Source organism: Watersipora subatra, chromosome 4 (assembly GCF_963576615.1).
Source record: "Watersipora subatra chromosome 4, tzWatSuba1.1, whole genome shotgun sequence".
Lineage (NCBI taxonomy): Eukaryota > Metazoa > Bryozoa > Gymnolaemata > Cheilostomatida > Watersiporidae > Watersipora > Watersipora subatra.
Window position 1 is genome coordinate 64027788 of NC_088711.1, and position 138765 is coordinate 64166552.

Below are 138765 nucleotides of genomic sequence, written 5' to 3' on the forward strand. Positions count from 1 at the left end.
ATTTCGCGAAAGTGAATTTCGCGAAAGTGAATTTCGCGAAATTACACATTATATATATTATATAGTCAACTTTCGCGAAATTGGATTTCGCGAAATTACACATTATATATATTATATAGTCAACTTTCGCGAAATTGAATTTCGCGAAAGTGAATTTCGCGAAATTGGATTTCGCGAAATTACACATTATATATATATTATATAGTCAACTTTCGCGAAATTGAATTTCGCGAAAGTGAATTTCGCGAAATTACACATTATATATATTATATAGTCAACTTTCGCGAAATTGAATTTCGCGAAAGTGAATTTCGCGAAATTGGATTTCGCGAAATTGGATTTCGCGAAATTGGATTTCGCGAAATTGGATTTCGCGAAATTACACATATATATTATATAGTCAACTTTCGCGAAATTGAATTTCGCGAAAGTGAATTTCGCGAAATTGGATTTCGCGAAATTGGATTTCGCGAAATTACACATATATATTATATAGTCAACTTTCGCGAAATTGAATTTCGCGAAAGTGAATTTCGCGAAATTGGATTTCGCGAAATTGGATTTCGCGAAATTACACATATATATTATATAGTCAACTTTCGCGAAATTGAATTTCGCGAAAGTGAATTTCGCGAAAACTGTTTAGCTGATTTTACAATTTCGTGAACATAAATTACACAAATTTAATGAACCATAACATTGCTTCTACTTACTATATAAGCAACGAGAAAGAATAAGTTTTTCATCTCATTTTATTTATAATAGTTTACAATGTGTGCTCGAGACAAAAACGTGGATAGACTCCTAACTCAGACAAATTGCATCGACACGTGTGTGGAGATATGGGGCTACTGCCCTTGGGGTAGAGAGGTAGATCCTGAAAAACAGAAGGCTTTTCGAAACAAGATTAAGCTTCAAAAGAAAGTAAGTATTACATTATAATATTTTACTAAATTATATTTTTGATTAAAGGAAACTTGAGAATATAAACTACATATTAAATATATTTCGAATTATAGGGTTTGCTTAAATGAAACAATTAAATTATACAAAGTAATTTGGAAATTATTGTAGAAATCATTGGTCATGCAGCGACAAAGAGAAGAATTATTTTGTAACTTCGATGTTACATTGACTTTAAAAGTAAGTATTACATTATATTTATTTCGTCTAATATCGTTGTATAATGATAAAACATGTAACTAAAGATCAAATACATTCAACAAAATTCACTCCAATTGGTATGTAGGAATGTTAAAATGAGTAACAGTCTGTGAAAACAGTAATTAATATTTGTATAACTTCACTTTAAAACAAAAGGTGTTGGAATTGAAATTCAAAGTAAGACCTGACTGTGTTTTAATTTGTCTGCGTATTCTACTCTGACTATAATCATTGCAATTGTAGGATCCTGGGTATCAGCGAACTAAATATAGACCTTTTCGGAGAAGGGTTTATAAATTTGAATCTTCAGTAAGTAGCACATTATATTTATTTCTTTGTTTTAACTGAATATCCTCCTCTGTCTGTGTGTCCTAGTCTGACTATGTGATGTAACATATTTGTTTTTCTTATTGTCTGTATGTCCTACTCTAGTTGATTGCATATCCTATTCTGTCTGCATTACATCTTGCATATCATTCTATGATTCGATGAGTAATGCAATTGAAATTTACAATTTAAGTTGGAGTCCATTGTGAATGTAGAGTCTACTATCTCAACAAGGTTATAGTAAACCATCCTGACTGTAATCATTGCAATTGCAGGCTCCCGTATCTCAACAGGAAGATTCCATTCAGAAAAAGGATGGATCTTCTTCTTCAGTAAGTATTACATTATATTTGTTTTTTAGTTTGAATGAATGATCTAATCTGTCTGTATGTCTTACTTTTACTATATCTCACTAAAAATAATGTATGTTTTGATTGTAGACAGTTCATTCTCTTTCGTCAATGAAAGAAGAAGAAAATTGGGGTTGAATGATATTCAATATTCAATAGTCTTTTTTTATATTATGTTTTAGCATTTTTATATACAAAACTTTTATTCAATAATATATCCATTGATAGTAAGTTTAAATTCCTATGATATATCATCAAATAAACTATATGAAATTTAATCATAATAACATTTCCTTAACTAATTACTGTCTTGATATACAGAGTTTATAATCTTTGTTTAATTTCTCTCTGAATTCCTTCAGATTGCACGCTCCGTCAATCGTGAAAAGTTTTAATCCTGATGAAGACTTAGAGTTCATGTAAATCTCACTTCGATCCAATATCATGAGAGCTGGTGTCAACCATTGAAATGATGAGGGAATGTTATACTTTTGAGGTTCGATGATCGAACATAATGCCACACGCTCTCCCTTACGTTCAACGAAGAATTGCAACGCAATCTCACAATTGTCATTTTCTTCAGACTTATTTGCTTGTATTACTTCTAACGAAGCTGGAATATCCAAAACTTTTAGATCAATCCATTTCCATGGTTCTTGCATTTCCTCGGATTTAAAAACTGTTGCAATAGGTGACGTAATTTTCTCATCTCCTTCCATATAATTTTCCTTGGATTCGAATAACCGCTTTACTACCGAACTTTGTCTTGATGATCTTCGTAATGACGTAGTTCTGTTCAATCTAGACTTGGTTGGTCTTCTACACTGTCTTTGTTTCATATTCAATTGGGGAGTTCTTTCAGAAATATTGTCGATATTCATACTATTGGAAGTTGACTCCTCAGAAGCTTCAGTAACAATCAACACTAACTAATAATACTTCATCAATTTATACATTATCTTTAAAAAAGTAGTGGATCTATAACAGTGATGGATAATTTCAGAATTTATGAAGACGATGCCTTCGAGATATGCCCTTTCGTTGAAAGAGAATTATCCAGGTATCATTATATACAAGGGGCTAGTAACATATCACAATACTCGCGAATACTACGATGTAGTATAAATATATCTTTTAAAGTGAATAATTTTGTAATAAAACTGATCTTTCATTCAACATATTAATTTCTCCAACAAATTTCAATCTTACATACAAAAAAATACAAAAAAATTCGAAAAATAAAATTCCTTAAAATTCTTAACCATTCAAGAGCTTCAACATTACAAAATCATCAAATCTTCAAAAAATAACTTTGTACATAAACACTTTCTCATATATATTCAATGTTTCAAATATATAACATTCTCCGGAAAATCAACCCCTCGGTGTCCCAGATATTAACCCCCTCACTCATCCGCTAAGTAATCTCTCGCTCTCCTCGATAATCCGCGAGATCCACTCCGGAAAACCATCCAGCCCTCGATGTCCCAGATATTCACCCCCACTATTCCACCGATAATCGGCGACGATTCGCCCGACTAATCTGCGACGATTCCCCCGACTAATCCCGTGATAATCCGCGTTCAATCGGATGACTCATCCCCCGCTAATCCGATGACTCATCCACAGATAATCCGCCGATTACGCCAGGAGCGGATCCGTAACCCCTCGAATTCAACCCCCTACTCTACACCACAATTTCCCCCCAAACCCCAACATCTCATTCAACTCCACACGATTCAATCTACACCCCTAGCCAATTTAATTCACAACCCCCTTTTTCTATCCCCCCGCTGGATCCGTCACTTTTATGTGTAGATCTGCTCTCTATATACTACTCTTATTGACTTATGTGTACTTGCATAAGTCAATAAGCAAAAAAATCTAAAGCCCAACCTCCTTTGATATTTTAGACAAAGCTTCAATTAGGGTTTCAGGGGCAGCAATTATATACTTGACAGCACTATAAGGCTTCTATACAAGAATACAAACCAATGCCAACAAATATTTAACATTTACCTCGCTCTGGACCATGCTTTGTCGCTGTGTTCGGAGCACTTTGACAGCTTGGAACATGTCTACTACGCCTCCGTATCTCATTCTCTCCAGAATAATGAATATGAAGACACCAGTCCTCCCCACTCCAGCGCTGCAACAAGTAAGGTCATTCATGTAACAAAGGTATAAAGCACCTGGTAACTTGACAACATAGATGAATGTATAATTTTGAGGGTGAAACAGTATCAGCTCAGCAAAAAAGAACCCATTTTGTGGTTTTCAAAAGGCTCAAGTACACGAATGAACAGAGAGACATGGAGAAATTACTACACAAGAGTTTCCTGAAAACACAATAAGGTCCTTACCCACAATGCACAGTTTTGGACATTCTTGTCCAAACTGCTCTCTGGTTTTGTGTACTTGTTCGATGAACTTGATGAAGCTGATTCCAGACTTGGTAACTCCCTACTCTGGGCCACTCATTAAAATGAAACAGATAGACTGTTCTAGACTGGCTATCCTGGATAACGAGAGAAGACAATTGCTGCAGCCTTTTTCATTATTGTAAATGTTAATGCTATTACATATGAATCTCGCTGAGAACCTTTCAAGACTAAAGGACTTAAGATGGCATGTATGTAGCAAGACGTTTTTGGTCCCCTGGATTATAGATTACCACTATAGATTATAAATTACCACTAAGGTAACGCATGTCTTCAGGTCTTCATATGTTCTAAACTCAAAACAATATTTCTGTTTGATACGATGGAGGAAAGAGGTAAGAATGAAACAGCAACATAAACAAACTGCTTCAAGGATTTAGCAATATGGCAGCTTCTACAACACAAGCAACATTTTGCACAAGATTTATTTTCTCGCAATTCCAATGTACTGAATTGTGCTGTCTGAAGTACGAAGAAAAGGTGAGTAGAAGGTCACACCAACTTATATTAGAAAGGAATGCGCTACGTGCTATTTTGAATTCACTCAACACACTTGTATGTAACAGGATGAGCTCAATCAATAGCTCCGTCATTTTGGTTAGGCATGTCCGTAGTCTAAGATCTTTATTTTGATCTAGTGCTCATGCTAATTAAAGACAGGAATCAGTTATTTTGACAGCAACTAAATTTAAGAAGTTCCATGACAATCTGGTAGAGCTTTAAAAAATAAACTTTATTTCTAAGAGTGCAAAGCAATGTTCACATTAATTTAACATCAATACTATGTTTCAGAGTGATGGATGGGAGGCCTGCCAACTAACATTATGTACACAGACAGTAAAAGAGGCAAGATTTGCCGCTATAGAAAAAGAGGCCCCCTCCGCGTATCCAGGGGATAGGCACATTGTACGCAGAGTCTACATCTGCAAGGACTAGCTTTTTGAAGACGTATGGAGTTGCCTGCACTTCTTTCTAATTTACATTCCAATGATGAATGGTGTACAGATTGCATTCCATGCCAAAAAATGATAAAGTTTTTATTTATCAGAGTAGAGAAAACAGAAAAAATGGCAGCAAAGCTACCCGACTGGCTGCACAACCAGCGGGTACACGCAGGCACTAAGGCCAGACAAAAGGACAAAGGCAAATATCTACTATTTGCTGATTTTTTGTTCATTTATTGCTGAAGAAGCAGAAATAGCTTGCAATGCTATGCTGGCAAAAAACCCAGCAGATAGAAAGATTACTCTTAAGACCAACACAACAAAAACTACTCTGTCAGATAACAATAAGCCTGCAGTTATAAGCGCAGTACAGCAAAAAACTTCCCTCTGTAAGTTTTGAAGTGAACAAAGACGACATCTCACCACTGAGTGTCGTGATCTAGCTAAACAGCTACACCAAAAGAAACAAGAATTTGTCGAAACAAACTCATTGCGCTTTCCATGCCTAGAAAAAAACAGCTCAACTCATAGATCAAAAAATTTGTATAAACAAAGCAGCATGCTCAAAATGTACCAAAGTACGTCCAACATCATTGCACATAGAATATCCGACTAACTATAGCCCCAACCTTTCCATTCAAAATCCAATCAGGCATTTAAAGATCAAAAGTAACATTGTTTTGCAAAATCCCAAAATAAATTTAAGTTAACTGATAAATTCCTTAATAAAAACACACAAATTATCTCTAAATCTGATTCTATTCAATTTTTAGGTATAACGTTAGATAAACATTTAAATTGGTCACACCATATTTATTCGATCTTGAAAAGATTACGCCCCATTTCAGGGTTATTGTTTAGATGTTCCCAGTGTCTTCTTGGATATATTTTACTACTGATTTACAATTATTATGTAAACTCAAAACTAACTTACTGTGTTGAAGTGTGGGGAAATGCTCCAGCTGTGTACTTTAATCATTTATTTCTTTTTCAAAAAAGGCTAGTTCATATTGATTATAAAAAATATTTCCTATATCCTACTAAAAAGCTTTTCCAAACCTTGAAACTTTTTGAAATTTTTTGGTTATATAAATATCATACTTTGCTTCATGCTTTTCTAACATTTCAAGATTATCTTCAAAACACTGTGCCTGTAAAAAATTAGGAGACAAAGTTTTATAAATTTACCCATTCCACCATCTAGCTCCGCTGTCAGTCATCGAAAAGCAACATACCAAGAATCGGTGTTATGGAACCAACTAACTATATACACGTATGTTAAAACACATAGGACCACCTCCGGATTTAAAAATAGTCTAACAATTCATCTTCTGGAGCGGGGGTGAGAGTCTATATTTTTCTGCTATCGTCTAACTGGGTCTTGCCTTGACCAGTTCGCCGTTGCATATAGACCTCATCATCACCTCCTTTGTGTTGTTATATTTATTGTTCATTATTAGAAATTAATTGCACACTCTTATGTTGACAACCGTGTGATGTGTTTATTACGTCAATTTTTTGTTCTATTTTCCTATTGATGAAATAAACAAACAAACAAACAAACAAACAAACAATGATTGGCAAGTGTCTAAGATACACCCAAAACATGAAGGAAACGAAGAGAAGCGCATGTCTCTCACAATTTAGAAACTCCATCTGCAGTCAAAGCCGCATCGATGACAAGACCTTAGTGGGTGTCGAGCGCAAATGAACAGAAATGTTGGTTTATGCCTTGCTTGATAGCCAATCTAGCTCCTCCTTGGTCACCACAAGTGTAGCCAATACAACAAGTTCATCCAAAATTGACACTGCGCTAAACTTAGCAACAATGACATCTTCAAATTCAACCATCAAGTGTCAAAATTTTACTGGACTTAAAAGTAAAGAGATCAAAACTCAAAACAAACAATCAAACTTCCTCCAGCTTATGCAAAAGACGAAATACCTGCAATTAGAGAGCATATTCCAACCAGGAAACCAGGCCACATCTGCGGCGAGTAGCAGCAGAAATGGGTTTGGATCATGATGCTAATACACCAGTTCGACTACTTATTGGTTATGATTGCCCTCTAGCATTTAAATCAAGTGAAAATGTCATAGGCAATGACACTGAACCATTTGCCATGAAAACAGAACTAGGCTGGGTAGTTATGGGAAACCTTAACTCTAGCAACCAAATGAATGACCGAAGCATATGTCATAAGGTCGTAATCAAAGGAATAACATCTCTTCACAATGAAACCAGAAACATGGTAAACTTCTTTGTGCTGAAGAAAGTTCATTTGTGCTGAACTTCAAAGTTCAGCACAAATTGCTTCTCTAGATGTAAGCAATTTGCTTCAGCAAGGACAAAAAATTAAATTGAAAAATTGTTATTTTTTTGCAATACCTATATCTAATCTAAATGTGATCTATATAGTTGTATTGTGCTAGCAAGATTTCCCATCTCTCGAGGTATTTCTCGAAGTCCTCTCCTTCTTTGAAAGGTTCGATAGTGTGTAGGTTTGGCACAATGCTTATGCTCAATGTGCTTTTTGTATTGAGCTATCTGTCTGGTATCTCGCAGATATTGTCGCTGGCTGCGGTGGTGCACTGGGTGATGTGCAAAGTGTGATTGTGCTCTTTTTGCTTGGAGGGAAGATAGGGCTACCACTGTCATATTTAGGTAAATGTTTTGTGAGAACTGTCAAAAGGTCTGGTACGACTAAGGGTATACTACTATCAGAAGTTGCTTCTCTTTCAGTGGGGCTCTGCTTTGTTGCAGTCAAGTTGGATTCGTGGGTCGACGTACCTCTTGCTGCTTGTAAGGGATATTAAAGATATTAGGTACATGTCGAGATAAAGGTACATGTCCACTGCCAAATGCATGTTTGTCCAGTTCTGTCATCTATCAGGCTACAGTTATGACCAACGAACCTAATGCTACCAAACAGACATATGTTGGCCTGACAGAGGGCTCATTCAAGAAAAGATATTACAACCATTGTAGCAGCTTCAACAATCCATCAAAACGAACTTCAACAGAACTAAGTAATTATATATGGCAGCTTAAAGATCGATTTATCCAGTACGACATCAAGTGGAGAGTATTGAAAAAAGCGAGTAGTTACAATAAAACCAGTAAACGCTGTAATTTGTGTATTTGGGAGAAATACTTCATTCTATACAAACCTGAGCTGGCCAGCTTAAACTCAAGAAACGAGCTTGTGTCAAAGCGCAGACATTCAAATAAGCAGTTAATTTGCAATGCTGTGACATGAACCAATTAAATTGTTGTATTATATGTAGCTGGCCTTTATCGTTAAGCTACTCGATGTGTTTTTGTGTACAGTCATATGAGCTTCAGTTCATTTTAATTTTACCTGATGAATGGTAACAACCATGAAACTTTAAGTAGTAAAATGTTTTAAAAGTTTTCAGTTCGTAATATATTTTATATAAATGCTCTATTTTAATATTGAGCACTCTCTTCTAGTGAACTGCAACCTTCTTCTTCATCAGTATATATATATGTATATATATATATATATATATATATATATATATAAAAGAAGTAAGAGATGACTAAAAATGAGTTTTTGTTACTAATAGTTTCATGTACAGAATACAATCATCAGACAATAACTCATACTAAAATGACTACTCTATTGCCAACGTTAGGGCTCACATTCAAAACGTGAGCCCTAACGTTGGCAATAGAGTAGTCATTTTAGTATGAGTTATTGTCTGATGATTGTATTCTGTACATGAAACTATTAGTAACAAAAACTCATTTTTAGTCATCTCTTACTTCTTTTATATTTTAGCTCTTACTTCTAGTAATAGAGCACAATGCTAAAGAAGCGTGACATTACTCTATATATATATATATATATATATATATATATATACAAGGCTTCAAGCCATTCCATCCTGGCAGCTGAGGTTACAAAATAAGATCAAAGACTTGCGCAAGAAAGTTAGTAGGCTCAGTGAGAGATCTAACCACAGTTTGGAGCATCCAAAAAGGGAAGTCACAATACAAGCTCTAGAATCTGCCAAACAGCAGCTAGTAGCACTCTCGGCACGACTGAAGCGGTACACCAAAGAGCGGGATAACAAGAGAATGAACAAACTGTTCATCACTAATCCATCTAGAGTGTATTCCCAGTTCAAAGGTGAACTGCAGAGGCCAATGTCAGAGCCTCTCCAATCTAGCACTTCAAAGTTCTGGAAGGACATCTGGGAGAAAGAGACTACTCATAACACCACTGCAAATTGGCTGAAGAGGCTTAAAGAGAACCATCAACACACTGTGGCTCAGCAAGGACTCACCATCACTGAAGTGAACATCAAGTGCAGAGTGCAGCATATGAAGAACTGGGCAGCACCTGGCCATGACATGATTCAAGCCTTCTGATTGAAGAAATTGTCATCACTTCACACTAGAATGGCTAAGCAGATGGAATGCCTAATAGAACAAGGCGACCATTCAGAATGGCTGACCAAAGGACGAACTGTACTTCTGATAAAAGATCCAAAGCAAGGGGCCAATTCCCAAAAACCATCGACCAATAGCGTGCATGCCTACCACCTGGAAACTGCTCTCAGGAATAGTTGCAGACAAACTGGAAGAGCACATGAGTCACTATATGACCAGTGCTTAGAAAGGAATTGGGCGCAACACCCGAGGAGCCAAACATCAGTTACTGGTGGTTCGGACAATCTGTCAAGACAGCAGGAGAAGGCATACTAATCTTGCCATGGCTTGGATCGACTACAGAAAGACTTATGACTCAATTCCTCATAGTTGGATACTTGAGTGCCTCAGTATGTACAATGTTTACCCTGCTCTTGTGGCATTCATCAAGATGTCAATGACCAAATGGAAGACGGAACTGGAGGCTAATGGCAAAAATCTGGCGAGTGTAAAAATTAAGCGAGGCATCTATCAAGGTGACTCCTTATCACCGCTGCTCTTCTGCATATGCCTAAAGCCTCTAAGCAATATGCTGGAGGAGACTCAATATGGATACCAGTTTAAGAGTGGCACCAAGATAAACCACTTCTTCTACATGGATGACATCAAACTGTACGCTAACAAAGAAAGGGACATTGATTCGCTCATACACCTCACTCAGGTATACAGCAAGGACATCGGAATGACCTTCGGTATTGAGAAATGTGGAAGGCTAATTCTTAAGAAAGACTATTCTATGCTCACAGATCAGATGGCCTAACAATGCCAAATGGTACCATCAAAGATATAGAAGAAGGGTACAAGTACTTGGGGATTATGCAGAGCAACATCAACCACAAAGCCGAGGTACGTCACAAAGCCATTACCAAATACAAGAAACGCCTTCGGCAGGTCCTACGGAGCCAGCTCAATGCCAAGAACCAAGTCATGGCAATAAATACCTATGCACTGCCAGTAATAAGATATCCAGCAATCATAATAAAGTGGACTGAGGAAGCCATCAAAGAAACAGATATAGCAACTCGTAAACTGCTGACCATGCATAGAGCACTCCACCCAAAATCTGATACTACTAGATTGTATCTCGATAGGAAAGATGGCGATAGAAGACTCAAAAGTGTACAGCAGACAGTGAAAGAGGAGGAGCAAAGCATCAAAGCATATGCAGCCTCCATGGCCACTTCAGATAAGTTGCTAGCTGAATTTCAATCGGCTGCTCTGACAATGGACCTACGCCCTGATGATGAGGAAATTGACTGGCACACGAAACCTCTTCATGGTGCTTACCACCGACAAGTATCTAAGGTTGGCGATCTTCACCAGACATATATGTGGCTGAACAAAGGAAATCTAACGGCCAATACAGAGTCGTTAGTCATGGCAGCCCAGGAGCAAGTGCTCCCAACAAGGCAACTCCAAACAAAAATCTATCACACTAGAGATGATCCTAGATGCAGACTGTACAAAGATGCACCTGAGACCATCCAACACATCATCAGTGGATGCAAGCAGCTAGCAAGAAACGCATACACTGAGCGGCAAAATCATGTCGCAAGTGTTGTGTATAGAAGTCTGTGTGATGAGTATGGCCTTAATAAACCACAACACTGGTGGGAAACTCCTGGTAAGGTGAATGAAAATGACCGTGCAAAGATCCTCTGGGACTTCTATATCTGGACTGACAAGCATGTCCTAGCAAACAACCAGATATAGTGGTGGTCGACAAGGAGAACAAGAGAGCTACTATAATAGATAGAGCAGTACCCAATGACTACAATATAGCCAGCAAAGAAAAAGAAAAAGTAGAGAAATATCTCCCTCTTGGAGAAGAGATTGAAAAATGCTGGGAAGTAAGAACAACTGTAATTCCAGTAGTCATTGGGGCACTGGGCGCAATAACACTGGTGCATAAAATGTGGCTTGCCCAAATACCAACAGCAATCAACTCAGGTGAGTTGCAGAAAAGTGCGCTATTGGGAACAGCTAAGATCTTGAGGCGAGTGCTCAAACTCCCAGGTCTCTGGTAGGAGACCCGAGTTAGAGCAGAAAGTACCACCCATATGGGTTAACTGGGGTAAGAAAACAGTTTATATATATATATATATATCTTGAGGCGAGTGCTCAAACTCCCAGGTCTATGGTAGGAGACCCGAGTTAGAGCAGAATTTACCACCCACACGGGTATCCGGGGTGAGGAAACAATTTTTTATATATATATATAAAAAATATATATATATATATATACGTGTATATATATATATAATATATATATATATATAAATTGGAAAGTCAAATAGTTTACTTATCTTTTAGCTACTGTCAGTTTCCTGCTGGCGCATTCTTCAGGCTGAAGCTTCAGCCTGAAGAATGCGCCAGCAGGAAACTGACAGTAGCTGAAAGATAAGTAAATTATTTGACTTTCCAATTTATATATATATATATACACGTATATATATATATATATATATTATATATATATATATATATATATACACGTATATATATATATATATATATATATATATATATATATATATATATATATATATATATATATATATATATATATATACAGTGTATATATATCAATAGGTGAATGATGTATTCTTAACATAATTTAGTACTTTTGTTGAATCTTTTTCTTTTTATACAAGTAGTAATTAGGTTAAAATAATAGGTTTTTTCTATGGAGGGGTAGACATTTGACTAACTGTCGTAAAGAATTTACCAAGTCTGCCGAAAAGGCACAAAGTCTGGTAAAAGACACAAAGATAAAAGCATTGGTGGATAGCGGATGTGTGCAATCAATTATACAACAACAGTGGGCACAGCAGTTAGGATTGCTGCAGAAAGGTCCTCAGCGACAAATAATGATGTTAAATGGACATTTCACTACATGCAAGGGGAGGCAACTCTTGACATAGAACTGGATCACTTTTGTAAAATTACAGTTCAGTGTATGATTGCTCCGAAGCTAGTAAGTGGTTGCCAGATGATATTAGGAATGGATGGCATTGCAAAGCTAGGTGGGGTATCTATCGATATAAATAGAGGTGTACTTTTTGGACCAAGACAATTAAGAACAGTTGGCGTGATGCTACGTAACAAAGCTCGTCCTGTCAGTCATAATGTGACCAGCAGCTGCCAATAGTTATAGATGATAGAGTCTTTAAAGCACAATTTGATGGTCACAAGTGGACAGTTGCTTGGAAATGGTTAAGTAAAGAGCCTACATTGACCAATACATTTGGAGAATACGCTATAAATGATACCGTCAGAGAAGAATATGAAAAACAGGTTATGCAATGGATAGACAATGGATGGCTGCAGCCACACTGAGAAGCGCTTCACGGACCTCTAACTGGCATTATTCCATTGTTGGCAGCTACACGACCTAATAAAGAGACAAAGATACGACCTGTAATGGATTATAGTAGAGAACTGAATGGGCATGTCAGCAGTCATCCTGGTTTGGACACCGCAGTATGCCAAGATAAACTCCGCAAGTGGTGTAAGTTAGGTAGTGATGCTTGCATGTTAGACTTAAAGAAAGCATATTTACAACTGCATGTTGAAGATAGTTTACAGAGATTTCAAACTGTCATGTTCAATGGAACATTGTATGCCATGACTAGACTAGGTTTCGGTCTCAATGTAGCACCTAAGATTGTGTCAAAAATATTGTCAACAGTGGTGTCACTTGATCCTAGGGTTGCTGCTGGTACTGATCATTATATTGATGTTTTGGTAAATAAGTCAGTAGTGCCGGTCGAAATTGTGCGTAGCCATTTGTTAAAGTTTGGTCTAGTCACAAAAGAGCCTGTTGGTTTATGTGAAGAGCGAGTTCTAGGGCTCCACATGACAATCAATAAAAAAGGAATGTGTACATGACAACACGACTCAGCTGTGCCAACAGTAGAAAGCATTCGTACAAAAAGAGATTTGTTTTCTGTGTGTGGTAAACTGATTGGTCACTACCCAGTAGCTGGCTGGTTACGAGTTGCATGCAGCTACATGAAGCGGTGTGCTGCTGATGGCAAGTGGGATGATGCAATAGCAAAAGAAGTGCTGCAGATGTTAGATGAAACACTAAATAGGGTAACAAGACATGACCCAGTGCAGGGCAAATGGTCTGTGAATAGAGATGAGTGTTGCAAGGTCTGGTGTGATGCGAGCTCTATAGCTATGGGTGTGTGCATAGAAATGGAAGGTAGCATTGTAGAAGATGCATCATGACTAAGGAAAATTGATGACAGTATGCATATAAATGTAGCTGAACTTGAAGCAGTACTTGATGGATTAAATCTTGCAATAAAGTGGGGAGTAAAACAAGCTATGATTGTCACAGACTCATTATCAATGTATAAGTGGGTTAATTCCATTATCACAGAAAGCCATCGCCCCAAAGTCAGTGGATTTTCAGAAATGATAGTCAAAAGGCTGCTTGGGGTTATTGCGCAATTAGTAGAAGAATATGGTATCACTCTAAAAATGTCTTTGGTCAAGTCAGCGGATAACCGTGCTGATGTTTTAACTAGGGTGAACCAAAGATGGCTGAAACCACTAGTATCATGTGTGGGTGTAGCAGCGAGAAAGTTTTAAGTATTGATAAATAAATATATAACATGCATCAAGTTCACCATTTAGCAGTTGACAAGATGAGTTACTTAGCTAATCAGAGGTTTGGTGACAGGGCCTCAAAAGATATGATTGAAAGGGTTGTGAAAGCGCGTCAAATCTGCAAACAAATTGATCCTTCACCTGTGAGTTGGGAGAGAGGAAATTTGGAAGTCGAAAGGTGTGACATAGACTTGCTGTTGACATCACACATGTGGACCGATTACCTTATTTGACCATCTTGGATTGCGGCCCTAGCAGATTTGCAATATGTTTAAAGCTGAGAGATGAGACAGCCAACTCTGTAATAGCACATTTGGTAAGCATATTTGAGGAGCGGGGTCCCCCACAAGAGTTCCTTTCTGACAATGGTCCATACTTCAAAAGCGTGCAGTTGTCTAGCATCCTAAATACATGGAACGTAAATCATTTGCTAAATTGTGCTTACAGGCCATCTGGTAATGGCATTGTCGAACGTAACCATAAGACAATTAAAAGAATGCCTGCGTGTTCAGGCAACGATGTTAGCAGAATGGTGTTTTGGTACAACAATACCCCAAACAGGCAAGGTGTTGTACCTTCGCAAATGCTATACTCCTACACAGTAAGGAATTCTTACGTTGTTGCAGAGCCACAAAAATTTTCACGTGGAGTGTTAAGAAACCCGTACAAAATTAGTGACACAATATATGTTAAGCCGTTGCATGCTAAGTGTACTACTGAATGGGAAAAACGAACAGTAACTGCGTTGGAATCTGATGTAGTCTTAGAGGTTGATGGCACAAACAGGCACATTGCAGAAATACGCTTAGCTGGTTGTAATAGCGAGGATACCGGCAGTGATAGGGTGTCAAGTGACAATGTTGTGGAAGTTGAATTTGATTTTGATAATCTCAACTTCTGTGAAAATGACAGTAGTTCTGCAGACTAAGATACTGAGAGTGACAGTGATCATGACAATGAAAACACTGCAGTGGGCAATACCGGACCAATTAGAGACAGGCGACCTTCAAAAAGATATGGAGAACTTTATGAACACTAGAGCCGCGTTTGTGTTGTGACGATTTGTATTGTCAGTTCAGATATACATGTATGTTATGCTAGTATGTAATCTATTAATATTTTCTGATTACGCTGGTTGTGATTTATAAATCAAGGGGTGATGTAGTTTGCATCGTATTATGTAATGTATTATGTAACACCCTCTTTGTCATGTAGCTAGAACTAATCCTTCAAGCCAGCATTATTGGAAATACATGCATAGTGTCAAGGTGTAAATTTGTGATTGCTCTAATAAACCACAAAGACTCAAACGTATGAATTTTTTCATCCAATCAACTCTTAGTAAGAATCTAATCTGTACTTTCCTATGCTACATGCTATAATAGGGATTGTAAGAGATTACTATTTAGGGAGCAATAAGTAATATATGTGGTGCTCAACCAATAAGTGGACAATAATTCTTTTTGTTATTTCAGAAATTGTGCACAAAAATATCTTAATTTAGGCCTAAAATAGTTAGAATATTAGTTATAGGTTTTACTGTCACTTACCTATACTAAAGCTTTTGTGGGTTTTTACCTTGTTAACCATTAGTTTCTTATTAATGCTCTCAATATTTAATCCTGTTAGAATAAAAAGTACTTATGTGCAAATAAATGGTTCTATATGAATATAGTGTCTTTAAATGTATATATGAGAGCCCAAGACAATATTTAACTCAAACGAGAAGTGATCTAATCTACCCTCATGGGCTAAATAGGGCTGGGGGAGAAGGGGGCGTTGACAGAAATAAATTTTAATAATTTTCAATCAGTTTCAGGAACATATAAATGACACATGTCCTTCCCTGTCTCCCGCCTTTATAAACAACTTTTACCACAGATGTTTTGCTAAAATAAAAATGTGTGAGATTTGTTCTCAAACCCAGCAACTGTCACCAGAAATTTTGTGTTGATTATTGATAGTATTGGATTATCCTACCAAGTAACCTTACAACTGTTAGGGAGTAAGCTCAGGTTTATTGTCGAACGAACGCAGATGCACTGCTAAATTGTTATACTAAACTTAGATAGGCCTAAACCATTTAGGACCATTTAGTAGACCATTTTGAAGACACATACATTGGGCGACAACAACGTAGAGGTCGACGTGAACCGAGATTTCCTCACACTATGTGGAGTATTTACGAAAGAGTTGCCTCGCACAATTCAATTTGCCTCGCATAAACAATAATGTTGAAGGATGGCACAGACACATGCAAGCAAACATCAGTGCCTACCATCTCAACTTCTGGCATTTCTTGATCGTACTTCGTAGAGAGCAAGCATTAAATGAAGTCGCCATCACCCGATTGATAGCTGGTGGACCAGCATCAACACAAAGGCCAAAATATCGAGCTAAACGGTATTGCAGAGACTACAGACAATAGTTGCGGACTATGATAATAGACCAATTTTTGAATTCTTACGTGGTATAGCACACAAAATTCAAATGTAACTTCATGATTGTCTAAAAATAAATGTCCACACATGTACTTGTTTTGCAAATACATGTAAGTTACTGTCTGTTTGTATTAAAATAAAATTTTGTGATTAGATTGTAAATAAATGCATTTATTGTTAAGTGCCTTTTTAATTTTTCATTATTATCTATTAATTAAACCATGACAAATTAGCAAGTGGTTCACGCGATTTAAACCAAAGATTAATTGATTTAAGTTAAACTGTATTATGTATTATGGGGGAGATACTTGACCGGGGGGTATACAGTCTAGGGGGTATGTGACCAAGGGGTAAATGATCGGGGGTGTATGGCCAGGGGGTAAGTGGCCAGGGGGTAAGTGACCTAAAATCTTGTTCATGAATATATATATTTGTAGCACTTGTTAGATTATCATTATCTAACTTATAATATTGTAAATTTACAGCCTATTATTTGATAGCATCATTGCGGTAATCTGATCATACAATCGATCAACGCTCGTAACTTCTCTTCTAATGCGAATAAAAAGCTAGTTTTGGCTGCAAACTCTAACAAGCATATAAATTAATGCCATGAGTTTTTATGCAACATTGGTAAATATAGATATCAATTAAAAATATGTTTTCCAATTTAAAATAAAATGGAAATTGAATGTGCAAACGAATTGCAAAGAAGGACACAGGCTAAAATATCAACGCAGGTCAACTGCAAGCAATAGATATCAACTGGTAGACATATTTCTCGGTTTCTCAAGGTAGATTTATTAAGAGATCTTTGACAAGTTGGAGGTAAGTTAGCTGATTTATTGCATCCAAAAAGTTTAATATTGCTCCACCGGAAAAAAGAGAAGGAAATAGGTATAGACGACATTCGCTTTTTTCGTAAGAGGGCTAAATTTATCTTCCCAAAATTTTGACCAGCCATTTGAAAAATATATCACCAGTCTCTATTTGAATGCCATCTCTAATTGATTGCCGCTATAGAAGAAGGGCTGAAAATAGAGCACCATGGCGTTCAATTGTAAGTTTTGCGGTATTTTATTAATTATACATTACTGTGTGTTCCCGCATGTAAGCTGATTCTGGAACTCAAAAAAAGTTCCCAAACTAAAGGGTCCTGCTTATACGCATGTATGTGACTATAATTACGCATGCAAACAAAATTACATTATGCTAACTCGATTTCTACAATTACAATTCAAACTTTTATTAACTCAACTTTATTGCTAAAAATTAGAACATAACAACAACAATTACCATTAACTCTTATGCTGCCAATTAAATCTTTTACAGAGACTTTTTCAAAAATTAAAAATTTTTAAATATTCATTAAAACTAAATATTTGACGTTGGTGAATCTAAGTTGTCATAAAATTTGACAAAATTAATCATCATAAAATATTACATCGTTTGAGGCCATAAAAAGGACACAAATGTGTTGCAGAATGAGTTTTGACACTTATTTGACCTTTTCATTCTATCGTTGTTGACAAGTCGAGCAAGTTGCAAGTTTGATTGGCCGTATGGTATGTTACGATTTATAAGGTCGGCTTATATGCAAATTTTTATAAATTTCCTGATTTCAAGGCTATTTTTTTAGGGCGGCTCATATGCAAAATGGCTTATCTGTAGAGGCGTACAATAGTTTGTGTTTGTTGAACTCCGTGTAGCCTTAGAAGTAAAACATATTTAAGATTGTTGACTTTCCAGTTTTCAGTTAACCAGATATTATTAAAAACTGGCATTTTAATTAGAAATTGGGAATATTTGATCCTTTGAAGTAAAAGCATTCAAAAGAATATTTTTAAAACATTGTTTCAATTTAAATTTTTTTATACTTTTCAAAATGTTTCATTGTCAGAGGTTTTGTGTAGATAAAACAAGAATTTCTCTAGTTTAAAATTAATATGTATTTCAGATACTCTTCACCGAAGTTTTGCTATTATAGATGATGGTCTCCTGTTTTATCATGGCTTACAGAAGTAATACATCATCCAGAGACACCTTTAAATCTCTCTTACTTACCGACAGATGCTAACACAGGGACCGGATCATCCAAGGTAGATGTCTAGCAGTGAACAGTGTTAAAGCCTTAGGAATATAGTCAGGTGTTGTCATGGCAACCATGGCAGAAGCCCTATCTTATCGTGAGAAGTTCCCATGATTTACGATTATTATTGGAAATATCGGAAATAAAATTGCATCAGCTTAGCGGTATTATAGGTGACCATCTTAAAGTGACTGCCTTATGTTAATCTTTTCTGAGCTGGGCGTCTGTTTATCATAAAAAGACAAGTGCCAATTGTCAAATAGCAAACTGTCAAAGCCTTGTCATGATACAGTAAGTTGACAGGTAAGGGTTATCTTCTCATGTACTTTATCATGTTGTGTAGTCTTGGCATATACAGTCCTACCTCAACATATGAGCTTAATGTATTCCAGGACTGAGTTCACGTGTCAATGTTTTCGTAACTCAATGCAATATTTCATATATAAAATAACTAAATAAAAATTAATCCCTTCTCTTACTGTGAAATAAACACTTGAAACAGGACATCACTACGATCTACTGCACATCTACTTCCATGTGCATTTACTTCCATGGCGCATCACCAGAAACTCTGCAATTCACACATACTGCGAATGCGTATTCTTCAAAACTTGAAACCTTATGTGTGTTACTTCAATTAGTATAAGGTTGATGCTGTGGTTCAACTAACACTGCTGACTTTTCAAGTGTCTTAACTGCAATTTCACTGTTGCTACACATCCCCAAGTTCTAACCACAATCGATGGTGTATGGACTCAACTGAGTAGGATTACATACACAGCTTCAGCTTTGATTTCCTCTAGTAATAACCATCGACTACCATGCTGTATCTCCATTATCATTTCAGAATAGCAAGTCAACCATTATCACCATTCCAATGAAATTATAGGGTTTTTGTATTATATTTCCATTAATATCATAATATACTGTAACAATTAGGATTCTCCTTTTAACCTTATGCTCATTATGATCAGTTTGTTTATCCATATATACTCCAGTTTAAGCAGCATTAACGTCTTGCAATTGGGTTGTGATTGTGTCAAGGTCAACTCAATGTTTGATTCTGTGATAAGTTTTTACAGTAAATGTGATGTGCCTATGTATATCGTATTCGTAATGCAAAAGTTCTTACTCACACCCCCTGCATCCACCACTGCATCCACCACTGCACCAATACTGCTTACTGCTGTACTGCATATGTACTGCGTAGTGAGTAGTTGTAAAAGTAGGCAATGACAGCCATGCGTAGCGGTTTATATACATCTAGCTGTGCAAGTGCTATAGCGTCAAGCAGCAGATTATGTATATTATACTGCATTTATACTGTCATTTATATGCATTTATACTGCATTTATACTGTCATTATACTGCATGGCTGCGACAAGCTTACTAACTGCTAATACATCTACATAGATATCCTGGCCAGAGTTTACTGCAACTGTAATGCATTTGGCATCAGTGAGTACCAAGCATTGCACAGGCGATAATTTAGTGATGGTCACAACTAGAGATGCCCCGATTCTAAATTCACCAGCCGATTCAGATACCGATCCGATATACCGATCCTAATTGAAAAATAATCCGATTCAGATACCGATTCAGATCTTTTGTGTTGCATAGATAGTAGCTCATTTTATTATGCAAATACAAACATAATGCAAAGAAAACATGAATATTATTGTATTTATTTGTTTGCATTTATGGAAAAAATATATACATATTCACATACTGACATACCGTGCATGTAGTAACAAAACAGTCCATGTTTCTTGTAATTTGTAAATAAAGGTAATTACTGTTAGTGGTACAATTCTATCTGTGATAACGAAGTCCCTCTTCTATTGTTGAATGAACTGCTGTGTCTGTACAAGTTTAGAGCAAATCAATGTTTCTTTTAAAAACCATTAGTGATTCAATTATCTCAGTAAGGCGTCTCTCTTCTTCCATCATTATCAATGTAGCCGAGCTTACTGAAGGGGGATTCCCTTGCAACAGATGTTGGAGGACAGGCTACTTACCGATACGCCACTGGGGTTACCGTTTTTTGTACAATACAAACGATCCATTGTATCGTCAGGATCAAGAGAGTGATGGATAACTTTATGCGTCGACTGTTTAAATTACTTTCGTAATGCTAGTAAATAGAAATATTACACTGCGTTCTTGTTTTCCACTTTTGTTATCTTGTTCGTGATTGCTTGCAATAAAACCTATCGCTGTAATTGGGAAATACCACACTTTTTGTTTACGTTCTGGCTAAAAAGTTTCCTTCGCTGTGTTGATCAGACTATAGACATGAAATAAATTGTGTGGCAGGCCTGAAATTCATTAAGTAAAAGTAAGAAGCTTACAGCTGATGATTTTTTATTAGTATAGCAGGCTAAAATACAGTTTTCTGCTAAATGGTTGATCTGTAAAAAGTATCGGAAGGTTCAGATTTTTTAAGAAAAGATCAGCCGATACCGATTCAGATACTTGACACTCATATCGGCACCGATACCGATTCCGATACCAAAATCGGGGCAACTCTAGTCACAACCCTGCCATCTACTTATCACCTAGTTGCTGCAGTACCAACTCACAACTTGTCATGCTTAAACCTATCCTGATTAATTGTTTTTTTAATGAATGTAATTATCATATGGGTTATAAGAATGCATAAGACTTGATTACTAAACCACAGTGTATAGCCATATGCTGAAGGGTTAAGTGTTACCATCTGGTACATATATTCAAGCCTTCACTGCGGGTCATTCATTTCACACAACGTAGTCACATACGCAGTGCTTCAGGTGCATTACCACTTAGATATACCCACTTGCTCTCACATACAGCCCCCTCACACTCTTAAACGTAAAGAGTGTGAGGGGGGGGGGCAGCTATTCCCTCACTACTAGCCAAGCCTCTCGCCAAGCTACTTTCAGGGGCAGCTTCTTTATCTCCTCTGTGCAGATGGCTAGAAACAAGCAATTGATATTTTGAACTTTGGCATTATTTTTAAATGGTATAGGACCTTCATTACTATGTGTTACTTCTGAGAAGTAACACGGAGAGGTAACCTTCATGGAGAGGTAACCTCTCCATGGACTAATACAGTCACAGTGTTATCAGACCTACATGATGGGTCTCAAAGCTTTTTGAAACAGCATACCATAAAAACTCTAATTGAACGCCATGGCGCTTTATTTTTCAACCCTCCCTCTATAGTGGTGGTCAATTGAAGATGGTGATCAAATAGAGGCTGGTGGTGTATTTGTCAAATGGTTTGCCAAGATTTTCAAACAATCTGTTTAGCCCTATTATGGGCGAAGCGAATGTTGCCTACATTTTGCTCTCTTTTTTCGGTGGAGCGATATTAAACCTTTTGGATGCAATAAATGTGATAACTTACCTCCAACTTGTCAAAGATCTCTAATTAAATGCGCATCAAGAAACATAATATAATCGAGAAATATCTCTACTAGTTGATATCTATTGCTTGCAATTGACCTGCGATGATATTATAGCCTGGGACCTTCTTTTCAATTTGTTGGCGTTTTTAATTTTTCTTCGAAGACATACTTTTATTTTATATCTATATTTAACACTGTTGCGTAAAAGCTCATTGCACCCATTGATATGATTGCTACAGCCTGCAGCCAAAACTAGCTTTTTATGTGCAATAAAAGAGGAGTTATGAGCATCGGTCCGTCGTAAGATCAGATTACTGCAATGATGCTATCAAACAAAATGCTATAAATCTGCATATTTATAAATTACATAATGATAATCTATCAAATACTACAAATATATATTCATGAACAAGTGACATAAACAAACCATACTTATGTTACATGCAGAAACAAAAATTAACTTTTTTAAAACAAAGATATTGCTGCAATAGGGTAGCTGCGTTCTGATTGCTTGATTTCGAAGGGGCGAACATTTTCTAGTTGTACAATGCCTTCCACAATATCTTCTGGCCTCAACTCTTTTTTTGCGCTGCTGAACTAGTCGATACTAGTGTCAAAACAATTTTTTGGCAGAGCGAAACTTACGCGTTGCATTCAGCACAAATGCAACGCATAAAAGTTTGCTTGCTAAACGTAACCTTTGGCCCAAAGCTTGTAAACTGTTCTTTATATGCATGTTCTTCAAAGTATTAGGACCGCATTAAGCAAGGAACTACTATTAGCCTGAGACAGTACTTATTTCTATGGCGTTGCTATGAAAGTTCATCTACTATCGTAAAGTTAAACCGGTTTTTTATATATGCAGGCTACTTCAAAGTAAAAAAACCGTGTTAAACAAAGAACTGCTATGAGCCTGATATTAATTATTTCTATGGTGTTGCTTTCAAATTTCATCTACCACCATAAATTTAAACCGTTTTTTATTTAGGTACATGCACTTAGAAGTATTAAGACGGCATTTTAAGAGCTTGTAATCACATTTCCACACATTTGGCACCTACAACACAGCAGTGTAAGACATGGTGAATCCCTTGATACCAAATAATGGTAATGTGAATTTTGTTGCAAGTCAACCTTAAGCTCCAGGCTGGCCCCTCAAGTTGTTCATGAATGTTAAGTTCTGTTCTTGGAATTTCTCGATGCAATGTTCTTCATGAAGCATGCATGGTTGTCATTGTCAGCAACTGTGTTTACTTTCACTTTAACATTGAAAACCACCTCTGTGTCATGTCCTCGGATTCGCCTATGAGTAGGCTCTATGTGGGCGTTTCTTATCGCGGTGTCTCAATCCTTATTCGTGGTTAGTTTTACTGAGCGCCAGTTATTGGATGGCTTGCCGTCGTTTGGCCAATTTGTCTCAGTTTAAAGAATGCCAGTTATCCCTCTATCAGTTGTGGTCTAGTCATCCCGGGCTTCCTATCGTACGCGTTGCTTTTTGTAATTATATACCCGTTCAAGGCTTACCGAACCGCTAACATCGAGTCGTTTCATCTTGGCAGTAGCTGGCTTTATTGGAAATGGGCTGGCGTGTGCTCTCACGTAAGTTGCCGTTATATTGCGCAAGGAAGCAATCTCTCACTCACCGTGAACCCAAGATCACACGAGACTGTCAGCTTCGTCTCCAGTCATACCTGCCAACTCTCACGCATTGGGCGAATTGTGTGTCTCACGCATTGGGCGTGAGACTCACACAATCACCCCAAAGAAAAAATGAAGATGCGTGAGAAATGCGTGAGATTTTTGCCCCAATTTCCACAATTTCATATATACTATCATTGATACATCAATTGTTCCAAAACCAAATCTCATGCATTGCCCCACTCTTGGGTTGGCAGGTCTGTCTCCAGTCCATATATATTCAAGGGGGTCTATATTCATGTGTCTCCTCGTCGTCTAGGTCGTATTCATTTAGCCTGTGGTTCTTTTTTTCTAAACGTGTTACATTATGAATATATAACAGTTGCCTATAATTATTGTTAGCAGTCTATATATATCTAGCTGTGCAAGCGCTATAGCGTCAAGCAGTAGATTATGTATATTCCTTTTTTGTAACTTTCTGTTATTTAGTTTTTTCATGTGTGAAGCTGGTCGTTTATAAGTTATTTCCATTCATACTGTCCATCTTCATAAATAGAATCTGTCATTCCCTTATTTGCAATGTCTCGTAGATCATGCATTCTACCTGTTCTTGTCATATTTCCTAGCCAGTTTTCTTTTCCATAATTTCTGCTTCCTGATTGCATTTTGTTCAACATTTCAGACATTTCACAATGCAGGTGTCTCTGACGCTTCGCTGTTCAATGCATATTGTTGCTTTTGGCTCGTCTGTGAAAAAAAGGGTGCATTAAATTCAGGTATTTGGTTGAGAATGCTTGGCAGCTATATTTCCTGTTCATCTTTGGTAGCGATAGATAGCATCTACTTCTTTGCTTGAAAGGCATATTCATTGCTCGCCAGTCGTAATACTTCTTGTATATTTGTAGATTCAGCAATGTTAAGCCCCCCCACCCCGGGGAAGAGTCTTTAGATTTGGAGCATAGTATTTCTTCGGGTAAGTATTAAATGTAAGTGTGATCTGGTGTGATCTGCTGTGTGGTATAGCATGGAGTGATCTGTATACGCTTTTGTTCTTTCAATTAGGTTGCCAATCAGAATTATTAGGTATGGCTGCTAGAACAATCAGTGTTACTGCCTCTTCCATAGCGGTTGTCAGTCTTTCTGTCTTTTGGCCTGTGGTAACTACTGAAACTTATAATAACTGTCTTTAGCGCTTGCTGGCACTTCCCATGCATGTTTTTCTGTTTGGCTTGTTTCTTGCTGTACTGCTTTCTTTCCTGTTGTGGCAATTGTTTCAATGTGTGGCTGCTTTACTTGTGGCTGAGGATTTGTCTGCTCTTCTTTGGCTGCTGCATATCTGTATTTTTCTTCTGTATGAGCTGTTGGTGTAGGTAGGTCTTGAATTAAGGCGTTCACCATTCCTATTCTATTAATGTCTTGAGCTCTATGGCTACTCGCATTGACAGCCCTAAACTGGTTTCCGGTTTCTTCAAAGCCTACCATGTGATTTTGTTGCGTCGGGCACCCTTCTTGCGCGGAGTTAGCTGTTCTTCTACAGAAGTAGTGCTGGTGGCCAATGTCATTGTAATTTCGGCATAATGGTCGGCCATCCATCATAAACTTCTGTCCCTCATGCTGGTCGTGATTTTCTTGGGTTGTTAGTGTTCGATTCTGTCTCCATGTTTGCCACTGAGACGCTCTTGAAAAGCTGGTATTTTTATAGTTTCTCCAATTATTATTAAACTTCGACCTGAGAAATATCGTGCTTTGTTGTTTCTATAGATGCCATGGAATTGTCTACCCATTGGCCTGTTCCATTTTTTGTCTCCAGTTTGGGTTGGTTGCTGCATTGCTACCATAATATCTATCTAGTTGAAACCAGCTGTTATTATTATTACACCCACGTCTACTCTCAGCTACTCTTAGCTCCAGGTTTTCAGGCTTTGCTTCATTGCTTCCAGTTGCTCTTCCTGTCTTATGTCACGACTTACTGCGCTAATAATTGCATGTGCTGACTCATTAAGTAGAATAACATTTGTTTTTTTTTCATGCTCTGCGATGCCTTGAAGGCGCCATCTGCTGTGCCGATGCTACTATTGTTTAGCGAGCCTCTCTTAAAAGTCACTGGCAGGCCTCTTACAAATGATACTATTATCTGGTCTATTGCATCAGCATTCATTGTGGGAAGGAGTCTTTTAGCCATAGTGGTGATGCTGGCGTAATACTTGCCAAATATGTAGGATTTGTCTCCTCTCTTGATCTGATGCTCTGGCATATTCATTGTTTTCTTCTCCTATGTGATACTGCTTTGGTTTGAGTATGCTTTTTCTTGGTGTTACATTGCATTGATAATCATAACACATTGCTTGTCGAGGCTGGTAGCATTCTTCATCAAACTTTTCGTGTTTTCGGTGTCCTGGTCCTAGCCAATCTTTCGGAAGTTGTCTCCTTTCCTTGTATGTTGGCTGTTTTCTGCACAATCTGTAAGGCCGTGTTGGTTTTGAGTTGTTTTTCTTGTAATAATTCTCACTATGTTGGTCAAAATTGCTCATCTCTGACCTTTTGCCATACACTTCTTCCTACATGAGTTCTTGTGTCCTTTGCCATTCTCGTTGCTCATTCAGTCTCTTCTCGTGATGTGCTTTTTTCACATTTTGTTGAATCTGTCCTTTCTTATGGTAGGCCAGCTGTTCTTCTTCATAGTTATTCGCTCTCTCTTTTCTATAATTTTGTATTGGTTGCTGGGTGTCAGCTGCTTGCTGTGTGAAGTCATGCTTATGATTACTTGCTCTGCTACTCTCTATTTCAAACTGGCTCTGTTTGGTATTGTGCTTTCATTTACTGGGCTCTATGCTTCTGCATATGCAGCTCTCCTCGTCCGAGTTCTCTTCACTAACTATGATTGCATCCTCGCTAAATGGCATGCGAGTTGCTGGTGAGCTAAAATTCATTACTGATTTTGGAATCTCATGACGACAAGCGGAAATTATTCCAAGTCCAGTAACAAATTGTACAAAACTGGCCATAACTCAAAAACTAATAGTGGTAGCATTGTAAAATTAATTTTGCAGTAATCCTCATTCTAAGACGCTACTAGCTAGCTAACTTATATGGAGAAAAAAAATTATCATTTTATGCCATTCTTTTCACAGCCATTTCATCAATATTTTCGCATAAAATACAATATCTGAGTTCATAAATAATTATGCCATAATTTTCTACTGCTAGACAGTACAACATTGTCTAGACTAAAATGATGTTATAAGCTATATTTAGATATACTAAAGAAAATGTTGCAAATAATGATCTTGCTGATGACTGCTTGCTGATCTGATGCATGCTGACTGCTACTTCGTTTCAACAAGTCGTAATTCTGGCTGGCACCTTTAATATTGGTGATATACCTCTGCTTGTGCCTGACACTCTGTAGAGTTGTTTGCTTTGCTGAATATCCATTAGTAATTGTTGTAGCCAGTTAGTCTCTTTCATATTAAGTGGTGTTGATCAATAGTAATCATGATTTAGTAGTAATTTAACTAATTTTATGCTGTTTTTCATTCATAAGCTGTTCATTATAATGATCAGACAACTCCCAATCCAACTCATGTCCCATATATTCACATCGATTCAGCAGTGATAGTTGGAGAACGTCCATGCTTGATATTTCTAGCGGCATAGCAATTGCCTTAGATTTTCATGTTTGCTTGTTGATGTATCACAGTGCTTGCTGCAATGTTTTGCAGCAAGCACTGTAATCCCACAATTTATTATTTCTTTTCACTTATTGTTCATCTATCCTTGACAAACCCTGATAATACTCACCTTCACTGCTACTGTTGCCCAATAGATAATCAACAGGATTCTATTGATCTACAGTTTTTTAAACCTACATATCTGTCATACGCCTGATCATCACGAAGAAAAATGATCTGTAAATGTGTTTTTGCAAAGCGAAACTAAGGTCAGCTTGAGATGCAACCATTTTTTCCATTGGCTCAACGCAAATATGATTGCTTTCTTTTGAAAAAGCTAAGACACGATAGGCTAATTATACAACTACTCTACAAACCGAAACACTTTGTGATAAGCGTACAAAAGTTCCTCCATTTCTGCAACCTTTTGTTTTGATAGGCCGTATGATGTTGCGATTTATAAGGTCGGCTTGTATGCGAATTTTTATAAATTTCCTGATTTCAAGGCTATTTTTTTAGGGCGGCTCATATGCAAGATGGCTTATCTGTAGAGGCGTACAGTAGTTTGTGTTTGTTGAACTCCGTGTAGCCTTAGAAGTAAAACATATTTAAGATTGTTGACTTTCCAGTTTTGAGTTAACCAGATATTATTGAAAACTGGCATTTTAATTAGAAATTGGGAATATTTGATCCTTTGAAGTAAAAGCATTCAAAAGAATATTTTTAAAACATTGTTTCAATTTAAATTTTTTTATACTTTTCAAAATGTTTCATTGTCAGAAGTTTTGTGTAGATAAAACAAGAATTTCTCTAGTTTAAAATTAATATGTATTTCAAATACTCTTCACCGAAGTTTTGCTATTATAGATGATGGTCTCCTGTTCTATCATGGCTTACAGAAGTAATACATCATCCAGAGACACCTTTAAAGCTTTCTTACTTCTAGACAGATGCTCACACAGTAACTGGATCTTGCAAGGTAGATGTCACACATTAAACAGTGTTAAAGCCTTGAGAATATAACCAGGTGTTGTCATGGCAACCATGGCAGAAACCTTGTCAAAGTGCAGCCAAGCAATAATCATGATTTACAGTTATTAAGCACTAAAGGAAATAACACTCTAATTGCATCAGCTTAGCATTATTATTAGGTGACCATCTTAAAATGACTGCTTTATGTTAATATTTTCTGAGCTCTGCCAGTTTATCATTAAAAGACAAGTAAAAATTGTCAAATAGCAAACTGTCAAAGTCTTGTCATAATACAGTAAGTTGATAGGTAAGGGTTATCTTTCCCTGTACTTTATCACGTTGTGTAGTCTTGGCAGATACAGTCATACCTCGACATATTAGTTTAATGTATTCCAGAACTGAGCTCATATGTCCATGTTCTTGTATCTCAATGCAATATATTCTATATAAAATAGTTAAACGCAAATTAATCCGTTCTTAAACTGCAAAAATAAACAGTTGAAACAGGATATTACTACGATCTACTGCACATCTACTTCCACAAGCATTTACTTCCATGGCGCATCACCAGAAACTCGGCGAATCATACATACTACAAATGCGTGTTCTTCAAAACCTGAAATTTATCTTCCAAATCATTTCGGATTAGCAATTCACCCATTATTACCATTTTGATGAAATTAGAATCTTTGTATAATATTTCCATTGATATTATATATTAAAATAATTATGATTTTTATTTTAACCATATACAACATGCTCATTGTGATCAATTTTTTCAAATTGGGCTTCGTGTATACTGCAGAGTGCATAGTTGTAAAAGTAGACAATCAAAAATTAGGCAAAAAGTCACAACCCTGCCAACTACCCATAATTATCACCTAGTTGCTGCAGTACCAACTCACAACTTGTCATGCTTAAACCTATCCTGATTGTTTTTTAATGAATGTAATTATCATATGGGTTATAAGAATGCATAAGACTTGATTACTAAACCACAGTGTATAGCCCTAAGCTGAGGAGGTAAGTGTTACCATCTGGTACATATATTCAAGCCTTCACTGTGCGTCATTCATTTCACACAACGTAGTCAGATACGCAGTGCTTCAGGTGCATTACCACTTAGATATACCCACTTGCTTTCAAATACAGCCTCCTCACACTCTTAAACATGAAGGTAATTGCTCTACCATCATTCTGTTCACTGCTAATTATTACTCACTGTATTTGTATGCTTTGTTTATCAGTTGAAGGTGTTTACTTTGTCATTCAAATTATTGTTTTGATTTTAGATAACTCTCCAGAACTCGAATGAGGCATTTAAATATTTTGTTAACTTATAAAAGTGATTAGCAGTGCAATGATCTATGGCTAGGTTTAGACTGTATATGGTACTAGTGGTTTTTATTGCGTTTTGTTAATTTTTGATATGCAGTGTTTATAAAGTTGTGTAGAAATGTACACATTTTTTGTTTCACAATAAGTGTTATACCATAATGTTAAAATGATGAATACTTATTTATTAATACTTTGATGGATAATTAGAAGGTTATAGATACATAGAGGTAAATACACATGTATATAAGAATAAGATGTTGATATTATAGATACATAGAGGTAAATACACATGTATATAAGAATAAGATGTTGATATTATAGATACATAGAGGTAAATACACATGTATATAAGAATAAGATGTTGATATTATAGATACATAGAGGTAAATACACATGTATATAAAAATAAGATGTTGATATTATAGATACATAGAGGTAAATACACATGTATATAAGAATAAGATGTTGATATTATAGATACATAGAGGTAAATACACATGTATATAAGAATAAGATGTTGATATTATAGATACATAGAGGTAAATACACATGTATATAAGAATAAGATGTTGATATTATCTTTAAATGAATTTTAAATGTCTCTCTTATAAACATATCTATGCTTTAGATATGCTGATTGTAGAGATGGGTACGTCAAGTGTTTTAATGTAAATATGAAATAACTAGCAAGTAATAGGTAAATGGAGTCTGTTTTCCTACAATTACAATAAAAATGATTTGGTAATGATACAATTAATACGAACTAAGAAGACAAATAAAAAGCCCTGAATATGTTGAAATAAATATTTGTAGTGAATATGAAATACATATGTTTTGTATGAGAATTAGATGTTAATATTATCTTAAATAAATTTGTAACTGTCACTTTTAAACATATTTATGTTTCAGATATGCTGACTGCAGAAATCTTGGTACATCATGAGAACCAACTTTTATATTGCTAATCATGAGAATCATTATATTGCGGAAAGGTAATTATTTTTACATCCGATTCAATTTATTTGTAGTTGCTTTTATTAAAATAGTAACTCTTTATTTTTCTTCAGCTAACAGTGACCAATTATAAATAACTGTCCAAAAGTAAGAGTAAGTACATATTATTGTTTCACAGTAGATAAATAAATGAGTATAAGTTATATTATTACTAGGTGAAGGCCCTGCAATGCGCGGATTATAAAAAATGTTTTGCACAGAAATTTTACTTTTAATCGTATGCAACATATACTGTTCTAACTTTTAAATGAAGATGTTTGTTTGTTTTTGTCTACTGTGTTTATTTTGGTCTACTGTGTTTATTTTTGTGTCTCAGTGTTTGTACAGAGAAACACAGATTTATATATATAGACTAGCTGAATGTCTGGCAATTCCCGAGTAATAAAAGTTTTTTTCATGAAAAGAACCTATTTTTGAACTAATAAAGAGGAAAAGTAAACGAGTGCATGAACTTGTGTGTATAAAAAAGTTTGGCATTGGAGCAGAAGCTGTATTCAAAGTTTTGATGAATGATACTGGTACCTCTCGAGACTGGTGAAAACGGCTGGTTGTACAATACAAATACTGGTGGTACAACCGCAAAACTGAGGGCTGTTTGTGGACTGTGGTGTCAATGAATGAATCTATCACCATACAATGTCAATACTTTCAGTTGATGGCAGTCGATTAGCTTCCCATCACGTCAATGTAATGCAACCCCAGTGTGACTATCTATCTTATCTATGAGTAACTGATTGCTTACTTGACACTATCTATTCAGTGCCATTGCAAGTCAAGTAGGTATGGAATTGCTTTAAATAATAAGCATATATTAGAGTAATAAACTATAATCATCATTTCTTTAATATAAGCATTAATTACTATCTTAACTGTGGAAATTCATGATCCTTGTTTAACTATTCTCACGGCTGATGTTATTGATCTAGTCAATCACTACGATTGACTAGCACAAAAAAGCTGAGTGGCCTAAACGCTTCTTGTTGGCACCGGAAATGCTCGTGTTGTTATAACTCTAGGGGAAGATAACTCTATGGTCTGACCAAACAGGGAGAATGTAGAAGCAATTCCTACTCCAGATAATACAACAGTTCACATGAAAAGTATTTAGCTTTAATAGATTTATCAAAACTGAAAGTCTGCGTGTAAAGGCACATTTCAAATTGAAATGGAACATTTGAAAATTATAAATTAAGAATAAAGAATAGGTAATGATGAAAAAAATAAGCTTTTAAAAAACCTTTCTAGAAAATAACAATAATAAGAAGTAATAAGAATTAATAGTAATAAGTGCATATTTAGCATGTGCAATTGTGATAGGGATATACCTATATGTAGGAGCACTAGTAATGATAAGAAGGCTAGTGGTTAGACGTGATTGTTTGTAGGAGCACTAGTAATTGTGATAAGGATATACCTATATGTAGGAGCACTAGTAATGATAAGAAGGCTAGTGGTTAGACGTGATTGTTTGTAGGAGCACTAGTATTGATAAGAAGGCTAGTGGTTAGACGTGATTGTTTGTAGGAGCACTAGTAATTGTGATAAGGATATACCTATATGTAGGAGCACTAGTAATGATAAGAAGGCTAGTGGTTAGACGTGATTGTTTGTAGGAGCACTAGTAATTGTGATAAGGATATACCTATATGTAGGAGCACTAGTATTGATAAGAAGGCTAGTGGTTAGACGTGATTGTTTGTAGGAGCACTAGTAATTGTGATAAGGATATACCTATATGTAGGAGCACTAGTAATGATAAGAAGGCTAGTGGTTAGACGTGATTGTATGTAGGAGCACTAGTATTGATAAGAAGGCTAGTGGTTAGACGTGATTGTTTGTAGGAGCACTAGTAATTGTGATAAGGATATACCTATATGTAGGAGCACTAGTAATGATAAGAAGGCTAGTGGTTAGACGTGATTGTATGTAGGAGTACTAGTAATGATAAGAAGGCTAGTGGTTAGACGTGATTGTTTGTAGGAGCACTAGTAATTGTGATAAGGATATACCTATATGTAGGAGCACTAGTAATTGATAAGAAGGCTAGTGGTTAGACGTGCTTGTTTGCAGACTTGTGATTTAAAAGTCGTGAGTGAAAATCTTCTGCGAAGCCGATTTTTATTTCTTAGATTTTAATTGCTATAACTGGACACAGGGATGAAAACAAAACGAGCAAAAAAAGACCAAGAAACACTGACATCTATATATAGACTAGCTGTGCTACCCGGCGTTGCCTGGGTAATAAAAAGGTCTTTGGTCATAAAATTGATTTAATATATTGTATTTAACATATAACAACATTTGCCATTCTTTCAAACTACATACATATCATGAGAAAAGTGTTTTGTTTAATTGAAACAAATTATGAAAGAAAATAAAAATAACTTGTAAAAGTTTTCAAACTTTGTCAAACATCTTTTAAACTTCATATCATGAGGAAAATGTTTTGTGCAGGTCAAATAAATTGAAAAATGTAAAATGACTATAAAAAGGTTTATTTGTAAATGTGAAATAATTAGCAAGTAATAGATAAATTAAGTCAGTTTTGATACAATTACAATAAAAGATGATTGGGTAATGATACACTTAATAGAAATTGAGAAAACAAAATAAAAATCATGAATATGTTTAATTAATAATAACAATGATTACATAGAAGTGTGTGTATAAAAAAGGTTACTGTTCCAGCAGAAGCTAAACATCAAAACTTTGAATACGTCGATACTGGTACCTTTCAACATTGGTACAAATGTAAAAATGAGATAATGGACTGTCTTTGTGTGATTAAATGGTGAGAGAATGTAGAGGCTCTTTCCACGGAAACGATACAATTGTCTGCGTGAGGAAAATTGGCCTTGACCCCAAATACAGTAATCAAACCATACGAAAAATATTTTTTCACAGTTGCATCATAACGCTGGGCCGCATCGGTAAAATAATTAGCGTGCGCTATAGCTATAACCGGAATGACAGATCCACGGAAACACATACTTTGAGAAATATATATATAGATATTAAAATTGTATAACTTTGAATATGTATTTAATATATTATATTAGAAACACAAGAATTATAGATTTAGATTATAAATATTTTAGATTGTAAATAATTATCATATTTATTTTTTATTTAGATAATCTGGCTCCAAAAATGGATACATGACAAAAACTTATGATAATGGTAAAATGTAAGTATTTTTATTTCTGATTTGATTTTTTTTAAATAGTTTTTATTAAATAGTGACTCTTTATCTCTCTTCAGCTAATGTGTACCTACTATAAATAACTGTACAAAAGTAAAAATACCATGTACATATTCAATTGCATAGTAGGTTCATATGTTCGTATGCAAGTAAGTGTTGTTTTTACCTGCAGTTTGCTTTTAATATGTTTGGCTCAGCAGTATTTAATTTAATTATTACGATTTTTAAATGAAATTTGCAATGTAAGATGCATTTAAAATTATGGAGTCTCCAGTTTCGAGTTAACCAGATGTTATTGAAAATTGATGTAGTAGTTTGAAGTTGGGAATATTTGATCCTGTGAGGTAAATAGTTTTAAATAAATGTTTGTTAAAACAGTATTGTTTAAATTTAAATGTTTATACCTTTCCAAATGTTTCATTTTCAGAGGTTTTGCGTACATAAGACAAGAGTTTTTAAGTTTAAAAGTGATATGTATAGCCATGTGCAAGTGTTTGCAAAATATGTATGTGTATTTCAGATACTCCTCACCGAAGTTTTGCTATTATAGATGGTGGCCTCCTGTTTTATCATGGCTTACAGAAGTAATACATCATCCAGAGGCACCTTTAAAGCTTGTTTACTTCCAGACAGATGCTCACACAGTAACCGGATCATGCAAGGTAGATGTCACACATTAAACAGTGTTAAAGCCTTAAGAATATAGCCAGTGTTGTCATGGCAACCATGGAAGAAGCCATAAAGGGGCGTCAGAAGCCATCATGATTTACGATTATTATGTGCTTAAGGGAATAAAATTGCATCAGCTTAGCGGTATTATAGGTGACTGTTCTGGATACCGGAGATTATTAAAAGAAATAAATTTGCATAACCATTAGTAACCATTGGCTAAACGAATGCAGCCATGTAAGGTGCTTAATATTCATAGAAGCCAAGTTGCTGATAGAATTGTATGGAGACACTCTCAGCGAGGTGTCAGTCGATCTTAAAAATGACTGCCTTATGTTAGTCTTTTCTGAGCTCTATGCCAGTTTATCATGAGAAGACAAGTGCCAATTGTCAAATAGTACATGGTGCCTTGTCATTATACAGTAAGTTGATAGGTAAGGGTTATCTTTCCCTGTACTTTATCATGTTGTGTAGTCTTAGCAGATACAGTCATACCTCGACATACGTGCAGTATTACAGAACTGAGCTCATGTGTCAATGTTCTCACACCTCAATCCAATATTTCATATATAAAATAGCTAAATGCAAATTAACCCGTTCTCCTAACTGCGAAAAAACAGTTGAAACAGGATATCACTACGATCTACTGCACATCTACTTCCATGTGCATTTACTTCCATGGTGCATCATTCAGCAATTCACACATACTGCGAATGCACCTTCTTCAAAACTTAAAACTACATGTGTGTTACTTCAATATTAGTATGAGGTTGATGCTGTGGATCAACTGACACTGCTGACTTTTCAAGTGTCTTAACTGCAATTTCACTGTTGCTACACATTCCCCAAGTTCTTACCACAATCGATTGTGTGTGAACTCAACTGAGTAGGATTACATACACAGCTTCAGCTTTGATTTCCTCTAGTAATAACCATCGACTAATCGACTAATGTGCTTCATCTCCTAAATCATTTCAGATTAGTAAGTCAACTATTATCACCATTTCGATGAACCACAAGTCTTGTATTATATTTTCAACGATATTGTTTATTAAAACAATTAGGACTCTTATTTTAACCATATACAACATGCTCATTGTGATCAATTTGTTTAAGTTGTTCCGCATGTATACTGCATGGTGAGCAGTTGTAAAAGTAGGCAACGAAATTATACTGCATGTCTGTGACATCCTTACTACTGCTAATACATCTACATAGATATCCAGGCAAAATTTTACTGCAACTGTAATGCATTTGGCATCAGTGAGTACCAAGCATTGCACAGACGATAATTTAGTGATGGTCACAACCTTGCCATCTACTTATCACCTAGTTGCTGCAGTAAGAACTCACAACCCTGCCAACTACCCATAATTATCACCTAGTTGCTGCAGTAGGAACTCACAACTTGTCATGCTTAAGCCTATCCTGATTAATTGTTTTTTTAATGAATGTAATTATCATATGGGTTATAAGAATGCATAAGACTTGATTACTAAACCACAGTGTATAGTCTTATGCTGAGGAGGTAAGTGTTACCATCTGGTACATATATTCAAGCCTTCACTGTGCGTCATTCATTTCACACAACGTAGTCAGATACGCAGTTCTTCAGGTGCATTACCACTTAGATATATTCACTTGCTCTCACATACAGCCCCCTCACACTCTTAAACATAAAGGTAATTGCTGTACCATGTGTTCACTGCTAGTTATTACTCATTGTATTTGTATGCTTTGTTTATCAGTTGAAGTTGTTTACTTTGTCATAGAAATTATTGTTTTGATTCTATATAACTCTCCAGAACTCAAATGAGGCATTTAAATATTTTGTTAACTTACCATAGTGATTAGCAGTGCAATCGTATATGGCTAAGTTTAGACTATATCTGGTACTGGTGATTTTTATTGTGTTCTATTAATTCTTGATACGCCAAGTTTATACGTATACTGTTCAATATATGTAGCTCTATAGATTCTAAATTTCACGAGAAGTGTTTTACAGTAATGTAGAAATTATGAAAACATGTTTATAAATATTTCGATAAATAATTAGAAGGTTTTAGATACATTTACAGTTAAATATATATATAATTCTATATATTTTGCATTTCACAGTGTTATAAAAAAAAGTTAAATTCGTGAATACTTGTGCATGAATACTTTGATATATTATTAGAAGGTTATAGATACATATAAGTGACACATGTACTGTACATGAGAATAAGGTGATAAGTAATACTGTACATGAGAATAAGGTGATAAGTAATACCGTACATGAGAATAAGGTGATAAGTAATACCGTACATGAGAATAAGGTGATAAGTAATACTGTACATGAGAATAAGGTGATAAGTAATACTGTACATGAGAATAAGGTGATAAGTAATACTGTACATGAGAATAAGGTGATAAGTATTACCGTACATGAGAATAAGGTGATAAGTATTACTGTATATGAGAATAAGGTGATAAGTATTACCGTACATGAGAATAAGGTGATAAGTAGTACTGTACATGAGAATAAGGTGATAAGTAATACCATACATGAGAATAAGGTGATAAGTAGTACTGTACATGAGAATAAGGTGATAAGTAATACCGTACATGAGAATAAGGTGATAAGTAATACTGTACATGAGAATAAGGTGATAAGTAATACCGTACATGAGAATAAGGTGATAAGTAATACTGTACATGAGAATAAGGTGATAAGTAATACTGTACATGAGAATAAGGTGATAAGTAATACTGTACATGAGAATAAGGTGATAAGTATTAGTGTACATGAGAATAAGGTGTTGATTTACTGTAATATATACAACATTTACCATTCTAACTTTTACACTCGTGTCATGAGAAAAGTGTCTTTGAAGAGAAAAAGTAAACGAGTACATGAACTTGTTTGTATAAAAAAGTTTGGCATTGAAATAGAAGCTGGTTGTATTCAAAGTTCTGATGAATGATACTGTACCTATCGATACTGGTGAAAACAGCCGGTTGTACAATACAAATACTGGTGGTACAACCGCAAAACTGAGGGCTGTTTGTGGACTGTGGTGTCAATGAATCACTCTATCACCATACAATGTCAATACTTTCAGTTGATGGCAGTCGATTAGCTTCCCATCACATCAATGTAATGCAACCACAGTATGACTATCTATCTTATCTATGAGTAACTGATTGCATTAACTCACTTACTTAACACTATCTATTCATTGCCATTGCAAGTCATGTAAGTATGGAATTGCTAGAAATAATAAGCATATATTAGAGTAATAAACTATAATCATCATTTCTTTAATATGAGCATTAATTACTATCTTAACTGTGGAAATTCATGATCCTTGTTTAACCATTCTTATTAATCTTGTCAATCACTACGATTGACTAGCACAAAAAAGGGGCGTGGCCTAAACGCTTCTTGTTGGCACCGGAAACGCTCGTGTTGTTATCACTCTAGGGGAAGATAACTCTATGGTCTGACCAAACACGGAGAATGTAGAGGCAATTCCTACTCCAGATAATACAATTGTTGACATGAAAAGTATTTAGCTTTAATAGATTTATCAAAACTGAAAGTTTGAGTGTAAAGACATATTTTAAATTGAAATAGTACATTTGAAAATTATAAATTAAAAATAAAGAATATGTAATGATGAAAAAAATAAGCTTTTAAAAGACTTTCTAGAGAATAGCAATAATAAGAAGTAATACCAATTAGTAATAAAAAGTACATATTTAGCTTGTACAATTGTGATAAGGAGATATCTATATGTAGTAGTGTTAGTAATGATTAGAACGGTTTAGTCTAGTGGTTAGGGACACTGGTTTGTTGACTTGTGATTTAAATGTCACAAATTAAATTTCCCTGCTAAGCAGATTTTAATTGCCAGATTTTAATTGCTATAACTGGACACAGGGATGAAAACAAAAAAACCAACAAAAAGAAAAAAAACACTGACATTTACGTATATATTAAATTTGTATAACTTCGAACATGTACCTAATATATTATATTAGAAACACAGGAACTATAGATTTAGACTACATGTATAAATATTTTAAATTGTAAATAAATATTATATTTATCATTTATTTAATCACTTATCATAAAAAGTCATTTTTAAAACAATATTGTTTTAATTTACAATTTTTTATACTTTTCCAAATGTTTCATTGTCGAAGATTTTGTGTAGATGAGACAAAAATTTCTCTAGTTTAGGATATGTGTTTTAGATATTCTTCACCGAAGTTTTGCCACGGATGGTGGCCTCTTTTTTATCATGGCTGACAAGAGTAATACATCATCCAGAGACACCTTTAAATCTCTCTTACTTACAGGCAGATGCTCACACGGTAACCAGATCATCCAAGGTAGATGTCTAGCAGTAAACAGTGTTAAAGCATTATGAATATAGTCAAGTGTTGTCATGGCAACCATGGCAGAAGCCTTATCCTATCGTGAGAAGTTCTCATGATTTACGATTATTATGTGCTTTAGGAAATAGAATTGCACCAGCTTAGCGGTATTATAGGTGACCGTTCAGTGTACCGGAGACTATTAAAAGTGAAGGCAAAGCAACAACTGTCTCTGGTAGACTTAAAGAAATAGATGATTAAATGTGATGCATATGTTATGTTTGCAGCCATAGAATATCACAAATTACATAAAGCTGGCTTACAATCTTTTGAGATGTTATTCTTTTTCACCATGTTTTCACAGTCTCACAAAGCCTTAGTAACTAAGGTAGTTGTGTCTCACAAAGCCTTAGTAACTAAGGTAGTTGTGTCTCACAAAGCCTTAGTAACTAAGGTAGTTGTGTCTCACAAAGCCTTAGTAACTAAGGTAGTTGTGTCTCACAAAGCCTTAGTAACTAAGGTAGTTGTGTCTCACAAAGCCTTAGTAACTAAGGTAGTTGTGTCTCACAAAGCCTTAGTAACTAAGGTAGTTGTGTCTCACAAAGCCTTAGTAACTAAGGTAGTTGTGTCTCACAAAGCCTTAGTAACTAAGGTAGTCGTGTCTCACAAAGCCTTAGTAACTAAGGTAGTCGTGTCTCACAAAGCCTTAGTAACTAAGGTAGTCGTGTCTCACAAAGCCTTAGTAACTAAGGTTGTCGTGTCTCACAAAGCCTTAGTAACTAAGGCAGTTGTGTCTCACAAAACCTTAGTAACTAAGGTAGTTGTGTCTCACAAAGCCTTAGTAACTAAGGTAGTTGTGTCTCACAAAGCCTTAGTAACTAAGGCAGTTGTGTCTCACAAAACCTTAGTAACTAAGGTAGTTGTGTCTCACAAAGCCTTAGTAACTAAGGTAGTTGTGTCTCACAAAGCCTTAGTAACTAAGGTAGTTGTGTCTCACAAAGCCTTAGTAACTAAGGTAGTTGTGTCTCACAAAGCCTTAGTAACTAAGGTAGTTGTGTCTCACAAAGCCTTAGTAACTAAGGTAGTTGTGTCTCACAAAGCCTTAGTAACTAAGGTAGTTGTGTCTCACAAAGCCTTAGTAACTAAGGTAGTCGTGTCTCACAAAGCCTTAGTAACTAAGGTAGTCGTGTCTCACAAAGCCTTAGTAACTAAGGTAGTTGTGTCTCACAAAGCCTTAGTAACTAAGGTAGTTGTGTCTCACAAAGCCTTAGTAACTAAGGTAGTTGTGTCTCACAAAGCCTTAGTAACTAAGGTAGTTGTGTGCAAACGTGTTTTCAAAAAAAGAAGGGAGTTAAAGATTTATTAATTTGGTACTTTTTTGCCAAACTTCTTAAATTGTAGTCTTGGAAGTAAAATATATTCAAGGTTGTTGAGTCTCCAGTTTAGAGTTATCCAGATAATATTGAAAATTGACATAGTAATTAGAAATAGGGAGTCTTTGATGGCATGTTCTAAAACATGTCAGCATGTTTTAGAACTGACACATGTTAAGTGACATGTGCCACGAACCGAACCAGCCTCCGAACCGATCCTACGTCAGTTTGGTGCTCGTGTGACCATGCCTTTAGACCGTTTAGCAATTTACTTTTCTGAAAAACAAAAAGAGCTTGCCCACTGGTCACATAGATACAATATCTATGTGTCTAAATAGCATGAATATCATTTTTCATACTGTTTAGTAAGTGCATATCTATGTCATATCTATGTGCATATCATTGTCAGTTAACCTAACAATGATGATTATATATATTGATAGATATCTATGTCTCTATGAGCTACATTGTTTGTAGACTACTGTCAGTATGCCTAACAGTGACCCACAGACCCATAGAGCTTATATCTATGTCAAAAGCATGTTAAAAGAAACATTTTTTAAAACAAACTTTGAAATTGAAATACTTTTATATTTTTTTAAAGATTTCATTGTCAGGAAAAGGTTTTGTATGGATGAGGCAACAAATTCTAGTTTAAAATTAATATATATTTTAGACATTCTCTACCGGAGCTTTGTCAAGGATGATGGTCTCATGTTTTATTATGGCTGGCGAGAGTAATACATCATCCAGAGGCACTTCTAAAGCTTTCTTACTTCTAGACAGATGCTCACACAGTAACCGGATCATGCAAGGTAGATGTCTAGCATTAAACAGTGTTAAAGCTTTATGGATATAGCCAAGTGTTGTCATGGCAACCCTATCAGAAAATTGTTTAAATTATGTAAATTATTTATTTAGTAGTAGTACAGCTAGTCTATACATATATTAAAATTATATAGCTTCGAATATGTAATTTATATATTATATTACATATATATAAGTAAACTACATATGTACATAAGAATAAGATACTAGTAGCATCATAAAATAAAGTTGTAAGTTTCACTCTTTTTAACATATTTATTTTTCATTTAGATATTCTGGCTGGAGAAATGGCCATCCTGGCTCCATCACAAGAACTTATTATATTGGAGAAAGGTAAGTGCTTTTGTTTCTGATTAAACTTTTTAAAAGTTTTTATTAAAATAGTAACTTTTGATTTCTCAACAGCTAATGTGTACCTTCTATAAATAACCGTACAAATATAAGAATACCGTGTACATAATCTCGTTCATGCAGTGAATGAATAACTGAGTACAAGCTAAGAGTTAGCCCTAGGCTGACTTACTTTTTATGGTAACTGATTTTACATGTTGTTATGATGCCCTTATGACCTTATATGTTTAGGTTACTGTAAAACATCTATTTGGACAATAGAGTGCCATGGCATTCGAGTAGAGGTTTTATGGTAGGTCTTAGTAGATTGAGCTGAATATATATTTGATATCAGCAATCAGAATTTTAAATCTTGCCAAGACTTGGTTTATTATTTTAGCGATTATAAAATTCTCAATTATCAGCCAATATACTGCAACTGGTGCCTGATCTTGTAAGGATTAAGCGTTATTTGATGACTGGGTATATCAACGAGTATGAATAGTCATAAGACTACAGTAGTATATGATACCGTACTTTATGTTAAGTGACACCCTCTTATTCAAAAGACTTGACTAGTAGCGCTTAAACTATGGCTGGCTTGGGTGACTCTTCGACCAAAATATATTAAAAGCTTTTTTTAAAATGTATTCTTTTTAAAGTTTTTTGCTATTGAAAAGGTGTTTGTATGGGTGAGGCAACAAATTCTAGTTTAAAGTTAATATATATTTTAGACATTCTCTACCGGAGCTTTGTCAAGGGTGATGGCCTCATGTTTTATTATGGCTGATGAGCGTAATACATCATCCAGATGCACCTTTTAAGCTTTCTTACTTACAGACAGATGCTCACACAGTGACCGGATCATGCAAGGTAGATGTCTACTAGTAAACAGTGTTAAAACCTTGAGAATTTAGCCAGGTGTTGTCATGGCAACCATGGACAGGTGTTGTCATGGCAACCATGGAAGAATCCTTAACGTGGCTTTAGAAGTCATCATGATTTACAACTATTATTTGCTCAAAAAATTTAGCTCGGTTGGAATAGAAAACAAAGCAAGTAGGAGTTGTTTATCCTTGTTGCTTGTTTTTAACATGATTGACTCGGTAGAAACTAATCTAATTATGAAATTATTCTTAAAATAAAATGTGTGGTAAGAGAGTCTATTAAATGGGCAGTTGGCAACAGAGCAACAATTCAAATTTAAAGTCATAATTTTTAAGCAAGACAGTTCTTCACTTTCTTCACATTCTTCACTTTCTTTGCTTTACTCTTTGGGTGGGTTAAAGCCCCGCAAAACACCCGAAAGTTGTGTAATTTATTTTTGACATTTCAATAAAATCGGTATTTTATGAACATGCATATCTCAAGCTTAAATTTATTTCCATGAACAGAATCTTTTGTACATAAACATTCATTTACATATTTACTACTGCAATACAACCATGTACAATTGTCCCTGTATGACATGCTTGGAAGCATTTCTTTCGGTAGAGTCTGACACTATAACATAACTGTGAGAGCTACCATAACGATCATTTTTCTCTGTATATTCCAAATATATTAAAAATCAAAAAAGTTTACATCACTTCTATCAACTGAATTATTTTTATTCTGATCAGACAAAAACTCACTAACGATTGCAAAATCAAATAATCTTTTATTTTACTGTTTTGAAAGTCGAGTCGATGTTGACTGGTTTTTCCAACTTTTATTCTTTAGCGAGGAGGCGCGACTTCTTTAGCTTTTAGCACAAAGTATCCAACGCCTCTCAAATAATCGTTTCATATTGTAATTCATCGACTAATATCTTGTTGATGATATTTAAAACTTACTAGTGTTCATATCCTTTGTTTAACATTACTAGACGACAGTTTTATAAACGTCTACCAAAAGTGACATAAATGTCGTTTTCCCTCGCTACCGATAAACGAAATTTTGGTCGTTTCTCCAGCCAAAGGGTTGAATCCAATTTGTTGAAAGTTTACTGAAAAGAATAACAAAAAAATGCAAATGCATGTATCTGAATATTAAGGTTTATACGCAAAGCATGAAGTGCAATGAAATTATTAATGAGTAGAATAAAATACATACAGACAAGTCATGAATATAGCACTATGTAGGCCAATTAGTGCTGCACGATAAAGCGATATAATTCGATGTGACGATATATTTCAGTGGACGATTTTATATTGGGTCAGTTTTCAAATCGATATGAATGTCGAAGCCGATATTTTATCGAAATATCGTCTGTTTATTTTGCAAAACTGGAGTTGTCCATTCGCTTTATTGTAAAGAGGGGACAACTCCTGTTTTTAATCGATATTAACAACATCCTCATATCGTTCATGTTAGAGTCTAAAGGTCCGGCCACACGTAACGAATTATTCGTTCAATCTGACCGAATCCACGAATTTCACAGAATTCACAGATCTATTCTGCCGAATATCATAGATTCGTCTGAGCTGTGCATGCACACCGAATTCGTTACCGAAACGCGTTTAATTGGCTAATCAATTTTTTTTAGCGAGCACGATTCTATTAGCTTTGACAAGTGATATAGTCCAAGACACGTACGACGACACACAATAAAAGTATCACCGCGATATGACTTGATACATACGATGCAACTGCCTATATGCGCTAGAGATAACGACTGTTTTTGCGACGGAGCTTTTGCTGCATAAAAAGAAATTATTATTATTGAAAAAGAAATAATTCATAACTTCTAAAATATCTAAAAAAAAATTTTGGATACACGATGAGAAGTTCCTGTCATGGTGAACCAACGAGAGAGAACCAACAATAGCGCATATAGGCAGTTGCATCGTATGTATCAAGTCATATCGCGGTGAAACTTTTATTGTGGGTCGTCGTACGTGTCTTGGACTATATCACTTGTCAAAGCTAATAGAATCGTGCTCGCTAAAAAAATTGGTTAGCCAATTAAACGCGTTTCGGTAACGAATTCGGTGTGCATGCACAGCTCAGACGAATCTATGATATTCGGCAGAATAGATCTGTGAATTCTGTGAAATTCGTGGATTCGGTCAGATTGAACGAATAATTCGTTACGTGTGGCCGGACCTTAATGCTATATATCGAAAGGAGACAACTCCAATGTTCGATATTTTCCGATATTCGATATATTTAGAGACCAAATTATCAAATGTACGTGCAAAGCAATCGTACACCCAATTGGAAGTGGTATTTTTATTGCTGGATGAACAGCAGCTATAGATTTTTGTTGAGGTGGTTGCAATTGATACTCCTGTTTATCAACTCCTTTCATTTGTGATGAGTAATTTGTGGTCATGATAAGCAATATGGTTCATACGAAGAATGATTGCTCTTATTTGTATATACCATGTATACCAGAAGTTTTAGATTGACCAAATAATTCCTTCAAGGTCTCGTAACTAAAATGATAGAATAATATTAGTGCACCGATTAGGTAAATCAAACTTGAAGACGTAGTAAATGAGTAAGGATTTAATGAGAGGTTGATGGTATTAGGCGCACCATTTGATGCTATAGTCTAGGGAAGAAAACATGCAGACAACTTGTAATCAACTCTAATTTGAATTGCTTGCACCAAAAATGAATGGAATACAAACACCTTGGTAATCCTCCTGAGAACCAACTGCTTTGAAATTAAGATTAGAAATGCTTACCGGTGTTTACAATAAATAGCGCTAAGCATCCTAGACAGCATATCGAAATTTGGCTTACAATACTTTAAAGGTCTCCTGTAAAGATTAGAAGTAAACCTGCCATTGCTGTTTATATTTTATTTTTCCTATGATTTTTGATGTAACTGATCTGTTGCATTTTTCGCCGTTTCATTATCAATTTCTGCAATTTTTAGTATTGTATGTTAACCTCTAACATTTTTGATGGTTTAAAAGCAAAACATACGAAATGTTTACTTTTGTTTTCGTTTTCCATCATCATAAATATAAAACATTTTATTAAAATTAAACAAGCTCTATATCTACCCGTTTCCATTTATAGTATGCAGTATACAGTGCAGTTTATGGTGTGAAATGTTGAAAAACTACCAAAGTCACCGAATTGGTTTTCTCGCCTTGAAACGGATTACATAATTAACGTAGTTTTATTTTAATGGGAAAAATTGTTTCGGATTTCGAACAACTCGTGTTGTGAACAACCTTTTTACATGTCGCTGAAAGTTATGAAATTTTATATTTACAGTTGCTTTATTTATTTTTAATTTAGTTAATCAGTCTGCAATCATTTGCATGAGTCTGAGATGATTTTCTTTGTAGGGTCAACATCTCCTAGTCGCCTGGCTGCCATTACTTCTTCTCCAAAGTCTATGAAACATTTCTTAGGTGTGTATTGCACTACTTGATAAATGGATGCAAATTTTAATCCATGATTCAGGTACCATTTAAGCAGAGGGGTAGCGAAGAGCATCCCTTTACTGTAGTAACTGTCAAGTAATGTTTTGCTGGGAGATTTTAGTAATCCATTTTTGACTGCGAATTTTTTTATGTGGTCACTCAAATCATTTCCCGACGTTTTAGCGTGTTTGCATACTGGTTGATATTCAGAGAAAATTGTTTTCAGGTGGTCTGGTGTACTGATATCGCATTCAACCATTTTAAATAGTTTTCCACTTTTCATTTCTTCGATTATATGTTTTGCTGTAAGCTTTGGGCTGTTATCGACCATACAATCTAGATTCTCGCAAAACTTTTTCAACTCTTCATCGTTCTTTTTCATTTCTAGAAACTCGCATTCCCATATATGATGTACGGCGTATCCAAGTGACTTCAAGTAATTCAAGTTTGTGGTAAGTCTGCAACTGATTTTCTGTCTTTCATTTTTCTCCGTGTTTGCCTTTAGGGGTGTATTTACACAAATGCTAGTGAAAGTAACAGCCTAATAGTTGCATGTGTTCTTCTTCACCTCTCTTGGCATATCCATCAACTGGTAGCTGCCTACCGCCACACCTTTTCTCTCATCCATTGAGCATGTGCTGACAGTCTACTTTTAATATTCTTTCCATATGCGTTATCCATTCTGTAGCTAGTGGACCATGCTTGCTTTTCTTCTCAATTCTAAAATCATTACACTTCCTTCTTCGAACATAAGCACCGGTTGGCATGTCTCGCATCAAGTTCATAAGCACTGGTTGGCATGTCTTGCATCAGGTTCATAAGCACCTGTTGGCATGTCTCGCATCAAGTTCATAAGCACCGGTTGGCATGTCTCGCATCAAGTTCATAAGCACTGGTTGGCATGTCTCGCATCAGGTTCATAAGCACCTGTTGGCATGTCTCGCATCAAGTTCATAAGCACCGGTTGGCATGTCTCGCATCAAGTTCATAAGCACTGGTTGGCATGTCTCGCATCAAGTTCATAAGCACCGGTTGGCATGTCTCGCATCAAGTTCATAAGCACTGGTTGGCATGTCTCGCATCAAGTTCGTAAGCACTGGTTGGCATGTCTTGCATCAGGTTCATAAGTACCGGTTGGCATGTCTCGCATCAGGTTCATAAGCACCTGTTGGCATGTCTCGCATCAGGTTCATAAGCACCTGTTGGCATGTCTCGCATCAGGCTGCTCAAATACATACCACTTATATCAAGTCCTAGACATACATTTGTACATTCTTTTGTACATTCTGCTGCAGCACCACAGTACTCGGGTTTGATTGTCGTTAAATTTTTTTCCTGATATCTGTTGAACATCATAGATAAACCTCTTCTGATATTGTTTCTAACTAAGTGATATAAATCTTTGTCTCTTTGACCATATAAGAAAAGTGCTGCATCGGAATTTTTAAGTTGTAGCAATCTTCGTATAGCAAGCCCTGGCATAGAAATAGCTATTTTAAAGTCTAGGTTTTTGCTATGGAAGAATTCAGTTTCTGGAAAAAAGCCTCGGCAGTCTTCATTGTTGTAATATACTAAGAGATCTTTAAATATTTCCATGTTATGCTTATGCCAGATGTCTCTGCAGTACTGATAGTCTTCTTCGTTAATTCCCTCCTGTTTTAATTGACCGTTAAAATCTTCCCTCTTTGGAAATGTAGTTTGCTTCAGAACATCTAAAGACGTAAACTTTTTGTAATTCCAGAAAAACTTCTTAGCTTCAACACCCATAGCTTTCAAACAAGCTGAATAGCTAAATCCTGGTGCTAGGTAATTAGTAACGTCTAAGAAGCGAAGCTGATCCGTTTTTAAGCACATATATGCATTCCCTTTCTTCACCGTGAATGAAATTTCCCTATCGTGTTTGACTAGGTACTGGACAAGCTCTTGTTTGATTGGAGGTATGTCATAGGCGCCTGGGTAGAGTCCAAATACCAGAAGTTCGGCTAGATATTTGTCTAAATCCTCTTCTAGTTTATGAAATTTTAATAACAGTGTGTCTACACCATTATTTTCTTGCCAGTCTACACCATTATGGTCTAGTGTGGCTTTTTCCTTCTCTATAATTTCTGTTCGTTTTTTTTCAATTGCTTCAAAAATATCCTCGTACTGACATTTCAGTTTTGCATAGCACAATTCTGACAAGTTTTCGAGATATTTCATCATCCTAGACACAACATCATAAGCAATTCCATTTTCATTCACAAAACAAACGGGTTCCGTAAAGCCTGGAATATTGCTAGCTATGCTGACTGATGCTAGTTTGTGTTCAGCTTCCCATGTCATAGTTTTTGTATCCTTAGGCAAGCTAGACTTATCGAAATAAGCCTCTGCGTCAAACACAGCATAGAAAGGGTAATAACGCTTATTGTGTTTTACTGCGATGCCATATTCGTCTAATTGCTGAAAAATAGTCTTTGGCGATGAGCAGGTACCATTCGGGTAAATGAATTTTGTAGCATTAGCACAACTAGCCGTATGCCTATTGAGTAAAGTAGCTGAGCGTAAAAGTTTGGAGCAAAACAAACACTTGTAAGATCCAGTGTATAAACGTAAGTTCTTGATCCAGCAAAAATGTGTTTTCTCTAAATGTAAATTTAATTTCTCCTTATGACTGAAGGCAGACTTTCTCACTAGATGAGCGATTGATTCATTAGCTGATTTTTCCAAACCATTCACAATGATAGATATGTTAAAAATTGTCTCAACATTTGGTAGGTCTTCGATAGATATTCCAGTAAACTCACTTCTATTTAGTTTTGTCGACTCGATGTAAGCATCGAAGTACTTGTTAGCTAGTTTCTCAGATTTCTTGCCTTTCGCTTTCATGATAGCCAACACTCTAAAGAAACAAAAATTGTCAGTATAGAGATGTCCGTTGCTATCCTTGTCCAGTGATATTAAGGTACGGTTGTTTCGAATATGTTCAGGTAAACCTATGCCACAACCAATTGGGTGCGATGGAATGGGATACAGGTAAAAAGAAATGTTGGTTAATGTGTGCAGTGACCACGATGTATCAGGTCTTTGTCTGGTAACACGTTCGATGAAATCCTGTAATCTTTCATTTTCTGAAAGAAATTGTTAAGATCATCAATATTTTCTATCAACAAGGGTTTATCAAACGGTCTATCTTCATTCGGTAATGCGTGTAAGTGTCGACTCGTAGCTTCAGTATTGTTCATTAAAATACATCCAACTGCTGCATTTATCTTGGACTTGTGTTCTTGATCTTTATATATTGCCTGTACTGCTGAACTTTCTATTGCGCTTATCATATCGTTATCCTTTATCAACACGTGGTATATTTTGGTATGCTTTTGAATTAAAGAATAAGTTTTCATCGCTTTCCAATTTTTGTGTATCAGCTCACCAGTTTCTGGACTATTAAGCATATCGATGTAGGGTGTGCGGCTGTGATCATTAGGATATGTAGTGACTTTTGATGTTGATGGAATCGGACTCTGATCATTCTAAAACATTAAAATTGGCCTCTATTATCATCATTGGTGATAATAGAGGAGTAATAGCATGTCTTAAAAAATATTTTGGTTTCATATCTTTTCAAAAAACAAACCTGTTAGCATTTGTGTTTGGAAAGGAGTATGGTGAGAATAATCTACAAGCATTTCTTACATTTGACTGTGTGTTTGATCATTCTATGTCTTGACAATGATTGTTTGTGCGCATGATTTGACACATTCTGGACATGTATACCCATCTACAATTTAATTTAAGATCCATTAACGCTTGATTGAGTATTTGCATAATGCAAGTTTCAATTGTTCAACTGTACATGCTTACTAAATTGTTTGCTTGGTTTATACCATCATTCAATACGTGTATTTTCACATGTGAACGGATCTATATCCAGCTAGGTATGCTTGATAACAAGTCATACTAGCTGTGGGTAAAAAAGACACCTTTATTGTGGTATACTGGAACATTTAATATCAAACATAACAATCAGATATTACACATCAAATTTTTTAATGAAGATATGTATATATAAACATTTATGCATGCGGATATGTTATGGATACGGTTTTTTCGAAGTTATAATTTCAATCCAAATTGTGTAAAGATTTGCCCAAAAATAGAGGCAATCTTTGTTGTTAATTTGACCTGGTTTTTGGTAGTTGTCTTCTTTTAATTTGTGTGGGAATTAGCTAGCAAGGAAGTAAATAAGCAAATTATTTTACAAACACAAATCTATAGTAATTTATTTAATTCCAAAATTAAACACTCACAAGCTTAAAAGCTATTAAAAGTTACACAATGGCGGATACCAAAATAAAACTAAAATACAGTATGAGAACACCTGGCACATATGATCTGACACATTGAGAGAGAGAGAGAGTTGTGGAGACGTATAAGAACAATTCAAAGACTCCCTGATAAAGTGAAGGAGCCGTATATATATAAGAATGTGAAGCCACAACTAATTAAGATTAAATGCTTAGGAAAGGAGTTATACTAAAAATATACTAAAGTTCGGAAGTGTGAAATAGTTTTACGGTCAAGTTAGACCAATAACTCGGAAACGGATAGCCAAGATGGGTAGAGTTAATTTACTTTGGTTAGATAATTTTGACACAGTCATGCAACCCTAAATGGAATATGTATATGTTCATAAGGATTGTTAATGAAGTCTTTTCAATGTCATTCTGTTGATGGAGGGTGATCATTGGGTGTATTCTTGTTTAATAAAGCTATATAAATGTTCGGATGACTGTCATGTCTTTAATTGAAATGCACTTGGTTTGTTCCGATTGTGGAAACTCCGATCATCGTGTGAGCTTCGATCTGTGGGAACCTTACAATTGTACTTTTGGTTGTCCCGATTGACCTGAATAGTGTTGTTCCACATAATCATGTTGGCAAGGTTTAATGATCAACTCTGACACACTCAAACTCCATACATAGTCAGTGTACATGGTAGATTTTCGAATAGCCCTGCTTCTCAAGATTGCCTCGAAATCACAGTTTCTATTTTCGAGTTTATTGACAGGTATCAATTTTACTTCGCCTTTGTCAATGGCACTGGTACATTTTTCTCTTTTGTTATTCATCACTGTATCAAGAAAAGGGGATACAAACTCGTTTTCAGGTTTGGAGTAGAAACCAATTTCAGCATTTAATTTTTGGCTCAAACCATCTTTCAATCTTAGCAAGACTTCACTTTTTTACCAGTATGTTTGGTGAACCTGATGCCATTTTACTATATCGTATTTGTATAGGGCCATTGGTAGGCGCACTCTTTACATAAATTCGTTTATCACTGTTGTACACAGCGTATCGTTTTTCATTGTTGTCAATAATGACTGAAAGCAGATCAACATCAAAATGATATAGTTCTGTCAGACAAGGACCATCAGGTTGGTTGCCAATACCGAAATGAGCTATCTTTTGTGGTGACAGAAGATTTCTCACCAGCTTTTTTACTTGACATGGGTTCTCGGTTAGACATGGCACTACAAATAAATAGCTGGTCGTGTCATATCAAATCATTTGTCAGATTAATCGTAATGCACGTTTTTAAAATGATGGCTATTGAATAAAGTAGCTACCTTATGGTAGGTTGATGAGAAACCTTTTTGCTCTTTTCCGCAGGAATGTTTTGGCCCATGTCTGCGTCACTGTCACAATAATAATTTTGACCTATTGAACTAGAATATATATATATATTGAACCAAAGAACAATAAACTTTTGCTCTGCACCAAAATTACTAGCTAAACATTAAAAGGTTTATGAAGAATGACTATAGGCAATATCTCATCACTCGTCTATAGATGAAGGAATGCATGTTGAACATATACCTACCTCAAGTCTACAAGATGCTTTTCCTATCAAGTTCTTTGTTTCTAGAGATTCAAATTATTATATCGATTTGTCTTCTAGTTATTTATACCTAGAAATAAACATAACAAACGCTGATGGAACTGATTTACCAGAAGATGCAAACGTAGGTCCTGTCGATTTGATAGGACAGACAGTCTTCCGACAAATTGATCTGATGATAAATGATGTTTCGATATCAGATTCTTCAAACCTCTATTATTACCGATCTATGATTGAAACCTTACTCTCTCACAGTGATGAGTCAAAGATGTCACAACTTACAATGTCAATGTTTGTGAAGGATACAGCAGGGCAAATGGACTCTCTTAATGGAGATAATTTAAGTCTGGAAAAAAGAAAAGTATTAACAGCAAAAAGTAAAGTAGTTCAGATTATTGGTAAAATTCACTCTGACATATTTTTTCAAAATAGACATTTGCTGAATAGAGTAGACTTGAAAATTACACTGTTAAAAACCCCAAATAATCTAATTCTTATGGCTGTGAAAGAAATACTTCTGCCGTGTTTGATTAAATATTGGAGTAGTTCTTCCTTGATTAGAGGTATGTCATAAGCATCAGAATTGAATCCAAACACAAGAAGTTCTGCTAGATATTTATCCAGACCCTCTTCTAGTTTTTGAAACTTGAACTCTAATGATTGTACATCATCATCTTCTGTTACATTTTTTTCCGTTTCTATCACTTTGGTTCTTTTTTTATCGATTTCATCGAATATATCTTTGTACTGAAGTCTTAGGGTAGCTTAGCACAGTTCTGACAATTGTTCGAGATATTTCATCATCCTAGAGACAACATCGTAAGCATTTCCATTCTCATTCCCAAAGCAGAGAGGTTCTGTGAAGACTGGAACATTATACTTGCTATGCTGACAGATGCTAGTTTATGTTCAGCTTCCCATGTAATGTACCAATTGGATAAATGAATCGTGTGACATCAGTGCAAGTAGCTGCGTGCCTATTGAGTATTGTAGCTGTGCGAAAAAGCTTGGAACAAAATGAACACTTGTATGACTTGGTGTATAAGCGTAATTTCTTGATGAAGCAAAAATGTCTATCTTCCAGATGTAGAAAATGTTTCTCATTATACTTCGCAGCAGATTTTCTCACCAAGTGAGCTATTGTTTCATCATTTGATTTTTCTAGGCGGTATACAATGATAGATATTTTGAAGATTGTCTTAAACTTTAGAAGGTCTTCAATAAATACTCCCGTAAACTTACTTCTATCTAAGTTTGTTGATTCGATGTAGGTATTGAAACATTCTTTAGCGCATCTCTCCATTGTCATTCTTTTTGCTTTCACCATAGCTAATGCTCTAAAGAAACAGAGATTGTCGTTATATGGTTGTCTACTGTTATCCTTTTTAAGAGATACTAATGCTTTATTGTTTTGTATATAGTCAGATAAAACTATGCAACATCCGATTGGGTGTGATGGAATTGGATAAATGCAGAAAGAAATATTCATTAAAGAATGCATTGACCAAGATGCATCAGGTCTTTGTCGAGTGACAGCTTCAATCATGTCGTGATCTTTCATCTTCTCAAGGAAGTTGTTAAAATCATCAATAGTTTCTATCAATACAAGTTTATTAAATAGTCTGTCTTCATTAGGTGATGCATGGAAGTAATGAATCTATCCTCAACGTTATTCATTAAAATGCACCCAACTGCAGCATTGATTTTGAATTTGTAGTGTTGATCTTGATAGATGGATTGTACCGCTGAAGATTCCAATGCACTGATCATATTATTATCCTTGATCATAATATTGTAAATTCTAGTATGCTTGCGAATAAGTGAATAGGTCTTTATAGCCTGCCAATTTTTATGCATCAGTTCTCCGATTTCTGGACTATTAATCATGTCTGAGCTGGGTTTGTTGTTTGTGTCAGTTGGAAATGAGGCTGGTCTTATTGGTGTTAAAGGTTCACTTGGTTATCTTAAAAGAAATATATCATGTTCAGTGGAATAAGAATATATCTCATATAACAGTTATTCATGAAACTTTCAAGGAATCATTCGTACCTGTTGACAATTGTGTTTGCTATGGATTGATGTTGGGATTACTTGCAGACATTTTTCGCATTTTTTGGTGTGTTTAATAGCCTTATGTCTTGATAGCGATTATCTATGGGCGTATGACTTTGAGCAGTCTTGGCATGTAAATCGATCTACAATAATTTATTTTTCCGTTGTAACCAACAAATGTGAAGAATGCAATAAATTTCCGGTAAAGTAATTCGCTCTAATGAGTTTATGCTTAATAATACGTTAGCTATGCATACTGGATTAGGTATTTGTGCGTTGATGGATTGTCTTGTTGACATGGTTAAATAAACAAGCTTTATCGTAGTATACATACATATGTGATGGTAAGCGTAAAATATCAGTGTGAAATATATAAATGCTTAAACACGTGCAATGTATATAAAAGTTTTCAGTTTTGTCAATTATAGAATGAGTATAGGTATATCAAACGATTAAAAAGTGTTATACATAAAGGATTGAGGTGTAAGTAGTCAATATTTTCCCCTTCAGGCTTACAAGTTTTGACCAAATTGAATTCTCGGTTGCCCTGAGTGCATCATACAATCTTCATCAGGAGTATAATCTTTTGGACAAGGCTTGATTATGAGTTCGCTTACACTTAAACCCCAAGCGAAATCATGGTATCTTGAAGGACTTTTTATTGATCGGCTTCTGATAATTGCTTCCATCATGCAATTCCTGTTTTCAAGTTCAGCAATCGGTAATAACTTTTCTTCTCCATTATCAATTGCGTTTACACACTTTTTTTCTTTAATGTTCAGAACAGTATCGACAAACAGTTCAAAGATAAAGTTATACATACCTGTTAAGGTTTCTATGTATGTTGAGATAGTTATCATAGAGTGTATGATCAGGAAATATGATTCCGTTCTCTGGTACCCGGCTAAAAAAGACAATGCTTGCTTATAACTTAATGATAAGTAATCCATATAGGCATATACAAAAGCCAAAAATTGACAAGAAAGAATAACGAATATACTCACTATCTACGCCTGATAGACTGTTCACCTCTTCCTGCAGGTCCTATAGGAGGTTTTAGTTTAATGCTTAGTTTGACTGTAGCAACAGGCTTGTTTACTACATTGGCAGGATAGAATTCCTCTTCACGAGGCTTCTGTACCCCCTTCATCTCAAAGGTTTTCTCCGATTTTTCATCGTTAGAATAAGGTGAGTTAGAAGCCATCTTGAAGGACAGAATGATGACAAGTATGAATTCTCAAATGTTTAAATCTGGTTCGTTTTCACATTTGCATAACCACAAGTCTACAGGCATAGTCTGATAGTTATCTGAGGTTAGAGTAGTTAATAATGTAAACGAGTTCTTTAGCGAATTAAATGGAAAACATGACAAATGAGTGCCTTGGAGGTTGTGTATAGGTGATAATTGAACGCAGTGGATGTTGGGGGTTAGGCTGACATTATTACCTATTAAACAGATTTAAAAAGACTATATAGTTGCATTGTAATGAGGCTAGCTTAAAGGCGTTTAAACCGACAATAAAAACCGAGTAAAATATGTACGATAACTATGCGTTAACAGTGGCGGGTATGCGCTTAAGCTGCGCGCCTGAAAATAATGTAAGCAGATCGAAAAAGACTATATAGTTGCATTGTAAGCATATTCAAAAGCGTTATATAAATTTAATTGTAAGCTGGTCGTGAACTACCTTCCTATACTACTCACGGGTATTCTTTGTTGGCATTTGATTTGACCCCTAGCCTTGGTGATGATGGTTGCTTCCACGTATTAAAGAAAGGAAACATTCGATTCGAAGCAAAGTTTGACAAAGGATTACGTTCCAGTCAATGTAATCGTATATGCGGAGTTTGATGCAACTATAAAGATCGATAAAAACAGAACAGTGTTACCAAACTTCTACAACTAAGGATTATGGATAGCAAACAACTCTACGCAATACTTAATTCAGACGATCTCGTAAAAGACATAAACTTTGTGGGAGTATTCCCTATTGATATGATAGCTATATCAGCCTTGAAGTTTCCTTGCGCAATGGTAATAAACACTAAGCCTCATTATCATAAAGGAGAACACTGGGTAGCTGTGGTGAAAACTGAAGAAAGAAAGGGATTTTACTTCGATAGCTTTGGTTATCCACCGTATATTATGCCTGAAACTGGAGACGTATTGGAGAACTGTACAGAATGGCAATTTAATGAAGTCAAATTACAATCACCTATCAGTACAGTCTGGGGAGAACATGTAACATTTTTTGGTACGCATAAAAATATAATGATTTCTTTTTTGTGTTGTCACAAATAAGTTCAGTTTTGCAGTGAATACTGTATTTTGTATAAACAGTCATCTCTATATTTAACTTATTCATTTTTATTTTATATTTTATTTAATCTTTTTTATCATATGAAATATATGTAACATACCTGTAACCTTTGGTCTTCTGACAGATAGTAGTATAATGGATGATCCGTAGTTATCAATCGATCCTCAGGGATATTTCTATAGAACGAATAGTTCGATATACGAAGCGTTATCTCATGAGATAAATTGAGAATGAATAGAATAAAAAACTTACATATCAGGTCTTATTGGTCTATCTCCGCCAGGATGTATACCAGGTCTTCTCATATCACGACGAGGAACCCTATAGAACAAGAATTATAAATATCTGAACAAATAGTTCGATATACAAAAATATATCTCATGTGATTAATTATTAAGGATTAGAATAAAAACACTTACATGACTGCTCTGCCTCTGCCTAAGCCTCCTTGGTCCAAGCATTAGGGTTACCTCTACTGTAGAACAAAAATTTATGCTTTGATATGTATCTGAACAAATAGTTTTATATACAATGCGTTATCTCATGAATAAAACACTTACATCATTCTGGGAATGAGTCGCATTCCTCGTCCTCCAACAATACTAGTACGGATAAGCGGAGGATTTCTATAGAACAAGAATTTACGAGCTGAAATGTATCTGTGATTCTATATAGATAACAATATTTCAAGTAGTTAATCAATAATGATTAGAATAAACCACTTACGCTGGTGGTAGAAAGAAAACGAGTCCTTCACCTGTGCCTATAGCAACTGGATGGTTTGATCTGAATGATGGAGTCACTATCGCTACATGTTTAGGGTTTGTTGGCTCATTACGACTGGGTAGTCTTATGTTAGACGCCATCGTAAGCATTATAATTGAAATGAATATGACTGTTCATATTTATATTTATTTGGTAAACCATAAAAAAGCATCAGTGTATCGAATAGGTATGACAACCGTGAGAACTTCTTATTAAAAGATGATAAAAAGTGTCAATACGAAATGCGTTTAGCCTAGTAACCATTGTTATTACATCTACCTGACACATCTTATTAGTATGCAATTTATTGATATAGATTGAAATATAAAAATTGTTCACCGATTAACCTCGGTTTACGTCTAAACTTAAAAAGGATTCCTGTACAAATACCATGCATACTTATCGAAAATGCCTGTACAACATCCTGGTAAACTTATCAAAAATGTCTGTACATATTCCCTAGTAAACTTATCAAAAAGTGGCTTACTATACTACTCATGTAGGTATATGGAAAGGTAATAAGTATAGATATATGGATTCAGTCAAGATTTAGCGTAAGTAATGATTATTGTTCCGTAAAAATATCGTTGAGTTTAGATATACAGGCCAAACTGAATCCTTGGCTGTTTAACTGTGTGTTGTGTAGGCTTATAATCTTTAGGGCATGGCTTAATAATAAGCTCAGTCACACTCAACCCTCAGGCAAAATCATACATGATAGATTTCTTTATGGCACGGCTTCTGAGGATAACCTCAAAAACACAATTTCGGTTTTCCAATTCGGTTAAAGGTAGGTTCACCTCACCATTGTCCAAAGTGTTGACACATTTTTTTCTCTTGTTATTGAATACAGTATCAATAAATGGCGGCCCAAACCCGCTGTCAGGTTTAACGTCAAAGCCAACCTCAGCATGTAATTTTTTTCATAGCTTGTAGCATTTTCACCAGTAGGCTACAGCACTTTTTTCACCAAAATATTCGGTAATCCCGAAGGAGATTTGCTGTAAAATATCTTAATTAGACCATTAGTGGTAGCACTTTTAATAAATATTCTTTTGTCACGGTTATAGATGGCATAACGTCTTTGAACTGAGCAACCCGGTTCTGCTGTGTGAACTTATAAACTTCCACAATGGCTTTGTATGACTCTTCTGACTGTTCTGATTAGACACAAGTTGGCTCCAAAATTGGATTTACGCGGCCAATTTAATCAGCTCCGACCCGCAAAACTTTTGAGGAATTCCCTTTTCGGTGGTTTCTAAATTGGTTTAGGCGATAATTTGTTCTTGCTAAGACTGTTTAGCAATCTACTTTTCTGACCACAAGAAGAGATTGCCCACTGGTCACATATATACAATATCTATGTGTCTAAATAGCATGAATATCATTTTTTATACTGTTTAGTGAGGTGCATATCCATATTGTAAAAAGTTATGTGTATGTGTCTCATGCATTGTCAGTTAACCTAACAATAATGATTATATATATTGATATATATCTATGAGCTATGTAGACTACTGTCAGTATGCCTAACAGTGACCCACAGAACTTATATCTTCCTTATTTTTAAAGCATCGTGCTCGATGCTTCAAATAACAGATGGCAGATTGACAGGTGTAGATATATACATGAAGCAGCGTGACATAAAGCAGAGAAGAATAATTTATTCCTATATAATGTCCATACTCATGCTGTATGTATTGAAATTAATAATTTCATTTCAGCAACATCAATATAATATTTATAATTTTTTTCTCAAGCGGACAGGATGTCTGCTAACAGTCTATCCAGAAGGGCGGTCATGTGGGCTTATCTATCTCTTGCTGATTGTACTGCCGCTTTTCTGTTTTTTAATTTCTTTTGAAGTCTTGTGAGCTTTGCTGCCGCCGCACAGCATTCCTTGCTTTGTTTCTTTATCTTACTTTTCCCTTGCTCTTCAGTTTCGTGTTTTCTTCCTTTTTTTCTTCTGTCCTCCACCTTGTCCTCTGGTTGGACCTCCTTCCCAACCTCCATCACTTCAATTTATACCCATAGAGCTTATATCTTCCTTACTTTTGAAGCATCGTGGCCGATGTGTAAGTTAGATGGCAGAATGACAGGTGTATATACATGCATATATATATATATATATATATATATATATATATATATATATATATATATATATATATATATATATATATATAGATATATATATAAGTGGCACGGTGTGCAGTTAGTCAATTACGTCCATTTGTAACCTAGCTCAACGGTATATATATATATATATAAATAAAATTGTTTCCTCACCCCGGATACCCCGTATGGGTGGTAAATTCTGCTCTAACTCGGGTCTCCTACCAGAGACCTGGGAGTTTGAGCACTCGCCTCAAGATCTTAGCTGTATATATATATATATATATATATATATATATATATATATATATATATAAACATGAAGCAGTGTGAAATACAGCAGAGAAAATAAATTTACTCCCATATATAATATTCATGTTGTTTGTATTAAAATTAATAATTTCTCTCCAAAGACGTCTGTTTAATGTTCATAATTTTTACGCGGACAGTATGTCTGCTAGCAGCCTATCTAGGAGGGCGGTCATGTGCGCTGACCTGTCCCTTGCTGACTGTATGGCCACCCTTTTATTCTTTAGCTTCTTCTGTAGTTTGGGGGGTTTTGCTGCCACCACCAGCACTCATTGCTTTGTTTTTTGACTTTATTTTTCACTTTGTTCTTCTGTTTCGTTTTTTCTTTCTTCCGCCTTTTCCTCTGGTTGGACTTCATTTTCGGCATTCATTATTTCAATTTTAATTGGAGTTTCTTTTGTGTATGCCATCTAAAGCAATAAAGACATCCACAAATGTAATCAATCCAACCGCACTTGTGCAGTTAGTCAATTACGTCCATTTGTAACCTAGCTCAACGGTACATATAATACACACAGGGTTTGCACTATTGCTCTGCACTTTGCAAGACACCCAGTGAACTAAAATTTCAGCATGTATCTATTGCAACATGGCTCCACATTACATACCACCTTATTGATGTATGAGTATACTTATATATATATATTGAAGTTTATCCTACTTAGAACTAAAATCAGAGTGCTCAACATCAGATGGAGCCGTATAAATTGAAAAATTAAATAGTTCACTTATCTTTTTCGCTACTGACAGTTTCCTGCTGTTGCATTCTTCAGGCTGTAAACTTCAACTGGAACAAGATGGTGACTTTTCAAACATCCCACGCTTTCACGTGACTAGTGGATTTTGTCGTGCTCTGATTAACTTGTTACTAAAATTGCAGAGAAGATAACTCTTAGAATGAAGACAAGATGAGGCAATTTCTGTTCTTTTATTAAGGGTTGACATGTCAGGTTTTTTTAATAATGTAATATTTTTCAGAAATACATAAATTGCGCGTTTTTCTTAAGTTACTGTAGGATTTAGCGTGTTTTAGTATAGTCCAGTCAAGTTTGAAGTTGATGTCTCGGTCTTTTAGTGCCCATATGTATTTGCTCAGTTCTGCAGCATTTATTTTTGAGCTATTTTTTATACTGCTTTTATGGTTACGGTATCTAGTTTTAAAGTCGGTTTCACAAAGTCCTACGTAGGTCTCAGCAGTGTTGCTGTCTAGTCTTGTCACTTGTGCTTGGCACACTATGCTCTTCTCAAGGCAGTTTTGGTTAAGCGGACAGTCTGATTTTGTTCTGCAGTTGCATTTTTTGGTTTCGGTAGTTGGAGGATTTGAGAGTAGCTTTTTGTTATGGTATTCTATTTTGATTTTGATGTTAGGCATAGTAGAGTAGCTCAATTTTAGGGTATTTTTGTTAAATATTTTGTGTAGAGGATAGGTCTTAGGCTTAGGGCCATGTCATAGGCCTATGTCTTTCGGAAGCACTTGTTAATCAAAGTCAGGAATCTTTTTCCTATGTTAGTTTTTACACTTGAGTTAAATGGTGGGTTAGACCAAGTTATGGTTCGTTGTCTAGTTTGTCTTTTTCTTTTGTTAGTTGAAGTTCTATTTTCAAAAGTAAGTATACGGTTGCATCCACTGTTTGTCAGAGCTGTCTGGTATGGTTGTATCGCCTTGTTAAAAATCTGTTTGCTAGAAGTCTGTTCAGTCTTTTATTAATGTAAAGGGGAAAGTTTTTAATTATGCAAGGAGGGTGGTTGCTCAGTCTATGAACATATAAAATAGTGTTGTTAGGTTTGGTGTATGGGCCGTATGAGCCTTTGGCTAAGTCAAGAGTCATGTCTAAAAAGTTGAAAATTTTCATGTTAGCTTTGATTGTTATTTTCAAATTGATTGCTTTAAATATTTTGCAAACTGTCTTTTTCATGTTTTCAACATGTTTAGGCGTGTCGTTGCATATTGCCAGTCCGTCATCACAGTAGAGTCCAGTATTACTTTTTAGTTTATCTGGTAGTAGAAATAAGATGTAAGTTTCCACGAGTTCACAAGTCTCGGCCCGTCAAAACTACCCATCGTCACGTCAAACATGTTGGCAGAGTCCTTTTTAATCCAGGTGGCATTGTTATGCCCGAGATAATAATTTTTTGTGTGCATTATTATATGTCATTCATCATTGCTGACTTTGGCGTATTTTGAGACAAAATTTAGTGCTCTTTGTAAGAGTTCTGGTGTTATAGATGGGTAGAAGTCACAAACGTCGAATGTAATGAAGGAGTGTTTGTGTTTATTTTTAATTTCTTTAAACCAGCTGGTAACTTCCGTAGTGTTTCGCCATAAGGTTGCTTTTGTTTTAGATCGCACTGAAAGGGTTATATTAGCTAGTATTTGTTTACTTATTTTCCCAATTTTGTTCTTTGTTGGGTTTATAAGTCTGTAAGTGGGGTTGTTGGGAATGTTGGGTTTATGGTCTTTCACTGTTATGAATGCCTCTTTTGTCGCAGTCTGTTCAATTCTGTCATCAAGGTGTAGTTTGCATGCAATTTGTTGGTCATTCAATCCTATTGATTCAATTTTGTCAGTTGTAGGTTTTTTGTAATTTTTGGTATTGTTGTCTAGTACAGTTTTTTTTGTAAAAGCCAGGTGTTAGTTTGTAGTAATTAGTGGTTTTGTCAGCTTTGACAAGTATGTTGTTATCTATTTTTATTGCTTTTAAATCATTCTTCAGTTTCTCCTGAAAATGGTTCGTAGTGCTTTGAAATTCTATTTTTTGAATAACTTTAATAAGTTCTAATTCAAACTGTGTCATTCTTTTCACGGTTGGTGGCGTCTTGCGTAATTTAAATCCAAAAATTAGAAAATGTATTTGGTTCTTTTTACCAGTTACTCAAGTTTTTTTTCAAAAGTGATCGTGGATAGATGATAGAATTGAGACGCAGAGATCGTTTCGTGCATTGTGCACACTTCTTTGATCATCATTTCAGGATTTTGTGAGACTGTTTGAACTAGAGATTTAACAGATCCAATATTCATGTCTTCTTGTGTATATTCACTGTTTTTTTGAGAAACTGTTTGGAGTAGCGTTTTAACAAATCTAATACTCTCGTCATTTTGTATATTTACTTTTGTTAAGGTGGAGGATATGAGTGAGGGTTGCATTCAGCTGATTCCCCTGATAATATTGTTGTTTTTGTCTGGCTGAGTTAGTTTGAGGATATTAGTTTTAGTATAAGCAAGTCAAGCGTGAACTTGCAAACCTCCTCGTTATAGGAGAAGCTTTTCACCATTTTCAACAGCATCTACACATTTTGCTTTTTTGTGATTTTAAGGTTTGTCAATAAATGGAAAAAATAAATTCGTCATCAGGATTGGTGAAAACCATACTTCAGCATTTAGTTTTTCAGAGATTCCATCTTTGATGTTTATCAATACATCACTTTTTTTAACGCAACTGTGAGGGTATCCTGTTGCTACTTTGTTGAAATAGATCTGCATGGGACCATTCTTAGATCCACTTTTAACATAGATTCTCTTACCAATATATATATAGCATATTTTTTGTCACTACGTTCGATTATAACCGAAAGTTTTCTGGAATTGAAATAGTGTTCTTCTGTCAGACCTGGCCAGTTGTTTTGTTACTTATGCTGAAAGATTAGCCAACATGTTCTGAGTCTCTACGTTTGCCCTAGTAGCTGTTGAATGAGTTTTTGCTGGGAGATTTGAATAATCCATTTTTGACTGCAAATGTTTTCATGTGATTACTCAAGTCATTTCTTGACATGTTAGCGTGTTTGCATACCAGTTGGTATTCAGAGAAAAAAGTTTCCAGATGTTCGGGTATGCTGACATCGCATTTGACCATTTTAATTAGTTCCCACTTTTCATTTCTTTGATTTGTTTTTCTGTAAGCTTTGGTCTGTTATCGACATTAAATGCAGGATTCTCGCAAAACTCTCTCAAATCCGCATAATTTTTTCATTTGTAGAAACTCGCATTCCCATATATGATGCTATGGTGTATGCTAGTGTTTTCAAGTAATCCAAGTTCTGATGTCTCTGATTTTTTCTTTTATTCTATCTTTGTGTTTTCCAAATGATGAATATTTGCACATGTCTGAGTGAAAGTAACAGCCTGATAGTTGCATAACGTTCTCTCCCTTTCCTAACTTGGCGTACTCATCGATAGGTAAATGCCCACACCTCTTTTCCAAGCCGTTGAACATATGCTGACACTTTACCTTTGATGTTCTTTTCATATGCGTTATCAATTCGGTACCGAGCTACCTGTGTTTGATTTTCTCTTCAGTTTTAAAATCGTTGCATTTTCTTCTAACATAAGCACCAGTTGGCATCTCTCGCATCAGATTTTTCAGATAGATACCACTTATACCAAACCGTAGGCAGACTTGTGTTGTTTCTGCTGCATTGCTATGGTATTAAATCTTTCTCCTGGTGTCTGTTAAATTCCATAGACAGTCCTTCTATAATACTATTTCGGACTTGGTGATACAAGTCTTTGTCTATTTTGCTGTTGAAAAAAGTGTGTCTTCTGGATCTTTCAGTTGAAGCAGTTTTTGTATTGCATTTTTTTAAAGCTTTTACTTACAATTATGAAGGAAATGATGAAATTCCGTTTAATATTGAAAATGAATATATTAGGAACAACTTTATGACAATGGATAGAGAAAGTCATGTATACATATACTTATTCCAACAAGAACGTGCTCCTTTTTTTCTTCACATGGTCTAAAAGAGTCTGTATGAGGTTTCGGAGAAATATGTTTTCTGTTGTCGAGTCGGCTGCTGCCATGTTTCTTTAGTTTATCCCACAAAGTCTTCCCTTTTTGGAAATGTCTGCTTCAGTACATCTAGTAACGTCAACTTTTCGTAAATCCAGAAAAATTTTTGGCTTTGACATCCATTGCTTTCACGTAAGCTGAATAGCTAAAAACAGCTAAAACTTGCTTTTTATTATATTCGAAAGACTACTAGAAAATCTTTTAACATACCTACAGAATCTTTGTCATGTAACAAAGAGAGCTTTTTCAATAATATTTTACCTAAGAGAATAGCCACAGGATTTGTAGATACTAAAAGTTTTAAGTGAGCTTATAAATACAAGATACAAGAGTTCTTATCAGAAACTACTTAACGTCAACTAAAGTTTTTCATAATCATGTGAAGAATTCTACAAATCAAGAACAGCACATAATCCGACAGCTAATAATAGGATCCAAAAGTACATGACGAGTAGAATGAAAGAAATTAGAAAACAAATATAAAGACCAACTATAGGACTATAGCCCTCAACGAAGCAGTGGTAAATGATGGCGATAGAACAACGTGGAAGAACGCCACGTCAAACCCGAGTGACACGAGTTTTCATTGGACGATTATTTGCTAATTTAAAAATTGGATTTAATTATATTTTGGAATTTGTGGAGAGAAGGTGCATGCCTAGTGACGGCCCCCCACATTCACATATTAACTGCGAAAGTGTTAATCGATCACAGTGGCTACAGATGTGTGCCCCATGAGGACAACATCCTATCTCCAGAGCCTCTCTCTGGCACTCCTCGTCGCATTCCTCCTCATCATCCTCCTCATAATCTCCATGTTCCTTTATTTGTTCTCTCTCCTCTTCACCCTCTACTTCCTCAGAGCTTTCACTGAAAACATAAACATATAATTATTTCACCTTATTTTCTCATTCACCTTATTTTCATTTATATCTACAGGCATAATGTAAAAAAATTTCAACTCATACATCTATCTCACTGATTCAACCTCATAATGATTACAAAATTACATAAAGAATAAAGATGGTATTTTAAAAGACTTTTTGTTGATCGGCTTCTGATAATTGCTTCCATTATGTAATTCCTGTTTTCAAGTTCAGCAATCGGTAATAACTTTTCTTCTTCATCATCAATCGCGTTTACACACTTTTCTTCTATAATGTTCAGAACAGTATCACCAAACGGTTCAACGATAAAGTTATACATACCTGTTAAGGTTTCTATGTATTTTAAGATAGTTATCATAGAGTGTATGATCAGGAAATATGATTCCGTTTTCTGGTACTCGGCTAAAAAAGACAATGCTTGCTTATAACTTAATGATAAGTAATCCATATAGGCATATACAAAAGCCAAAAATTGACAAGAAAGAATAACGAATATACTCGCTATCTACGCCTGATAGATCGTTCACCTCTTCCTGCAGGTCCTATAGGAGGTTTGAGTTTAATGCTTGGTTTTACTGTAGCAACAGGCTTGTTTACTACATTGGTAGGATAGAATTCCTCTTCACGAGGCTTCTGTACCCCCTTCATCTCAAAGGTTTTCTCCGATTTTTCATTGTTAGAATTAGATGAGTTAGAAGCCATCGTGAAGGACAAAATGATGGCAAGTATGAATTCTCAAAATGTTTAAATCTGGTTCGGTTTCACATTTGCATAACCAGTCTGATAGTGATCTGAAGTTAGCGTAATTAATAGTGTAAACGAGTTCTTTAGCTAATTAAAGGGAAAACATGACAAATGAGTGCCTTGGAAGTTGTCTATCGGTGATAATTGAACGCACTGGATGATGGGGTTAGGTTGACATTATTACCTATAGTACTTGAAGAGAAACTGTTTAAAGTTATGGCTTAAGGCTGCGCGTTTGATGTAAACAGGTTTAAAAAGACTATATAATTGCATTGTAATAAGGCTAGCTTAAAGGCGACAATAAAAACCGAGTAAAATATGTACGATAATTATGCGTTAACAGTGGCGGGTATGCACTTAAGCTGCACGCCTGAAGTTAATGTAAGCAAATCGAAAAAGACTATATAGTTGCATTGTAAGTATATTCAAAAGCGTTATATAAATTTAATTGTAAGCTGGTCATGAAATGCCTTCCTGTACTACTCATGGGTATTCTTTGTTGGCATTTGATTTGACCCCTAGCCTCGGTGATGATGGTTGCTTCCACGTATTAAAGAAAGGAAACATTCGATTCGAAGCAAAGTTTGACAAAGGATTGAACGTTCCAGTCAACGTAATCGTATATGCGGAGTTTGATGCAACTATAAATATTGATAAAAACAACAGTGTTACTAAATTTCTACAGCTAAGGAATATGGATAGCAAACAACTCTACACCCAAACAAGCTAACAAGCTTAAGCAACAAGATGAACAAGAGAGGAGTAATAGGTATGAACTCCGGAGAAAACCGAAGTCCAAACAAAAAGAGGATTTCCAATATTACGGATAATTCTCCTTATCCCACCCACCTAAGTTTTAAGAACGATGACTACACATTCAAATGAACACCGGACTGAACTAACACTATAAAAGACGTAGTTTAAATCAACAAAACAACGTTTATTTCTTACAACAACAACACTACAACAAAATAAAAGCCACAACAACAACCAGCGTCAACACAACGCCGAGTACCTCGCCCAAGCGATCAGGCCCTGAAATACCAAAGGAGCATATAACACAACATCATAAAAACGCATACCGATGGAGCTAACAAGACTGAAGAAATTGGGAAATACCACTAACTAATAACGGTAGGCAAATCTGACGTAGTCTCAAAAGTGACTCGATTGTCTGCTGTTCTTCCTGCACCAACTACAGGATCAACGGTCCTAAGTATCACCGGAAGAGGAATACACTGTACAACTTATCTTACACAGGTACATCTGTCCACATCACAGGGCTGTAGATAAAATGTTTTTTTGTCAGGAACTACTCAACAGCGACTAGAATTTTTCATAATTACGTGAATATTTCTACTTACCACTTTGGTCAGAGGAACGGCACAAGCTCCAACGATCAATAAAAGGTAAAAGTGCATGACGAACAGAGAAATCAGAAAACTAATATAAAACGGATCAAATTGAGACTTTAACACTCAACGGATCAGTGATGAATGATAGCAATAGGACAACGTGGAAGAATGACACACTAAACCCAAGAGACACGAGTTTTCATCGGACTATTATTTGCTAATTTAAAAATTGGCTCGACTAACTCGCCACTGACATTTACCGTTTCAAAGGAAAACCGGATATTATAATACCCAGGACCCTCAGGAAACGAAGATCACTTACGCACTTGCCAGAACACAATGATTTATCGACTGATATTAACGCTACTATGACAACCGTCAAGAAAGGCAATATATCATCCATATAACTTGGTGAGCCAACCATTTATTACAAACTAGCAAGAATCTTGGATTTTACTTTGGATCTGTACTTGCAATCCGATATGTGATCTCTTTATTGACATTTATGATACTAACATGCTATCCCTTGCGATTAGCGTATTCGTATGCTAAACGATAAAGACCAGCTAAGACATGATTGGCAGATATATATATTTTTTTATAATTTATGGAGGGAGGGCGCATGCCTAGTGGCGCCCCCCCCATTCGCATATCAATTGAGTAAGTGTAAGGTGGCCACAGTGTCTACAGATGTGTGCCCCATGGGGGCAACACCCTATTTCCAGAGCTTCCCTCTGGCACTCCTCATCGCACTCTTGTTCCTCCTCCGACTGCTGCTGTGGTTATGGCATCAAGAAAGAGGATAGTCGTGAAGAAGTTACAAGCAAAAGTCCACAACTCGTACACGGAAGCGACATGTCCTCTGAACAGGAAAGAGAAGAATGATTCGCCAAACAACTTTTCTCTGCTTTCTATGGTGTTGTATTTTAATGTATTGTGGCGACTTGTGACCATGCCCATAGAGTCTAGAACCTTTTTTTGTCTGTATAGTGTAGACAGTAATTGATTTAGATAATTGTACTGATCAGGGTCTGACCATCGTAATAAATGCAGACTAAGAATAATAAGAGTATAAAAGTGTCTGAGGCTTAGAATATATTCACCCCCTTGTTCTGCGAAGGTTGACTCTTTTCACTTGTTCCGCTGACACGTCTGTCTGCTATGAATAAGCTGTATTGAAGAGAGTGAAGTATGAATGTGAATCTAAGTCCTTATATATCGTTTAGGAGTTAGCCTGGGTGTCCAAGAGTAAGCTATATCTTCAGATCTCCAATTTTGGGTATTGTAGTTTTTGGGGTTCCTGGCTACGTCCTGTTGTATTTACGTCAGCAGGGATTCATAATATTTAATATTCTAGTTTTAATCCCTATCTAGTGTAGATTGGTACCAGATGCGGATCTTCGTACCGCATGACAGAAGTTGTTATCGTCTGGGTGTTGTCGTTGACTGGGGGTGTGATGCCGCTTTTAAGATTTTAATCTGGGTTTCAATTACAGGCTTTGTTTCCATAATCTTGAATCTTCCAATGTAACGTTCTCAATGTTCAGACAGTGGAATGGGTGGGTTGTCATGTGATGTCACTAATCCCAAAGATGAGATTTGTTGATGTCGTAACTCTGGGAGCTTGTCAAGTGAGCCATATGATGATATAACTTGTTATTTTCTTTACGTCTATCTGTACACGGCTGATATCAGATATAACAGCTGTTGGATAAGGTTTTGCTGGGAGATTTGAATAATCCATTTTTGACTGCAAATGTTTTTATGTGATTACTCAAGTCATTTCTTGACATGTTAGCGTGTTCGCATACCAGTTGGTATTCAGAGAAAACAGTTTCCAGATGTTCGGGTATGTTGACATCGCATTTGACCACTTTAAATAGTTGTCCACTTTTCATTTCTTTGATTTGTTTTTTCTGAAAGCTTTGGTCTGTTATCGACAATGAATACAGGATTCTCGCAAAACTCTCTCAAATCCGCATCATTTTTTCATTTGTAGAAACTCGCATTCGCATATATGATGTTATGGTGTATACTAGTGTTTTCAAGTAATCCAAGTTCTTACGTCTCCAACTGATTTTTTTCTTTTATTCTATTTTTGTGTTTGCCAAATGGTGAATATTTGCACATATCTGAGTGAAAGTAACAGCCTGATAGTTGCATAACGTCCTCTCCCTTTCCTAACTTGGCGTACTCATCAATAGGTAAACGCCCACACCTTTTTTCCAAGCCGTTGAACATATCCTGACACTTTACCTTTAATGTTCTTTCCATATGCGTTATCAATTCGGTACCGAGCTACCTGTGTTTGATTTTCTTTTCAATTTTAAAATCGTTGCATTTTCTTCTAACATAAGCACCAGTTGGCATCTCTCGCATCAGTTTTTTCAGATAGATATCACTTATATCAAACCGTAGGCAGACTTGTGTTGTTTCTGCTGCATTGCTATAGTATTAAATCTTTCTCCTAGTGTCTGTTAATTTCCATAGACAGTCCTTCTATAATACTATCTCGGACTTGGTGATACAAGTCTCTGTCTTTTCTGCTGTTCAAAAAAGTGTGTCTTCTGGATCTTTCAGTTGAAGCAGTTTTTGTATTGCAAGCCCTGGCATAGATAAAGCCATTATAAAATCTAGATTTTTGCTTTGGAAGAATTGATTCTGTTTGTCTAGAGCATCGATAAAACTCTTACAATCATCGTTGTTGTACTAATCTATTTTTGAGACTTCTCATGTTATGCCTATGCTGGGTATCTTTGCAGTACTGGTCATCTTCTTGACTCAGGCCTCTCTGTTTTAAATGGTTGTAAAAGTTTTCTTTTTTGGAAATGTTCTCTGCTTCAACACATCTAATGACGTGAACTTTTTGTAATTCCAGAAACAATTCCTGGCTTTGACATCTTTTGCTTTTAAGTGAGCTGAATAGGTACATCCTGGTGCTAGGTAGCTTGTAACGTCTAAGAAGCGAAGGCCATCCATTTTCAAGTATGCAAAGATATGATCATTTTAAGATTCCTATGATAATTTTAGATTTTCTCTTTGAAAGATTTTAGATTTTCTCTTTTAGTCTTCACCTTAAATGATGTTATAATCACAGATTCCTCAAACCTCTACCACTACAGAGCCATTATTGAAACATTACTTTCTTATAGTGATGAATCAAAGCAATCACAACTTACCATGTCAATGTTTGCAAAAGATACGGCTAATGCAATGGAGGCTTGTGATGATAGTAATAAAGGATTCGTTGAGAGAAAAAGGTTGACAGAGAAAAGAAAAACAGTTCAGTTGATTGGAAAAATTCACTCAGACATATTTTTTCAGAATAGATATTTGTTAAACGGAGTAGATCTGAAACTTACTTTAATCAAAAACTCAGATAAACTAATCCTTATGTCAGGCGGTGCTTCAGGCTTCAAACTCAAAATAATTAATGCATCATTTTTCGAAAGAAAAGTTAAAATAAATGACGGCATACAGATGAAACATATCAAAATGTTAGAGAAAAAGCTGAAGCCAGCTTTGTATCCTATTCGAAGAGTTACCATGAAGTCGTTCAACATACCATCAGGCTCTCTGTCATGTAATGAAGCGAATCTGTTTAATGGTATCTTGCCAAAGAGAATAGTCATAGGTATGGTGGATGCACGCAGTTTTGAAGGATACTTTGAATACAACCCTTTCAATTTTAAACATAAGAATTTAAAACACTGCAGTTTGCTAGTCGATGGAAAAATGGTACATCAAAAGCCATTCTTTACCGACTTTTCAAACGATCAGTTTCTTAGAAGTTACTTCTCGTTAATAGAGGGTACAGGAAAAGCTTTCAAAGATGTAGGTATTGGAATTGATAGAACAGAATACGCGCATGGTTATTCGCTACTAGCCTTTGATCTTACACCTTCATTGGATGACGATGGTTCTTTCAATGTATTAAAGAAAGGTAACATAAGATTTGAAGCCAAATTCAACAGTGGCTTAGACGTACCAGTAAACGTGATCGTATACGCAGAGTTTGATGCAATTATAAAAATTGACAAGAACAGAGCAGTGCTACCAAATTTCTTCAGTTAAACATCATGGATAGCAAACAATTATACGCAATACTTAGATCTGACCCTTACGTGAACGAAATGAACTTTCTGGGAGTGTTTCCGTTAGATCTGATACCGATGTCAGCTCTAAAGTTTCCATGCTCATTGGTGATCAATACCAAGCCTCATAATCATAGAGGTGAACATTGGGTGTGTGTCGTAAAGACCAAAGACGGTAGAGGAATTTATTTTGACAGTTTTGGAAGGACGCCCGCCAGTTTACCCGAAATAGGAGATGTCTTGGATAACTGTATCGATTTCCATCATAACAACATACAATTACAATCTCCAATGAGTACTGTGTGCGGAGAATACGGGATATTTTTTCTGACACATATAGCCAGAGGTTATACACTAGACCATATTGTGCATATGCTAAATAACGAAAATGACTTATTTGAAAACGATGCTGTAATATTCAATTATATCAAGAATAAATATCGAGATATACCCAGTGGTGATGTGAATTCCTTAAAGATTATCGATTTTCCATTTGTGTTATCACAGATAAGTTCAGTTTTATCATGATCTGTTTTATTTTTAGTTATCAATTTTATTCATGTTCTTTTATTTTATTACGTTTAAATAAACAAATTTAATCATGAAAAGATAAAGTTATACATACCTGTAAAGGTTTCTATGTTTGTTGACATAATGATCATAAAGCGAATGATCCGAATATATGATACCGTTTTCTGGTACATCGCTAAAAAGGATAATGTTTGCTTATAGCCTAATGATAAGTAATCCATATAGGAATATACAAAAATCCAAAAATTGACAAGAAATAAAAACGAATATACTCACTGTGTACGCCTGAGAAATCGTTCACCTCTTCCTAAAGGTCCTAAAGGAGGTAGCAGTTTAAGGCTGGGTCTTACCATAGCAACGGGTTTCTTTGGTACATTGAGAGGATAAAATGGTTCTGCACGAAGCGTCTGTACCCCCTTCATCTTAAATGTTTTCTCCGATTTATCGTTAGATTTAGGTGAGAAAGACTCCGATTTATCGTTTGATTTAGGTGAGAAAGACTCCGATCTATCGTTTGAATTAGGTGAGTTAGACTCCGAATTTTGATCGTTTGAACTAGGTGAGTTAGAAGCCATCGTGACGGGCAGAATGACGACAAGTATGAATTCTCAAATGTTTAAATCTGGTTCGGATTCACATTTGCAAAACCACAAGTCTACATGCAAAGTCTGATAGTTATTTGAGGTCAGTCTAATTAAACGTAAAACTTGACAAATGAGTATGGTAATAATGCAAACCAGAAGTGTAGTCTGATAGTTATCTGAGGTCAGGCTAACTAAACGGAAAACTTGACAAATGAGTGCGATGGAAATTGTGTATCGGCAATAGTTGAACGTTAGAAAGATGAAGGGGATTAGTCTGACATTATTACCTATGGTAATAACGTGAACCGGTTTAAAGTCATGGCTTAAGGCTGCGCGTTTGATGTACCAGATTAGCAGGTACCAGGTAAGCAGATTTAAAAAGACTGTTCGCATTGTAAATTAGCATAAGTGCATAAAATATGCACGATAATTACGCGTTAACAGTGGCTGGTGCGCGGATGAGCTGCGCGCCTGAAATTAATGTAAGCAGTGCGAAAACAACTATATAATTACATTGTAAGCATATTCAAAAGCGTTATAAACAGAGGCGGGTACGCGCTTGAGCTGCGCGCCTGAAATTATTGTAAGCAGATCGAAAACAACTATATAATTACATTGTAAGCATATTCAAAAGCGTTATATAAATTTAATTGTAAGCAGGTCGAAAAATGCCTTCCTATACTACTCATGTTTACCACAGATTTAATCAATCTTCGGATTAACCAAATAATTCTTTAGACCAAGGTAGGTCAACCTGTTGGTAGGTGAGGACTTAACGAGGAATTAATAATAATAGGTATGTCTAATGACCTTATTATTTAGGTGAGATATATACCTGTAAGAGATTATAACTTCAAGATTGGGACTTTAAATGGAAGCGTTTACCCACCACAAGACAAAAAGCCTTCTAATAAACTTATCAAAAAATTTTCTCCTTTACAATTACGATTCTTTACAATTTCTTCTGTACAAATTGCTTGTAAGCATAACAAATAGCAGCTTACTATACTACTCGCTCCCCTCCCCCAGGCAAAATCATTATACATGATAGATTTCTTTATGGCACGGCTTCGGAAGAACGGCCCTTGACAACGATGAGGTAAAACTTTTACCTATAACTGAACTAGAAAACAGAAATTGTGTTTTTGAGGCTAAGTTTTATCTCATCGTTGTCAAGGGCCGTTGTCAAGCGCCGTTGTCAAGCATCAATGTCAAAGGCGTTTACACATATTTTTTTCATGATTGAGAACAGTATCAATAAATGGTGATACAAGTTTGCTGTGAGGTTTGGCGTAAAAGCCAACCTCTGCATTTAACCTTTTAGTCATGCCTTCTTGAATTTTTACCAAACCAGCACTTTTTTCCACCAAAATATTCGGTGGTCATTGTTTTCAATGACAACGGAAAGCTTGTCAGGATTGAAATGGTCCACTTCAGTAAGACAGGGTTCACTAGCCTGGTTACCTTTGCCGAAGGATTTGTCTTTGGCAGTTTTTCTCGATCAGACTCTTTCTTGCTGATAACGGATACTTGGTCACAGTTGTCAAGTACTTTCTCTTTGATGCTGCTGTAAGGAAACATTGGTATATGTCTGTAATAAGTTTTCAATTCAGATTTGTCCTCACCGCACCAATAGAAATGTTTTGCTCCATTGTCGGGTGCCCAATTTGTTAAGTTTTGAACATGTTGTGCTGAAGAGCAAATCTGGGTTCTAGGTGTAATGTCTAGACTTAAAACTCCAGCAAACTGAGTTCAAGTCATGCAGGGTAGTTTGTGAGGCAACGCTGAGCTCTGTGATATTTTTCATATAGAACTAGTCCATCATTTTAGCTAAGCAGGCTAAGCGAGGATTTTTAACCGTTCACTATGCCAAATAACAAAACTAGAGGAGGTCGGTGGCATGTGCCCATCTATCAAATTTTATCTATTTAAACAGAGAACAAGATGTACAAGATATACTAAAATTGTTGCAAAGGCATAGCATAGAAAAAATGTAATACAATATTCCCACCACTCTAGAAAAACAACTCTGCCTCTAGGCTGTGTCACACAAAGAGTCACTTGCCTGAACAGTGAATAGCTCTGGTAGAGAGTCTGAGAGTGCACAAGTGTAAATATAGATATGAGTGTGCCAACGATTGTACTTCCAAAGTTACTGGATACTGGTTCTCAATAGTAAAATAATAAACTTCTCGCTTTTATAATAATGGTGAATATTCTGTATATATAGCTGGTTAAAAATATCTTGTAATTCTATTGGCTAGCATCAGACTGACGCAAAAGGGTTTTAAAATAAGAATATGGAAATGGGGTTGCAAAATCTGTTCGTCATCTATTTGTCACGTTTGTCGGGAACCCAAAAGCGGAGATGAACCATGAGAGCATATAAATGTGGTTTCTGCTATGCGAGTTCAGCAGAGGTCTTTAGTTCGCCTTAGTACTAGGTCCTGATGTTGGTTTGGGTTTCAGTATAAGGTAATGTCTGTGAAGATTTTATCACGTGTAGGCTTGGGCAATGTCCATTTAAACAACTTTGTTGACCTTCTACTACCATCTGGTGTAAGTCTGATTGATGACAGATTGATTGGGTTTATTGCGGGTATCTCCGGAGATTGATGCGCTCTCTTTCTCAAGAGCTGTCTGCAACAACATTAAATGATTTTTAATGCCAACTTCATCTGCCATACTGATTCAAGTATATGGTAAACATATCTCTATAAGAAAAAACAGCATTACAACATGTGTTTAAGTGAGGTTGCTTATACCTTCCCTTTTTCAGAAGGTGTCGTCCCCGACATTCGGGGGGAGGCGTAATTTCTGGCCAAAGTCTGGATTGTGACTGGTGTGGGTAGCGCTAGAGGGGTTAAACACACATCCTGCTCACTGCCTGGAATGCATGGATATCATACCTTAGCGTCAAAGTTCCTCTCCAGTGAAGGAAATCCAAAAGTCATATCTTTCACCAAATGGAGTGAGGCGACCGGACGCTTACAGATTGGAGGTTTGGCTTTAATATTCTTCAAGTATTCTTCAACACGACGAGGGAGTCATGTTGAATGCGGACCTGTCTCACAAAGTTATGCGTACGGACTGTGTCTTAGATACCATGTATTCCTTCTACAACTATGGACGAAACGCAAACTTTCATGCCATTTGCGCAAAAGCGTTAGCTGGTCAAGCTTTTCTTCAGTAACTGGCACAGTCTGTTGACAGATGAGTGGGTAGATTGGAACTCTCAGGCGTCGTATCAATGCTTCAGAAATGATCAAGATTGCTGATCCAGAATCAAACAGGAATCTTCCGATTTGGCCGTTGACAGCAGCCAAGATCACTAGGAATGGATCTTTTTGCCTTCCGTTGCGTAGTTGTCGAATCGGGGTTGCGTGCAGGATTTGTCTGGCTACTTCCCCAGTTGACTCTGTGTCACTGGTCTCTTGATTGGTTAGAGAGTCTCTCTCAGCAGCGGTACACTCTATTTCATTTCATTGCATCTCTACACTCCTTTACAGCCACCCACATTTTTTCGGTAGAGGTCTCTTTGAGGTGTTCATCATCAAAGAAGTATGTCAGCAACTGGACAGTCTGCTTGATGCCTCTGCAGTGCCATCCGTATACATCATATTGGAGAACATTATGACAGTACAAGCTGAAGATGGCAGGTCGGGGCTGCAAGTCGTGATCTGCAGCTGGTAATTGGCAATTGATTGGAGCAGGAAGGCTGAAAAGTTGCCCAAGAGATGTTGTGGGACATACCATTGGCTGTAGTTCAGCATTGACCCAGACTTGCTCCATTGTGCTGAGGATAGAGAAAGTAGCCAGCACAAAAAATTTGAAGAGTGGGCTTGCAGTGGTTGGGGTGAGGCAGCAGGCTATAGTCATCATGGTGAGATACAAGTACGCATTCGTTGGGGAAGGCGATCGTCCTTTGCCTCCTCTTTCTATGCGTTTGGCTTCAGCAGTTTCTACTTGTCGCACATTGGTTTGGTGTTGTTGGTGGCGTGGGTGGGGATTGGGTTGGTACCGCTTGCGAAATGGAGGTGAGCACTGTTGTTGTTGGCTGCAAGTACTAGCCATGTGGCTATATGCTTTGCAGTTGAAGCAAAGTGGGTCTCCATTTTGATTATATGCTGGTAGTCTGCCATTCTTCCAATTTAGGTTTGGTCTGGGACTTCTATCTTTCTATTTTTGCGGCTGCTGATTTCTCGGGCAGGCTGCCGCAGAGGATCTTGGCTGGCGGTATTCTGGTAGGTGGTACTGTGAGTTTGGCCAGTTCTGCTGTCCTTGGAAATCAGGAGCTTTCGGTTGGAGATAAACTCTCTCCATCTGCAAGTTATTCACCTGCACAGTGAGCTCCTCCTTCTTCCCCAACAGTGCCTCCTGCTGTGAGCTGGTGGCTACAGCATGTACATGAGCTGTTCTTTCTCTTTGCAAAAACACCCTCTAAGCTTGTGCTTGCACTGCCAACTATAATGCTTCTTTTGAATTTTTTTGATCTTTAGGAATTATCGTCTCCTGGAGGTATCTGGGTAAGCCTCCTATAAACTTCATCATTAACTGGTCATCTGCCATCGGTCACTGCTCATCAGGACAGATTTCTCCTGCGAGACGTTGCAAGTCATCAAAGTAGTGCACTACACTTTCGTCTGGCACTAGGGTGCGTAGGTTGAACGCGCCAGTGCCATACTTCTTCCCATCGGTGAGGCGTTGAAAGTAGTCGTTTAAGGCTGTAGTGAGGTCATTGTAGTTCTCTTTCAGATCAGCATTCTCTCTCACTTTCTTTCTGTAGATTTTAAGCGCGTGCTCCTTTAAACTATTGGTCAACCACAGCGCTGCTTTGGCGTCATTGAAGCCAAAACAGTCACAGACCATCTTGTAGTCACTGAGGAAACTTCGGAAGCTGCCATTCGTAGCTGGGTCTCCGTAACACTTTGGAAAGTTTTCATCCAGATGTGCTGCAAGATCGGCCATCTGTCTTCTTTGCTGATCATGAAGTTCTTGTTGCAGGGCAAACACTTCCTCTGCTAGTCGACAACAATCTCTTTTTTCAGCTCGTGCTGCTCGATTGGATTGAACTTCTTCCAGAATGCTCATACAATGGAAATGTGTTAGATTTGGTAGAACTGCCCTGATCGCGACTCACACAAACTGCTTTTTCACAGTTTAATGGAAATAGGTAAAAGTGTTACATGGTATTTTTCTCTTTGCTAGCCAGTTAAATTGAAGGTCTAATTGTTGTAGCTCTTTTTAGCTTTTTTTCAAGCTTTGAGACTGTTGAGAGGTTCTCACACAAATCCTTGATATAGAGGTTCTAGCTCTTTTCAAACTCAGTACTAAACATGACAAAAGGTGTAGGTGTATTGACACGTACACTACTATCTCATAGCCAGTAATAATTTTTTTCTCCTCCCGACTCACTGAGGCTCGCTCAACTGCACAGCCCAAGCAAAACTCGTACTAACACAGCCCTAAACTGGTGGTGTAAATAGCAAGCAGATTTTCATTCACTGTAGTAAAAATGTTCTCCGGTTCTATACAATAGAATTTTTTTCTTTCATTAGCTGAAGTTATTCTCTCTCTAACAGTGTAAGTTGCACAAGTGTTGTAAATAAAAGTCTCTGGTTTTCTCTCATTAGCTAAAGTTATTGTCTCTAACAGTGTAAGTTGCACAACTGTTGTAGATAAAAATCTCTGGTTTTCTCTCATTAGCTAAAGTTATTCTCTCTCTCTAACAGTGTAAGTCGCACAACTGTTGTAAATAAAAATCTCTGGTCTTCCTCTCACGTATGCATACATAATTTCTCATAAGCCTATAATCTCAAATCTCAAAATTTTTTCAGTAAAATCTCTTTTTCAGCTCTGTATCACTTGAATACTCCTCAGCTTGCTTCTACAACCACGCTTGAGTTGATGATGTGCAGAATTACTTTCTCACAATAATGCACACCATGCCTGCCACAGCTCTACTTCAAGCTTGGCATGCAATTTTTCTAAAGTGTTGGGATTTTCCCCTCAAAAAAGTGTAAACAAACATTCTATTCACGCTCTAGCAACTCTTTAGGAAATTAGAACAATTAATAACTCATCAATCATTCTAGTCGGCGCTCCCCTTGCTAGATTAATTAATGGCTTACGCCCATAAGCTATGCCTACGCTAACAGTTTACTTTACAAGGCAAAAACTTCAACGCTGCCAAACAAGCATATTTGCATGCCTCGGTCATTGACCACCAAATCTGTAATAAGTTTTCGCTTCAGATTTGTCTCCACCACACCAAAAGCATTGTTTTGCTCAATTGTAAGGCACCCAACTTGTTAGGTTTTGAACCATGGTGTGCTGAAAAGCAAATCTGGGTTCTAGGTGTAATGTCTAGACTTAAAATGCCAGCAAACTGAGTTCAAGTCATGCAGGGTAGTTTGTGAGGCAACGCTGAACCCTGTGATATGTTTCATATAGAACTAGTCCACCATTTTAGCTAAGCAGGCTAAGCGAAGATTTTTAATCGTTCACTTTGCCAAATAACAAAACCAGAGGAGGTCGGTGGCATGTGCCCATCTATCAAATTTTATCTATTAAACAGAGAACAAAATGTACAAGATTTACTAAAATTGTTGCAAAGGCATAGCATAGAAAAAAATGTAAAAGAATATTCCCACCACTCTAGAAAAACAACTCTGCCTCTAGGCTGTGTCACACAAATAGTCACTTGCCTGAACAGTGAATAGCTCTGGTAGAGAGTCTGAGAGTGCACAAGTGTATATATAGATATGAGTGTGCCAACGATTGTACTTCCAAAGTTACTGGATACTGGATCTCAATAGTAAAATAATAAACTTCTCGCTTTTATAATAATGGTAAATATTCTGTATATATAGCTGGTTATAAATATCTTGTAATTCTATTGGCTAGCATCAGACTGACGCAAAAGGGTTTTAAAACAAGAATTTTTAAATGTGGTTACAGACTCTGTTCGTCATCTGTTTGTCACGTTTGTCGTGAGCCCAAAAGCGGAGATAGACCGTGAGAGCCTAGAAGTGCGGTTTCTGCTATGCGAGTTCAGCAGAGGTCTTTAGTTCGCCTTAGTCCTGGTGTAAGTCTGATTGATGACAGATTGATTGGCATTTGTTGCGGGTATCTGCGAGATTGACGTGCTCTCTTTCTCAAGAGCTGTCTGCAACAACATTAAATGATTTTTAATGTCATCTTCATCTGCCATACTGATTCAAGTATATGGTAAACATATCTCTATCAAAGTCAAACAGCATTACAACAACATGTGTTTAAGTGAGGTTGCTTATATGTCAAATCAAATCCTCATCTGTCATTTTGATCGTTTTACAAATAAAAAAAACATTGATTGCGGAGAACATGTAGGTTATTTACCTTGTGGTAGGTTAATAGTCAGTGGTGATTTTTCTTGTTTTTCTTTGGCTTTGACCTCTTTATACTCTGAGTCACTGTAAATCAAAAAGCGATTTGAAGAGAGGGGAAAAAGTATACACTGAATATAATTATATTTGGGAAATGAAAGTTGAATCGATATTCAAAGCGGTTTAACCAAAATGTAAGAAACATTTGCTCTGCACCAAACTGACAGTGATACAGTGTTCCGTTTATAAAGCATAGCTATCAGCAGAATCTGATCATTCGTAAAAATGTTTAGATTGCTTCCTTGGTAAATAAAAATTAAACCTCTGCCTTCACTACCAAGAATAGAAGAGGAATCAACGCACATACATACGTACGAACCAATCAGCTATGAACCACAATTACTGTACCAAAAACATAAATTAATGGTGAGCATCCTTAATGGCGAGCATCTTTAATGGTAAGCACCCTAGTAAGCATATCAAAAACACCCTGTACAAAATTCTTAGTAAGCGGATCAACAAGTAACTTACTATACAACTATGGTAGTTTTCTTTTTAGCTCGATTTCCCAAGATAGCTTCGAAAGCGCAGTTTATGTTTTCAAGCTCGATGATGGGAGTAAGTTTATTTTCACCATTTGCAACAGGACTTACACATTGCGCTTTTTTGTGATTTAAAGCTTGCTCAATGAATGGAGAAACAAATTCGTCATCAGATTGGCGAAAATTTGTACATCAGCAATTAGTTGGTAAGATATTGCTTCACTGATGCTTATCAATACATCAATTTTTTTTACCCAAACCATCAGGAGATTCTGTTGCTACTTTGCTGTGTACCACTCTAGTCACAGGGACGGCACAGACTCCAGCAGCTAATGAGATGATACAAATGTACATATTGATTGAACTATAAATGATGATGAACTGTAGCCTCAACGAAGCAGTGATAAATGATTGCGATCGATCAACGTGGAAAAACATCGCGGGAATCCTAGTGACACAGATTCTCATTCGATGATTATTTGCTAATTCAAAAATTGATTCCACCAACTCATCACTAATAATGTCATGTTTAAAAAAAAATTGGATATTATAATACCCAGGATTCATAGGAAACAAAGGCGGCATTTGCACTCAATTGGGATAATGTCAATTGGCCGCAGTGGCCGTATGACTTGGTAAGCCAACCAGTTATTACAAGCAAGCAACGAATCTTGGATTTCACGTAGGATTTCCGATATCCGATATACAACCTCTTTATTATAGTAACCAATATAATAATGTGCTATCTCTTTTGATTAGAGCTCTTAAATGCTAAACGATAAAGACCAGATAAGACATAGTTTGGATGCGTGTATCTATATTTTTTGAATTTTTAAAAAGAGGACACGCCTAGTGGTGGCCCCACATTCGCAAATCACTTGTGAGAATGCCAGGTGGCTGCAATGGTCACAAACATGGGCTCTATGGGGGCAATACCCTTGTGCCTGAGCTTCACTATAGCATTCAATGCCAGGATTCTTCTCCCTCCTCTTTTCCTCATTCCAGTAATCCCAGTATTTTTCAGAACTGTCGCTAAAACGTAAACGTGTGATAATTCCATATCATTTATCTTGTTTCCATTCACACCTACACACAGAATTCAGATTCATTTCAATCCACATATCAACGCTAGTAACTCAACCGCGGAAGGTGTACAACTAAAACTAAATCCGATTTCGATTATCCGCTATATCAAAGATGGGAAAGTATTATACACACCTTTCTTCTACCACTCCTTCACTGCCTGCCTTCTCCTATTCTTTTTTTAAAGCTTTTATTCTACAATTATGAAGGAAATGATGAAATTCCGTTTAATATTGAATATAAATATATTAGGAACAACCTTGTGACAATGGATAGATGTAGTCATGTATACATATACTTATTCCAACAAGAGCGTGCTCCTTTTTTTCCTCTAATGGTCCAAAAGAGCCTGTATAAAGTTTCGGAGAAATATGTCTTCCGTTGTCGATTCGGCTGCTGCCATGTTTCTTTAGTTTATCCCGCAAAGTCTTCCCTTTTTGGAAATATCTGCTTCAGTACATCTAGTAACGTCAACTTTTCGTAAATCCAGAAAACTTTTTGGCTTTGACATCCATTGCTTTTAAGTAAGCTGAATAACTAAAACAGCTAAAACCTGCTTTTTATTCTATTCGAAAGACTACTAGAAAATCGTTTAACATACCTACAGGATCTCTGTCATATAACAAATAGAGCTTTTTCAATAATATTTTACCTAAGAGAATAGTTACAGGATTTGTAGATGCTAAAAGTTTTGAGTGAGCGTATAAATACAAGATACAAGATTTCTTATCAAAAACTACTTAACGTCAACTAAAGTTTTTCATAATCAAGTGAAGAATTCTATGTATCAAGAACAGCACATACTCCGACAGCTAATAATAGGATCAAAAAGTACATGACGAATAGAATGAAAGAAATTAGAAAACAAATATTAAGATCAACTATAGGACTATAGCCCTCAATGAAGCAGTGGTAAATGATGGCGATAGAACAACGTGGAAGAACGCCACGTCAAACCCGAGTGACACGCGTTTTCATTGGACAATTATTTGCTAATTTAAAAATTGGATTTAATTATATTTTGGAATTTGTGGAGGGAGGGTGCATGCCTAGTGACGGCCCCCACATTCGCATATTAACTGCGAAAGTGTTAGGCGATCACAGTGGCCACAGATATGTGTCCCATGAGGGCAACATCCTATCTCCAGAGCCTCTCTCTGGCACTCCTCGTCACATTCTTCCTCATTCTCTTCGTAATCTCCATGTTCCTTTATTTGTTCTCTCTCCTCTTCACCCTCTACTTCCTCAGAGCTTTTACTGAAAACATAAACATATGATAATTTCATCTCATTCACCTTATTTCCATTTATATCTACACGCATAATTTAAAAAACTCAACTCATACATCTATCTCACTGACTCAACTTCATAATGGTTATAAATTACAAATTTAAAAAAAAGTATTTTGAAGAACTTTTTGGTGATCGGCTTCTGATAATTGCTTCCATTATGCAATTCCTGTTTTCAAGTTCAGCAATCGGTAATAACATTTCTTTTCCATTATCAATTGCGTTTACACACTTTCCTTCTTTAATGTTCAGAACAGTATCAACAAACAGTTTAACGATACAGTTATACATACCTGTTAAGGTTTCTATGTATGTTAAGATAGTTATCATAGAGTGTATGGTCCGGAAATATGATTCCGTTCTCTGGTACCCGGCTAAAAAGGACAATGCTTGCTTATAACCTAATGATAGGTAATTCATATAGGCATATACAAAAGCCAAAAATTGACAAGAAAGAATAACGAATATACTCACTATCTACGCCTGATAGACCATTCACCTCTTCCTGCAGGTCCTATAGGAAGTTTGAGTTTAATGCTTGGTTTTACTGTAGCAACGGGCTTGTTTACTACATTGGCAGGATAGAATTCCTCTTCACGAGGCTTCTGTACCCCCTTCATCTCAAAGGTTTTCTCCGATTTTTCATCGTTAGAATTAGGTGAGTTAGAAGCCATCGTGAAAGACAGAATGATGACAAGTATGAATTCTCAAAATGTTTAAATCTGGTTCGGTTTCACATTTGCATAACCACAGTCTGATAGTGATCTGAAGTTAGCGTAATTCATAGTGTAAACGAGTTCTTTAGCTAATTAAAGGGAAAACATGACAAATGAGTGCCTTGGAAGTTGTCTATCGGTGATAATTGAACGCACTGGATGATGGGGGTTAGGTTGACATTATTACCTATAGTACTTAATGAGAAACTGTTTAAAGTCATGGCTTAAGGCTGCGCGTTTGATGTAAACAGATTTAAAAAGACTATATAATTACATTGTAATAAGGCTAGCTTAAAGGCGACAATAAAAATCGAGTAAAATATGTACGATAATTATGCGTTAACAGTGGCGGGTATGCACTTAAGCTGCGCGCCTAAAATTAGTGTAAGCAAATCGAAAAAGACTATATAGTTGCATTGTAAGTATATTCAAAAGCGTTATATAAATTTAATTGTAAGCTGGTCGTGAACTACCTTCCTATTCTACTCACGGGTATTCTTTGTTGGCATTTGATTTGACCCTTAGCCTCGGTGATGATGGTTGCTTCCACGTATTAAAGAAAGGAAACATTCGATTCGAAGCAAAGTTTGACAAAGGATTGAACGTTCCAGTCAACGTAATCGTATATGCGGAGTTTGATGCAACTATAAATATTGATAAAAACAACAGTGTTACCAAATTTCTACAGCTAAGGAATATGGATAGCAAACAACTCTACACCCAAACAAGCTACCAAGCTTAAGCAACAAAATGAACAAGAGAGGAGTAATAGGTATGAACTCCGGAGAAAACCGAAGTCCAAACAAAAAGAGGATTTCCAATATTACGGATAATTCTCCTTATCCCACTCACCTAAGTTTAAAGAACGACGACTACACATTCAAATGAACACCGGACTGGACTAACACAATAAAAGACCTAGTTTAAATCAACAAAACAACGTTTATTTCTTACAACAACAACACTACAATAAAATAAAAGCCACAACAACAACAACCAGCGTCAACACAACGCCGAGTACCTCGCCCAAGCGATCAGGCCCTGAAATACCAAAGGAGCATATAACACAACATCATAAAAACGCATACCGATGGAGCTAACAAGACTGAAGAAGTTGGGAAATACCACTAACTAATAACGGTAGGCAAATCTGACGTAGGCTCAAAAGTGACTCGATTGTCTGCTGTTCTTCCTGCACCAACTACAGAATCAACGGTCCTAAGTATCACCGGAAGAGGAATACACTGTACAACGTATCCTACACAGGTACATCTGTCCACATCACAGGGCTGTAGATAAAATGTTTTGTTGTCAGGAACTACTCAACAGCGATTAGAGTTTTTCATAATTACGTGAATATTTCTACTTACCACTTTGGTCAGAGGAACGGCACAAGCTCCAACGATCAATAAAAGGTAAAAGTGCATGACGAACAGAGAAATCAGAAAACTAATATAAAACGGATCAAATTGAGACTTTAACACTCAACGGATCAGTGATGAATGATAGCAATAGGACAATGTGGAAGAATGACACGCTAAACCCAAGAGACACGAGTTTTCATCGGACTATTATTTGCTAATTTAAAAATTGGCTCGACTAACTCGCCACTGACATTTACCGTTTCAAAGGAAAATCGAATATTATAATACCCAGGACCCTCAGGAAACGAAGATCACTTACGCACTTGCCAGAACACAATGATTTATCGACTGATATTAACGCTACTATGACAACCGTCAAGAAAGGCAATATATCATCCATATAGCTTGGTGAGCCAACCATTTCATACAAACTAGCAAGAATCTTGGATTTTACTTTGGATCTGTACTTGCAATCCGATATGTGATCTCTTTATTGACATTTATGATACTAACATGCTATCCCTTGCGATTAGCGTATTCGTATGCTAAACGATAAAGACCAGCTAAGACATGATTGGCAGATATATATATTTTTTTATAATTTATGGAGGGAGGGCGCATGCCTAGTGGCGCCCCCCCCACCCATTCGCATATCAATTGAGTAAGTGTAAGGTGGCCACAGTGTCCACAGATGTGTGCCCCATGGGGGCAACACCCTATTTCCAGAGCTTCCCTCTGGCACTCCTCATCGCACTCTTGTTCCTCCTCCGACTGCTGCTGTGGTTATGGCATCAAGAAAGAGGATAGTCGTGAAGAAGTTACAAGCAAAAGTCCACAACTCGTACACGGAAGCGACATGTCCTCTGAACAGGAAAGAGAAGAATGATTCGCCAAACAACTTTTCTCTGCTTTCTATGGTGTTGTATTTTAATGTATTGTGGCGACTTGTGACCATGCCCATAGAGTTTAGAACCTTCTTTTGTCTGTATAGTGTAGACAGTAATTGATTTAGATAATTGTACTGATCAGGGTCTGACCATCCTAATAAATGCAGACTAAGAATAATAAGAGTATAAAAGTGTCTGAGGCTTAGAATATATTCACCCCCTTGTTCTGCGAAGGTTGACTCTTTTCACTTGTTCCGCTGACACGTCTGTCTGCTATGAAGAAGCTGTATTGAAGAGAGTGAAATATGAAGGTGAATATACGTCCTTATATATCGTTTAGGAGTTAGCCTGGGTGTCCAAGAGTAAGCTATATCTTTCAGATCTCCAATTTTGGGTATTGTAGTTTTTGGGGTTCCTGGCTACGTCCTGTTGTATTTACGTCAGCAGGGATTCATAATATTTAATATTCTAGTTTTAATCCCTATCTAGTGTAGATTGGTACCAGATGCAGATCTTCGTACCGCATGACAGAAGTTGTTATCGTCTGGGTGTTGTCGTTGACTGGGGGTGTGATGCCGCTTTTAGGATTTTAATCTGGGTTTCAATTACTGGCTTTGTTTCAATAATCTTTAATCTTCCAATGTAACGTTCTCAATGTTCAGACAGTGGATTGGGTGGGTTGTCATGTGATGTCACTAATCCCAAAGATGAGATTTGTTGATGTCATAACTCTGAGAGTTTGTCAAGTGAGCCATATGATGATATAACTTGTTATTTTCTTTACGTCTATCTGTACATGGCTGATATCAGATATAACAGCTGTTGGATAAGGTTTTGCTGGGAGATTTGAATAATCCATTTTTGACTGCAAATGTTTTTATGTGATTATTCAAGTCATTTCTTGACATGTTAGCGTGTTCGCATACCAGTTGGTATTCAGAGAAAACAGTTTCCAGATGTTCGGGTATGTTGACATCGCATTTGACCATTTTAAATAGTTGTCCACTTTTCATTTCTTTGATTTGTTTTTTCTGAAAGCTTTGGTCTGTTATCGACAATGAATACAGGATTCTCGCAAAACTCTCTCAAATCCGCATCATTTTTTCATTTGTAGAAACTCGCATTCCCATATATGATGTTATGGTGTATACTATTGTTTTCAAGTAATCCAAGTTCTTACGTCTCCAACTGATTTTTTTCTTTTATTCTATTTTTGTGTTTGCCAAATGGTGAATATTTGCACATATCTGAGTGAAAGTAACAGCCTGATAGTTGCATAACGTCCTCTCCCTTTCCTAACTTGGCGTACTCATCAATAGGTAAACGCCCACACCTTTTTTCCAAGCCGTTGAACATATCCTGACACTTTACCTTTAATGTTCTTTCCATATGCGTTATCAATTCGGTACCGAGCTACCTGTGTTTGATTTTCTTTTCAATTTTAAAATCGTTGCATTTTCTTCTAACATAAGCACCAGTTGGCATCTCTCGCATCAGTTTTTTCAGATAGATATCACTTATATCAAACCGTAGGCAGACTTGTGTTGTTTCTGCTGCATTGCTATAGTATTAAATCTTTCTCCTAGTGTCTGTTAATTTCCATAGACAGTCCTTCTATAATACTATCTCGGACTTGGTGATACAAGTCTCTGTCTTTTTTGCTGTTCAAAAAAGTGTGTCTTCTGGATCTTTCAGTTGAAGCAGTTTTTGTATTGCAAGCCCTGGCATAGATAAAGCCATTATAAAATTTAGATTTTTGCTCTGGAAGAATTGATTCTGTTTGTCTAGAGCGTCGATAAAACTCTTACAATCATCGTTGTTGTACTAATATATTTTGGAGACTTCTCATGTTATGCCTATGCTGGGTATCTTTGCAGTACTGGTCATCTTCTTGACTCAGGCCTCTCTGTTGCAAATGGTTGTAAAAGTCTTCCTTTTTGGAAATGTTATCTGCTTCAACACATCTAATGACGTGAACTTTTTGTAACTCCAGAAACAATTCCTGGCTTTGACATATTTTGCTTTTAAGTGAGCTGAATAGGTACATCCTGGTGCTAGGTAGCTTGTAACGTCTAAGAAGCGAAGGCCATCCATTTTCAAGTATGCATAGATATGATCATTTTAAGATTCCTATGATCATTTTAGATTTTCTCTTTGAAAGATTTTAGATTTTCTCTTTTAGTCTTCAGCTTAAATGATGTTATAATCACAGATTCCTCAAACCTCTACCACTACAGAGCCATGATTGAAACATTACTTTCTTATAGTGATGAATCAAAGCAATCACAACTTACCATGTCAATGTTTGCAAAAGATACGGCTAATGCAATGGAGGCTTGTGATGATAGTAATAAAGGATTCGTTGAGAGAAAAAGGTTAACAGAGAAAAGTAAAACAATTCAGTTGATTGGAAAAATTCACTCAGACATATTTTTTCAGAATAGATATTTGTTAAACGGAGTAGATCTGAAGCTTACTTTAATCGAAAACTCAGATAAACTAATCCTTATGTCAGGCGGTGCTTCAGGCTTCAAACTCAAAATAATTAATGCATCATTTTTCGAAAGAAAAGTTAAAATAAATGATGGCATACAGATGAAACATATCAAAATGTTAGAGAAAAAGCTGAAGCCAGCTTTGTATCCTATTCGAAGAGTTACCATGAAGTCGTTCAACATACCATCAGGCTCTCTGTCATGTAATGAAGCGAATCTGTTTAATGGTATCTTGCCAAAGAGAATAGTCATAGGTATGGTGGATGCACGCAGTTTTGAAGGAAACTTTGAATACAACCCTTTCAATTTTAAACATAAGAATTTAAAATACTGCAGTTTGCTAGTCGATGGAAAAATGGTACATCAAAAGCCATTCTTTACCGACTTTTCAAACGATCAGTTTCTTTGAAGTTACTTCTCGTTAATAGAGGGTACAGGAAAAGCTTTCAAAGACGTAGGTATTGGAATTGATAGAACAGAATACGCGCATGGTTATTCGCTACTAGCCTTTGATCTTACACCTTCATTGGATGACGATGGTTCTTTCAATGTATTAAAGTAAGGTAACATAAGATTTGAAGCCAAATTCAACAGTGGCTTAGACGTACCAGTAAACGTGATCGTATACGCAGAGTTTGATGCAACTATAAAAATTGACAAGAACAGAGCAGTGCTACCAAATTTCTTCAGTTAAACATCATGGATAACAAACAATTATACGCAATACTTAGATCTGACCCTTACGTGAACAAAATGAACTTTCTGGGAGTGTTTCCGTTAGATCTGATACCGATGTCAGCTCTAAAGTTTCCTTGCTCATTGGTGATCAATACCAAGCCTCATAATCATAGAGGTGAACATTGGGTGTGTGTCGTAAAGACCAAAGACGGTAGAGGATTTTATTTTGACAGTTTTGGAAGGACGCCCGCCAGTTTACCCGAAATAGGAGATGTCTTGGATAACTGTATTGATTTCCATCATAACAACATACAATTACAATCTCCAATGAGTACTGTGTGCGGAGAATACGGGATATTTTTTCTGACACATATAGCCAGAGGTTATACACTAGACCATATTGTGCATGTGCTAAATAACGAAAATGACTTATTTGAAAACGATGCTGTAATATTCAATTATATCAAGAATAAATATCGAGATATACCCAGTGGTGATGTGAATTCCTTAAAGATTATCGATTTTCCATTTGTGTTATCACAGATAAGTTCAGTTTTATCATGATCTGTTTTATTTTTAGTTATCAATTTTATTCATGTTCTTTTATTTTATTACGTTTAAATAAACAAATTTAATCATGAAAAGATAAAGTTATACATACCTGTAAAGGTTTCTATGTTTGTTGACATAATGATCATAAAGCGAATGATCCGAATATATGATACCGTTTTCTGGTACATCGCTAAAAAGGATAATGTTTGCTTATAGCCTAATGATAAGTAATCCATATAGGAATATACAAAAATCCAAAAATTGACAAGAAATAAAAACGAATATACTCACTGTGTACGCCTGAGAAATCGTTCACCTCTTCCTAAAGGTCCTAAAGGAGGTAGCAGTTTAAGGCTGGGTCTTACCATAGCAACGGGTTTCTTTGGTACATTGAGAGGATAAAATGGTTCTGCACGAAGCGTCTGTACCCCCTTCATCTTAAATGTTTTCTCCGATTTATCGTTAGATTTAGGTGAGAAAGACTCCGATTTATCGTTTGATTTAGGTGAGAAAGACTCCGATCTATCGTTTGAATTAGGTGAGTTAGACTCCGAATTTTGATCGTTTGAACTAGGTGAGTTAGAAGCCATCGTGACGGGCAGAATGACGACAAGTATGAATTCTCAAATGTTTAAATCTGGTTCGGATTCACATTTGCAAAACCACAAGTCTACATGCAAAGTCTGATAGTTATTTGAGGTCAGTCTAATTAAACGGAAAACTTGACAAATGAGTGTGGTAATAATGTGAACCAGAAGTGTAGTCTGATAGTTATCTGAGGTCAGTCTAATTAAACGGAAAACTTGACAAATGAGTGTGGTAATAATGTGAACCAGAAGTGTAGTCTGATAGTTATTTGAGGTCAGTCTAATTAAACGGAAAACTTGACAAATGAGTGTGGTAATAATGTGAACCAGAAGTGTAGTCTGATAGTTATTTGAGGTCAGGCTAGTTAAACGGAAAACTTGACAAATGAGTGTGGTAATAATGCGAACCAGAAGTGTAGTCTGATAGTTATTTGAGGTCAGTCTAATTAAACGGAAAACTTGACAAATGAGTGTGGTAATAATGTGAACCAGAAGTGTAGTCTGATAGTTATTTGAGGTCAGGCTAATTAAACGGAAAACTTGACAAATGAGTGTGGTAATAATGCGAACCAGAAGTGTAGTCTGATAGTTATTTGAGGTCAGTCTAATTAAACAGAAAACTTGACAAATGAGTATGGTAATAATGCGAACCAGAAGTGTAGTCTGATAGTTATTTGAGGTCAGGCTAATTAAACGGAAAACTTGACAAATGAGTGTGGTAATAATGCGAACCAGAAGTGTAGTCTGATAGTTATTTGAGGTCAGTCTAATTAAACGGAAAACTTGACAAATGAGTGTGGTAATAATGTGAACCAGAAGTGTAGTCTGATAGTTATTTGAGGTCAGGCTAATTAAACGGAAAACTTGACAAATGAGTATGGTAATAATGCGAACCAGAAGTGTAGTCTGATAGTTATCTGAGGTCAGGCTAATTAAACGGAAAACTTGACAAATGAGTATGGTAATAATGTGAACCAGAAGTGTAGTCTGATAGTTATTTGAGGTCAGTCTAATTAAACGGAAAACTTGACAAATGAGTATGGTAATAATGTGAACCAGAAGTGTAGTCTGATAGTTATTTGAGGTCAGTCTAATTAAACGGAAAACTTGACAAATGAGTATGGTAATAATGTGAACCAGAAGTGTAGTCTGATAGTTATTTGAGGTCAGGCTAATTAAACGAAAAACTTGACAAATGAGTATGGTAATAATGCAAGCCAGAAGTGTAGTCTGATAGTTATCTGAGGTCAGGCTAATTAAACGGAAAACTTGACAAATGAGTATGGTAATAATGTGAACCAGAAGTGTAGTCTGATAGTTATCTGAGGTCAGGCTAATTAAACGGAAAACTTGACAAATGAGTGCGATGGAAATTGTGTATCAGCAATAGTTGAACGTTAGAAAGATGAAGGGGATTAGTCTGACATTATTACCTATGGTAATAATGTGAACCGGTTTAAAGTCATGGCTTAAGGCTGCGCGTTTGATGTACCAGATTAGCAGGTACCAGGTAAGCAGATTTAAAAAGACTGTTCGCATTGTAAATTAGCATAAGTACGTAAAATATGCACGATAATTACGCGTTAACAGTGGCTGGTGCGCGGATGAGCTGCGCGCCTGAAATTAATGTAAGCAGTGCGAAAACAACTATATAATTACATTGTAAGCATATTCAAAAGCGTTATTAACAGAGGCGGGTACGCGCTTGAGCTGCGCGCCTGAAATTATTGTAAGCAGATCGAAAACAACTATATAATTACATTGTAAGCATATTCAAAAGCGTTATATAAATTTAATTGTAAGCAGGTCGAAAAATGCCTTCCTATACTACTCATGTTTACCACAGATTTAATCAATCTTCGGATTAACCAAATAATTCTTTAGACCAAGGTAGGTCAACCTGTTGGTAGGTGAGGACTTAACGAGGAATTAATAATAATAGGTATGTCTAATGACCTTATTATTTAGGTGAGATATATACCTGTAAGAGATTATAACTTCAAGATTGGGACTTTAAATGGAAGCGTTTACCCACCACAAGACAAAAAGCCTTCTAATAAACTTATCAACAAATTTTCTCCTTTACAATTACGATTCTTTACAATTTCTTCTGTACAAATTGCTTGTAAGCATAACAAATAGCAGCTTACTATACTACTCGCTCCCCTCCCCCAGGCAAAATCATTATACATGATAGATTTCTTTATGGCACGGCTTCGGAAGAACGGCCCTTGACAACGATGAGGTAAAACTTTTACCTATAACTGAACTAGAAAACAGAAATTGTGTTTTTGAGGCTAAGTTTTATCTCATCGTTGTCAAGGGCCGTTGTCAAGCGCCGTTGTCAAGCATCAATGTCAAAGGCGTTTACACATATTTTTTCATGATTGAGAACAGTATCAATAAATGGTGATACAAGTTTGCTGTGAGGTTTGGCGTAAAAGCCAACCTCTGCATTTAACCTTTTAGTCATGCCTTCTTGAATTTTTACCAAACCAGCACTTTTTTCCACCAAAATATTCGGTGGTCATTGTTTTCAATGACAACGGAAAGCTTGTCAGGATTGAAATGGTCCACTTCAGTAAGACAGGGTTCACTAGCCTGGTTACCTTTGCCGAAGGATTTGTCTTTGGCAGTTTTTCTCGATCAGACTCTTTCTTGCTGATAATGGATACTTGGTCACAGTTGTCAAGTACTTTCTCTTTGATGCTGCTGTAAGGAAACATTGGTATATGTCTGTAATAAGTTTTCACTTCAGATTTGTCCTCACCGCACCAATAGAAATGTTTTGCTCCATTGTCGGGTGCCCAATTTGTTAAGTTTTGAACATGTTGTGCTGAAGAGCAAATCTGGGTTCTAGGTGTAATGTCTAGACTTAAAACTCCAGCAAACTGAGTTCAAGTCATGCAGGGTAGTTTGTGAGGCAAAGCTGAGCTCTGTGATATTTTTCATATAGAACTAGTCCATCATTTTAGCTAAGCAGGCTAAGCGAGGATTTTTAACCGTTCACTATGCCAAATAACAAAACTAGAGGAGGTCGGTGGCATGTGCCCATCTATCAAATTTTATCTATTTAAACAGAGAACAAAATGTGCAAGATATACTAAAATTGTTGCAAAGGCATAGCATAGAAAAAATGTAATACAATATTCCCACCACTCTAGAAAAACAACTCTGTCTCTCGGCTGTGTCACACAAAGAGTCACTTGCCTGAACAGTGAATAGCACTGGTAGAGAGTCTGAGAGTGCACAAGTGTATATATAGATATGAGTGTGCCAACGATTGTACTTCCAAAGTTACTGGATACTGGATCTCAATAGTAAAATAATAAACTTCTCGCTTTTATAATAATGGTAAATATTCTGTATATATAGCTGGTTATAAATATCTTGTAATTGTATTGGCTAGCATCAGACTGACGCAAAAGGGTTTTAAAATAAGAATATGGAATTGTGGTTGCAAAATCTGTTCGTCATTTGTTTGCCACGTTTGCCGGAAACCCAAAAGCGGAGATGAACCACGAGAGCATATAAATGTGGTTTCTGCTATGCGAGTTCAGCAGAGGTCTTTAGTTCGCCTGAGTCCAGGGTCCTGATGTGGGTTTGGGTTTCAGTATAAGGTAATGTCTGTGAAGATTTTATCACGTGTAGGCTTGGGCAATGTCCATTTAACCATCTTTGTTGACCTTCTACTACCATCTGGTGTAAGTCTGATTGATGACAGATTGATTGGCGTTTATTGCGGGTATCTCCAGAGATTGATGCGCTCTCTTTCTCAAGAGCTGTCTGCAACAACATTAAATGATTTTTAATGCCAACTTCATCTGCCATGCTGATTCAAGTATATGGTAAACATATCTCTATAAAAGTAAAACAGCATTACAACATGTGTTTAAGTGAGGTTGCTTATACCTTCCCTTTTTCAGAAGGTGTCGTGCCCGACATTCGGGGGAGGCGTAATTTCTGGCCGAAGTCTGGATTGTGACTGATGTGGGTAGCGCTAAAGGGGTGGAACACACATCCTGCTCACTGCCTTGAATGCATGGATATCATACCTTAGCATCAAAGTTCTTCTCCAGTGAAAGAAATCCAAAAGTCATATCTTTCACCAAATGGAGCGAGGCGACCGGATGCTTACAGATTGGAGGTTTGGTTTGGCTTTAATATTCTTCAAGTATTCTACAACACGACGAAGGAGTCATGTTGAATGTGGACCTTTCTCACAAAGTTATGCGTACGGACTCTGTCTTAGATACCATGTATTCCCTCTACAACTCTGGACGAAACGCAAACTTTCATGCCATTTGCGCAAAAGCGTTAGCTGGTCAAGCTTTTCTTCAGTAACTGGCACAGTCTGTTGACAGCTGAGTGGGTAGATTGAAACTCTCAGGCGTCGTATCAAGGCTTCAGAAATGATCAAGATTGCTGATCCAGAATCAAACAGGAATCTTCCGATTTGGCCGTTGACAGCAGCCAAGATCACTAGGAATGGATCTTTTTGCCTTCCGTTGCGTAGTTGTCGAATCGGGGTTGCGTGCAGGATTTGTCTGGCTACTTCCCCAGTTGACTCTGTGTCACTGGTCTCTTGATTGGTTAGGGAGTCTCTCTCAGCAGCGGTACACTCTATTTCATTTCATTGCATCTCTACACTCCTTTACAGCCACCCACATTTTTTCGGTAGAGGTCTCTTTGAGGTGTTCATCATCAAAGAAGTATGTCAGCAACTGGACAGTCTGCTTGATGCCTCTGCAGTGCCATCCGTATACATCATATTGGAGAACATTATGACAGTACAAGCTGAAGATGGCAGGTCGGGGCTGCAAGTCGTGATCTGCAGCTGGTAATTGGCAATTGATTGGAGCAGGAAGGCTGAAAAGTTGCCCAAGAGATGTTGTGGGACATACCATTGGCTGTAGTTCAGCATTGACCCAGACTTGCTCCATTGTGCTGAGGATAGAGAAAGTAGCCAGCACAAAAAATTTGAAGAGTGGGCTTGCAGTGGTTGGGGTGAGGCAGCAGGCTATAGTCATCATGGTGAGATACAAGTACGCATTCGTTGGGGAAGGCGATCGTCCTTTGCCTCCTCTTTCTATGCGTTTGGCTTCAGCAGTTTCTACTTGTCGCACATTGGTTTGGTGTTGTTGGTGGCGTGGGTGGGGATTGGGTTGGTACCGCTTGCGAAATGGAGGTGAGCACTGTTGTTGTTGGCTGCAAGTACTAGCCATGTGGCCATATGCTTTGCAGTTGAAGCAAAGTGGGTCTCCATTTTGATTATATGCTGGTCGTCTGCCATTCCTCCAATTTAGGTTTGGTCTGGGACTTCTATCTTTCTATTTTTGCGGCTGCTGATTTCTCGGGCAGGCTGCCGCAGAGGATCTTGGCTGGCGGTATTCTGGTAGGTGGTACTGTGAGTTTGGCCAGTTCTGCTGTCCTTGGAAATCAGGAGCTTTCGGTTGGAGATAAACTCTCTCCATCTGCAAGTTATTCACCTGCACAGTGAGCTCCTCCTTCTTCCCCAACAGTGCCTCCTGCTGTGAGCTGGTGGCTACAGCATGTACATGAGCTGTTCTTTCTCTTTGCAAAAACACCCTCTAAGCTTGTGCTTGCACTGCCAACTATAATGCTTCTTTTGAATTTTCTTGGTCTTTAGAAATTATCGTCTCCTGGAGGTATCTGGGTAAGCCTCCTATAAACTTCATCATTAACTGGTCATCTGCCATCGGTCACTGCTCATCAGGACAGATTTCTCCTGCGAGACGTTGCAAGTCATCAAAGTAGTGCACTACACTTTCGTCTGGCACTAGGGTGCATAGGTTGAACGCACCAGTGCCATACTTCTTCCCATGGGTGAGGCGTTGAAAGTAGTCGTTTAAGGCTGTAGTGAAGTCATTGTAGTTCTCTTTCAGATCAGCATTCTCTCTCACTTTCTTTCTGTAGATTTTAAGCGCATGCTCCTTTAAACTATTGGTCAACCACAGCGCTGCTTTGGCGTCATTGAAGCCAAAACAGTCACAGACCATCTTGTAGTCACTGAGGAAACTTCGGAAGCTGCCATTCGTAGCTGGGTCTCCGTAACACTTTGGAAAGTTTTCATCCAGATGTGCTGCAAGATCGGCCATCTGTCTTCTTTGCTGATCATGAAGTTCTTGTTGCAGGGCAAACACTTCCTCTGCTAGTCGACAACAATCTCTTTTTTCAGCTCGTGCTGCTCGATTGGATTGAACTTCTTCCAGAATGCTCATACAATGGAAATGTGTTAGATTTGGTAGAACTGCCCTAATCACGACTCACACAAACTGCTTTTTCACAGTTTAATGGAAATAGGTAAAAGTGTTACATGGTATTTTTCTCTTTGCTAGCCAGTTAAATTGAAGGTCTAATTGTTGTAGCTCTTTTTAGCTCTTTTTCAAGCTTTGAGACTGTTGAGAGGTTCTCACACAAATCCTTTATATAGAGGTTCTAGCTCTTTTCAAGCTCAGTACTAAACATGACAAAAGGTGTAGGTGTATTGACACGTACACTACTATCTCATAGCCAGTAATAAATTTTTTCTCCTCCCGACTCACTGAGGCTCGCTCAACTGCACAGCCCAAGCAAAACTCGTACTAACACAGCCCTAAACTGGTGGTGTAAATAGCAAGCAGATTTTCATTCACTGTAGTAAAAATGTTCTCCGGTTCTATACAATAGAATTTTTTTCTTTCATTAGCTGAAGTTATTCTCTCTCTAACAGTGTAAGTTGCGCAAGTGTTGTAAATAAAAATCTCTGGTTTTCTCTCATTAGCTAAAGTTATTGTCTCTAACAGTGTAAGTTGCACAACTGTTGTAGATAAAAATCTCTGGTTTTCTCTCATTAGCTAAAGTTATTCTCTCTCTCTAACAGTGTAAGTCGCACAACTGTTGTAAATAAAAATCTCTGGTCTTCCTCTCACGTATGCATACATAATTTCTCATAAGCCTATAATCTCAAATCTCAAAATTTTTTCAGTAAATCTCTTTTTCAGCTCTGCATTACTTGAATACTCCTCAGCTTGCTTCTACAACCACGCTTGAGTTGATGATGTGCAGAATTACTTTCTCACAATAATGCACACCATGTCTGCCACAGCTCTACTTCAAGCTTGGCATGCAATTTTTCTAAAGTGTTGGGGTTTTCCCCTCAAAAAAGTGTAAACAAACATTCTATTCACGCTCTAGCAACTCTTTAGGAAATTAGAACAATTAATAACTCATCAATCATTCTAGTCGGCGCTCCCCTTGCTAGATTAATTAATGGCTTACGCCCATAAGCTATGCCTACGCTAACAGTTTACTTTACAAGGCAAAAACTTCAACGCTGCCAAACAAGCATATTTGCATGCCTCGGTCATTGACCACCAAATCTGTAATAAGTTTTCGCTTCAGATTTGTCTCCACCACACCAAAAGCATTGTTTTGCTCAATTGTAAGGCACCCAACTTGTTAGGTTTTGAACCATGTTGTGCTGAAGAGCAAATCTGGGTTCTAGGTGTAATGTCTAGACTTAAAATGCCAGCAAACTGAGTTCAAGTCATGCAGGGTAGTTTGTGAGGCAACGCTGAACCCTGTGATATTTTTCATATAGAACTAGTCCATCATTTTAGCTAAGCAGGCTAAGCGAAGATTTTTAATCGTTCACTTTGCCAAATAACAAAACCAGAGGAGGTTGGTGGCATGTGCCTATCTATCAAATTTTATCTATTAAACAGAGAACAAAATGTACAAGATTTACTAAAATTGTTGCAAAGGCATAGCATAGAAAAAATGTAAAAGAATATTCCCACCACTCTAGAAAAACAACTCTGCCTCTAGGCTGTGTCACACAAAGAGTCACTTGCCTGAACAGTGAATAGCTCTGGTAGAGAGTCTGAGAGTGCACAAGTGTATATATAGATATGAGTGTGCCAACAATTGTACTTCCAAAGTTACTGGATACTGGATCTCAATAGTAAAATAATAAACTTCTCGCTTTTATAATAATGGTAAATATTCTGTATATATAGCTGGTTATAAATATCTTGTAATTCTATTGGCTAGCATCAGACTGACGCAAAAGGGTTTTAAAACAAGAATTTTTAAATGTGGTTGCAGACTCTGTTCGTCATCTGTTTGTCACGTTTGTCGTGAGCCCAAAAGCGGAGATAGACCGTGAGAGCCTAGAAGTGCGGTTTCTGCTATACGAGTTCAGCAGAGGTCTTTAGTTCGCCTTAGTCCTGGGTCCTGATGTGGGTTTGGGTTTCCATATTAGGAAATGTCTGTGAAGATTATATCACATGTTGGCTTGGGCAAATTCCATTTAAACATCTTTGTTGACCTTCTACTACCATCTGGTGTAAGTCTGATTGATGACAGATTGATTGGCATTTGTTGCGGGTATCTGCGAGATTGACGCGCTCTCTTTCTCAAGAGCTGTCTGCAACAACATTAAATGATTTTTAATGTCATCTTCATCTGCCATACTGATTCAAGTATATGGTAAACATATCTCTATCAAAGTCAAACAGCATTACAACAACATGTGTTTAAGTGAGGTTGCTTATATGTCAAATCAAATCCTCATCTGTCATTTTGATCGTTTTACAAATAAAAAAAAACATTGATTGCGGAGAACATGTAGGTTATTTACCTTGTGGTAGGTTAATAGTCAGTGGTGATTTTTCTTGTTTTTTCTGTGGTTTTGACCTCTTTATACTCTGAGTCACTGTAAATCAAAAAGCGATTTGAAGAGAGGGGAAAAAGTATACACTGAATATAATTATATTTGGGAAATGAAAGTTGAATCGATATTCAAAGCGGTTTAACCAAAATGTAAGAAACATTTGCTCTGCACCAAACTGACAGCGATACAGTGTTCCGTTTATAAAGCATAGCTATCAGCAGAATCTTATCATTCGTAAAAATGTTTAGATTGCTTCCTTGGAAAATAAAAATTAAGCCTCTGCCTTCACTACCAAGAATAGAAGAGGAATCAACGTACATACATACATACGAACCAATCAGCTATGAACCACAATTACTGTACCAAAAACATAAATTAATGGTGAGCATCCTTAATGGCGAGCATCTTTAATGGTAAGCACCCTAGTAAGCATATCAAAAACACCCTGTACAAAATTCTTAGTAGGCGGATCAACAAGTAACTTACTATACAACTATGGTAGTTTTCTTTTTAGCTCGATTTCCCAAGATAGCTTCGAAAGCGCAGTTTATGTTTTCAAGCTCGATGATGGGAGTAAGTTTATTTTCACCATTTGCAACAGGACTTACACATTGCGCTTTTTTGTGATTTAAAGTTTGCTCAATGAATGGAGAAACAAATTCGTCATCAGATTGGCGAAAATTTGTACATCAGCAATTAGTTTGTAAGATATTGCTTCACTGATGCTTATCAATACATCAATTTTTTTACCCAAACCATTAGGAGATTCTGTTGCTACTTTGCTGTGTACCACTCTAGTCACAGGGACGGCACAGACTCCAGCAGCTAATGAGATGATACAAATGTACATATTGATTGAACTATAAATGATGATGAACTGTAGCCTCAACGAAGCAGTGATAAATGATAGCGATCGATCAACGTAGAAAAACATCGCGGGAATCCTAGTGACACAGATTCTCATTCGACGATTATTTGCTAATTCAAAAATTGATTCCACCAACCCATCACTAATAATGTCATGTTTAAAAAAAAAATTGGATATTATAATACCCAGGATTCATAAGAAACAAAGGCGGCATTTGCACTCAATTGGGATAATGTCAATTGGCCGCAGTGGCCGTATGACTTGGTAAGCCAACCAGTTATTACAAGCAAGCAACGAATCTTGGATTTCACGTAGGATTTCCGATATCCGATATACAACCTCTTTATTATAGTAACCAATATAATATTGTGCTATCTCTTTTGATTAGAGCTCTTAAATGCTAAACGATAAAGACCAGATAAGACATAGCTTGGATGCGTGTATCTATATTTTTTGAATTTTTAAAAAGAGGACACGCCTAGTGGTGGCCCCACATTTGCAAATCACTTGTGAGAATGCCAGGTGGCTGCAATGGTCACAAACATGGGCTCTATGGGGGCAATACCCTTGTGCCTGAGCTTCACTATAGCATTCAATGTCAGGATTCTTCTCCCTCCTCTTTTCCTCATCCCAGTAATCCCAGTATTTTTCAGAACTGTCGCTAAAACGTACACGTGTGATAATTCCATATCATTTATCTTGTTTCCATTCACACCTACACACAGAATTCAGATTCATTTCAATCCACATATCAACGCTAGTAACTCAACCGCGTAAGGTGTACAACTAAAACTAAATCCGATTTCGATTATCCGCTATATCAAAGATGGGAAAGTATTATACACACCTTTCTTCTACCACTCCCTCACTGCCTGCCTTCTCCTATTCTTTTTTTAAAGCTTTTATTCTACAATTATGAAGGAAATGATGAAATTCCGTTTAATATTGAATATAAAAATATTGGGAACAACCTTGTGACAATGGATAGATGTAGTCATGTATACATATACTTATTCCAACAAGAGCGTGCTCCTTTTTTTCCTCTAATGGCTCAAAAGAGCCTGTATGAAGTTTCGGAGAAATATGTCTTCCGTTGTCGATTCGGCTGCTGCCATGTTTCTTTAGTTTATCCCGCAAAGTCTTCCCTTTTTGGAAATATCTGCTTCAGTACATCTAGTAACGTCAACTTTTCGTAAATCCAGAAAACTTTTTGGCTTTGACATCCATTGCTTTTAAGTAAGCTGAATAACTAAAACAGCTAAAACCTGCTTTTTATTCTATTCGAAAGACTACTAGAAAATCGTTTAACATACCTACAGGATCTCTGTCATATAACAAATAGAGCTTTTTCAATAATATTTTACCTAAGAGAATAGTTACAGGATTTGTAGATGCTAAAAGTTTTGAGTGAGCGTATAAATACAAGATACAAGATTTCTCATCAAAAACTACTTAACGTCAACTAAAATTTTTCATAATCAAGTGAAGAATTCTATGTATCAAGAACAGCACATACTCCGACAGCTAATAATAGGATCAAAAAGTACATGACGAATAGAATGAAAGAAATTAGAAAACAAATATTAAGATCAACTATAGGACTATAGCCCTCAATGAAGCAGTGGTAAATGATGGCGATAGAACAACGTGGAAGAACGCCATGTCAAACCCGAGTGACACGCGTTTTCATTGGACAATTATTTGCTAATTTAAAAATTGGATTTAATTATATTTTGGAATTTGTGGAGGGAGGGTGCATGCCTAGTGACGGCCCCCACATTCGCATATTAACTGCGAAAGTGTTAGGCGATCACAGTGGCCACAGATATGTGTCCCATGAGGGCAACATCCTATCTCCAGAGCCTCTCTCTGGCACTCCTCGTCACATTCTTCCTCATTCTCTTCGTAATCTCCATGTTCCTTTATTTGTTCTCTCTCCTCTTCACCCTCTACTTCCTCAGAGCTTTTACTGAAAACATAAACATATGATAATTTCATCTCATTCACCTTATTTCCATTTATATCTACACGCATAATTTAAAAAACTCAACTCATACATCTATCTCACCGACTCAACTTCATAATGGTTACAAATTACAAAATAGAAAAAAAGTATTTTGAAGAACTTTTTGGTGATCGGCTTCTGATAATTGCTTTCATTATGCAATTCCTGTTTTCAAGTTCAGCAATCGGTAATAACTTTTCTTCTCCATTATCAATTGCGTTTACACACTTTCCTTCTTTAATGTTCAGAACAGTATCAACAAACAGTTCAACGATACAGTTATTCATACCTGTTAAGGTTTCTATGTATGTTAAGATAGTTATCATAGAGTGTATGGTCCGGAAATATGATTCCGTTCTCTGGTACCCGGCTAAAAAGGACAATGCTTGCTTATAACCTAATGATAGGTAATTCATATAGGCATATACAAAAGCCAAAAATTGACAAGAAAGAATAACGAATATACTCACTATCTACACCTGATAGACCATTCACCTCTTCCTGCAGGTCCTATAGGAAGTTTGAGTTTAATGCTTGGTTTTACTGTAGCAACGGGCTTGTTTACTACATTGGCAGGATAGAATTCCTCTTCACGAGGCTTCTGTACCCCCTTCATCTCAAAGGTTTTCTCCGATTTTTCATCATTAGAATTAGATGAGTTAGAAGCCATCGTGAAAGACAGAATGATGACAAGTATGAATTCTCAAAATGTTTAAATCTGGTTCGGTTTCACATTTGCATAACCACAGTCTGATAGTGATCTGAAGTTAGCGTAATTCATAGTGTAAACGAGTTCTTTAGCTAATTAAAGGGAAAACATGACAAATGAGTGCCTTGGAAGTTGTCTATCGGTGATAATTGAACGCACTGGATGATGGGGGTTAGGTTGACATTATTACCTATAGTACTTAATGAGAAACTGTTTAAAGTCATGGCTTAAGGCTGCGCATTTGATGTAAACAGATTTAAAAAGACTATATAATTGCATTGTAATAAGGCTAGCTTAAAGGCGACAATAAAAACCGAGTAAAATATGTACGATAATTATGCGTTAACAGTGGCGGGTATGCACTTAAGCTGCGCGCCTAAAATTAATGTAAGCAAATCGAAAAAGACTATATAGTTGCATTGTAAGTATATTCAAAAGCGTTATATAAATTTAATTGTAAGCTGGTCGTGAACTACCTTCCTATTCTACTCACGGGTATTCTTTGTTGGCATTTGATTTGACCCTTAGCCTCGGTGATGATGGTTGCTTCCACGTATTAAAGAAAGGAAACATTCGATTCGAAGCAAAGTTTGACAAAGGATTGAACGTTCCAGTCAACGTAATCGTATATGCGGAGTTTGATGCAACTATAAATATTGATAAAAACAACAGTGTTACCAAATTTCTACAGCTAAGGAATATGGATAGCAAACAACTCTACACCCAAACAAGCTACCAAGCTTAAGCAACAAGATGAACAAGAGAGGAGTAATAGGTATGAACTCCGGAGAAAACCGAAGTCCAAACAAAAATAGGATTTCCAATATTACGGATAATTCTCCTTATCCCACTCACCTAAGTTTAAAGAACGACGACTACACATTCAAATGAACACCGGACTGGACTAACACAATAAAAGACCTAGTTTAAATCAACAAAACAACGTTTATTTCTTACAACAACAACACTACAACAAAATAAAAGCCACAACAACAACAACCAGCGTCAACACAACGCCGAGTACCTCGCCCAAGCGATCAGGCCCTGAAATACCAAAGGAGCATATAACACAACATCATAAAAACGCATACCGATGGAGCTAACAAGACTGAAGAAGTTGGGAAATACCAATAAATAATAACGGTAGGCAAATCTGACGTAGGCTCAAAAGTGACTCGATTGTCTGCTGTTCTTCCTGCACCAACTACAGAATCAACGGTCCTAAGTATCACCGGAAGAGGAATACACTGTACAACGTATCCTACACAGGTACATCTGTCCACATCACAGGGCTGTAGATAAAATGTTTTGTTGTCAGGAACTACTCAACAGCGATTAGAGTTTTTCATAATTACGTGAATATTTCTACTTACCACTTTGGTCAGAGGAACGGCACAAGCTCCAACGATCAATAAAAGGTAAAAGTGCATGACGAACAGAGAAATCAGAAAACTAATATAAAACGGATCAAATTGAGACTTTAACACTCAACGGATCAGTGATGAATGATAGCAATAGGACAATGTGGAAGAATGACACGCTAAACCCAAGAGACACGAGTTTTCATTGGACTATTATTGGCTAATTTAAAAATTGGCTTGACTAACTCGCCACTGACATTTACCGTTTCAAAGGAAAACCGGATATTATAATACCCAGGACCCTCAGGAAACGAAGATCACTTACGCACTTGCCAGAACACAATGATTTATCGACTGATATTAACGCTACTATGACAACCGTCAAGAAAGGCAATATATCATCCATATAGCTTGGTGAGCCAACCATTTCATACAAACTAGCAAGAATCTTGGATTTTACTTTGGATCTGTACTTGCAATCCGATATGTGATCTCTTTATTGACATTTATGATACTAACATGCTATCCCTTGCGATTAGCGTATTCGTATGCTAAACGATAAAGACCAGCTAAGACATGATTGGCAGATATATATATTTTTTTATAATTTATGGAGGGAGGGTGCATGCCTAGTGGCGCCCCCCCACCCATTCGCATATCAATTGAGTAAGTGTAAGGTGGCCACAGTGTCCACAGATGTGTGCCCCATGGGGGCAACACCCTATTTCCAGAGCTTCCCTCTGGCACTCCTCATCGCACTCTTGTTCCTCCTCCGACTGCTGCTGTGGTTATGGCATCAAGAAAGAGGATAGTCGTGAAGAAGTTACAAGCAAAAGTCCACAACTCGTACACGGAAGCGACATGTTTTCTGAACAGGAAAGAGAAGAATGATTCGCCAAACAACTTTTCTCTGCTTTCTATGGTGTTGTATTTTAATGTATTGTGGCGACTTGTGACCATGCCCATAGAGTCTAGAACCTTCTTTTGTCTGTATAGTGTAGACAGTAATTGATTTAGATAATTGTACTGATCAGGGTCTGACCACCCTAATAAATGCAGACTAAGAATAATAAGAGTATAAAAGTGTCTGAGGCTTAGAATATATTCACCCCCTTGTTCTGCGAAGGTTGACTCTTTTCACTTGTTCCGCTGACACGTCTGTCTGCTATGAATAAGCTGTATTGAAGAGAGTGAAATATGAAGGTGAATATACGTCCATATATATCGTTTAGGAGTTAGCCTGGGTGTCCAAGAGTAAGCTATATCTTTCAGATCTCCAATTTTTGGTATTACAGCTTTTGGGGTTCCTGGCTACGTCCTGTTGTATTTACGTCAGCAGGGATTCATAATATTTAATATTCTAGTTTTAATCCCTATCTAGTGTAGATTGGTACCAGATGCGGATCTTCGTACCGCATGACAGAAGTTGTTATCGTCTGGGTGTTGTCGTTGACTGGGGGTGTGATGCCGCTTTTAGGATTTTAATCTGGGTTTCAATTACTGGCTTTGTTTCAATAATCTTGAATCTTCCAATGTAACGTTCTCAATGTTCAGACAGTGGAATGGGTGGGTTGTCATGTGATGTCACTAATCCCAAAGATGAGATTTGTTGATGTCGTAACTCTGGGAGCTTGTCAAGTGAGCCATATGATGATATAATTTGTTATTTTCTTTACGTCTATCTGTACACGGCTGATATCAGATATAACAGCTGTTGGATAAGGTTTTGCTGGGAGATTTGAATAATCCAATTTTGACTGCAAATGTTTTTATGTGATTATTCAAGTCATTTCTTGACATGTTAGCGTGTTCGCATACCAGTTGGTATTCAGAGAAAACAGTTTCCAGATGTTCGGGTATGTTGACATCGCATTTGACCATTTTAAATAGTTGTCCACTTTTCATTTCTTTGATTTGTTTTTGCTGAAAGCTTTGGTCTGTTATCGACAATGAATACAGGATTCTCGCAAAACTCTCTCAAATCCGCATAATTTTTTCATTTGTAGAAACTCGCATTCCCATATATGATGTTATGGTGTATACTAGTGTTTTCAAGTAATCCAAGTTCTTACGTCTCCAACTGATTTTTTTTATATTCTATTTTTGTGTTTGTCAAATGGTGAATATTTGCACATATCTGAGTGAAAGTAACAGCCTGATAGTTGCATAACGTCCTCTCCCTTTCCTAACTTGGCGTACTCATCAATAGGTAAACGCCCACACCTCTTTTCCAAGCCGTTGAACATATCCTGACACTTTACCTTTAATGTTCTTTCCATATGCGTTATCAATTTGGTACCGAGCTACCTGTGTTTGCTTTTCTTTTCAATTTTAAAATCGTTGCATTTTCTTCTAACATAAGCACCAGTTGGCATCTCTTGCATCAGATTTTTCAGATAGATATCACTTATATCAAACCGTAGGCAGACTTGTGTTGTTTCTGCTGCATTGCTATAGTATTAAATCTTTCTCCTGGTGTATGTTAAATTCCATAGACAGTCCTTCTATAATACTATTTCGGACTTGGTGATACAAGTCTCTGTCTTTTTTGCTGTTCAAAAAAGTGTGTCTTCTGGATCTTTCAGTTGAAGCAGTTTTTGTATTGCTAGCCCTGGCATAGATAAAGCCATTATAAAATCTAGATTTTCGCTTTGGAAGAATTGATTCTGTTTGTCTAGAGCATCGATAAAACTCTTACAATCATCGTTGTTGTACTAATATATTTTGGAGACTTCTCATGTTATGCCTATGCTGGGTATCTTTGCCGTACTGGTCATCTGCTTGACTCAGGCCTCTCTGTTTTAAATGGTTGTAAAAGTCTTCCTTTTTGGAAATGTTCTCTGCTTCAACACATCTAATGACGTGAACTTTTCGTAACTCCAGAAACAATTCCTGGCTTTGACATCTTTTGCTTTTAAGTGAGCTGAATAGGTACATCCTGGTGCTAGGTAGCTTGTAACGTCTAAGAAGCGAAGGCCATCCATTTTCAAGTATGCAAAGATATGATCATTTTAAGATTCCTATGATCATTTTAGATTTTCTCTTTGAAAGAATTGATTCTGTTAGTCTAGAGCTAAAATAAAACCTCTACAATCCTTATTGTTGCACTAATAACATCAACTTTTCGTAAATCCAGAAAGTTCTTTGGCTTTGACATCCATTGCTTTCACGTAAGCTGAATAGCTAAAAACAGCTAAAACCTGCTTTTTATTATATTCGAAAGACTACTAGAAAATCTTTTAACATACCTACAGGATCTCTGTCATGTAACGAAGAGAGCTTTTTCAATAATATTTTATTTAAGTGAATAGCCACAGGATTTGTAGATACTAAAAGTTTTGAGTGAGCTTATAAATACAAGATACAAGATTTCTTATCAGAGACTACTTAACGTCAACTAAAGTTTTTCATTCGATTCGAAGCAAGATTTGACAGAGAATTGGACGTACCAGTCAATGTTATCGCATACGCAGAGTTTGATGCAACTATAAAGATTGAAAAAAAACAGAGCAGTGCTTCCAAACTTCTACAGCTAAGCATTATGGATAGAACTGTATCGACTGGGAATACAATGAAGTCGGTTTACAATCGCCTATCTGTACAGTATGCGGTGAATACGTAATATGTTTTATCACTCATGGCATGAGGTTTCACATTTCAACACATAACGTTCATGTTAAACATCATTGATGACTTGTATGCAAATGATGCTATTGCTTTCAATTATATCAAAAACAAATATCGAGATATAGCAAATGCTAATACAGAAACCTTAAAGATTATTTATTTTTCTTTTATCTTAACGCATATAAGTTCAGTTTTGACTTAATTTTTTCATTTTAATTGATGTTAAGATTTTTTTTTCGAGTATATTCAATGATACGCGAATGTATGGTTTTGTTAATGAATGTTAAATATATCACTTACCTAATTGATTCAAGAATATGAAGTTCATCCTTATAGTGTCCGTATTTCGGATGATCGAGATATATAATCCCGTTTTGTGGAAGTTGACTGAAAGACATAACAACAAAAGTTCATCTGAATGATAAGTTCTGCACACAAACGATGAAACATGATGAAATTATCAATGAGTAGAATAGAATACTTTCTGTTTTTTTCATCAACAAACTTCTTCCTCACCCCAATGACATTCTTATCTTAATTGATGGGTAGACCATAGCTATTGATTTACCCTCAACATCATTAACCCCCTTCATTTGATGTGCATCATTGCTGGTCATGATGAGCATTATGTGGCATGAGATTTGTGATTGCTCATATTTGTTTGCACCATGTTTAACACAGCTTTAATCAATCTTCGGATTAACCAAATAATTATTCATACCTGATTAACCAAATAATTCTTCATACCAAAGTAGGTCAACCTGTAGGTAGGTGAAGACTTAACGAGGAATTAATAATAATAGGTATGTCTAATGACCTTATAATTTAGGTGAGATATATACCTGTAGGAGATAATAACTTCAAGATTGAGACTTTAAATGGAAGCGTTTACCAACCACAAGACAAAAAGCCTCCTAATAAACTTATCAAAAAATTCCCATCTAAATTCATAGTGAACCTGTTGAAAACTCCTGTACAAATTGCTAGTAAACATAACGAAAAGCGACTTACTATACTACTCGCACACCCCCCAGGCAAAATCATTGTACATGATAGATATCTTTATGGCATGGCTTCGGAGGATAGCCTCAAAGCACAATTTCTGTTTTCTAGTTCAGTTGTAGGTATAAGTTTTACGTCATCGTTGTCAAGCGCTGTTGTCAAGCATCGTTGTCAAGGGTGTTTACACATTGATAACAATACTGATTCAAGTATATGGTAAACATATCTCTATTAAAGTCCAACAGCATTACAACAACATGTGTTTAAGTGAGGTTGCTTATACCTTCCCTTTTTCAGAAGATGTCGTCCTCGACATTCGAGAGACATGTAATTTCCAGCCGAAGCCTGGATTGTGCCTGGTGGGGGTAGCGTTAAAGGGGTGGACCGCATGTCTGGTTCACTGCCTGGAAGGTATGGATATCATACCCAAAGTAATCTCCGATCTTTAGGTCCAGGTAGCCCATGAGCTGTTCCCAGAGCCTCTTTGGGTGTGGGTGGTCTGGTTGCCGAGGCTGGTAGTGAGGAAGCCTTGGGTTATGTCTCTCAACCTGCTTCTTGAGCACCTGTTGCCACATCAACATCATCTCTCGATTCATCACTGCCTGGTCAGCGAGAGAGGATTTAGCTGGCTGGTGAAGGTGTGCTGTTGCAGTCGGATCTTTTGCAATCTGTAAGCGTGGCGCTTTTGTCTCGGCCTCCTTCTCCGCAAGGGCTGCCTGGAGTCGTTGCACCACCTCCTCTTGCTCCGCTAGTTGGCCCCTCAAGTATTTCACTTCATCCTTCATTGCATCATAACGTACTTTCCTCTCCACTCTTCTCTGTTTCCTTTTTACAGCCCGCTCCGGATGTGCTTCCCACTCCTGGCTTCGTTTTCTCAGCCGCTCGAAGATGTTTGGTGCCTATGCCATCCTTAAACATAAATAGACATGCATTGCACAAGACCAGATGGCTTTTTCACCATCTACAGAAGATGCTTCCAAACATTGTAATTAATCACGACTCAACATATTTTAATTTTTTTTTAGAAGCGAAGTCAGATATATTGCATTTCCTCATATGGGTTCTTGCTTAATGGTCCACCGTGCATCTGTTGTGACTCCGAAGATTGTATCGGGGCGGCTCTTCGGGCTCAGGCTCTGCTCTTGGATCAAGGTCGAAACTCACACCGAGTTCAGGATTGGCTTTTTGCTGCGGCAACAAGGTAACATCCATCTCCGGGCTTGACTCGGCAGCAATTGGCTCCCAGCAGTGCTCTGGCATCTGTCTAGGCACCATTCGTCGTAGATGATTTGGGTGCACCCACATCGTCTTTCCAGGATTTTGAGGCACCGGCCCAATCAGTCCACTGGCTCCAAAAACAATGTTCAGCTAGTAGGGTCCCTTGTACTTTAGCTGCAGTTTTGGGGAAAGGCAAACTTTTTGACCTCAACATGTACACTTTTTCTCCAACTTCTAGCTTGGTTGGGTTTGATGGGAATATTGCTTCTTGTCATCACCACAAAACAGCTCGAGGGGGATTACCACTTTCTCTGTTGCTAAAACACGCAGTGGCGGGGTCTTTGAGTGTTTTAGGGGTATGAGCTGACCTCTAATCTCGAGTTTTCGTGCAGCAGTATCCAATAGGATTGGTCCCCACTTTTGGATGCTGTCCCACCCTAGAATGCCATCCTGGCAGCAGCCTAGAAAGACGTGGAAGAGTTGTTGGACTTCCAAGTCTCCAATATTCAGCGCCAGCTCTGCTTCACCAATCAGGTTAAGCCTTTTTCCAGTGACTGACACAGCCTGTTGACAGGTGAGTAGGTAGATTGGAACTCTCAGGCATCGTATCAACGCTTCGGAAATGATTGAGATTGCCGATCCAGAATCAAACAGGAATTTTCAAACTTAGCTGTTGACAGCAGCCAAGATCACTAGGCATGGATCGTTCTGCCTACCGTTGTGTAGTTGTCGAATTGGGGTTGCGTGCAGGGTTTGTCTGGCTACCTCACCAGTTGACTCTGTGTCATTGGTCTCTTGATTGGTTAGGGAGTCTCTCTCAGCGGCGGTACACTCTATTTCATTGGAGGGTTGTCTCCTTTTGGCTCTCCAGTGGTTTCTTACTGTGGATCCAAATCTTTCAAATTGTTTGTGGCTCAGTCTAAATACTCCATAAAGGGTGATTGCTGAGCCAACTACGAATACCCACACGTGGAAAGAATTCTTGAGAAAGTCGATGAAGGAGGTCATTCCTCTGGACACTATTCCAGCAGCTAGTTTATCAGCGGTAAACTCCAAATCTTTGAAGTCCCCTGCACTCGGTGAGGCTCCCAGGAAAGCTAAAACTTCAGCACGGGCTGCCGCAGTATGCAAGAAAGCATTTAACTGCTCAGTCGGCTGAAGTTCCCGCCAGGTGTACATCATAATTGGTTTGAAGATTATAGGCTTCATCAGGTCAGCGTCATCAGCGATTCAAGGGTAGTTGAAGGCATGAAGTATGGGAACTTCCACCGTCTTGGTCAGCTAACCGGTCGGTCTGTTGTAAATGTACACTTCCTTGGAGACGCTGACGGGGATGGACGATGTCAATGAGCAGTCGGCTGGTGTGCCATGATGTGAGATGATTAGAGTTGAGGGGTTTAAGTATTCATGGGACGACTGGTTGTTGTATTCAAATTTAATGGGTATTTCTTCCGTGCAGTCTTTTGGCTGAGCAAGAACGTGGTAGTTGCCTGTAGGTATGGGCACACAATTCCAAACTTGCAGCAACTTGTCTCCAGCGCGGCTGTACAACAAGGACTGGTTCAGCAAGGCTCGAATGGTCTCAGTAGGTTTGGTGAGGACAAGGGTTCTCATCACTGTTGTTGCGGACTGCATACTTTCAAAGGTCAACTTCAGAACATGCTGATAGGCAAACCGCTGTTCTTCTCTTACTCTAAAGTACAAGGCTTAAAGTTCAGCAGCGAGCTCATCTGAGGTGACAACTCTGACATCTGTGGCTTCTCGTTTTTCTCTGGTGATGTCGCCTCGGACAGGAGAGCTCTCTAGGATTTCCATGGTGAAGGGGATAGATTGGTCAGATACTTGAACGGTCTTGCCACAATCCATCTTTGTGACATTGCTTAGGAATGTCAGCGCCAACTGACCGTCATTTGAAATCCAGCTTTTGTGAAGATATTGACCACTCATCTTCTTATAGAAAAGGTACTTGCATTTGGCCTCCATGTTGGCCTCCCAAATTAATGTGCTGGTTTCCAATTGGCATCCGTTTGCAAAGTAACTAGGGCAGCTAGTCACATCTGCGTCGGTGCATTAGAATCTTGCCGAGTTGTCTCTTGTAGACTTGGACAAGGGTGGCAAAATAGTTAGTGGCGATATACTCGTGCCAGCAGCAGCATTGTGGAACGCCTCCTTTTGGTGTGCTGTATATGAGTTGGCTGCTGGTAGTGAGGGCTCCCTTTGGTTGCAGTTCCAAATCACCCACACTGGTTTTTCAGGTCTGCACCATATCTTCACACTCCTTTACAGTCACCCTCATCTCTTCAGTAGAGGTCTCTTTGCGTTGTTCGTCGCCAAAGAAGTATGTCAGCAACCGGACAGTCTGCTTGATGCCTCTGCAGTGCCATCCGGATACATCATATTGGAGAACATTATAACAGTAAAAGCTGAAAATGGCAGGTCGGGGCTGCGAGTCATGATCCGCAGCTGGTAATATGCAATTGATTGGAGTGGGAAGGATGAAAAATTGCCCAAGAGATGCTGTAGGACATACCATTGGCTGTAGTTCAGCATTGACACAAACTTGCTCCATTGGGCTGAGGATAGAGAAAGTAGCCAGAGCAGAAAATTTGAAGAGAAGGCCTGCAGAGGTTGGGGTGAGGCAGCAGGCTATACTCATCATGGTGAGATACAAGTACGCATTTGTTGGTGAAGGCGATCGTCCTCCGCCTCCTCTTTCTGTGCGTTTGGCTTCAGCAGTTTCCACTTGGTGCTGTCGTCGTTGGTTGCAAGTACTAGCCATGTGGCCATATGTTTTGCAGTTGAAGCAAAGTGGGTCTCCATCTTGATTGTATGCTGGTCGTCTGCCATTCTTCTAATTTTGGTGTGGTCTGGAACCTCTATCTTTCCATCTTTGCGGCTGCTGATATCTCGAGCGGGCTGCCGCTAAGGATCACGGCTGGTGGTATTCTGGTAGGTGGTGCTGAGGGTTTGGCCAGTTCTGCTGTTCTTGGAAATCAGGAGCCTTCGGTTGGGGATAAACTCTCTCCATCTGCAAGTCTGCAACTCTCTCCATCTCCTCTCCATCTCCCAATAGGCATCCAAATTGAAGGAGCTATGACTCCTACAGGAATGCCCCGCCTGTTCACGAGTTGTGTTGGCATTGTTGATGGGCGTTGAATGCCTCTCATGCTGGAAGTCGTAGCTCCTGATTCCAATCCTACATGCACCCTTCGCCTGTTTACGAGTCGTGTTGGCATTGTTGATGGGCATTGAACGCCTCTCATGTTGGAAGTCGTAGCTCCTGATTCGGATCCTACACGCACCCCTCGCCTGTGTACGAGTCGTGTTGGCATAGTTAAAGAGTGTTGAACGCCTCTCATGTTGGAGATCGTAGCTCTTGATGAGGATTGAGCATTTGAGACGGTTATAGTGGCAGACATAGACTGAACACTTGATTCCAATGTAGTAGTTGTTGTTCCTGGTTGTCCGTATGAAGCCATTGTAATTATTATGATTCAAATAATGTGTAAGCATTGCTTTTATATGTAACATGTAAACCTTACAAACCATCAAAGCCTTCGTAGTGGTAAGCATTCTGGTAAGCATATTGAAAACTACCAGTACAAAATTCCTAGTGAGCGTCCTTGGTGGTAAGCAAACATAATGATAGGCGTTCTTTAAAACTTATTGAAAAATACCTGTACAAAATTCCTAGTAAGTTGTTAAGCGTTTTTATGGTAAACATCCTAGTGAGCTTATCGAAAACTCCCTGTACAAATTTTCTAGTAAACTTGTTGAAATGTGGCTTACTATACTACTTGTACTTAGGTGTGTTGATATCGCATTCGACCATCTCAAATAGTTGCCCACTTTTCATTTCTTTGATTTGTTTTTCGGTAAGCTTTACTGTGTTATCGACATTGAATACAGGATTCTCGCAGAATTCTTTCAAATCCGCATCATCTTTTTTAAATGTAGAGACTCACATTTTCATATATGATGTTATGGTTTATGCTAGTGTTTTCAAGTAATCCAAGTTCTGATGTCTCCAACTGGTTTTTCTTTTTTATTCTATCTCAGTGTTTGCCGAATGGTAAATATTTGCACATATATGAGTGAAAGTAACAGCCTGATAGTTGCTTAACATTCTCTCCCTTTCCTAACTTGGTATATCCATCGACCAGTAAATGCCCACACCTTCTTTCCGAGCCATGGAAAATATGCTGCCACTTTACTTTTAATGTTCTTTCCATGTGCGCTATCCATTCGGTAGCAAGCTACTCGTGTTTGCTGTTTTTTTCAATTTTAAAGTCTGTGCATTTTCTTGTTCTAACATAAGCACCAGTTGGCATCTCTCAGATTTTTCAGTTACATATCTCTCATATCAACCTCTTAGCAGCTTTTTGCTGCTTCCGCTGCATTGCCGTAGTATTCTGATTTGATTGTCGCAAAATCTTTTTCCTAGTGTCTGATAATTAACATAAACAGTCCTCCTTTAATATTATTTTGGACTTGGTGATACAAGTCTGTTTTTTGCCGTACAAAAACTGTGTTTTTTGGTCTTTCAGTTGAAGCAGTTTTTGTATTGCAAGCCCTGGCATATGATCCAAGATTTGAATACATGGGTAGAAGTCTATAACTCCCAGATTTTAGGACTCAGAAACTGCATTACATTATATTGTAAAATATCTCAACCTGCCTTGCTCTGTGTAGATCCAGTGACTGAACGCTGAACTTCGAAAAATGCTGTGATATTTATTCTGTCTTTACTAATTACAGAAGGTAAACATAAGTCAGGACATCATTGGCTAAAAGAATTGTGGCGTGCGAAAAATTACATCATGTTGTGAAAAATCCTGCGCAAAAACTATGAATATTAAAATTGCAAAAATAGTTATTTTTGCGGTTGTGTCTGGTATCAAATTGTCATTTCTGGCTTGCCATTTTTCGCTTTGGTCTGGTCTTGGTTCAGACGCTTAGTAGAGGTAGTCCCTGGGCACGGTCTCAGGTGTGTATTTTGCTAGCTATCCTTTATTTACTAGATTTCGTCTCTCCTTACCCTTGGTCTGGTAGCTCAAGTGTTTAGAGGGACGGGTCTTGTAACTGCATATGAGATAGTGGAATTGCAGGTCATGGTAGTGTTGGCTCTCACGAAATTGCAGCATGTATAATTTCCTAGCCATGAGAATGATCCTTTAGGTTTTTATAAGTCGAGGCTTTTCTGGATGTAATTAATTGCAGCTTCTTGTTTCAGAGGTGTACTGCTTTCTTTTTCAAAAGCTTATGTTCAAACGTCAGCGTACCTCAAAGCTGACGAGATTGGCAGTAAATGCTCTCTTTTCCAAGAGCATGCTTATAATATGATTTCGATGTCAGGGCTAAAGTTTCCTCACCGCTACGGTGATAAACACTAAGCCTCATTATCACATTAGAAAACACTGGGTAGCTGTAGGAAGACTGAAAAAAAAGGTTAGTACTTTGATAGTTTTGGTTATCCACCATAAACCTACCCAAAATAGGAGATGTTTTGGAGAACTGTATCTACTGTAAATACTATGAAGTCAATTTACAATCGCCTCTCAGTACAGTACGCGATGAATAGGTAATATTTTTTATCACACATATGGCAAGAGGATTTACATTACAACCTATAGCTCATATTTTAAATAACAAAAACAAGTTGTATGGGAATGATGCTATAATATTCAACTATATCAGAAACAAATTTTGAGATTTAGCGAATGCTAATACCAAATTTTTAAAGATTATCGACTTCCTTTTTTGTGTTATCACAAATAAGTTCAGTTCGACGTGATCTGTTTCTTTTTGAATAACTAATACTCCTAGCATTTTTTATTTAATATTTTTATTTTGCTATAAATATGTTTTACTATGTATAAATATAGGGAGTTAATCATCGACGTCATTCTGTAAAGTTCTTCCCAAAAATATGGGAGACCTTTATGTGTGTTTGGTTTGACCTGGTTTTAGGAATTGCCTGCTCTGATCACTTGTGATATTTAATTAAAAGAGGTAATTAAGAAGGCTATTTTACATGCACTAATCAGAGTTATTTATTTAATCCAAATGTTAATAATCACATGGTTAATACCACTAAAAATTAACAATAGCTGACACAAAATAAAACAAAAGTACAGTAAAAGGATACCTGAACTTAGGTGAGGTAGTCGTATGTAAGAGTAAAATAGCAAAGAAGAAATATAGAGTAGATACTGCTCCGGAGCTCCATAAACTAATGACACGAAAGAACAACAGACTGCAGAGGGTAGAAGCTATAAAATGTAAAACCAAAACCAATTAAGCTTTAATATCTATGAAATAACTTTATGGTCAAGTCAGACCAATAACTCGGAAAACGGATAGAAAAAATGGGTAGAGTTAATTTACTTTGGTTAAATAATTTTGACATAGTCATGCAACCCTAGGTAGAATATGTAAATGTTCGTGAGAATTCTTGATGTCCAGGTGTGTCTTCTTATTAAATGTCTTTCTGTTGGTAGAGGGTGTGTCATTGTGTGTGTTCTTCTTTAATATATGTGGGTAAATGTTATGATGGATGTCATGATGGAATGAAATGGAATTAGTTTTGACCGTGAGAACCTCAGACCGTGAGAACCTCACATCTCCCCCCATCCGCCAGTCGAACGGCACGGGAGATGACTTCTTAAAAGTTCAGTTCATTTTATCTTGGATATATATACATATATACATACATGTAGATGTGGTGAGCCGACGATTGTGTGTGATATAATGTCTCTCGCGTTTTTCTCAGGGGTGGTAACAAGGGCTGGATTGTTAATCGTTGAAGACTCGGTTGTATGACTCCCAATTCGCTCGCAATCACCAACTCCACCCGGGCCTGTTATCCCTCCTCTAGAGGAAAGTATATGGCTGAAACAGCAAGAACACAAACTACAGAAACAAAAAATTATCAATCGAGAATTAGACGTGAAAGCTATATGTAAAAAAAAAGAAAGAGTAAAAAAAATAAAAAGTAAAAAGCAAAAGAAAAGTTATAAAACCAAATAGAGATAAATGGAATTCCTTCTAACTCAAAGTCTAACCACAAATATTACCCATGACATCCGCAAAGGTCCACAGTCCGGCTGATAGTGGACTTATTTCAAATAAAAGGGGTTATTAGCAAAAGTCAGTCAAAATGTGGCTGTGTTTCTCCAACGATTATGGTATAGTACACTCACCTTGAAAAAGAAATTTGTCATTCTACAGTCTTTGTTAATCCTCCTGTTCTCCTCAATGTGCTGCATGGCTGTCTGTCTAAACGCTATGGTTGTCGTGGGTCGTTGTCGCCAGTTGGCGTTGGCTATGGTCATCGCAGGTAGTCGGTAGCTTCTTAGTCTTCTCTGCCTATCAGCAACAAAAATAAACTGCAGCAGCACCACGTTTCTCAGGGCAACGGGGTCTACGCCAAAAGCATCCAAAGCATCTCTGCTTTTGTATTGGGCATGGTGGTTGATCTGGTTGCTATTGCTAACATTTTACTGGCATGGGACATTTTCTACTCACTCATTTGGAGGAAGGCGGGTCAGAGACAGTTGTTCTCATGACCCAGAGGCCTTCCTTGGTGGTAGATCAGGTCTTTTAAGGGCATTGTATGGAAGATGTAGTGTTGGAAAAAGGCCATCTCTGCTTTCGTGCCTGGACACTTCTCCTCTGGTCAGCTGGGGGGGGGGTAGAACCTGTAACCTAAATTATGATTATTTAATTCACATGGCCCAAGCCTGGCCTCTTCTTCCGAAAGGAGCTCATGTGTAAATATATGTACAAGTGTACTTAGCAAAGGGCCACGGGAGGGTTGTGCTTCCAGAAGTAACAAAACAGTAACAAACAAAACGAGTTCAGTTTTGACTTGATCTGTTCCTTTTTGAATAACTGTTCAGCATTTTTTTATTTAATATTTGTGCTTTAAATGTGTTTTACTAAACATAAATATAGGGAGTTAATCATCAACGTCATTCAAACAAAATGAGTTCAGTTTTGACTTGATCTGGTTCTTTTTGAATAACTCCTCAGCATTTTATTATTTAATATTTTTGCTTTAAATGTGTTTTACTAGCATAAATATATGGATTTAATCATCAATATCATTCAAACATCTCATTTATAGTATAGAAAAGTATATAAGGCTTACCTGATGAAAGTAAGCCCTGATGCTTATCAATATATCACTTTTTACCCAAGATATTAGGAGATCCTGTTGCTACTTTTGCATTTTGCCATTTGCAGATTACACAATTGTCATGTACACCTGAGCTGCGATATTTGCTAGTGAATCTAGGTAGGTTTACACAATCATCAGGTATGTCTGAGCTGCATTATTTGCTGGTTAATCTTGGTAGGTTTACACAATTGTCAGGTATGCCTGAGCTGCGATATTAGCTAGTGAACCTTGCTAGGTTCACACAATCGTCAGGTATGCCTGAGCTACGATATTAGCTAGTGAACCTTGGTAGGTTACCAAGGTTCACTAGCTAATATCGTTGTGTGAACCTTGGTAGGTTCACACAACTGTCAGGTATGTCTGACCCGCAATATTTGCTGGTAAATCTAGGTAAGTTTAGCAACTACAAAACTGCAAAACTACACAAGAGAATGACAGGACCTTAGGAACTGGCCGATGTTTTTCAAATGTGTCTTGTGGTGCTTCTCTGAGTCCTCTCATTTTCTGAAGAATTCAGTTTTATTGATGGGTCAAAGTAGTCTTCCCTGACTAGTGGTCCAACATGCTTTTTCAGCGTGTTGAGGTTCACTCTCATGGGTTTGTTGTCAGGCTCATTAAAGAGTTGAATTTTTGCTGTAGTCTCATTGCAATTTTTGAGTATGTAGGCGTTTTTTCACCTTTTGGTCATCTTGGAAGACTGGTTGCCGTATCCTCCCTTGTCAAGGTAGATTATGTAGTCACCTACTTGTAGTGTGTTGGCTGTATGTAGCCTTTTCGTCATAGCAATTTTTCTAAGTCACATGACAAAAGTATTACTACAGACTCACCTGATGATAATGAAGCTGACAAGACGAGGGAAGAAGACTGTAAAACTTCAGTCACCCCAAATCATAGGAACGTAAGATCCAGGGAGCCACTTCTGAAAAAGAAAGTGAATCCCACATACAATCTGATAATGAAACTGACAATTCACAGACACAAATAAAATTCCTGAGGATGACAACTCTACACTCGAACAAGTTGAAAAGCCTAATCAACAAGGCGAACGAGAGAGAAATGGTAGCTTCGAATTTCGGAGAAAACCGAAGCCCAAGCAGAAAAAATATTTCAATACTACGGATAGTTCTTTTTTCACTCACCCAATTTAAAGGATGACGACCACACACCCACCAAAACACTGAACTACACGAACACAGGAAGAAGACGTAAGTTAAAATGAAAAAACTCAACATTCATTTTTTACAATAACAGTATAACTAAATCAAAATAACGATAACTGCAACAAACGCCAACAAACGCCAACAAACTCTTGAGGATCTTACCTAAGTGATCAGACCCTAGAACACCAAATAAGCATACACCAGTAAGCCTATGTTATGAAATCACATACCGATGGAACTACCAAAACTAAAGAAAAATTGAGAAACGCCCATTAACCGATAACGGTAGGCAAGTGGGACGTTGTCTCAAAAGTGTCGCGAAAGTATGTTTCCAGCTCCGAGAGATGATAATAAACTCGGATAAAGAAGATCAACATGACACGCCTGAAGTTTTCATTTTTGTTACGACTTTCTATTTTTCAGGAAAAGGCAGGCTATCAATAAAACAGACGTTTTAGAATTTTCTTTTTGTAGGTAGCCTTTAAAAATGTCTCTTTTAATTCCGAGCCGATCATACTCTAACATGTTTTTCTGTAATTTTAGATTTCCCAGAGGCACGCCACATTTAATTGCAATGTTATATGAAGTTTCTATTTCAAGATTTTAATCCACCTACAAACATCAACACTACCAATCACAGCTTACCACCACCTACCCGTACAACCGATCACCCATACGCACCGACAAATGGTAGGACCCATTCACTTTACCAAGGGAGGCGCAATACAAATCGTATGACATTAACACACCACCTCTAAACTGACAGCAGACAATTGCCTAAACTGCATGGCTAACTAGCCACCATGTCCTTACACTGCATTTCATCAATGTCTCATTGTTGCTGTTTAAAACTCACCAAATTTTTTTTATTATAGTGTTCGACTTGTTTTACAAAATATTGTAATTTTAAATTTAAACCTTTGCTAAAGTTCTATGCTATTTTATTCCCTTTACACTCTTACACTAGCCCAGCCTTACCGTACACCATCGACACCGATATAAGGACATATCGTTCTTAAACAGCGGAGGAAAATGTTGTATGGAAAAACAAGCGAATCCAGATGCCAACAGGATACACCCCTTACATAACCAGAGATGTACGCAATATTCGTCTAACAGAACGATTGGTACCATAAGGAAAAGATAGTTATATACATATCTACCATCAGATTAGAACCTCTGTATGGAAGTAATTGACATGCCAAAATTAGCCAGGGGCCACTGAAGACACTTACACGTATTGGATACTGCCCCTACATGATGACAGTAACAAGAACTTATAATCCCCCTCCCTAATCCGTTGTTTTTCTTTTGGCGCACACAAGCACCAGCCTTCCTTGCAGAAAGCAAAACATCCCATCACGGCATCACCTTCTATTCGACCCGCATCTAACAGATGACATCCCAGAGACAGTGTCCACTCACATACTAAACCGCCACCTACATCTAGATATCAGCTTAAATACCCAGACATGTGCTCACAGGCCATGAGAGACACATATAAAAGAGGACAGTTACAATTGTTCAACCTTTTTTGCATTAGCCTTATCATAGACATAGAGGCAGACATCATAGAATATCAACATATCATAGACAATCATAGACATCATAGAGGCAGCTGTTTAGTGTAAGGGTATACTTATTACTTGAGTTTGTACTATTGTTATTATTCTATTCATTCCAAAATTGTGTTAATTGTGTAATTAATGTGTTGGTTTTAAGAATAAAATACGTCTTTGATACCAAACACTATCTTGGGATTGGTGTAGCTAAGGTTGCATTAAGATCTATACTGAACCTCACAGACTAAGCCTGTAACACTTAACCGTCTCAGTAAGATTAATATACCACAGAAATAATTAATCATTCATTCATAACATAGTCAGGTGTGCAGGAATAATCAATCATTGGCGTTTTATAGTTGTCAGCGTGTAAGAGATTTCATTGAATTAACCACACAACAGCTGGAAAAAGACATGTACACTATCTAATCCTTCACTCAACATAATGTAGAATAGAGCAGTATAAATTAGTCTGACTTCAGCTTTAGGTATGTAAATTTCAATATCTATATATATGCAAATTTATGTTTGCATATATATGTATATATGCATATATATTATATGTATATATGCATATATATTATATATATATATATGCAAATCTAGATATATGCAAATATACATATATAATGAATTCGCTGATGGGGGCAACCCTACACATGAACAAGTTAACAAGCTTAAGCAATAAGTTGAACAAGGGAGAAATATTAGGTTCGAACTTTGGAGAACTTTGGAAGTTTAAACAGAAAGAAGATTTTCAATACTATGGATACTTTTCCATTTTCACTCACCTAAATTCAAAGGATGATGACCACACACAATAGAACACTAGACTAGACTAACACAGGAAAAATACCTAATTTATAATGGAAAACTTGTTTGTGGCCATCTGACCATGTCTCAAATAACTTGTTAATGTGGGGGCTGTCATTAAGGCGGGCCCTTCCTTGTAAGAAATTCTTCCAAATATATGTTTATATATATATACATATATAGATATATATATATAGATTTATAATAGATATATAAATATATATAAATACAGTGAGCTTGTGAAACTAAAATCAGAGTGCTCAATGCATAAAGCAGAGCTGAAACTAAAATATTACAGGAAAAACATGTGTCTGAGTTCAAATCAATTTATTACTAAATAGTTTCATGCCTCTGCGAGGCAACTATCAGATAAAATGACTTTGCTCAATAAAAGCTGTAAATATACACAGGGTGTGGTCACAAGCATACAGATTAAAACTAAAGCTGAATCAGGCAGATAAGTTGGTAAGAGCTAAGCGTGTATTTGACCGCGTGTCTACATGTAGAGACAAGTTCTTTTCGCTTATTTAGAGACGACATGTCAGGCTTGCAGAATATGAAAAACTTCTCCCATATACATACAGTCATGTGCAGAAGTTTGGAGCCATCCCTAAAATATTTACATCTGTTTACATTTACATCTTCCTACGGTAGATGGTTGCCCTTTAATATTGCTTGTGTCCTGCCAGTCTCTGATCGGTCCATTGCTAGACTTTTTGCAGTCTATCAAGGAAATAAGCACTGGAGTTCTGTCTTCTCCACAAGCCTTCTTTTTGGGTGATCAGAGAGTGGTTTTTCTTCAGTACTATCAGTCTCGTAGAATCTTTGAATGACACCAGACACTTTTTTTAACAACCAACTCTTTTGGCAATTTCTCGCATAGAAACTCCATGTTTATGAAGGCAAATAATGGTTGCTCGCTGTTCTGCGGTAGTTTTTATAGTGAGGATGGTACTAATTAAAATATTGTACAACGAATGCACAGAACAGTAAAAATTCTTACTTTAATATCCTTAGGTACACAAAATATGCAAAAGTTCCAAGATTTTGAAACAATGGCTTCAAGAAATTGAATTATGATAATTACTTTTACTCGCTTCCTATTATTATTAAATACTAAACTTATTTGAGTGAGAGTGTCATGTCCTTTAGGAAATTACACAAGTGAAGTAAATTGTCTAATTATGTTTTAACCATCATGTAGAGGAGACTGTGAGGATTAAAATTATACTTTGTTTTGTTTAGTTCAGTTCTCAGCTTTCTCGCCTCGTTTCGAAAGGATGCAGTATGATTGTTGTATCGGGTCTTAAACTGACCTTCTGTTAGTCCTACATAAGTTTTATCAGTATTTACTGCTGTTACTGTGGCTTGATATATGCAAGATGATGTTAGGCATTTCTCATTGAGTGGGCAGTTAGCTTTGACTCTGCAGTTGCACTGTCTGATGTGATGGTCGTTGTTGTTAATTGACAATAGTCGGGAGTTGTGTGCATTTATAATAGAATTCATTTATGTGTGCACACATAATTGAAGAACAATACGATCCTACACAATTTTTAGTACGTGAGCGTTATAAATTCTGGAGTAGGCCTACTAAGGAAAAGAGAACCTAGAAAAACTATTCATGAATTAGCGAATATAAATAGACAGAAAGCGATTACTTGTGACTTTCCTAATATTAATGATCCATTAGATGAAGCTATGAGAACAGGGTTTGCCTGCTCAGTAAATAATGAAGCAGTTCTCAAAGCACTGTTCAAAGTAAAAAAAACAGCTATCTTTTAAAAGAGCTTTTGAAATTGCAACAGAAACAGAAGATGCAGCCAAGAGAACTAAAGACACTGTATATGGAGAACAACAGGGAATCAACAAGGTACAACCAGATCATAGTACTAAGACACCAACAGGAACTTCAAACTACAAAGAAACAAGACAGGCAACTTTCAGTTGCTACAGATGCAATAAACTACCCATACTGCTAAGGAATGTCCTTAAAGATCTGCGACATGTAACTTTTGCCAGAAATTAGGACTTCTAGAAGTTGCCTGCCAAAAAAAGCAACTACTAATAAAAAGCCTATAGCACAAAAATCTACACCAAAACAACAGCTTAAGACTGTCCGAAGAATACTTACGGAAAGCTTCAAAAGAATATTGAAATAGAAGAACAGATCATAGAGATGGAGTTAGATATAGGAGATTTATTACTGAGGAAGTCTGATGTAAATTTAAAAAACCTGTACTCTCTACAACTAAAAACTACGAATCTGCTTCAAAACATCCGATTAAAGTAATTGGACAGTGTCAGCTGAATACTAAAACCGTAAAGGGAAATCATATTGCTTTGAACTTTGTAGTTAGCTGGGTTCCAAATCTCAATCTTATAGGAAGAGGAGCAATCAAACTATTAGGAATATCAATAGAAAATCTGCTCATCCAACAAACTACTACGAATTGTAAAGTATTAGACCAGGAAACAGCTGACAAAAGACTATAGCAATCTTGCAAGCAACTCTGCAATGAGTCTCCTGATCTATTTAACAACGGTTTAGACTGTCTAAAAGATTACGAGCTAGAAATAAAATTTAAAACAGATGCAAAACCAGTGTTTCACAAACTCCGGCCTGTTCCATTTGCTATTCAAGATTAATTAAATCTAGACTACAAAACTGGAATTCAAAAAGGAATTTGGAAGCCAGTACAGTTTAATCAATATGGTACGCCTGTAGTTCCGGTCGAGAAAGCACATTTTTCTAACAGTCATCAAAGATCAATCAGAGTATGTGGAGACTACTCACAAACAGTCAATCCACAATTAGAGACTCACTGACAGCCTACACCTTTATCCGAAGATCTGATGAACAAGTTAGGAAGAAGGCACGGATACACTAAAATTGATCTAGCTGATGCACACAACCAAATCCCACCATGACCAAACAGTCAGAAAAAGCTTGCTCTTACCAATCAAAAAGGAGTACTACTACTGTAACAGAGGAGACTTCTGTCTGGAAACTGTTCAACACCTGGATATTTCCAGGAAATAATGGAACAAATGACAGCTGATCTACTAGACATAGCCGTATATTTAGATGATATACTGGTTAGTGGTACTGATGCTACAAGTCATTTACATAATTTGCGACAATTACTTACAAGACTGAATGAGAAAGGTTTACGATGTCATAAAGTGATTATTATTGTTACAGTGATTATGGACCAGATAGTCTACTCAGATCATCCAGAAGGAGACAGCGCACACAATTCTATTTGTAATGTTTCATCTGTTCATTTTTACCTCCAGACTAGTGAGGAGGTGATAAATTGCTATGATAGAAAAACTTAGGTCAAGCTAACTTCGCACTAGATATCTCATAAAACTTATGCTTTGTTTAGCTATATTTATTAAACGGCCATAGCTAGTGGTTATATAAACTAGGTTTTGAAGGCAACAGTTCATTACATACTATGGGAGTGAATAAACCACATTTGTTATAGCTTGGGTTATTATTCATACAGGTAACTATTATTACTGTTATACTTTAATTGTTGTATCTACATGTTAATTCATTACATACTATGAAACTGAACAAACCACATTTGTTATAGCATGTGTTATTATTTATAGAAAAAATAACAGTGTGCTTATTACATACGTCAAAATACTCAAGACACCAAAATGCTAATCGGCAAAAATATTTTCACAATGCCTAAAAGAGCCTTGATGACCGATTTCTCTCAGTTCAGCAGTGTGTAAAACGGTAAAAATTTTCCTTTAAAGTTAGCAGCAAAATTGGAGTTCTAATCACTTCACACAGAAGGTCAGACATCTTCCCTAAACTATGAAGCTATATGATCTTACTTGATTATCCATAAGCCAGTTGCTCCTCTTCCGTGAGCCGTGCCCAGAATAATCCCGCTCTTGTCGTAGCCTCCGGTCCTTCCTTTTCTCCAGTCGATCTTCTACCAGAAACCTCCCCGTCTTTCTTTTGTCCTTGATCTCCGCCCGTGATGTCGTGAATACAGATTGTAATTCCTGTTCAGTATTCCCTTACACCTTCCCCTCAAGATTTATGCAAATCTTTAAAGACTTCGCCACATCATGGAGAAAAACAAAACTCGAAATTAGTAGAATAACAATGTTAACCCCATAAAAGTCAGTGAGCATTGAGACAGACTATATTTACAAAACAAAGAATACCCCATTACAGGTTGAGTTTATCTGGAGGTTTTACAACTCTCCCGGCCCCTGTCTGATGGGTCTGTACACTCTGACGATGAGTATTAGAGGAGACGAGTGCTGGCTAAGAGTGAAGGCTGAGACCGGTTGATCCCTTACCCTCTTTGCACTTTTTAGTGGGAGCCGCAGTCGATGCCTGCAGAGAACAACCGCTTTTCAAGGGAGGTGACCACTTAACGGTCCTATTCACTAAAGGAGTCTGAAACTGCAGAGGTGCGGAAGCAGGTACATCCGGCACAGGCAACTGCCGAGGTCCGGTCTATGTCGAGCTCTCTCTCCTAGGTAACATGGTTACCTGACTGGTGCTCGCTTCAGTTCTAGTGTTCCATGTAGGATGAAAGCTGTCTTCTCTTGATATACATCTCACATCAGATGGGAACGACTCAATGGGTTTATCGACCTGCACTAGTTTTCGGTTCCTGCGCAGCATGGCTCCATTTTCAGCCTTCAACGCAGCTTCTCTGTCAAAGGACGCCATCACAACAGCTCTCAACAGTTTGGCTGAGGGGTCGTTGAGACCCACCCGAGTTCCGACAGGCACATGGTCTTGTTCAACCACCCTGTGCCGTTGATTGAAGGTATGAGCCTGCCTACCTCTGTAGTCAGCTTCATAAAGGCGAAACTTCTTTACATCTACTGGACTGTTGATGAAATAGCCCATTGAATTCAACCCTCTTCCCATGAGCAGCTGGGCAGGGGTATAGCCATTCTGCAAAGGACTGTCATTATAGCACGTAATAGCAGATTCAATCTCAACATTTTTTACCACAAGCTTCTTGAATGTTTGCACTACTCTTTCTGCATGACCATTTTCTTGGGGGTTTCTTGGGGAACTGGTTCGACAAATAGTGTTCCATTTCTTCATTAGTTGAGCGAACTTTTCAGAAATGAATTGTAGACCGTTGTCTGTTACAATGATGTGAGGTACCCCTAATGTACATATGACCTTGTTGACAACTCCACACATCTCTGCAGCAGTGGCTCGGGGAAACTTTTCAGCGATCATGAACCGGCTATAATATTCACTAATAACCAAATACTCATCGTCTCTCTCATCAACGGTGCAGAACTCCATTGCAAGCTGCCACCAGGGTCTCTCTAGGAGAGGAGTAGGGATCAATGGCTCAGTGGGTACTTTCCTAAAGCGAATGCATGTGTTGCAGCACTTAACTATTTCTCTGATGTCCTGAGACATCCCTGGCCCCCAAATCACACTTTGGGCTCTTCTGAGGCAGTGGCTCTCACCCAGATGCCCACTATGAATGTCCTGCAGAACCCTTTCTCGTTCACTCAAGGGAATATACAATCTGTTGTAATAAAACAGCAATCCTCCCACAACAGTCACTTCCTCTTTGAACGGATTGTACTTTTTCAGACATTGAGGCAGATCACGGTAGTTTGGCCAACCCTCTTGAATATACCTCATTAATTGATTAGCTGTGGGGTCTGTTGAAAGGGAAATTTTGAGTAGCTCTCATTTGGCTCGAGATATCGGGAGCTCTTCCATCATTTTCTGAATGAGTAAAGGCTCCAGTTCTGACACTTTTTCTGTTCCTGCTTGGGCTCTGCTCAAAGCATCGGCAACTATCAACTTCTCTCCAGGGATGTATGTGACATCATACGAAAACCGCATCATGCGCAAGCGATATCTCTGAACACGAATGGGGAGTTTAAACAGTTTTTTCTCCGCCATAATCGATACCAGAGGTTTGTAGTCAGTTTCAATTTTGAAGTCGCGGCCAGCTAAATAGTAGTAGAACTTTTCTGCTGCCCAACACATGGCCAGAGCCTTCTTTTCTATTTGAGCATACTGATTTTCTGTGTCCGTAAGGGCCCGCGACGCCAATGTTATAGGCTTAAAGCCATCAGCAGTTTTTTTGGAAAATTGCTGCTCCTAAACTATAGGAGGAAGCATCGGTGGAAAGCCACATCTCGGCTTCCATATCAAATGGGACTAGCACCGAAAAAGAAGAGATCTTTTGCTTCAGCACCTCGAACTCTTTGGTCATTTCAGCTGTCCAATACCAATCGTTATCTTTCAGCTTGAGGAGAGATCTCATCTTGATGGTGTCATCTGCTAGGGTAGACATAAACTTACCAAGATAATTGACCATCCCAAGGAATCTCTTTAAGCCTTTTCTGTTTTTTGGATCGGGAAATCTTGTATGGCTGATACTTTTTCTGGATCTGCGTGTATCCCTGATTTGTCTATTACATGACCCAAAAAGGCGACACAAGTCCGAGAGAACTCACACTGTTCTTCATTTAGAGTAATGCCTGCAGACACCAGACGTGATAAGACTTCTTTCACTTTACTGATGTGTTCATCTTCAGTCTCTGTATAGATTAAGATGTCATCCATTTGACACAACACACCTTCAATGCCCTCCAGAGCCTTCTGCATCTCCCTTTGAAATATTTTGGGAGCCGATGAAATGTCAAATGGTAAACGCTTGCAGAAAAACCTACCAAACGGTGTGGTAAAAGTAGTCAGTTTTTGCGAACTTTCATCCAACCAAAGCTGCCAGTACCCGCTGTTTGCATTTAATTTTGAGAATACTTGTGACTTACCCAGACTGGCTATTGTCTCATCAGTAGATAGAAGTGGGTGGTAAGCCCTTTTTACTGCTTTATTTAGGCGGGTAAAATCTATGCATACTCTGATCTTCCCATCTTTCTTGGGCACCATTATACAAGGAGCGCACCAGTCTGTGGGCTCCTCTATCCTCTGGATAACTTCAATCTTCTCAATCCGGTGAAGCGCTTCCTGTAAAGGCCGACGCCGAGCTGCAGCTATTCATCTGGGAGTAGATTGAGCAAAAGGAGTTCTTTCATCTTTCAGCTGAATATGAGCTCTAGATCTCATGGTACCCAAGCCTGAGAACAATGACGGAAACATCTCTCTCCAACTTGTTGAAGAGCCTTCTGCGATTTCAGACACTTTGAGAATGCTCAGCTGTTTGATGGCTGGCTTGCCTTACAGGGGACTAGCAAGCCCTTCAACAACGTAAACCCTTTCTTTGTGGCGTGTTCCTTCATGAGATAGTTCTATGATAGCCACTCCAGGTACTGTAAGCTTAGTGTTTCTAGCGCCGAACAATTCTCGAGTAGTAGGTGCCCATTTCAAACCAAGAGCATCGCAGACACTAATTGGTATAGCAGAAACTGCAGCACCCGAGTCTACTTTAAATCTCACATTTCTTGAGTTCACCTGTAACTCTATGTACCAGGCATTTTCTGTTTCTGAGATGGTGTCAATGGTGTCAATGTGGTTTATGCGTCTTAGTCAATGGTAACTTTCTAGAAACAAACTATCTACTCCATCGTCATTCTACTCCAGTGCAGATACTTGCTGGGCTCCTTTGCACATTTTTGCCCAGAGACTTTTTCTCTTACATTTGTAGCAGCTTGACCTTTCTGCCGGGCAAAGACCACCAAAATGCTTCCACTTTCCACATTTTGAGCATGGCTTGTCCTTTGCGTTACTGCTCTTATTTTCCTCAGTGTCAGTCATTTTTTTAGACGATTTGGGTTTATATTGCTGTACCGAGTCTACATTCCCAGCATACTCATCTTTAACAAGTCCCAGAGCACCAGATGTAGACGCCATTGCATCTACATGATTCTGATTTGATACATATTGCTTTGCCTTTTGAATGAATAACCTGAGTGTGAGATCAGGCACGTCAATCAGGTACTTGCGAAGCTTGATGTCACACACTCCCACCACTATTCTATCCCTTACCAAGTCATCTCGCATATCACCGTAGTCGCAATTTTCACTCTGTGCTTGGAGTTTAACTATAAACTGGTGCAGAGATTGGCCAGGTTGCTGATTCATCTTATTAAACACTGAGCGCTCAAAAATCACATTTTTAACAAGCTCAAAATACGCATCAAAAACTTGATACAGTTGGCCAGGGTTTTCTTTTTGTTGTCGTCAGATGGCATGAAGGTGAACTGGCTGTATACTGATACCGAGTCACTACCCATGGCCATAAGCATGTGACCGATCTGTTCGTCTACAGTGAGATCTCTTAGTTTCTTCACAATCACATACATGTATATATTAAACTGCTCTTTATAAACTTTCCCAGCGGTAGCCAGGTTGTCCGAGAAAAAATCCAAGTGCTTTACGAACTTTTCAGGCTTGGTTTACCACTAGCAGACATATTCTATACTGTTTTACTGGCAGCACACCACAATCAAAAAGATACGATGGATCTTGATTAACAGGGAAAAAATTAGGTAACACCAAAATATATGAAAGTGACAGTATAATTTACTATATTGTCTTTAAGAGTCAGGGTAGCAAAATCTGGGAAATTTTGCTCCACACAAAGTACGCCTACTCCTGCAATATCTCAGCAAATATCCGATCATTATGCCTCAACGCAACAGCTTCCAGAGAATCTGTGCCTTGTCACGAGCTCGCCGTTGTAAAATACCGTTACACAAAAAGCAACGTTTTACACGATTACGCCTTTAGGTCCGATATATTCTGACACCATATGCAGCTATATGATCTTACTTGATTATCCGTACGTCAGTTGCTTCTCCTCCATGAGCCTCGCCCAGAATAATCCCGCTCTCGATATGGCCTCCGGTCTTCCCTTTTCTCCAGCCGATCTCCTTCCACAGGAAATCTCCCTTTCCTTCTTTTCTCCTTGATCTCCTTCGCCCGTGATGTCATAAATACAGATCGTAATTCTTGTTCAGTATTATCTTACATAAACCAGTTAACAAAACACCACTTCATTACAAAATCAGCATCGTTTGAACATCCTTGCTAAATTAGGTTAAAAAATGTTTTAAACAGCTTGGCTAAAAGTTATAGTGAATGCGAAGACCGAAACTAATAAGCAGGCTCGTATTCCCTGGGGCGGCTGGCCAGCTGAGCCGCTCCAGGGAACTCAGAGGAACTTTTTAGGAACTTTCCGCGGCTAAGTACAGCCAAATTCGGATAACTCGCCCTCGGATAAAATGTAACATGTCATCCCAAACACAAGGTTAACTCGAACGGATTTGTTTGGTCCGTTCTCACGCAATGATAAATTGCTTCAGATAACTCGACCTCAACATCATTTATTCGAAAAGTTATTTGTCCGACGGTTATGGAGATGGTTTTTATCGCTGTAGAATATCATTTTATTCCAAGCCATAGAGACAAACATCAACTTTTAATAGTTCTTAGGCATCATTATTATCATCATCATTCTTGTTAACGACTTTTATAAAGGCTTGCAAAATATCAAGTTTTACCAAACATTCGCTTGGCCATGCCCCATCGAAAGCGTGGAAACTTCCGTATGAACTGAAAATAAATCGGCAAAATTGATCTTTGTTAAAATGCTCAAAAGAAAAAGAAGTCTTTTTCTGAGTGTTTTAACTGCGGTCAAGTTTTGCCTATTTTAATTTAAAAACGTCTCGCCAGTCACATCACCTAAAACAAAACAAATCTCAAAAAATAAAACATTGTTGATACGCTCCAGTTAAACTTTTTAAAACTTCACACGAGAGGCCCGGCTGAGGCCCTACATAAGAGAAATCTGTTGGGAGCTTACACCGACCCCTCCACACCCCCAGGTGTTCATACTAGCCGCCTAACATTAGCCGCCCCAACTTGCAACCAGTGAATAGAGAGAGGCCTGCTGATAAGTGATAAAGTTTTAGTGGTCAAATGTGTGTGTGTGCGCGTGCGTGCTTGTGTGTGGTGTGTATGTGAGATTTGTGTGTGTTTGGTTTGTGTGTAGGTGTGTGGTGTGTGTGTGTGGTGGGTGTGTGTGTGTGGTGTGTTTGTGTGGTGCGTGTGTGTGGTGGCAGTGTTTGAAGTGTAAGGGTTGTTATGGGGGTATTCTATGGTGACAAGTAGGCGAGACGACTCTCGGGCCAGCGGCCCGCCCAAGCCGCGTAGCAGCACGAGGAGAGTCCGAGAGGGGCGCCGGTGCGTCCTCTCGGTAGAGGGAAATGCGGGGAACTCCCTGCGAAAAATGTTTTTAAGATAGTCTGTCTTATACCTAATTTCTACAGCTTTTCAGTGAGAGAACTAATATTTTGCAATAGTATAATTTGTATTATTTTATTACACAGTAAATTCATCTTGAGTGCTTAACTTTACAGATATATTCATTAAAATGAAAATGAAATGAGTTTGGAAGAAACAATCAGTGCAACAAAAAATAATAAGGGAACTTTCAAGTTTTCCCAAGAAAATCAACTACTAAGGAAAAATGAGAATGGTTTAATTTTTAAGCAAGCACATACAGCCTCATCTTTTAACATAGACACAAAAGGGAACCTAGCAAACCGAGATCACCTTAAATCGCAATAATATCACCCATGAAAGGTGTGCCCCAAATAGCTATGAAACCCCTTATATAGGTCTAAAATTTAAATTTAATGGTCTCAGACTTTCATCATTCCTAATCAACTAAGATAAAGCTTAGGCTTGATGTAGTATTAGCATAGTTTAGGTAATGAGTCGGTCAGTTATACATAATACATAAATTTACAAGCATTGCTTTGCATGATATTAAATATTTGGAACTGTGTGATACACATACACTCCTCATCAGAAGTTCTGGAAAAAGCTTTGTGATTACCCAATTGAGGTTTTATAATAGCCTGTGCACCTGATGTGAAAATGCTACCCCTTCCAATTGAAAACTATTTGGGGTACACCTTTAAATAAATTGAGAGATTTAAGTTGGCATCACGATGAAGGTAAATGATCCTATCATTTCTTTGCTATAATTCCATCATTTCTAGTGTCAGGGCTGTAATTAGCTATCAATTCTAATTCAGGTCATGATAAGTAAGAGATTTATAAGTTTCTAGTGCAAAAGGTATGATCCAATCATTTCTAATGTTGGTAAGGTGAATAAATCATCGCATACTCTCACTCACCTTTAAAGTACCTATCAATTGGTCCATGAAGTTTCATTATTAATCAAATAAAAATAATAATGCAGAATAAATTTGCTTTAGAACTTAAACTACCCAAGGACACTTATATTTTGCTAGTATTTAGTTTCGTGAGTAGCACACAGAGTAAAATTTCACTGCAACTTAATTTTGCAGCTCTGATGAGTGCGAAAATATAGTGATGTGAAAATAAATGCAGTGGAACAAACATAATTAGATTCCTCAGGCTCAGTTCGCCGCAGGCCTGTATTTACTGGTTGCAAGTTGGGGAGGCTAATGTTAGGCGACTAGTTATGAACACCTGGGGGTGTTGAGGGGGTGGTGTAAGACCCCAACAGGTTTTTCTTATGTAGGGCCTCAGCGGGGCCTCTCGTGTGAAGTTTTAAAAAGTTTTATCGGAAAGTATCAACATTTTTCTATTTTTTGAGATTTGTTTTGTTTTAGGTGATGTGACTGACGAGACGTTTTTAAATTAAAATAGGCAAAACTTGACTGCAGTTAAAACGCTCAGAAAAAAGACCTCTTATTCTTTTGAGCGTTTTAACAAAGATCCATTTTGCCGATTTTATTTTAAGTTCATACGGAAGTTTCTACGCTTTCGATGGGACATGGCCAAGCGGATATTTGGTAAAACTTGATATTTTGCAAATCTTTATAAAAGTCATTAACAAGAATATTTTGCCACTGATGATGATAATAATGACGCCTAAGAACTACTAAAAGTTGATGTTTGTCTCTATGGCTTTGAATAAAGTGATATTCTACAGCGATAAAACCGTCTCCATAGCCGTTGGGCAAATAACCTTTCGAATAAATGATGTTGAGGTCGAGTTATCTGAAGCAATTTATCATGGGAATGGGCCAAACAAATCCGTTTGAGTTAACCTTTTGTTTGAGATGAAATGTTACATTTTATCTGAGGGCGAGTTATCCGAGTTTGACTGTACTTAGCCGCGGAAAGTTGCTAAAAAGTAGGGACGGCTCAGCCGGCCAGCTGCCCCAGGGAATACGGGCCTAGTTCACCGATAAGAAAAAAATTTCAATTTGGGACTAGTTTGTAATTGTGAACCGCAGGTATAATGGTGTGGGCGAGGTCGATAATGCAATTTGATCGTTTGCTGCCATTGATTTCTTGGACTATCAATGAACAAAGCTATTTAATTTCGCATTTTCGCTCGTTCGTTATGATAGTTTAGTTTCGCATATGAAATTTTCGTGAGAGGATGACTCCCCAAAAATGCGAAAGGTAGATGAGGCGAATACATAAGTGTCCTATGGTAGAAAAGTTTTCTGAGACAGTTTACTTTGATTAGCAAAAGACCAAAAAAATGCACATGGAATAATCTTAAGCTATTTGGTAGTGCCTTTGGACAGGTCACAAGGACGCCCGTTGATTGTGTTGCTTGAAGAAAAGTTGAAGGAATTCATGCTTTTCACAAAGTAGCATAGTTGATCCGTTGACGCGAAGAACTTGCTCAATGATTAGTAGCGCGGACATAGTGTCACCCCTTCCGATAGTGCTTACTGTTTTCAGTTTAAGAGACACTCGAATTAACAGATTGAGAAAAAAGTTATGTGAATATTTGTTGACTTAGTAGCGATTTTATCGCATTTTAATAGTATATGATCAACTAATGTTAGGGAACGCTTTCCAGAGAGTATCCCCATAATTTCTTCTTAGGGATACGCCGTATCCCTGCGTATCCCCCTATTTTGAACACTGTGTGGTGAGTGTGGTGGGTGTGGTGGGTGTGGTGGGTGTGGTGGGTGTGGTGGGTGTGGTGGTTGTGGTGGGTGTGGTGGGTGTGGTGGTTGTGGTGGGTGTGGTGGGTGTGGTGGGTGTGGTGGGTGTGGTGGGTGTGGTGGGTGTGGTGGGTGTGGTGGGTGTGGTGCGTGTGGTGGGTGTGGTGGGTGTGATGCGTGTGGTGGGTGTGGTGGGTGTGGTGGTTGTGGTGGGTGTGGTGAGTGTGTGTTTTATTTTATCAATTAGTAGAAATATAACAAACAGTTAAACAAAATAGAATTAAAAAAATAAATGAAAGCCTTAGTTCCTACTAGTTAAGGCATGATGAGGCCCACAGACCCGAGTACTGCAGCTAGTCGAGGAGCTGCAGCATTATTTTGATAGCCTCAGTGCAGTAATATGGACGTGATTACAATTGATCGACGCTCGTAACTCCTCTTCTATTGCACATAAAAAGCTAGTTTTGGCTGCAAACTGTAGCAAACATATTAATGATGCAAATGAGCTTTTATGCAACATTGGAAAATATTGACATAAAATAAAAATATATGTCTTCAGATTTAGAATGAATGAAAAATTGAAATATCTAACAAATTGCAAAGCACAGGCTATAATGTCATTGCAGGTCAATTGCAAGCAATAGATATCAACTGGTAAATATATTTCTCGGCTTTTTGATGCGTATTTACTAAGAGATATTTGAAAAGTTGGAGGTAAGTTAGTAGATTTATTGCATACAAAAGGTTTAATATCGCTCCATCGGAAAAAAGAGAGCAAATGTAGGCAACATTCGCTTCACTCGTGATAGGGCTAAATATATTGTTCGCAAATTTTGACAAGCCATTTGAAAAATACACCACCAGCCTCTATTTGAACGCTGCTTCCATTAGACCACCACTATAGAGAAAGGGCTGAAAAGTAGAGCGCCATTGTGTTCAATTATTAATGGTTTTACAATAATTATGATAATTTAGATAGATTTTAGTTTTCTACAGGCGCTTGACATGGCAAAATTGATGTGAAAAATAACAGAAAGTTAGTCATTGAAGGTTTTTATTTGATTAACTTGTTAATTTTGATTAGGCCCACATATGCCTACCAATAATCAGCACGCATACAGTCATCAGTACAATGCTTCCAGCGCCTTTGTTGTTGTGGTAGCAACTTCCAGCATGCCATGGCGTGTTCATCACAATGCTTTTGCTTATCATCAGGCGCTTCAAGAGCATTAGGGAAGTTCTATTTGTGAACAATTTTATCACAGAATGCTTTCCATTTTTTCTCAATTGCAAGAGTCATGAGATACTCATCTTTCAAAGCATAGTGAATCACTTCGCCATCTCAGGAATGTGGTCAATTAACTGGGAAACTGATATTCTAAAATGTAATACAACTCTGCGTAACTACAAGCTGCGTCAGATATCAAAGAGTCACTGCTAGTCATTGCCGCAGGTAGATTCCTGTATCACATTGGATAGTCAGAAGAGTAACCTTATAAAGTAAACTTCAAAACATCAAACTAATGTTCACTCATCCTAAAGTAGTTTGCAAAGGTTCTTCTCGTTCTGACACTAGAATTGATGGAAATTGTGAATTAGGAACAATGCTATTCCGATCTCCGCAATCTTAAACACTTCAGGCACTTTAGGCTGATTCCTTCTTTTGATTACTAATGGCATCCTTGCTATAATAATTGAAGCAGATGCTGTTAGCAAAAGATCATCGTCCCTATAGTTATCCATTAATAGTGATGAGCTGGGCAGTGCAAAATAGTTAGTAAACTTGTTACGATGTCCACAAGAAGTTTCATAGAAAACGGTCAACAACATGCGAAGCATGACTCACTAACAATTTATTACTACATATATGACTAAATATATATCTTATATCTAAAACTATAAGCTATTTGACCCTACAAATAAAGCATAGCAAAATCACCTATTCTCAGTGTGAACGGAAAAATCAGGCCGATAGCTTTTATAAAGTTGTTCAGAAATCAGCCACACAAAAAATCGGTTTGCCAATTAGCTGGTGTGAACACAGCTTAAGGTTTGCTCTAATTGTGGCAGCTAACGGTTTGTGAGTAATTGGAAAAGTGAATCGAGACTTGATGAAGAATGCTGATTTGACATGGATAATTATGTTGATTGAAGCATTGAGGGCTCGTGAGATAGCAAACAATTCAGACTGGTTTTTGAGGACAGAGAGTAGTGGAGATGACGTGAGAAGTGAGATCAAGAAGAAGATTATGAAGGTGTCAAAAGACGACAGTCGTGCACAGTACCCTGGAAATAGTTATAGAAGGTCTGATGATTCAGGGGGTAGATGTTCTTCTAAAGGTAGTCCTACTGACAGACAGTAGGACTGATACGATGCTGATAGTCGTGATGATCGAGATGTTAGTACGTATGAGGTAAGGAGTTAAGAGTATGGTAAGGACAGGGAGAGTAGGAAGTATATAGACAGTAGCAAGGAGGTCAAGATAGTCTTAGTGTTTTTAAATATGGAACAGGTAGTAAAAAATGTAGCAGAGATAGAGTTTGTAACAATCGCAAGGTATGAGATGAAGATTTGTCCGACCATTAAATGTTTCACTTGCTGGCTACAAGGTCATTTATTCTGAGCTTATTGAGATTGGAGTAGACAAGTGGCTTACAGCACAAGTCAAGGTAAAAGCAGTAGGCAAGGAGGTAGCTGTAACAGCAGTTACAAGAGTTATGACAGTTGAAATCTCAGTGGGGAGAGGTACACGGGCAGAGACGGCCTTTGTGATGCAAGGTATAGGTGGAGTAGATTCAGAGAATGCAAGATGGACAGACATAGAAGTTAAGGAAGCTCTAATGTTGAAAGAAACTGTATTATAAGTGAGAGGTGAGGTACAGTGACGGTGGAAGGACTAAAAATTTATTTTTTGTAAGCCGTAACAATGGTAAAGAAAGTAGCAAGGGCAGAACCGTCAGACTTTCAGACTATAAAATGACTATAGTGAAAACCAATGATTAGGCTGGAGAATCATGCAGTATTTGAAAGTCAATGGAGATAACGTTCAGTTTACATTTGATACGGGGCTGAGGTGTTGACTGTAACCAAAGGAACAGCCAACAGGTTAGACCCATGGCTAGAGAAGCCATCAACTGCTTTAGCAGGGATAGACAGGTGTCAAGGTGCAAACACACAAGCCAACTTTATAGTGGCATCAAGAGGAGCGCAGAGATATCACTAACGTGTGCCCATACACTTCAGTGATTTACCAGCCACCCGCAATGGGAACACGCTTGCAAACAGCCTATAACATTCTGTACAACCTGTTTCTTCGGCGTTGACAATTAAATATAAGTAAATATGGTGCCTTCTAAACTTCTGCTTTTGTTAGGTCTATCTCACTTTCATGAATTGCACAGTACAAAAACACAAGAAAAATTCATTCTCAATTTGAAGGCATATTTTCATTTTATAACTACTGTAAATTTAACAATGTTGCATAAAAACTCATTGCACTCATCGATATGCTTGCTACAGTTCTCAGCCAAAACTGGTTTTTTATGTGCATAAGAAGAAGAGTTACGTGCATCTTGAGCCAAGTAAGCCATCACTTGTCCATTTTATATCTTGAATCTGCAGAAAAGAAAAGAAGAAGCTAACAGATGCCTGTGTTAAGAATAGTGCATCTTATTCACATTAAATACACTAGGAGTTGTGTCCTTATTCAGTCTATATAAAATTTCTCAAGCATTTCATTGATTGATTTGTTTCAGATGTGATGTTGAAACTTGTGTGTGAGGAAGTTTTTATCAACACACACTATTGGCAGGACAGCTGTGCCCTGAATAATCTGACTGGAAGATTAAAGGAGTGTGGAGACTGCAACAGGTGTCATGCTAGTTTCAGTGAGTATATATGTGGTTTCAGTGAGAATAGTAAGCTGCATTGTTTTGGCAGATAAGAGATTGGGTGTAAAAATACACAATTTTTGATGAAACAAAAAATTTACTCCTTTATTGATTAATCAGTTAATTATGGATTGACGGATCAAGTAAATGAGTTTGTTGTTTTCTCACTTTTTTCAGGTTTGATATTTTTTGCATCTTCAGAGGTTCTCTGTTATTTTGACTCACTAACGAACTTTATCCAATATTCAGTGTTGTATTTGTATGAGTCAAATAGTACAAGTTCTTAAGATGACTTAAATTGGTTTGCAATCGGTCTCTCAGGCTATTGATAGATAGCGCTCCGCAACTCACGAAAACGCTTGATTATGGGCTTTTTCCATTAATAAGGCTTATTACAATGTGGTACTTGATCATAATAAATTGTGTAATCCATGATATCTATCAGTGTGAATCAATTTAATTAAAGATATTAAATTTTTACTGCAATTACCTACATTAACAATGCTTTCTAACAGGGCAATACTGGAAATAGAATAAGGACCTGAATAGGACTATTCAAGAGAGTATTATATATTTTCAGCCCCAAAGAACATGAGATACAATGGCTATATCACCCAGTATAGGCTTTGTCAGAGTATGCAAGTGAAGTTTTGAACCATCATTTGGTAAAACACATTAACAAAGTAGAAATAGTTCAGAAGAAAGCTGCACATTTTATCTTGAGATTGAAAAATAGGAAGGAGATAACCAAAGCCAAAGATTCCTTGGGTCTAGTACTTTTAAATGATAGAAGGAAGGTGACCCGGATTAA

At 37.2% G+C, this 138765-nt stretch overlaps 3 protein-coding genes and 1 pseudogene across 7 annotated transcripts; 3 read left to right on the top strand and 1 right to left on the bottom strand.

Annotated features, from left to right (window-relative positions):
- The first annotated feature begins 23700 nt into the window (after positions 1–23700).
- LOC137393463 (uncharacterized) lies at positions 23701–120523 on the top strand. Of its 5 annotated transcripts, XM_068080033.1 has the most exons (13): positions 23701–23826; positions 24771–24838; positions 28404–28515; positions 30756–30838; positions 34583–34724; positions 38974–39111; positions 41146–41284; positions 41568–41630; positions 42362–42500; positions 45917–45982; positions 46383–46446; positions 119329–119475; positions 119753–120523. In XM_068080033.1, exons 4-9 carry the CDS (start codon positions 30786–30788, stop codon positions 42415–42417), a joined length of 591 nt encoding a protein of 196 aa, XP_067936134.1. In that variant the 5' UTR covers positions 23701–23826; positions 24771–24838; positions 28404–28515; positions 30756–30785; the 3' UTR covers positions 42418–42500; positions 45917–45982; positions 46383–46446; positions 119329–119475; positions 119753–120523. The 5 variants fall into 5 exon arrangements, with proteins under 5 accessions (XP_067936134.1, XP_067936130.1, XP_067936135.1 ...); XM_068080029.1 differs by having other exon boundaries at positions 119329–120523; XM_068080034.1 differs by lacking the exon at positions 41146–41284 and having other exon boundaries at positions 119329–120523.
- On the top strand, positions 50759–71828 carry LOC137394485 (uncharacterized protein F54H12.2-like). The gene is made up of 3 exons (XM_068081208.1): positions 50759–50791; positions 51799–52233; positions 70460–71828. Exons 1-3 carry the CDS (start codon positions 50759–50761, stop codon positions 71279–71281), a joined length of 1290 nt encoding a protein of 429 aa, XP_067937309.1. The 3' UTR covers positions 71282–71828.
- Positions 87517–88853, top strand: LOC137394487 (uncharacterized protein F54H12.2-like; annotated as a pseudogene).
- An 8204-nt stretch (positions 120524–128727) lies between the features above and the next one.
- LOC137394488 (uncharacterized) lies at positions 128728–129237 on the bottom strand. The gene has a single exon (XM_068081211.1). It carries the CDS (start codon positions 129235–129237, stop codon positions 128728–128730), a length of 510 nt encoding a protein of 169 aa, XP_067937312.1.
- Between the last annotated feature and the right edge of the window lie 9528 nt (positions 129238–138765).

Bases quoted from the DNA above. Each gene is read 5' to 3' on its own strand.
- LOC137393463 (XM_068080029.1), top strand. From the start codon at position 30,786: ATGAGAACCAACTTTTATATTGCTAATCATGAGAATCATTATATTGCG. The intron at 30,839-34,582 runs GTAATTATTTTT...TGTGTATTTCAG, and splicing joins AATCATTATATTGCGGAAAG to ATACTCCTCACCGAAGTTTT. The intron at 34,725-38,973 runs GTAGATGTCACA...TATGTGTTTTAG, and splicing joins CAGTAACCGGATCATGCAAG to ATATTCTTCACCGAAGTTTT.
- LOC137394485 (XM_068081208.1), top strand. From the start codon at position 50,759: ATGACTGTCATGTCTTTAATTGAAATGCACTTG. The intron at 50,792-51,798 runs GTTTGTTCCGAT...GAATGACTATAG, and splicing joins CTTTAATTGAAATGCACTTG to GCAATATCTCATCACTCGTC. The intron at 52,234-70,459 runs GTATTAACAGCA...GGATTCGTTGAG, and splicing joins TAAGTCTGGAAAAAAGAAAA to AGAAAAAGGTTGACAGAGAA.
- LOC137394488 (XM_068081211.1), bottom strand. From the start codon at position 129,237: ATGAATCAGCAACCTGGCCAATCTCTGCACCAGTTTATAGTTAAACTC.